The sequence below is a fragment of the Mustela putorius genome, unplaced genomic scaffold (assembly GCF_011764305.1).
Source record: "Mustela putorius furo isolate JIRA1106 unplaced genomic scaffold, ASM1176430v1.1 tig00003854_pilon_pilon_pilon, whole genome shotgun sequence".
Taxonomy (NCBI): Eukaryota; Metazoa; Chordata; class Mammalia; order Carnivora; family Mustelidae; genus Mustela; species Mustela putorius.
The window spans coordinates 2,850,096-2,994,274 of NW_025422006.1; the positions used below are offsets into that span (position 1 = coordinate 2,850,096).

The window sequence follows — 144,179 nt, forward strand, 5'->3', positions numbered from 1 at the left end:
GCTTACGAGCCAAGCACAGTTTTCCCCGGCTCTCCCAAGAATGAGGTGTGTTTTTAACAAAGAGCCTTGTACCCAGGGGGCTCACAAAGATCTGTTGAGACCCAGCCCCTTGGGAGAGCGGCTAACACTGTTTCTCAGTACGTGAGTGTCCTCTGGGCAAGATCCAAGTCCTGGGGCGCCTGCTCGGGTGGATTAACTCTTGCAAACAAGTCTGAGTAGTTCGGGAGCTGGTGTTGCATCCCACGTCGCCTGAAGACGTACCTGTCCTCAGTTAGTCTGTCCAGATGGTGGTAAGCACTTCTGGAAGACACTGCCTTCTCTCAGGGTAGGGACCTGTCCTTGTGGTTGGTCCTAGACGAGTGAGTCCACCAGGAGAGCCCTGTCATGACCCATTTGTTGTTTGTAGGCACATCTCAGAGGGCAGGACTGGTCCCTCCGTGAAACCAGGGCACCAAGACCTGGAGATAAACCTCCCTCCCAGTACAGGAATCTCTAGCCAGATTACACCTTCCCTTTCATCTCAGTGGTAAAATACGGACAAACTCGCCACCGTTTAGGGCCCCGTATTTCAGCCTGGCCATCCCCACGGATTCGCACGAAGCATCCCCTTACTTTTCGTCAAGCCCGGCTTTCCCATCCTTGGGTGTAAACAGTTTTGAAAGCACTAATCCGTTTCCGCTCGGAATCCACGGACCACGTCCGTCCTCACCTTCCCTCGCCCCTTCTGAGTACGTGCGATTGGAGGATAAAGAAGACGCAGGCCGGCCAGGAGAGAGGGCGGAAGTGTTTATTGAGACGGGCGTGGAACACTGTTCTCTTACGGGTTAACAGCACAGTGTGTTACAGACTCACTCCAAGGAAGGGTGACCTGAGGTCACCAGCAGCTCTGCCACCTCCCGCGCCCGAGACCCAGGCCACCTGCCGAGGCGGTCAGACCTGTCAGCCCACGACAAAGGAGGGATTCGGCGGCATCCGTCTTTAGACAGACTTCCCGTGCGCACCAGCCGTGTCTGCCTCTTAAATCTCCTGTTGAATCACTGGTCCGTATTGATGGTGTGTGCGGGACAGTCCAGGCTCGCTCTCCGCTCGATCCCACGGACGGGTGGTCAGTACGGAGCTCGGACTTAACTCTTCCACGACCTTTGGCACAGCGTCTGGTGTCTTAAATACCGGAGCACAGGCCTCCGTTGGCTGCTCGGTACTGCAGAAGCGGGACTCTTGCGGTCTCGGTGTAAATACAAGTTTTTATGTGGAGCGTTATTTACAAGGTGAGAGCCGGAGCACAGACTTTTTAATCAACTATCTTCACAAATTAGCAGAAGAATGACAGGAAAGGGATGATCAGGCGCAGGGCCAAGGTGGCTAGACTAGCAGTTGGAACGAACCTCCCTGAGGAGGAGACGAGATTCATACCATGGGAGAATTTCCCTGAACCACTGATAACCACGTCTCATTTCGTGGGACCGAACTCTGCAAGAATCCATCCAGGGCAGGGACAGTGCTTCTTCTGGCCAATGGGACTTGTTCAGTCCATCAAACCCATATTAAAATATAACTTAGCTGGGAGCTTGCCACCCCACGAGGTACCAAAGGGCGAAGTCCTGTCATTTTTAAGTGGGTATAGCTGACCTCGGAAGAATGGAGACTTGAGCTGGATAACAGCACATCCAGCCTTACGCAACGGACAGCTCTGAGTGCGATCTTCTGCAGCGCGGAGGGGGATTCCCTCCCAGTATAGTCGAGTCCGGGAGTTGTAGATGAACGGCATTGCCACTTTGGAGTATCACCATAAGACATGTCTGCTTTGAGGCTGACACGCAGACGTGGAACAGTCAGACAACATGATTTTTCATTCTCGTGCTCCTGAGACAGGAGTTTGGAGAAGCCCTAAAGCAGGTGTGGACTGAAATCGTAGTTATCGTTCAAGTGCGAGGGGAGCTCTTTGTTTCACATTGACGGTTCAATTCTGATCTCTGTCTGGCCACTTATATGAAAATAATAAATATGTACACATATATCTATCTATCTAGCTCTATACCGAACACTGGCTTACTAGTTACCAGTGTCCCAATACAGTACATTGAAAAAAGAACCCTTCCCACAAAACCCCACACCTGTCTTAAAACTCTGATTGCAGAACTGTGCTGGTCTATTTTCTTTCAAAGCGGTTACTTTGAAATTGGCTGGAGATGAGTCAAAAATGGACAATTTGGCACATTAACGGGGGAGGGGTGTTTATATGCACTGTAATCTATAAAAATGTGAGAAGTCAAAGGAAATCCATGCCAATAGAAAGCTTGAGTAAAAATTTGTAATCAATGAGAGTATTTTTTTTTTAAAAAACCCAAAACACTGGGCTGCGTATGAGAAAGCAATTTTCCTTCCATGTCCGTGTCCTAATCCAACAGTTTCTACTCTATCTACTTCCAAACTTTGTCTCTTGCAGAATTTTTACATTGCAGACAATCCAGCTTTCCTTTTCATCTGTTTTCTTTCATGTTACCCCACCCCCAAATCCCAGAACCCAGAGAGCGAAAGCTGTGAATTCAAATATAGAAAATAATCTGGAAGTCTGTGTATCAAATCAAATGTACAGTTGGCCATTCATGTTTTTCTCTTATTTAATGTTTGGATTTGCTAAGAGATGACTGTCATGGAGCTGTCCTTCATCATTCTTGGTCCTGTGAAGCCAGGGATTCTAGAACTGTGAGGTCTGGGTGAACGAGATGGTGTCAGTCTTGTCCACCGCGAAGCCTCCGTTGACGTAGGACTTCTTGGTGTCGGAATCTTCGTTATCCAGGACTGTGGATTCCAAGGCAAAGGGGTTCACGATGTTGACTTCAGATGAAACATCCATCTGCTCCAGCTCCTTCTTAGACAGCTTCTCCACGATGCCTGTCCCGAACGCGTCCCCGAGGACGTTCACCATGGTCCTGAACCGGTCCCTGGGGAAGAGACAGACAGGAGGCCCGCAGTTCATTTCCAGTTGCCACTGGGCAGAGACAAGGATCTGAAGCATTCAGTGACAAATTAAGCAAATGGAGAAAGTTGTCATCCTGGTGACCGGCTCAGAGGCTCCGCTCCTCTGAGGCCTGGGGCAGAAGGTGGCTTGCAGAAGTGCAGAATGAGCAAATGGGCTCCCCGGGTGTGTGCTCCCGCTAAGGCACCATGACCCTCCTAAATCCAGCACCAGTCTCCCCACATTCCATCCTCTCCCCCCAAAGAAATGGGAGGAAGGGTCAGAACTGCTCAAGCTGCGCCATCCCCCGACTCCCAATCTTGGGACTTTTCTAGGCTCTCTCTTGACTAAGGGGAGGGGGATTTCCATGAGAGGTGTCTGGTGGGGAGTGTGTGTCTGTGAGTGCAGCTGAGGGTTCCTGTGTGTTTGTGTGACCCGAGAGTAGTCGTTTCTCTGCCCCATTGAGCCACTCTATGAGCAAGTCAGCAGGGACACTACAGAGCACAGAGCCAGAAAGCTGGACCAGCCAAGGAGTGGCTTCCTCCTTGTGGCACCCCGAGTCAGCCTTAACTGTGCGAAGCTTGGAGGAGATGCTGTGGGAAGAAGACATGCAGCCGAGAAGGCGTCCTGGTGAGAGGACAGGGGGCCCTGCTGGGAGGCGGTGTGCACGTGAACACTTTCTCGTGAGAACCACCTCTGCAGGACAGGAAAGGCCACCAGTGTTTGCCCAGCTCCATTCTGGATGCCCTTCTGTGATCTAGAACAAGGCCATGGACTGAACTAGTCCCGAGTAGGAACCAACCCATGTCTTTTCATCCCACGGACTAGACGGGACCTTAGACTACTTTCGGTATCTTGGAAGTGAAGGTCATGGGTTCCGGGAAGAATCAGGGAAAGGAGTCAAGTGCGAAGCCACCCTCATCGCTAGAAAGGACACTGGAAGCACTTGCCTCAGTGAAAGGATATCTCGGCAAGAGAGGTGTCACCTCAGCTGGGCGTCTTGTGGGACCAGCCAGCCGCTGAGGGGGCCCCACCTGGCCTGCCTTCCCAGAGCGGGAGCTTTTCCTTCGGGTGTGACTGTATCTTCACCGCTTCAGCTGCTGCTCGACAACCAGCGGCACCGTTCTCCCCTGTAAACCCCGGCTGGTGCTGAGTAAAGGCTCAAGTCAGAGTCCCCCGTGTGCCCCCAAGGGCCAGGGGACCAATGCACAGAGTGGGTATTAAGGATAAAGCCTGGGACTGCAAGTTCATTCTAACTTGAACCTGGGGATCACACAGGGCCCATTCTTGCCCAAGTGTTCTGCTGTGTTCCTCAGCCCTGTGTGTGTGTGTGTGTGTGTGTGTGTACGCACCCGTGCGTGTGTGTGGATGTGAGAGAGTTGTCGAGTGAGACATGAACTGTCCAAACTGTTCTAATGGTGATAATAAAACCGGCCATGATTGAGCAATCATGTCCCCAGTTTTTTTAAAACTTCAGGTAGAGTCTGTTTTGAGAAGAGAGAAACCCACCAAATCTTTACTGTAACAGTTATCTTTGATTCATTTGTCAAACTGCCCTTAACTGGTTTGATTAGGTCAAATGTTCATAGCTTTTATGGATCTCTTTCCCTAATTGATCTCTGAAACTTGTCTTTGTAAAAATGAGTATCTCCTGAGGAGGACTCAGGGTAGATCCAGAATCCAGGAGAGCCTTTTTGCTGCTGTTACATGCCCATGAGTTATTCTGCTCAGGTTTTTGGTCTGACCTTTGATAGTATATTAAAGTTGGGAGTTAATCTTTTCTTTTTTCAGTGTTGCCTCCTCTTTAGAAATTGCTATGGAAGAAAAGATTAATTTAGATTTCATGATACGTTACTAAAAATACAGATGTTCAATTGTTACTGTCTTAGGATAAAAAAAAAAAAAACTGCCTGTTGAACCCTGTTCTAGACTCCCAGCCCACGTTAGCTTGCTCAGACCATGCCCCCATCAGATGAGATACACAGAATAGTTCCCACTTCAGAGCCTGTGCAGCTGGGCCCCCGAGAAGCTAAGGAACTTGCTCGAGGCCAAAGAGCCACTGAGATGCGGAACAGGGATTTAAACTCAGGCCGGTCTTCTCCCAGAGTCTTTGCTTGGGCCACCGCCCCGACGATGCTGAAGGTCTCAGAGGGTGGGCTGCCCTTGACCAGGCTGTTCTGAGCCCGTGGGGCTGGCCCAGGGCCCCGAGAGGCGAGGGGAGCCCCTAGGGTCTGGACTGTCTGGGACCTTGTCCTGCTTCCTTCCCTTATTATCATCCACTCCCGCACCCAACTCCGGTCCAGGAGCGTTATCAGGTCTGAATGAGCTAATGGAGATCACTGGCCTTTCAGAATCCCGGCTCAGAGTTAGGAGTTAATGTTTAAGCACATTATCAGATGGCCTGGCCAGAGGGAACTGAAAGCCACAACAGGTGGCTCCTTGGGCAATCTGAGGACAGATGCTGACAGCCTGCAGACGCCCCGCGGCTGGGGCACCCGCCTCCCCACCCGGCCAAGGCAGTGCCTTTAGTTCAACTCACAGGAGCCAGTCGACGGCGATGATGAGGGTGACGTCCTCCGCGGGCAGCCCCACGGCGCTCAGCACGATCACCATGGTCACCAGGCCGGCCTGGGGCACGCCGGCAGCTCCGATGCTGGCCGCGGTGGCCGTGATGCTGCGGCCGAAACAGGATGCAGGGGTTAGACGCCCGTCTCTCCCCTTGGGGCCCCTGGCCTGAAACTTAGTCCCGATGGCTGTTTGCGCTGTGTCCCCAGATGGGCCGGTCAGAACCTGTTCTCTCCTGAGCATCAGCTCTGCCTCATTAGAGGGCTGCGGGGGGGGATGGGCGGGGAGTGGTGGTCTTTTGGGGGGGGGGCGGGGAGATAAAGTCAATCTCTCTAATGCAAGGAAGGGAAGAACTGCCCAAGTGGCAAGAGGGTTATTCAAGAGGAAGACAGAGTTCTCTGGCGGGGGCAGCCGGGGAAGGCTCAGCTACCTCTCTAGGCATCCATTGTCCTCGACAGGTGCCAATGATCTCTGCCTTTCTTGCTCCCTGTGCCCATCTATGCACCCAGCCGGGCATTCCCGGGCATCTGATACCTGCCAGGAGTTGCCGTTGCCGTGAAGGCCGGGCGGAAGGTTTTATGCACTTTCCTGACATCACAAGACTCTTGACCTCTGGGATCTGTCCTCCACGGCACTGAACTGAGAGACCGCCATGCCCCCTGGCGGAGGTAAAGTCGTTTATTCCCGACTGCTCTGGCCAGTGGATGCGCTTTCTGCCACAGGACGAGAGAGGTCGTGCCCCGCAGAGACAGTCGGATGCACTTCATTACTGTGTGTTTAAAAAGACCCGTCTCAGGCAGAGGAAGTGGGGCGCTAGCGATTCTTCCCTTTGGAATACGCAGGTTTTCATAAAAAATATCATTCTTATTTAAATCTGGTCATTTTGCACATGTTGGCGAGGACGTGGAGAAAGGGGAACCCTCCTGTACTGCTGGTGGGGATGCGAGCTGGTGCAGCCACTCTGGAAAACAGCACGGAGGTTCCTCGAAAAGTTGAAAACAGAGCTACCCTAGGACCCAGCAATTGCAGTACTGGGTATTGACCCCAAAGACAACAACGTAGTGATCCAAAGGGGCAAGGGCACCCAAATGTTTATAGCAGCAATGTGCACAATAGCCAAATTATGGAAAGAGCCCAGATGTCCACTGACAGATGAATGGATAAAGAAGATGTGGTATGTATGTACACACACACACACACACACAGACAGACACACACAGGAATACTATGCAGCCATCAAAAGGAATGAAATCTTGACATATGCAATGACACGGCTGGAACTAGAGGGTATAATGCTAAGCTAAATAAGTCAATCAGAGAAAGAATTATATGATCTCACTTACATGTGGAATTTAAGAAACAAAATGGCTCATAGGGGAAGGGAGGGAAAAATAAGACAAAATCAGGGAGACCAACCATAAGAGACTCTTAATGACAGGGAAACAGGGGCACCTGGGTGGCTCAGTCAGTTAAGTGTCTGCCTTTTGGCTCAGGTCGTGATCCTGGAGTCCTGGGACTGAGCAGGGAGCCGCTTCTTTCCCTCCCTCAGCCTCTGTCCCGGCTTGCATTCTCTCGCTCACACTTTCTTTCTCAAATAAATAAAATCTTAAAAAAAAACCCAAAAATGAGGGTTGGTGGAGGGGAGGTGGGTGGGAAGAGGGCACAGGAGGACACTTGGAATGAGCACGGGGTGTTACAGGCAACTGACAAATCATGAACCTCCACCTCTGAAAGGAATAATGCATTATATGCTTATTAACTGAATTTAAATTAAAAAAGGAAAAAAAATCAATCTGGTCCTTTTGGAGGAAACAAGGGCCCCCCATTCCCTGAGAAGCAGCTGAATTTTGGATGACCTGGGAAGGACGCCCGCTGCTTGTTCTGGACGCCTGTTCTCATCCTCCGTCCAAGGATGCCACCGGGTCGAAAAGTGAAGACACAGAAACTGTCCATTTAAGCTGGAAGAATCCCTGATTCTGTCCACAAATCTACATTCTGGTGGGCTCAAAAAGGCCTCAGAATTCTTACGAAGCAGATTCCACAGCTCCTTCTCTTGCCTCGCCATGTGCTGAAGATGGCCTTTGAGGGTCTGGTCAAACACAGGCCAACTTGCTTTGACAACCGTCTCTTCCTTCAGCGGCCGCGGGCCGCCAGTTTACAGTAAATTAAAGATTTCTGGGCTGTCCCAATTCCTCGAAGTGTTTCAGACCTACATAATCCTTTAGATCTGTTCTGCCTTAAGTACTCTTTGGAAAACCCAAGTTTATTTTAATGCGGGTTGAAAAAAAATTTTAACTGAAGGCAGCAGCAGGTTTTCTTTACCAGAAGTGATTTGCGCCCGTGACCACGGATCTCTTTTTGGAAGTCCCAGCCCATCACGGTTAACCGTGTGCCTATAGCCTATGGCTGGGTTCAAAATCCAAAACCCACTGTGTCCAAGAAAATTTTGCCTTAGAGCCTTGACCTTGGTTCCTACACTTCAGCCATTTGACTGACTTTGGTCTGAGACTGGGAACTATTGGGGAAACAACATAAAAACCCAGTCCTTTTGACTATATTTGACTTTGTCTTTAAAGGGTTTACACAGTCAAACACACAGTAGTCACTGGTAGAAAGTTCCTTCCTGGTGCTGAGATCTGGCTTGCAGACGGGATATTAGCTCAGGTCCCATCCAGGCTGGGCCTGGGGTCTGAGCTGAAGCCCGCAGAGGCCTGAGCGTCAGACCTGTTTTCAGCAGCAGCACGTCCTTAAGCAAGTTCCCCCTGGCTCTCAGTTCTTGCCTGTGGGAAGGGGAGACCATGTCGCAGGGCACCTGGATGCCCAAGATCCTTACACACTGAGGCCACTTCTGCTGCGTCAGCAGCTGCTGGCCCCACCCGCGCTGCCCCCAGGATCACCCCTCACAGCTACAGAACAATCAGTACGAAGGCCACTGCTGCTCCTTTCCTCCTCCAGGCTCCTCCTGGGCCCCAAATCCAGTCATCACCTTTCATTATAAGACACATTTATCCTATTTTCCGTCAGTCGTAACCTTTGATTAGTGAATGTTGCAATAAAACCACAAAAGGGTTTGTCTGGGGTGGATGGCGCCTACGTTGCTTTGATGTCGAGCCAAGCGGGCCACGGAAGGCGATGAGCCATGGGTCTCTCTAACCATCGGCCACAGGAGCCGCAACCATAAGTTGTGAAGGGAAAAACCATGTTTGTTATTTCATTCTGTTCCGAGCAGAGCCAGCAAGGATTTTAAATTTTAGGTCAGTGATGACTGGGCCTCACAGTTGCGGTGGTTGTCTCTGGGCCGGTGGTTATTTATCAGCAAGTCTGATTTAAGGGTACAGGGGCACCTGGCGGGCTCAGTCAGGAGAGCGTGTGATTCTTGATCTTCGGGGTTGTGAGTTTGAGTCCTACTGCTGGGTGTCGAGATGATTTGAAAAAAAAAAAATACACCAGAGCGGGGAGAAGCGGAGGCGGACAGGTTTTGATGTGAAATACTTAGCTTCTCCACCCAAAGTTTATTTGTCTAGCAGTCAGGTTAACAAAAAAACAACGTTATTAAGATCTAGGGAACTTATGACTTAGGGAGAGAGGGAGTTCACCACAAAATGGCAAATACCCAAACCAGCAGCTACCTCGTACAGCTACTCCTGGGAAATCAGTCCAATACAGACTGGGTCCGCAGGCCAGGGTGAGGGGGATGCCCAAGGGCCCTGAGAAGGACCAAGGTCAAGTGGTGGAGCTTTCTCAGGCCTGATGCAAGGTTTCAAATTTAACACACTCACTACTGCTCAAACTGTAGGACTTTACTCAAGCTCTTTCGGCTGGGGCTTTTTAAGCCATGGACACTGTAGACCACAGAGCCCAGAGACAGTGTCCCAGCTGATGTGACAGTGGTCCAGTTGGCACTTGTCTTTGGTTAGCGTCAAGCCAACAGCAATAAGTACTTGATGACTTAGGGTTGGGGAGGAGTTAAATATACACCGTATTAGAACACCGTTAGAACTGCCTTCACACCTACAGTGAAAGCCTGTGCCAAGCACGGGGGCTACAAGACTGAGTTCACCCAGAAAGGCCAGATTCAGCCTTGTGCAGGCCCAGGGACCCAGCTGAGTTGTAAGCTTGCACTTCAAACTGAACACAAGTGGCCAGATTAGCTGTAAACCCAATCCATCTCTTCAAAGCAGTGCTGTCCAGTAGAATTTTCCATGACAGAACTGAACTCTACAATGATGGAAGCTCCTACACTGGCTGTGTCCAATCTGTGTTTATGGCTTGCGGCTACCATCTTGAACAGGCTTGTTTCAGAGCAACACTGATTAATGATGTTTTCAGCATCGACTTGAGCAGACAATTTCAGTCTTCCTTTGAGTAGAATTCTTTGCGGTATCAGGCTCTTTGGGGATTCCATCCTTGGAAATCTCTCTTCGCTGGGTTTCTGTGATGTGATGGTCTCATGGCTCTCCTCCTACCTTTCTGTTCCTTCTTGGTCTCCCTCTTGGTTCTCCCCTCCTTTGCCTGCCTTTAATATTAGGATTTTCTAGAGCTCGGTTCTTAGTCCTCTTCTAGAGCTTGGTTCTTAGTCCTTTTCTATTTGGCACAAACCCGCTCTATGTAACATCTTGAGGCCTCACTCTGTACACACCGTTTGAAGCATTTTATGTGCACTGACTTAATTATCTCTACTTGCGTAAAATGTAGGTACTATTATCCATATTTTACAGGCGAGAAAACAGGAGGTTATCGAAGTCAAGTACCTTGGCCAAGGTCACAGTTAATCATGGTGAGGTTAAGCCTCAAACACAGATGACTGACTTGTAACCACATGCTTGATGACCGCCCTCCCGCTGATGCCTCTGACACTGTATCTGCACATTTCTCACTGCAGAGTTCCAACCGGGACATCTTGAAGGCATTTCAAATTCAATGTGACAAAAAACACAAGCTCTTTATTTTCCTACCTATGCTTGCTTCTCTTCCACTAGTCTCTGTTCTGGCAGGTACCATGCGCCAGTCCAGAACCATCCGCCTATCCTGGAGTCATCCTAACTGCCCCCCACTTCCCATCCCTCCCTGTGAATCCAACTGATGCCTCTCGAATTCATTAGTTCTTCTCCATCCTCAGTGACAGTGCCTTGATGTAGGCTTTTTTTTTTTTTTTTAAAGATTTTATTTATTTGAGTGAGAGCGCACCAGCAGGGTGGTGGTGGGAGGGCAGAGGGAGAGAGCAAAGCAGACTCCTTACGGAGCAAGGAGCCCAAAGTGGGGCTTGGTCCTAGAACCCTGGGCATGACTTGAGCCAAAGGCAGATGTTTAACTGACTGAGCTACCCAAGAGCCCGTGATGTAGGCCTTTTAATTCCTTACTTGGACTTCTGCAGTAGTCTCCTAACTAGTCTTCTAGTTTATGTTCCTGTTTCCATCTAGTCCATCCACCTTATTGCCAAGTTGCCCTTTAAAAATGCAAATCTGTCCATATTATGAAAGACTGCTCACATGAAGCCTTTCCGGAGATGAACCCTGCCCTCTTGTTTCTCTACGTTCTTCACGTTGTAATCTATGCCGGCAACATCCAATAACCTGTCCTCTGTAACTAGGCTGTGGTTAGATCACGAGCCCCCGGACGTGCTAGTCCTTTTTATCCCAGATGCTCTTAGTTCCTTCTTCTCTAGCTAAATTCTTTGCTCTTCTGAGACTAAACCTTCTGCTTCCCTGGGAAGCCTCTCCTCACCTTCCCTTCCTTCTTTGGTGCCCTCTATGCCCTCTGAAACCTCCACGATAGCTCTTAGTACATCCCCGCATTGACTTAGATATCTGTATCCCCCTACGTACTGGGGACCCCCTGAAAGCAGGGACTGGCCCTTATTCCGCCTTGAATCCTTGGCATCTGCTGTGTGCCTAGCACCCAGTGGGGACGCTGAACCAAGAACAGGGATGCTTTTGGCCCTCCAGATTTTTATTTTCTTTCCCCCCCACTGGCAATTTTTCCTTGATACAGTTCCAATGACAGAAATGAACACGAGCATGACCTTGTACCTTACCTGATTGTGATGATCTGCCCGATGCCCAAGTCCAGGCCGTTCAACTGTGCGATGAACACGGCTGCCACTGCCTCATAGAGAGCAGTCCCATCCATGTTGATCGTAGCTCCCACAGGCAGCACGAACCTGGTGATCCTCTTGTCCACCTGGTTCTTTTCCTCAGCACAGCGGAAAGTGACTGGCAGTGTGGCTGAACTGTGTGATAGAAAGAGAAAGGAACTTATGGTCCGGGAATGCCAGGGCTCAGTCCCCACCCTGGAGAGAGACACTTTTTTTTTTTTTTTTTTTTAAGATTTTATTTATTTATTTGACAGAGACCACGAGTAAGCAGAGAGGCAGGCAGAGAGAGGAGGAAGCAGGCTCCTGGCTGAGCAGAGAGCCCGATGCGGGGCTCAATCCCAGGACCCTGGGATCATGACCTGAGCCGAAGGCAGAGGCATCAACCCACTGAGCCACCCAGGCGCCCCTGGAGAGACACTTCTATGCCAAAAACCAATCCCAGAGCCCAAAGCACGCTGGCACTTCCGGCAGGTCCAGGAAGGAGAATGTGCTGGGTCCGGGGCTGCTCCAAGTGACAGTGTAACCCATTCTGGGGCTGCAGGCCATTTCGCAAGGATGAGAGATACCCAGTAGGGGGCAGAAATGTTCAAGGACACAGGCAGAGAATCTAGAGGTCATTCCCTGAGTTAAAGGCAGCCAGAAAAGCACAAGCCAGGGAGGGGTCAGTTTCATCTGTGGTGGGGACAGCTCTCATCTGCAGCGGATGCGGATGAGAGCTGACAAGGCATGGCCCAGAGACTTCTCCCGGACACCCCTCCTCTGTTCACCTGGAAGAGATCATGAGAGCTGTCAGGAGAGCCTGAGCCATTCCCATGGCGAATCGGAAGGGGTTCTTCCGCACGACTATGAAGTAGATGAGTGGGAGAATGACAATGGAGTGGATCGCGAGCCTGTAAACAAGAAAGAGAAGCAGGGTTGTAGAGCGCACCACCTCCTCACAGTAATCCCTTTTTCCAAACAGCTTTTTTAAAATTCATGATGGATCACTGGATTTTCATAATGACCCAAGAGAAAATGAGAAGTAGGGCAAGGGCATAGGTCTCCATATATCCACCAATGAGTATGAGGAGACTCACTTAGCAAATGAAGTATCTTTTCAAAGTGGTGAAGCCAGTAGCTGAATCCACATTTTGGAGCTCACAGAACACGTATGCACCGCCAAGCCGTGTGTGTGCTATTCCTGCAATAGGTGCTAACGAGCTTTCACTTCCTTCTGCTGCTGAATTCTTCCCACTCTTCTAAGACTCAGCAAAAGGTCCCTCTCCTCCAGGAAGCCTTCCCTCACCTTCACAGGTGGATCGGACCCCTGTTTCCTTGGTAGCTCTGTGGCTCCACACTCATTGCTACCAAAACTCCTCATCCTACACCCAGCCCCCTGTTCCCTGCACCACACTGCTGTCCTGCTGGATGGTGCCCAGCCTCCCAAAGGGCCAGGAAGGAGCGAGTTCCTGCTTTCCTACAGGCATACCTCAGGACTGACCCCCTTTTCTTTGTTATTCCTGCCTTCCAAAACAACTCCTTGTTTCATGTAGGACTATACAGGTTATGTAAAACAGGGGGCTTAAAAAATGAGACCAATCCAGCCGGTGCCATGTAAGAGTTTACAGATCAGTTAGTCAAAGCTAAAATAAGAAGAAATGAGGCCACTGAAAATACAGATCCTGAAGGTCCGTCATGAGGGTCTTCTAGATAGCAGGCATGGCTAAGAACTATGAGAAATTTAGTTTTCTGTTAGAAACCCAGGTCGGACAAACAGAAACCAGCAGAAATGTGTCATAAAATGGCTCAGCATAATAAACATCAGCCAAATCACTGCCTGGACACAGGCTCTGGCCTCTAGAAGGGTGCAAAGCCCTGCTCCCGTATCACTATGGCCCTGGGATTGGATGCTGTAGACACCCAGGCTGCTGCTTGTTGGCTGGAAGGGCTGTGTTTTTGGTAAACACAGATGGATTCCCCAGGGCACTTGCACTCCCAACAGGTGAGCTCACTGCCCAAGGTGGGTGTTTGGGAGCACTGACCTGCGGAAGTGTGGGTGATGTTTATTCATCCCCTTCGTTCATATTTCGTAGCATGTGTGACGTATCCTGTCCCTGCCAGATATCTGGGGGCACCATTCCTAAATTATCTCACCCTATCTCCCCTCAGGTGACCAATAATGGGCTGCAATGAATATGCAGACAACCTGCTGCCTCCCTGCTTTACCCACTTCTTCCCAGCCTGAAGACTTTCCCGGAATCCTCTCTGATACTCGGGTGGTGCAGGGAGCAGTAGCGGTGCCCAGCCCCACCAATGGGGTTGGAACCAACCAGCCACACACTCCCATGTGCTCAAGTATCATTGCATTCAGGCCCTGCCTGATTTCTTTCTTGGGACTGGGGTCCTTGTGAGCTATTCTTACGAGTTTGGTGAGTTTCCATCCTTGAAGAAGTGAATGCCAAGAGAGGATTCTAGTGGGTTTTGCTTGTTCCAATGAAGGGTTTTAACAACGAATAAAGGCAGCAATAAACCATGGTCCAGGCTGTTCTGCCAAGATCTGGCAATTAGCACAGTGTGATCCTCCCCCAGTACAGCTGCTAAAGGCCAGCCCCCCCACACCCCGCTCTCTTATCTCTGAACCCCATCTTCCTCGGCACATGGGAGAAGCCAATTATAACTGGAACACTGCTTCTCAGTAGTGATCCAGTGGCTCAAACACAGTTCCTGCTTCCTCTCCCGAGTCCGACATACCCACTCAGGACGGTGGCCATGTAAAGGCCCAGCTTGCGAAATATTTCCCAGTCTTCGACTTCTATGATCTTCCCAGCAATCAGGAACAAGATGCCAAGTGGCATGTAGCTAGAACATAAGCACAGCAAAGACACTTCCGTCATCAGGTGTCTTCTCGAGGGGGGACTGCTGGGGAGGAAACAAGCCAGGGCGTGCACCTCGGCTTGGTGCCTGCGCTCAGCTGGGAGGAGCACCGGGTCCACAGGGAGGCTAAGGTTTCAGCCTCCGGTCCTGGTGGACCACACTGGTGCCAGGATTTAGCGCCTGTGCATGCACTTTAAATTCTACTCACCCAAGCTACCTTAGATGAGTGAAGTTGGCAAGCATGTGTGGTTAAACAGCTGCCTATCCTGCACTGTGCTCCCGGGGCACGTACGTCCTGCCAATGGTCCCATCTGCAGATCTCATTTTTGCCTGACCCTCCCTAGATGGCACCACGGTCTCTCTAGCCTCAGTCATCTGGTCTCCCAGGCAGTCATATCAGCAACAGAGCGATGCCATTAGTCGTGGAAGTGCTCAGAACGACTCTGTTTGTGCAGCTCTCTTTGCGTGCCTTGTATTGGGTTAAGTGTTTGACATGCCTCATTTCCCCTAATGTACTTCTCCCCACCCGAGGGGCAGACTTTTATTATCCTTTTTTTACATAGGAAGAAGCTGAGGTTCAGTGGGAGTAAGTGGTTGAAATCGCTAGAGCCTTTGCGTCACTGTCGGTGTCTACACTTGAGAGTAAATAATGTCGGGTCAACTCAATAGGACATAAATGGGGGCAGAGATCACCTCGCAAAGGTGGACTTGTTGGCACTTCCAGGGACAGGGCAGGGACTCGGGTGGTGCCGCTGGTGTGTTCTCATCCAAATGGCAGTTTCTTTTGGATGGAAACAAAATACAATTGCAAGTATTTTGAATATCACGTCTGGGCCCAACGAGGAGAGCACTTTGGGTTTCGGTGTGCCAGGAACCCCTTCAAGTCACTCTTTTAAGAGTTATTTCTTAGACAAAGGCCGGTTGGGAGCTGACCAGGGGCTTTGGGAGAACAGCAATGGCTGACACTCAGATTCTTATTGGTGAACTCATGCCTAAGTGATATGTCGAATTCCTGAACATTCCAGTGTCTCGGCATTCCACGTTCCTCCTTCCTAGGGGGAGGCCAGTGGAGAAGCGCAGGCCCCTCTATTCTAATTTTGAGGGGACAGCTTTAATAAGAAGCAAGATGGCATTCACCAGCATCTGCTCACCACATGATGATCTGAACGATTTTCATGGTTGCGTCACTCAGAGCGTTGAAGAAATCCACCAGAATCTGTCCTTTTTCTCCCATCTTTCCAATGACAAGTCCAAAGACAAGGCAGAAGACAATCAAGCCCAGGACATTTATGCCGTCCGAATACATGCCTATGACTTTGTATTCCTTTGTTTTGTTCTGTGGATCAAAACCAAGAGAATATACTGATGCGTGATTCTAATTTTGTTGGAAGGCAGAGGCCGCGGAATGAGAAGATATGATAGCCAGACATAACAAACTAGTAATCTACCAGTCAGAGTCAACAATACTTGGGGAGAAAACAAACAACAACAAACCACCTACACGTGTATCGAGTTCATATTGCTCCCATCTTCTGCCACAGAAATATAGTGATTTTTTTTTTCACTTTCTCAAAAAACCCAAACTTGAAGATTTCTTTTGAAGTATTCTTATTCTGGGATGTCTTACATTTTTAATAAGAACTTTAGAATCAAGGCACTTTTCAGGGGTTATTTTAACTACTAGCAACTTTGGAGTCTGCATGAAAAATATAGGACTTAAGAATGCAGGAAGCTCAAATTATTTGCCACGGTGAACATTTTTAGGATATCTCTCTGATAGTGACACGCAGAAACCTTATTTATTGCCTCTAACTGGGTGGCCAACAGGACTTTAGAGATGTGAGTATTACCCAAACGGCTGCTACTGTGAACCGTTTCTTCCCCTTATCCTGGGTAAGAACAGCGAGAGAGATGCTGGGAAAAAACTTAACTCCGAGTGGGGCAGCATGAGATCTTCTGAGAGATTTCACAGGGAGATTACATAATCGGAGCAGCACAAGTCAGCCTTATAAAGTATTATAAAGGGTTGATAAGCTCCTGGCGTGCCTGTCATTTTTTACTTATAACCTGATATGCTCAAACACGGATTTATTGAGCCATGAGAGTGTGCTAACTGCACCGGCTACAGGATAAGTCAGAAATACAGCTCGACAGATAAGATAACCGTAGGGAAAGCAGACCCGTGAGAGCAATACGGTGCGTCACGAACTGCATGCCAAGCCACAGCTGCAGGCATCAGGCAGAGATGGAATGGGGGGCCGTGGGGTCAGGGAGAGCGCAGCCTCGCCGGCAGATGGGCAGGAGATGGAAGCATTTTCCAGAAAAATGACGTAAGGAGAAGCAAAAGTCATCTTGCCCTGGGCCTGCCCTACCGTGCCTAGCCCCCAAACTAATTTAAGCCTCTGTGTTGAATGCCCCCGAGTAGCCTGCTCTTCCCGGTTGCAATGCTCATTGCGTAAGGGCAGAGGCCACACCTGTCTGCACCACTGGCCTCCCAGCGCCCAGGGGGTCTAGCTCGTGGGGGCTGTTCACAAAACTCTCGGTGGAATCACGTGCAAAGGTGGAAAGAAGGAGAAACCAAGGAGGTGGGTCTGGATGGGACAGAGGGCATCCAGGAGGGGAGCTGGGGAGCCGGGGAGGCGCCCGGACGTGGAGGGCCACTGGGCCAGGCGGACGAGTGAAGGGTTCCGAAGGACGAAGCAGGAGCCCACCTCGCTCTATCTGATTTGCATTTCTAAGTCTCCCAAACACTTGTTCCTTAAATCTTCTCTTCCTGTGTGGAGGAGGCCGAGACCTGTGTGGCAGAATCTACCACAGGACTAGGGAGGAACTACTTCATGCCCGTACGGTCCCTTCTCTACTGCTGAAACCCCAGCAGCTCTCAACACCCCAACCCTGACACTGTCAGGCCGGAGTGAGGCCGACCGAAGGCACAGGTGTCTTCTGTCTGGCCCGTCATAGCCTTCTCGCCCTGAGAATCACACACGGCGCTGCAGCCGATGCATGGGGGTGTGTCTCAAACAGTGAAATCATCATGAAAAAGCACAAAAATGTGAAAAAAAAACATGGCATAAACACACCCCAAAAGGACACTGGTTTGCAATAAGAGAGCTGAAACAAGAAGCCAGCACCTGGGGTGCCCGCTGGCTCAGTCGGTAGAGCAGGTGACTCTTGAGCTCAGGGTCATGAGTTCAAGCCCCACGCTGGGCATGGAGCCTACTTAGAGAAAAAAAGAAGGTGGCAGACCTTGGCCTTGCTCGCCCTCAGCTGGGAGTGCGTGTGTTGGGTGACTGGAACTTCTCACCACTCCCTGTGTTTCTGCAAACAACGTGAGAGCTTCGTGTTGATTTTGGGGGTTACAGATACATTTTAGCGGGTAGAAGAATTCACAAGTAGTGACGACTGACTGTATTTCCATCTCCTGCCTGTTCGCAGCTCTCCCTGCCTGCTGGGGAAGGGGTGCGGGCGACGAGGTACCTTGGAAGTGGCAGTTGTCATGATGGCTGTGACAGGTGCGTCTGTCACATTCGTCCCTGGCTCCCTGGGAGCATTCACTTCTTCACGCTTGGTTTTATACTGCAGGGTGGAGGGGGAGGAGAGAGACCAGAGAAACAAACAAAATAAGCCTTTTTCAAGCATCTGAGCCTAAACCACAGGAATAGGTCACTTGGGCTAAACAAGTGCCATGGGAGCGTTCTGCCCCTGTCGCCTCTCCGGGCTCCCGCAAGGCTCTGGAAGCGAAGGCGAGACCACGAGATCCAAACCCCGATTCCCAGAGCCACCATTCAACGATGTCAGAACGTTCTCTTTTATAATAAGGGGCAAATTAACAGAGCGATAATGGGGAAGAAAGTATAGGTTTCATTTGCTTTAAGAGACATTACGGGGATCCTGCTACTCATTTTGTTTCTCTGTTTGCTCATTCATTATTCTTAATCTGGGAGAAACGCCTCATTACTTTGATGAGTGCAGTCACCGTGGCTTTAATACATGTCAAGAACTAGATGGTTGTTCCCAAATCAAAAACCCCTTGAGGGCCAGGCCACGAGGGACATTTCTGTTGAATTCCCTTCCTTCAGCTCTGGGGCGCTCTGCCGAGCTTCTGCACGGAGGCTGAAGAAAGAGCTCATACACCCTCACGCCGGGCATCCGTGTCAGTCCTGCCAGGCTCCGCCAACCTTAAGAACCTTACAAATGACCACCTGAGGCTGAACCTTGAAATGGAGGTGGTTCTGTGCCTCATGGACGTTGGCAGGGAGCAAGCTCATGGCCACTTTTGTTGGTGTACACAGAGGGCTCTGTTGGTATAATTTATGTAAATGAATTAGCATTTTGGGACAGACTCCGCTGTCTTCAAGTGCACAGATAAACCAGAGGGAAGGGCAGCCAGGAGACGGAGTGAGGAGACCGCGAAGCTTTCCTAGAGACAAAAATCAGGGCTTTGTTGCACGGCCACGGGGCGTGCCGGCAACGGGCGCGCGACGAGTAAGGAAAAGACGGGACAGCAGGCACCGAAGGCCCGTGCGTGTTAGATACTGCTCTCCTTCATGCGGGAGGAAGGAGAGGCGCCGGGGCCGTTTCTGCAGGGTGTTTAACCGGCAGACGATCCAAGCTTCCTTGCAAATACCACGGGGTTCTCCCAAAACAGGGAAAGGGAGCCCGGGTCCGTTGCAAGAGGGACTTCCCTGGGGCCTGGAAGACCAGAGGCACAGAGCAGAGAAGCCACCTGCGATGGCCCCGCCTGCATATTTCCAGGTTCGGTTCCTGCCATTTGGGGTGGGCGCATTCCAGCTCCTGGGTCACAGCAGGACATAAAAATCTCGAATGGGTCAAGTGAAGAGGGGAGCCGTCTGGAGGCAAAAGCCATTAGGATTACCTGCTGAAAACAGGCTTGGACAAGATTCTCAGGGAACATATTCCTGTTGGAGACATGAAAAGCAGTGTCACATTAAGGCACAAGTGTTTTGTTTTCTGTTATTTGTTTCTGTCACACTCAATACATTGGTGAACACGAGGAGAAGACAGCATCAGTACCCTGGTATCTTTTCTGGCCTCTCCTTTGCAAATACTTCCTCTGATAAAGAATCTGTCCCTCCCGCCGAGCTTCAACCCAGTCCAGAAAGCTCTCCCGAGCCACCGTCACTCTCCGGCCACCATCACCTCGCTGATGAGAGTACGTCTACGCGTGCTGTGCTCCGTGCCACACAGCACTGGCAGGCGGACGCTCACCGCCCAGGGACGTCTTTCATGTCCCGTACCCTCCGCGCTCGCCGACGGGAGCGCAGGCCTCCCGAGTCCACTGCTTTTGCTCCCAACGTCTTTACGCCAACTGCGGACATCAGCGCAGTCAGTCACTGAATTACGGATGATGTGGATGGATGCAACAGGACTAGGAAACAGAAGGTGTGGTTTTTATCAACTCTAAACTCCACGCCTGGAAACTCGGCCAAAGCACGGGATTAAGCTTTCTGTGGTTAAATTAGGTTTGGGAGGGCCACTGAAATGGAAAGAAAAACCGGCACGCAGCTTTGTTAGCCGTTTCTAAGGGCTTTGTTGCTCTCCTTCACGGAAACTGAGCTTGGAAACTGTACATGATGCCTTTGTAAGGACAGCAGGTGCGAGAGAAATGATACCAAATGATAATCACCCAACACACTCGAAGGAAAGACCTTGGCCTCATGTCAGAGGTCGGCAAATAAATGCCATTTAAATTATAGGTGTCAACAAAGTATCTCAGGCATAGCTGTGTCTTTTTTTTTTTTTTTTTTGCTTTAACTGGTATCTTAAAATTAACTAACCAATTTCCAGCCCTGATTGCTTCTGATAAAAGGGTTTCTCCTGTATAATTAAAAAGTGTATTTCTTCACGTGTCCTTTAGAACGGATCACATCCCCCGCTCAGCCCAGCATCTTAATGCAACAAGTATATACTTTCTGCAGCTCTGTCCATCCTGAATCCAGACAGAGGGGCCTGTTCCTCTCAACTGCTCTTGGACCCGCAGTCTGGCAAGCGGGCCCAGATATGTAATTTTGGGGCACAGGGCTCACTGAACAAACACAATGATTCAAGAAATATCAGAAATTTCAAACCAGCGGGAACAGAGCCTCAGAGCACGCGTGGGTCCCAGTGACGGCAGCATCAGAGGCGGCAGGGGCACGGGGCGGCCCGGCTGGAAGGACACGCACCTGATCAGATCCAACATGGCGTCCACCGTGCTGACTTCGGGGCTGCTGCCTGTCCTGTCAATCTCGTCTACTTTCTGGGACACACCAGGCTTGATGCTCACCACCAGCACGATGCCTGTGGCCAAGGAGAGTATCACCGAGCATTTAGAACCTTCCAGAACACCTGCCCCTGACCCCCAACAGTGCCTCCTTCTTAGAACCAGGGGGCATGGTGGAAGCAGGCAACACTGGAAGGAGACTCTGAGGTCCAGCCAAGATGCTGAACCCCATCCGGGGCCTCAGCAGCGGCCTTAATTACTCTTCCATTTAAATGAAGCAGAAGAAATTCCACCTCTGCCCCCTCACTTTTTAAATGAAGAGATGCATTCCAGAATTGCTTCTGGAAACACCTGAGAATTTTCTATTTTCTTTAGCTTAGGAGGTCAGCCTAGGCAGGGGTTGGGTGAGGGTGATGTCCAGCTCAGGGCACCCCTTCAATATTTTTATGTAATTTTTGCCCACACATGCTAGTTATTTTCCTGAGGTGCCTACAGAACATGCCTTATCTTCCTTCTATATCCCAAGCCTCTCAAAATCTGGAAAGCTGCTGTCTACTCCAATAAATGTTCAGGGTTAGGGAAAGTCGCATTTCCTGTGACTCTGGGGGGGATGGAGTGAGGGCAAATACAGGGAGAGAGAGGGTTCTTGCCGTAAGGAACTGTCTAAACAGGGAGTATCTGAGAGCGCCATTTTGGCCCCTGGAGGTAATGGGTTCCTGTCCTTTGAGGTGTCCAAAGGTGGGAGACTGGAGAGCAGATCACGGCATGGGAAACTGCTTGACTGGAGGGGGATGCCAGTCCATGGAGCAGGACGTCAGGATGCCGAGCAGGTCAGTTTTGCCAGGGAGGGGAGTCCGTGGGCGAGTCCAAGGACCATGGTGCATGTGGTTCCTTCTTCCCTCTCAGGGTTGCTGGAGAGACATGCACCGGCTTTCCCCCTCATGTCTCCCTGCCTCAGGAACCTCATGAGGAGAGGTGGCTTTGGTTTAAGGCAAGGTTCGGGCCCTCCCAGATGCCCTGCCTCACACGACTCCAACCTCACCATGTCCTAACAGTCCATTAAAGCAGAGCACCGGGGTTACGCCGGCCATAGCATCTGTGTACGCTCCAGCCTCTCTTCCCACTCGGGTGGCCTTAAAAACGTTAGGTCACGAAGGACGGCCCGCACTTTCTTCACAAAGGAATGCCAAAGGTACAAGAGCAGCGATATTCCCTTACTAGAACTTTCTCCCTTTTTGAAGTGGAATTTCTACTCTGAGTACCACGTGAAATCCGAAATGCCCTGCAATGGCATTGTTTTGGAAATATTTCACAATTACCCTCAACTCCACTACTGCGGGATGAATCACTCCATTTACAGATTATATAAGCTCTTGGCTTCTCCTCCTTCTACCCAGTGAACCTGGTAAGGCACAGGACTGTCACCCAGGAACGTGTCAGTCCTGTATTTTCTTTATAGAAAAGGTGCTGGGTAGACTTGAAGCCCAAAGGCTTCATGGTGGTTTGACAAAACTACTTTTTGAATTTAAAAAAAGCATTAAAAAAAGCCCAGATACTTTTCAAGGACGAGTCACCATTAGACAGAGGAGGAAGGAATCCGAAATAGATTTTACCTAGAATTACAGCGATGATGGTGGTACAGAAGTAATAGACGACGGCGCGCAGACCGATTTTCCCGGACACGCTGGAATCCAGTGCAGCTACACCTGCGGGAGTGGGCGGGGGGAGGGGAGAAGTCAAGTTACATTAGTTTTTTAAAAATGCCATTTCCAGCACTGGAGGTCATTCAACCCGCAGGCTGTGAGACAAAGCGCGAGAGCTGTCCTCTGCTCCCGCCAGGCCTATCTCACATGCCGGCTGGATAAGACGCAACGGGCAAAGGAAACCTTCAAAAGGCCCATGGGGAACGGAGACGGAGGGCAGGAGGGAGGCTCCCCTGCCCCGCTCGGCCCGCTGCCTGGTCAGAGACAGGGGCCCTCCCCTCCCGCACCTGCTCGAAGAACTTCATCAAACTTTGTATGTCCCATCACCCCACAGCCGTCAGGATAAACCCCTTCTGGAATTCAGGGTCCAGAAAATTTGATCTTGGAGCGCGGAGACTGTTCTGTCCTCACATAATGAATTTCATAAAACTCGTGACTGTTTGCCCTTCTGCCTTTCTCTGTCAGGAAGCTCAGAATCAACCAAAAAGATAACTTTTGTGTGTGATTATGAAGGCAATAGATGTTCATGATAATACTCTGAAAGAAGGAAAATGAAAACCAATCTGTCTCATCACCCATAGTTGACATGCTGGGGAACTTCCTGCCGGTATTTTTTTCTTGATTTTTTTTGTTTTTTGTTTTTGTTGTTGTTTTTGGTAAACATAGCTAATTCTATAGTTTTTTTTTTTTTTTAAGATTTTATTTATTTATTTGACAGGGAGATCACAAGTAGGCAGAGAGGCAGGCAGAGAGAGAGAGGAGGAAGCAGGCTCCCTGCTGAGCAGAGAGCCCGATGCGGGACTCGATCCCAGGACCCCGAGATCATGACCCGAGCCGAACGCAGAGGCTCAACCACTGAGCCACCAAGGAGTCCAGTTCTATCGTTTTAAATTATCTCTTATTCATATGGTATTCCAAGAATTTTCTTGTTGTAAATTGCCTCTGAGGGTAAGTTTAGTAGCTACATAATCTTGTCATGTGACCGAACCATAATGTAGTTAATAATCCACTTACTGCCGGAGCTTTGGAGAGTCTCAGAGCCAACCTCCATAATCAATCCCCGCAATTTCATTATTTATCCTGGCTAGCACATTTTCTTCTTTGTGTGATTTTCAAATTGCTTCTGCGTTAACAACCTTATCATGTATGGCTCTGTGAGACAACTTAAAATATCCATTTTCCAGAGGTAGGATATAAACAGAGATTTCCAATTTATAAATTTCCAATTTAAGAGACTTCTGGCCACAGGGTTAGCTGCAGGCTCAAATGGCCTTTGGTGGCCTATCAAATGACCGACGTCGCCTGGGACCGGAAGGGTTGTCCAGAGTGCCGAGAAGACTTGTAGAGGTGGAAGGGAACATCCCTTCTTGCTAGAAACCCTTGACCTCCAGGAAAGATGCTTCTCTAAAGTGAGCCAAAGGATGTCGCTCCTCGGACAAGACGGGGAAGTGAAGAAGCAGCCAAACACCTTTCAGCAAGCTGTCATTTGAAGGTTTCAGGCAAGGTAGGGACCTTGCCCGATTTCCAAAATGAGAACCAACTGAGTCAACTGATCATCACAGAAAGTCACTGCATCTTCGGCCCGCGTGAGAGGTTCCATAGCCGTGAGCAAAGCCTGATGTGCAGGGCACCCCAAGGAAAGGCCATAAACCAGTCGGCTACCAGCACGCAAGGAATATACAAGGTAGCTTGTATGTTCTCTCCTGACACTATAAAAAGTCCCTTTTTAAAAGCAACTGGGGGGTTATGCTTCTCACATATATTTGTACATATTCTGTAAGGAAGCTATCGTTGTCATCACGATGACAGGAGAAATCATCTCTCCCTGTAAACGTGCAGTTCCTCCCAGCTGGGGACTGTGCCTCCGGAGGCTACTATTTTGAGAGAAGGGACTCTGGCCTCCTTGGTGAGCACCTCAGGATGTTGTAAGGGCCCGTTTGCCAAGCCGGGGACAAGAGTGTGCCATCGCCATCTGATGGGCCTATTGTCCCAGGCACAGCCTAGAGGAACTCCGATGATGATTCCATTGTCTCTCTCTGGGGAAAATGCACCTGGGTGTGGTGAGAAGGCTGTCTTCTCCTCATGGCGGGACAATTAAAAATCATGACTTGGGCAAGAAACAACAATGATAACAACAAAAAACCAAGAGACATTGAAGGCCCCAACTCAGAAATGAAGGAACTATCTCATATTCCACTTCCGTCTCTCAAAAAAAGAGCAGACGGGTTCCTGGGTGGCTCAATCGGTTGAGCGTCTGCTCAGGTCATGCTCTCAGGTCTGAGCCCCGAGGCGGGCTCCTGGCTCGGTGGGAGTCTGCTTCTCCCTTTCCCTCTGCGGCCCCCTCTGCTTGCACTGTCTCGTTCGCTCTCTCTCCCTCTCAGATAAATAAATAAAATCTAAAAAGAAAAAAAAAAAAAGAGCAAACAATAATACAAATATGTAAATTTGCTAACTTTAAATGTGAATGGAAAATGTGCTCTAATATCCTATTTTAGAGCTCTGGGCATTATCTTCATAAACAGTCAAAATAACTATTTATATCAATAAGGTGATTTAAAAAAAAAGGAAAATCACCAATTTAACAAAACTCCAGGACACCTGTATCAGCCGGTTCACGTAATCCTGGACGTAATCCTGGTCCAAGAGAGGATTTGTTTTCAGATGGACCATCCTTGGGCAGAGGGCTCATTTCAGCGGCTCTCAACCCCTAGGGGGCTGACGAGTGCCAGGTTCGCAGGGGAGCTGCAGAGCTGTTCTTGGGTACATGTTTTGCACCCTCTAGGGGGTTTCCTCCAGCAGGGAAACAAATTAAATCTATGTAGGTAATTGTTTTGTATCCAGCATATATTAATATGTCTTAATTTGTCTTAATGATCTGGCCATGGGCTGGTGCCCCTACTTCTATTCCAGGACCCAGCTGGTAACGAAAGGTTTTGTAATAATGAGATTCTGGGTAGAAAAACTGGAAGCAAATTCATCCCCCAAAGCAGCCAGCCAGCTCCTCTCTGCTGGAGTACAGCACCTGTTTTGTATGACTTTCGAGAGGGCTTTCTCATTCCTCAAATCTACTTCCGTCCTCCACTTCTGGGTAGATCAGAAATGTGTTCAAACCAACCACCGTCCTCTACATTCGACCTCTAGAGTTTCCCTTCTACCCCTCCAGTCATCCCCGATCGGGGGCAGAGCTCGCCCCCACGTCCGGGTCCTTGGATTCATAACATGGTGTTGAGGAGAGAGGTGGTGACCACCGGCGCAGAGGCTGGGAACAGAAGCAAGAAAACAGCCTCATCTTTGAAAACCTCCGTAAGTAACAGGAACATGACTGAATTTCATGTGAAGATAAAATGTCCGTCCGGAAGCCCTACACCCCCTACCTGCCAATCACAGCAAACATGCTGACGATAATTATAATAAAAATGATGATGAACTACACACCGTGTAGCGGGCGATGATGGCCGGTGAAGGGGGTCGCCTTCTTTCACGCTCCATACCAGGCGGAGGCTGGGATCCCAACCCAGATTCGACCCCAAAGGCCAAATACTTAACCACTGTGTCCAGCTGGCTCTAGTCATGTGCTACGAAATTCCAGACCATCACTGCCTCATGCAACTTCTGGGATGATGGAAATGCTATTCCTGCGGTCTGATGTCGTAGCCAGAAGGTACGTGCAGCCAACGAGCGCTTGAAATGTGGCTGGTGTGACTGGGAGTTTTCACTTGCCTAACCTCATGAATGTCACACGTGGGTAACGGTGGCCATGCTGGACAGCGCCACCTCTAGATGCACAGCTGCTCAGGAGATTAGAAACAGTACCTACAACACACCTAGTACAGGGCCTAGACCTTAATTGTACCGGCAAGTAGCCCCCATTCTTCCTGCACAAAATAGTCACCGGAAGGCACTAGCAAGTATTAGTTCATTCATTCCCTCTCTTTTTTATTTTTTCCAGAATCCTTCTGTATTCCTTCATCACACCGGCACTAAAGAGATGCTTTAAGAGCATCCATCAGCCCATTTCACATTCTGGTATGACCTCCAACGGCACGGGTGACAAACTAGCGAATCCTCATCCTGGCTGAAGAGACCTGCAACCGCCCCCCCAACCCCCAGCCTGTGACAGCTTCCAGCTTGGTTGTCCCCCAGCCCTCGGCCCGGAGCAGACCCAGCTCCCTCCCACTTTTCAGGGACTCCTTTCTCTGCCAACTGCCTTCCCTCTGCTCTTGGCTTGTCTACGTTCAAGTCTCTTCCTGGGGCTCCTTCTCTGAGTCACCAGGCTGAACCAGGCTCCTCTGTTTTCCTCACCTGGCACCCTGCTCATACCACATTTCACAAGTTGCATCAATGGGCTCATCATTTACCAGCTGTCTTTCACACTAGACTGTAGTGAGCAGCACGGAGGCCAGGAGGCCCAGAAGTCTGCATGGTCACCCATGCACACCTAGTGTCAGCATGGAGGAGGAGGCTGACTTACGTGTGGCGGTAGAATGAGTCACCTAGTTAGAGTTCCCTGCCGCAGGCCCCTCCCTCAGTCTTTGCTCCCTGGATGGCAGAATGTTCCAGAGCAGAACTGGAGACTCTGCACCAGTCCCAGGTGCTGCTCTTATGATCTGCGTGATCTTGAACAGTCCTTGGAACTGGCCTCATCTCTGAGGATGGAGATAAGGTTTCCCCTACCTTACGACTTCCTTGGGTTGCTAAGAGGGTTAAATGAACAAGTTCATTCCGCAGAGAAAACAAGGCTGGATACCTCACCTCGCAATTCCAGAGCACAGGCACGTCTCTGCTGCCTGATTAATATCCCTGGGATGTAACAGGGAGAGAGAGGAGGCAGACAGGAGCATGCAAAAGATATTCCTGGGCACGGCTTGCCCATCACATCTACTTTTCTTAGAGGCATCAATACAAAGAACTCCCTAAAAATAGGTATGTCACCACCTTAGACTATTCTGTGAAGTTAACAAAATAAACCGGTCCTTGCGCAGAACCCACTAAAGGTCACTTTGCAGACTCTTCATTTGATGTTCAAAGTGTGTCAAGAATGAAGCTGGCTGGTCTCCTGGTCTTCAGCCATTCAGGGAGCGGTTTGCAATATTTTTATTATCTTTTTTCAATACCACAGGTCTTGGTGCTATTTATAGTTGGGCCTCACTTTTCAGAAGACCCCAGAGCTTTTATGGGAGGCTTATGATTTAGTAGGAGCATGAAACACACTTTAGAGGATGTGAGGAACTCAGCCATTCTTTTCAAAGTCCATAGGAATTCTTTGACATCAGGACAGCAAACAGTTCAGTGAAGCTTCTCTCTCTTTTTATTAACCACAACCTAAGTATTTTTGAGCTCTCTTTTTGCTTGTCCTTATCCTGTAAAATCGGTAGCTCAGGATTCTGGGTAGAAGCCACTTATATGCTTATCACTTCTATGGTGAACTTTACAATCTAGTATCTTACGAAGAGTAAGACTTTTTTATAACGTTTTCCTTTCCAGAATGAATGCATTGTGTGTACTTGCATCTGTATGGCTCCATTCTGATACTGGCTCTGTAGCTTCTGATGCCAACACAGGGACTTTCTAGAAACTTCTGACGATATCAGGAATATCACGACAGAGTATTACTATTTTTCCTATTTCACAGTTGAGGACAAGTTAAGTAACTTGTCAGGGTTTCCCAGCTAGCAAGCGGCAGAGCTGGGATTCAAACCTGGGCAGTCTGGTTCCTTGGTCTGCTCGCTTCACCCCTAGACTCTCCTGCCCCTGTGATTGATACCGACAAACGTTTTTGTTTGACCACATCTTGTCAGGCTTCTGGACCTTCTCCTAAATCCATCTGTGTATTTCCCTGCAAAATCATGTAGTTTTCGTAAAAAACTTTCCTAAGTCGGTTGAACCAAACCCAGAAATTGATCACTCTGCATCCCTAATCAGGCCCCCTGTTTTCCACCATCCCCCTGGCCTGCCTTCAGCAAGAATCCTACTAGGCTGGTTTAGCCAGAATCCCCCTTTCCTCTGATGGTTTCTCTCAGTGATTTTCCACCCACAGATCCCCCCTCTCCTGCTCCTTGAGGATCCATTCTCGCTTGCTGATGCTGTATTCAGAGTTGAGCCCCATCTCTCCCCCCTTCCCCACTGCAGAATCCCATCACAGTCGTCCTCACGCCGGTCGCGAGGGTCCGGGATGACGTCTACCTTACCACCTTTAACAAGTGTCACTGAATTTCTTTTTTCTTTTTTTCCCTACCTGTGGTCTCACTGACATGTGGAATTTAAGAAAACAAACAAACAAACAAACAAACAACAACAGAGGATCATAGGGGAAGAGAGGAAAAAAATAAAAGAAGATGAAACCACAGAGGGAGACAAAACATAAGAGACTCTTAATCATAGGAAACAAACTGAGGGTTGCTGGGGGGGAGGGGTAACTGGGTGCTGGGCATTAAGGAGGGCAGGTGATGGAATGAGCTCTGGGAATTGTGTAAGACTGATGAGTCACAGATCTGCACCTCTGAAACCAATACTACATTATATGTTAATTAATTGAATTAAAATTTAAATATGAATAAAACAAAACAAAACAAAACAATACTTCCTATTCAGGGTGTTGCTTTGCAGAGCACAGCCCGGGTGGCGGTCACCCGCTGTCACTTGCTTCCCCATGCCTAGACAGACACCTGATGAGGGCGCACGTGTACCCTCCCAACCCCACTCCTCTTCCCCGCGTCTCCAGAGTGCCACTCGAAGTCTCCCTGTCCTCCTCGAGGGATGCTGTGCCGTCTGTTGTTTTCTCCTGCCTGGAGTCCCTGCTCCCTTCATCGGCTGGAGTCTGATCTTTTCTTGAAAACTCCATCCCAGCGTCCCCGCCACCATCCTCATTCGCACAAGGCACTTATCACACAGCATCTTTCTTGCTAGAACAAGACTCATATCTTTGTCATGTGTGCCTAGCACAGAGCCTGGGATGTTGAAGATGGAATGAATGAGTGAATGAATGAATGAGTGAATGAGTAAGTGAATGAATGAATGAGTGAACGAATGAGTGAATGAATAAGTGAATGAATGAATGAGTGAATGAACGAATGAGTGAATGAGTAAGTTAATGAATGAATGAGTGAATGAACGAATGAGTGAATGAATGAATGAGTAAATGAATGAGTGGCATCCCAGGTCCATGCATTCAACACAGAGAAGGTTTTGCATGGTTTTTCACTCGTTTTTAAAAAAGAAACAAAATCAGGCTAATTTACAGTCGAACGGAGCTGGGGGCCCGTGGAGTCACGGCATTGGCAGAAACTAAAGCTTGTTCCTGGCTGATTCTCGGGGCTTCACTGTCTCAGAATGAGGCTGAAGCAGGGCCCGTTTCTCTCTTGCCACTTTTCATTTGCTCGCTGTGGTAAGTGGCACGTTCATCGTGGGAGCTCCAGTCTTTATCCACTAGGTGCCCCTTTCCACTTTGCAGAAAAGGCATCCTAGACATCAAATTAATATAATAAGTCCTCTGGCTTCAGGAGCTGTGTCCTAGCTCAACGCGAATTTCCCGATGATCTTAGGGAAATGTTTAATTCATGAGTGCAAAGCGGCTTAGTTCATCTTATTTTCTCGGTTCTCCATGGAGGCTGGGGAAAGTTAAAAAAAGCCCTTCGATTCAGGCAGAGCCCAGTGGTTACAGATGTTGCCTATGAGGCAAGAGTTTCCTTCTTGGTCTGCACAGTTTCAAGCTGCCACACTGCCTTCCTCAGCATGGAGTTTTAAGTTTACAGGCCACCTGGGAATGACAGTTTTTATAGAGATAAAACTACAAAAAACCTACCAATGTTTCCAGAAAAGCACGCATACTCCCCCACCCCACCCGTGCCGCCACCAGCTGAAGTTGACCTCAAATGCTCTTAGCTCCCTCGGGCGAGAGGTACGTGTGATACGTGTGTCTCCTACCTTTCTACCTTCTTGCCCACGAGGGGACTCGTGGACTCCTGGGCTCTGCGAACAGGTGGGTGGCAGGCACCTCACCAGGAGGCTTTCTCTTTGTCTGTTTTCACACAGTTGGGGTTAAGAAATGTTCAATTCAACTGAACCCTGGTTCAAGGGGCACACGGCACTATTCTTTCCACTGGAGGACACAGGGTAGTACCCAGGTACCCAGTGGCTGATGAGTAAATGGATACATAGCTTAAAAAAAAAAATGCCTTCCCTAGCCCACACGACCCAAATGCGTCATCGCTTCCTGAGAAAACAGGCACCTCCAACAACCTTGACTGACTTCTCCCTTTCTCAGTATCTCTTTGAGGCATTTATACTCATTGCCTGATACGAGTAGTAGCTGTTTGCTCTGTTGGTTTATTTTTGCCACATAATTCCACCTCAACTAACCTGTATCTTGAGAGTTCAAACTAGTCTTGTCTGTCATTTTTTTTTTAAGATTTTATTTCTTTATTTGACAGAGAGAGATCACAAGTAGGCAGAGAGGCAGGTGGGGGGTGGGGGCCGGAAGCAGGCTCCTGCTGAGCAGAGAGCCCGATGTGGGGCTTGACCCCAGCACCCCAAGATCATGACCTTAACCCACTGAGCCACCCAGGTGCCCCTCTTGTCTGCCATCTTGACCGGCTGCTGGCTGGCTTCCTGTCATCGCAAACACAAACTTTACTGGCAAACAGCTCTGCCCATCACTTACATGTTGCTTACGACTGCTTTCCGGTGACAGCCAGTGGGCAAGCTGGACAGAGACCGTCTGGCTTGAAAAACTTAAAACACTCACTATCTGTTCCTTTACAAAGAACGTTTGCAAACCCCTGCTTGCTAAAAGACCAACTGACTAAGCCTCTGTAAGACTTAACTTATTTTCTTGGTTAAAAAGCAGTGGAAAACCCCTGTCCTTAGAGTTGAGATCAAGCCCCCTAAATTTGGAAATCCTGATGTCGATGTTGAAGTGACAATAATTTAAAATTTGAAGCAATTTTTTTTTTTTTTAAATCTTTGAAGGGTAGAGTCTTACATTTATCCTTGAAGAAGCTCCCCACAAATGTCAATCCAGTACCCAGCCAGTGCTCTTGCCCAAATAGGAAGGTCCTCGGTAAGCAGAATGCAAGTGTTTCCTACCAAAGTCTTATGTTTGTTATGTGATTTGTTCAGGAGGTTAAAGCAGTACTAGCACCCCGGGACTCAAGGGGGGAGCTTCCCTGGCTTGGTCTGGACTTAGAGTGGACGGCTGCATACTGCTGCGGTTTCTTGAAGGTCAGCGAGTGTAAAAATCCAGCGTGAAGCGACATAGGAGCGGGCAGGAATAAGCATCTTGTTCCCAGGAGGAACCGCACCCAAGAGCTGGCACAGACTCGGCATAGCCCAGCCTGGACAGACCCCCAAGTCTTGCGAGTTGGGCGGCTGAGCCCCCACCCGGCGGGCACTCACGGCACCCATTCCAGTGTGAGTCTCCTGATGGGGTCCCCAAGGCAGACCATCCCTCTGCAGCCAGGAGGAGGGTTTCCTCCAAAGTGGATATTGCTTGATGGTGGTCCTCCCAGGGAGAGGTTGCTCCTGGACCAGGACATGCACTATCACTGCATGATGGTGAAATCTGTCCTTTTCAAAGCCTAGTGTCAGGGGATGGGGCTGGGGGCGTGGCAATGTCCATCCTCATATGCAGGAAGGACTAGGCTGGCAGTTAAAAAGGGGCAGCCCTCTTAAAACCCTGGGCCTCTCAGAAGACCTTCACTGGGGAGCACCTGGTGTAACTACTGGTGTTTCCCCTACTTTCACTCCCCAACCTTTCATAAGCTTTGTTCCAAAGGACAGCCTGGGCTCAGCTCTGCTATGAAGAATTATGTTCTCATTCCTGTTTTAGGCTAGAGGGGCACAGGGGGGAGGTCCTCAGGGTCAGAGGGGCAGGTACAGGAGCCACCGGGGCAGGGGTGCAGCTGTGCCTGGCAGAGCACTTCTGGCCCAGGTGGTGGGGGCAGAGAGGCTGGAGTGGAAGAGATGGGGCCCTCTGCCTGAGCACAGCCGGGGCGCCACCTTGGAAAGATGCTCAAGGAAGCTCTGGAAGCGACCGTGGAGGGGCCGTTGCCTTTCCCACGCTGGTCCTAGGAGGCTCAAGTCATCATCATTTGTGTATCAAGGAAAGCCTTTCCTGAATTTACACTCAGTGGATGGTGAGGCCTGGACCAAGGTTTTCCAGAGCCACAGTCCTCGGGCATCGGCATTCGCCACTTCCCTTGCTACTCCCCTGGTGGTCTGCTACAAATACAGCTTAGCAACCTAGATGTTAACAGTCTGATCATCACACGTGTGTCCCTCAGGATGTTAAATTACGGGAAGGATTCTGTTCGTGCCGACACTGCCTGCCTCTGAAAAGGTCTTGAGATTTTGTCTACTCTGCCTTCTCTTTTTCTACCCTAACTAAATTCTAGACTCTGTCATCTTATCCCTACATAATTCCATACGCATCATAAAGGACATTTTCTCATGTAAGTAACTGCCATCATCCCCACTAAGAAAATTTATCAACCATTTCTTGATGCCATCTAACACCCAGCCTATATTCAAATTTCCCCGATTAATGCGACATCTTACCCTCTTTGTCACATGAAGAAGCCTCCTTCTGTTTAAAAAAAAAAATAGCTATAAAGTACATTTTTATGTCAGCTGAGGCTGTGATGACAGAGGGTTTTTTTTCCCTCTTTGTTAACTCGTCAAGAGAGTTTCCTTTATGCAGAACCACAGTTTACTAGTCGCAGGTCTCAATTTTTATTTCTATTTCTAATTTGTGTATGCTAAGGGCATTCGTTTCACTCTCCTCATCTTCCAACATCCATCTTCCTTTGTCCTAGTAGGTGCATAAAATAAGTTACTGATCTGCTGGGTTTATGAAGGCATTTGGATGTGAAAAGGGCTCTTCTTGTGTATTTCCATAGGAGTCCTGTGCTCTCCCCTGGTGTCTCCCTCCTGGGCTGGGGAGGGGGGGCTGAGGGCCCCTGCAGGGTCTGGGGGTGGATGGGGCACCAGGGAAAAGGTGTTGAGGAGCTGCAGGAGCCTGGGAGCACAGCCGGGAGGAGGGGAGGGGGACCCTGCCCGAGGCTCAGTGGGAGGAGCACAGAGCAGAACCCAGCCCACTCTCTAGAGCAGAACCCAGCCCACTCCCTTTTTTTCTTTCTTTCTTTCTCTCTTTTTTATTTGAAAGGAAGAGGGAGCATGTGAGAGAGAGAGAGACAGAGAGCGAGCGAGAGCATGAGCATGGGGAGAGACAGAGGGAGAAAAAGACTCCCCACTGAGCAGGGAGCCCAATGTGGGGACTCGATCCCAGGACCCCAAGATCATGACCTGAGCCAAAGGCAGATGCTTAACCCACTGAGCCACCCAGGCGCCACCCCCCCTTTTTTTTTTCTTAAAAAAGAAAGAAAGGGGGAGAGGGGGAGAAAGAGAGAAAGAAAATACGAAACCAAACAAACAAAAATAACACACACGTGTTTGCCTTGAAAATGTAAAGAAAGCACAATGAGTCATGTTTCCTTACTACCCTGATCTAACCATCATTAACTGTTTGGGGTGTGTCCCGACGTTTAAAAATGCACATAAATTATAATAAATTTTGGATTGTACACAGCATCCTGTTGTATAATTTGTTTTTATCTTCCTTAATTATACCATGTGAGGACATAACCACATGTCATTAAATGTTTCCAAAACAAGGTTTCTAATGGTTGCAGAGAATCCTAACTTGGGGGTAAAACGGACATTTAGACTGCTTATAATTCACGACCATTATAAAAAATATGCTACCATGAACATTCTTGTACCCAAATCTTTGAACAGATCTCTGACTATTTTCAAAAAATTCTGAGAGGTACAATTACCAAGGGGGGAGAGGTCAGGATATGTTCCAAGCTGCACCCCCCAAAAGTTTGTTCCAGTTAATAATCAACAAGGTATGAATGAGCCTGCTTTCCCACACCCTTGCCAACACTAGTAATATTATGTTTCCCCTTTAAACTGACAATTTAAATCAGGAACATGGCATCACTGTTCCCAGACTGTTTTATTCACGTCCCTTTGGGCAGCCGTTTCGGTCTCTCTCTTACTCCTATTTCCCTGCTGGGGGTTTTGCTAAAGAAAAAAATGTAGAAATGTCCAGACCCGTGCTACCGCTCTAGAAGGCAGCTGGGCTATGTGAGCAAAGTGCTGATGGTTGCAAATTATTCTCCTAGATTATCTGCAAGGCTGAGCTAGCACACAAAACACCCAGACTTCAAAAATACCACCAGTTACTGACTGCCAAGAGTGGTACATATTTCAACATCTGATATTATATGAGCATATTCGTAATGCATTTTTACCTTTTCTTCTAAAACCTGGTTAAATGCACAAGTTTTGAATTTGCTGCCTAATTTGGATCAAGTTTCCATACATTCTTCCATAGGCCTAAATTTTATTTATTTGTTTATTTTATCTATCTTTTTATCTTTATAAGGGAGAAAGTGTGAGCGAGCAGGGGAGGGGCGGAGAGAGACTCCCAAGCAGGCTTCATTCTCAGAGGCTTGGAGTCTGCTGTGGGGCTCAATCCCACGACCCTGAGATCATAACCTGAGCCAAAAGCAAGAACTGGATGCTCAGCCAACTGAGACACCCAGGTGCCCCCCGGCCTAGGCCCCAGTTTTAAATGGTATTGGTGAAGTGATTTATGTACCTGTACAACTGCATGTAAAATATGGTATTGTACGTACAACCGTGAACATTTTTCTTGGGAGAGAGTCCAAAGCTTTCATCATGTTCTCAAAGGAGCCTAAGAAAAGATTTAGAATCTTGATGTGGAGAAAATGCTCTGGGATTATAAAGCCAACAGCTACGGGGCCAGGAGAAAATGTAAACGAATGCAGCAGACGGGGTATCAGAGGCTAGGGAGAGGCAGGGGCCATGGGATCCTCCAGTGTATTTGCTTCAACTAAACAGAATAGCCATCTTGGTTGGTCCGCGGAGGGACACGGGTCCAGTGTTTCCTGATCTTAATTCTTTTCAGAGGAACCTGGGAATCTGGGTGCTTACATGAAATCTTTTGAATTTTAAATGCTTCTGCTAATTTAAAGTTGAACAGATAAATCATACATGGTCTAAACCACTGGCCTACTGATTTGGCCCCCAGGTTGCAGGGTCTAACAGAGACCAGGTATTTCAAAGCATATTAAATATATACATAAAAATAATGAAATGTTCTTTTCAGGCTTTTAATAAGCCAAGAAGACCAAGACCATTTAAAGACAAAGCTCTCAGGAGATTCTAGTCTGAGTGGAGTTTGGCACTTGGGAAGTTCAATAGCCAAATCTATAGCTTTTCAAGCAACTCGGCTGCTGAGTACAGCAGATCCTGATACCCACACTCCTTTTCCTGAGCCAACGTCCAGAACTCTGCATATATCAGCCCCAGGTCTTTCTAGTGGTAGCAGGGTTTTGGGGGGGCGGTGTGGATTCTAGAAGAGGACATGCCAAGAATCCTAATTGCATGATTATGGAAAACCTTGGTTTTTCAACCTGACCACACTAGCGACCATCAGGCCACATTTTACTTAGTGGCAGAATTACGATAAGCACAAGAAACTACAGAATGCACTGCGAAGCTTACCACATCCAGACCGATGACATTTTTGTAAGCCAAATTACTTTCTACCTCCAGAGGGAAGCTTGCTCTTTAAAGGGACCCTGCAACAGAGTGACCAAGAAGGGAAGAAGCATTTCCAAACCCAACTGGGTCACAAGTTCGGATTTTAAAATACTAGGCTTTCAAAATATGGTGCAAAGCCATCCTTAAATGTTTCCCACAGCGTGTGGCTGTGAGTTTTGAGGGCAGGCATATGGAGCCGTGGAAGAGGGGTGAGGGAGCGGAGAAACTCAAGAGCGCAGGCTCACAGAGGATGGGGCGGGACATGGCGGCAGTTGGGAAACATGAGTGAACTACTCAAAACAACATCAAAACTGACACCCACATTTCGCCTGGGGACACTGGCTGACATTTCAGTGACCAAACATGTGGGCGTTTTTTTTTTTTTTTTTAAATGTCCTGTGCCCTGGGTAGAATTTTATTTATAATATGTTTGAAAATGGCATCTCCCCCCCCCAAGACACCACACTGATGGCCAAAGGAAGATTCGAGTAGTCGTGGACAGGGCCCTAGGCAGAGCCATGCCACCCTGTGAGTGATGAAATATTTCCACTCAAGCAAATATACACTTTCCAAGTAAGGAGTATATATGTGTGCGTGTGATGCTCAAATGCATTTCAATATTTCCCATAATTAGAAAAGAACAACTTAACAGACAGCTCCTTAAATAATCACAGAGAACCATCAGTTTTCTTAAGGTACCTGTAATCATGCTGGATATAATTAATGGCAAAATGATGAGTTTCAGCATCCTCATTAGGATTTCCCCAGGAAAAGCGAAGTAGAATTTCTCCAGACTAGAGAGCTTGCCATATTCTCGAACCAAGACTCCTATGGTGATCCCTAAGAAAGACAAAGGTTGGAAAGGAGAAAAGAAAACCAGCATTGAGTTCTTCTGTAAACATCTCTATGGAAAAATATCCCCTCAACCCCCAACCACATTTTATTGGCAAGAGAAACAGTTTAGGCACTCTTCCACAATTCTGTAAATGTTAGATTTAAAAAACAAATCACATTTTAATGAACACAAAGTACACATTATTCAGTGAGTTTGTAAAAATATTCTTCACATGAAAGTTTTGGTTTTTATTTCTTTTCTCCTCCAATTATATTACTTATAATAACAAAACATCAAAAAAAAAACCACTATGAGAAGGAAAAGAAATACATCATCTTTGTCAACCCAATATAACTATTTTGTTTTTACACACTCCCCTTAGTCTTTGTCTACCTTAGGCATCTTACATTTTATTTTTATTTATTTATTTATTTATAAAGTAATTTCTAGCCCCAGCTTGGGGCTCGAACTTACCACCCTGAGATCAAGACTCATCCATTCTTTCAACTCACCAGCCAGCCAGTGCCCCAGGTGTTTCACATTCTATAGTTTACATATCAGTGTTTAATTTTCTCATTTTCTCATAAATACTCTTTCCTTGGTGCTCTCTTTTTATGCACCTTTTGTGATTTTAATAGCAACATAAGGTTCCTTTGGTTTGATATATTTACATGTTGTTGAACGACAGTGTGGTCTAATGCTATCCATTCCATGTTGGCTATTTCTAGACGATGACGTGTCCAAATTGGCCTGAAGTTACTGAACCTGAGTGCCTTGGAGACTGGGGCTATAGGGAAGTGTTCGAAATCAAGAAATGTTACACAGTGGACCCCTCAACAATGCTGGGGCTCGGGGCACCAATCCTCACACAGTCAAAATCCGCGTATAACTTCTGTCTCCACAAAAACAAAACTACTAATAGCCTGCTGTTCGCTGAGAAGCTTACCCAGAACATAAACAGTCAATTAACGTGCATTTTGTATGTTATACGTACTGTGAGCTGGAATCTTACAATAAACTAAGCCAGAGAAAAGAAAATGTTATTAAGAAAGTCGTAAGGAAAAGACATTACAGTGCCTGACCGCGTTTATTGAAAAAAATATCTTTGTGTGCATGGATTCACACAGGTTTAAACCCATGTTGTTCAAGTTTTGAAAGCTTGCTTGCACAAGAAATCCACAGGAATTCTTTCTGGGGCTGGTTTTGATAACGACAAATCAAAAACTTTTCTTACTTATCCTCTTCCAAATGGTCCCAACATCTAACTGCCTTACTCCTTCTGAGCCCCACACTGATCCTTTGCAACACTGCCCTTTTATATTTTTAAAGATTTTATTTATTTATTAGAGAGAGAGAGAGAGAGAGAGCATGAGCAGGGAGAGGGGGAGAGAGAGCATCTCAAGCAGACTGTGCGCTAAGCATGGAGCCCTGTGTGGGGCTCAACCTCACGACCCTGAGATCACTACCCGAGCTGAAACCAAGAGTCAGATGCTTAATCGACTGGACCACCCAGGCACCCTCCCCCTTTTATATTTCTTACGTCTATTTTTAAAAAATTATTTATTATTTTAACCAATCTCTCCACCCTACCTGGGGCTCAAACTCACAACCCCGAGATCAAGTCATGTACTCTTCAAATGAGCAGCCAGACGCCCCACTACCCCCCATGTTTTTTAAACCAAGACAGAAGATGGGCTGGGATGACTGGCACATCTTTTATCCTTCATCAGCCTCCAAGGAGGACAGGCTAGTGAGAGATAAAACAGTGACAGCAGAAGGACTCAAGAAGGACCTCCCTGGGTCTGCTCCCTTACAGACTCAGTCTGTGAAAACTTACAGTGGCTCGGTCACAGTTACAAATTCTAGGGCAACAGAGAGATGTGTGAATTATAAGCAATACTAGAGTTTTCATTTAAATTCAGGTGCACTTCCAATGTCTCTTAATAGGGCCAAATAAAGGAATCTCGTGCATCTGCATAGTGACCTTATATCCTTGGTTTAATTTTATTTTCCTACCTGTTCCATTGTTGTCTTGATCTCTTTATTTTAGGCATGCATTTTAAATGTATGTCTGATCAGCCATTTTTAATTATTGGAACAAACATTTCTCAAATTGTAGCTAAACCAAAAAAAAAAAAAAAAAAAAAAAAAAACACCTCAATATCAATCCTGCCTGGTTCATATTTCAAAACCTAAGGTTAGAGATTCTAGAGTGGTTCAGAACGCCAAGGATTCAAAATATTTTAAGTGAATTTAAAAAGCACGTTGTGCTCACTTCCTACTTAACAAATGCCTGTGTTCAGCTGTCCTATATGGAACATACCTACTTTATGCTGTAAGGATACTCGGTAGTGTTCAGTGTTTTGAAAAACCAAACAAACAGACACTCTCTCTCATACTCCTTAGGTTGCCTCAAGTAAATTTTTGGCTTGTATGTCAAAGAAAGCTCTGTGTGCAGAAAGAAAGAAGATGTGTCTGTGCTCAAAAACCCACCACAAAAGCACTCTGTTGAGTAGCAAAAAAACCCCCGAGGGGCTCCAATTTTAGGGTTTATATTACTGGCAATTAGCTGTGCCTCTAATCATCTCCACCCCAAATACATGCAGGGAAATTACAAAGAAGCGTACTTGCTGTTTTTCAACCCTGATCCAGATAATGGGTTTTTACGGGAGAGATAAAAGAGTCAGCACAAGGAGCATTTTCAAAGCTTTCAGAAGTGACAGCGCCATGAACAGGTTACTCTATTTGGTAATGAAAACCTTCTATCAGCGTGTTCCTGAGGTTGAGCATCACAAATTGTAATTTCTTCTTTTCCCCGTTCCTTTTTCCTTTTCATCCCTCTCTCTCTCCTTTCCTTCCTTCCTTTTTACTCCTGAAAAGGAGAAAAATATAAATACCAACCAAGAGCCGGAAAGGCAGTTGAAAGGCTTACCCTGGGCCAGAGATGTCATCCTGGAACCCTCAAGGGTTAAGAAGTGGCTGGCGAAGAACTTCGGCCAGGAGTTACACATTGTAAATATGTGTTTTATCCTGCTCTCAAAGCAGTTTGGAAAAATTGGATGCCTGCTAAGAAAAGTCAATGGAAGATTCTCCGAGTCCCATGATGAAGTTGGGATTTCCCTGAGCATACAATCCTTCTCTACCCTTTTCCAGGGCCAGATCTTGGACTGAGTTTAAGAGCATGGAGCGGTGTTCAAAGTCAAAGGCTGCTGGGAACACAAGTCAGGCTGGAGGTACACAGGTCAGACCCCCCTGGCAGGATCACTCCCAGAACTAGAACCTTTCTGAATGGCGTAGCTCTCCAGGGCCAACGAGGAAGCCCAAAGGCAGAGTTGCTATGTAGACCTCTGTGGCCCCATCAGTTACCAGCAATTCACTCTTGGGCGGCTTTCTCTCATGCAAGCAGGAAGAGCCCAAGCCGGTACAAAGGCAGCTTGGGAAGAGCTCAGTGTTAGAACCAACAGCTTGAGTTCTGGCTCTGCCATTTACAAGGTTTGTCAACTTGGGCTGTAATTTTAACCTCTCCCATCATCGAGGGGTGGGACTGACGGTATGGGGCAAAAGGCTTGGATGAAATGCCCTCAAGGTCCATTCTAACGCCCAAGGTGATATCTCTGAGCCTTGGTGTCCCCAGCTTTAAAATGGGCTCCTGTAGGGGGCGCCTGCGTGGCTCAGTCGGTTAAGTGTCTGCCTTCGGCTCAGGTCATTATCAGGGTCCTGGGATTGAGTCCTGTATTGGACTCCCTGCTCGGTGGGGAGCCTGCTCCCCCCTCTGCCATTGCCCCTGCGTGTGCTCTCTCTCTCTCAAATAAATAAATAAAATCTTGGAAAAACAAAATAAAATGGGCTCATAGGATCAGTTCATTGGCTCCTAGAGAGCTGGCTGGGCCTCTCCCACTCTTCATGGTTAAGTGTATCAGTGAAACAGGGAAGGAAGACGCTAGGGAGGAAAACAATTAAGACCTGGGCTGGAGATTTCTTCAAGTTCATGTTGTCTCAAACAACTGCTGGTCCAGTAGCCCTATCATGGAAGAAATGGGTGATTTTTTTCTTTTTTAACTCTAAGCTCATAAAAAATTATTGTTCAAGAAATAATTCTAGAGTGGCACCTGGCTTGCTCAGCCAGGGGTGTGTGTGATTCTTGATCTTGCGGTTGTGAGTTCAAGACCCACAACAGGTGTAGAGATTACTTAAACATAAAAATCTTAAAAAGAGAGAGAGAGAGAGAGAGGGAGAGAGAATTCTAGAAATCCAGATGAAAGAAAAAGTCATGTAAAGTAATTTATACCGACCTCTCCTTCCCTCCCCTCCATTTTTCGGGTTCTAGTCAGCCTTTGTTCTTATGTACATGTTTTTTTATAGCTATAAAAACTAATCTGGGGATGGTAGCTGAATTGCATTTGAGAAAGCAGATTTATAAAAACAGCACTGTTCCTGTTTTAGGGTATTTTCAGGAAAGAGATTAAAATCTGTGGGTTTTTTTTTTTTTTTTAATCAAAACCCCCGAATGGTTCTCTGATACACAGACTGATTTTGGCTTGATTGAATAAGAACTATTGGCAAGGGAAAAAATATTTTTAATTACCCCAGAACTAGTGATCTAATCATGCCATCTTGCTGGGTACTATATTAGGAGAATTAGCAATATGCCTCCTTGCCCTTTGGGAGCTCAACTAAGATGAACATTGATAAGCAGAAAATAAAAAGCGTAGAATGAATAGTTATTAACAAATGACCATGTGTGTACACTGCATAGATTCTAGCGTGTCCTTCCTCTGAAACAGATCTGTTCCCATCTCTCGTGTTCTCCCACCAGTGAGAGCTCTTTACGTGCACTTTGGCTCCAAACAGATGCCTCTGTAAAGCTTTATTTTTAAACCCTTAAAAAATGTACTTACGGCACAGGCAGTATTATCACAGTTCTACCGGAAATAACAAGCTCAAAAATTCACTCCCAACTTCACCAACTCAAATACATATGAAGAGAAATTGTTTTCCCTTTTTTCATACACTATTGCGACTAATCATGATTTAAATAAAAAATTGAAAAAAATAATATAATGGTTAACAATTATCGAGTACCGACTTTATGTCAGAGTCTGTGCTAAGCATTTCAAAAGAATTATCTCTTGTATATTATCTCTTGTATTTTTAGTTCAATCATCCAACATACAGTGCATTGTTAGTTTTTGATATAACGTTCAGTGACTCATTAGTTGTGCGTAACACCCAGGGCTCATCACATCACGGGTCCCTCCTTAATGCTCATCCCCCATCTCCGCACTCACCTCCCTTTCTGGAACCCTCAGTGTGTTTCCCGGGGTCCAGAGTTATCTCTTGTAATTTTTTTCTTAAGATTTTATTTATTTATTTGACAGAGAGACAGAGAGAGAGGGAACACATGCAGGGGGAGTGGGAGAGGGAGAAGCAGGCTTCCCGCTGAGCAGGGAGCCTGATGCAGGGCTTGATCCCAGGATCCTGGGATCACGACCTGAGCTGAAGGCAGACACTTAACCGCTGAGCCACCCAGTCACCCCCTCTTGTAATTTTTTAATGGCTGTATAATTATAGGGCTTGGGGCAGTTTTTCATGGAGATAAAATTCACATAAAATTTATCATTTTTAAAATGCACAACTCAGGGGTTTTTAGGACCTACCTAATGTTATGCAACCATCACCACTATCTAATTCCAGAGTATTTCCATCACCAATGAAGAAACCCATATTCATTAGCAGCCACTCCCCAATCCTCCCTTGGCCCAGGCCCTGGCAACCACGAATTTGCTTTCTTTTGATCTGTCGATTCTGGACATTTCATATAAACGGAGTCTTATAACATGAGGCTGTGATGATCAGTTAATCTTCTGTGTCAACCTGGCTAGGCTACAGTACCAGTTAGTCAATAACGCACGGATCCAGCTGCGGGAGGGTATTCTGTAGATGTGACTAACGTCTCCCATTAGTTCACTTTAACTAAAGGAGACGACCCTTGAGCATCTCAGTGGTCTCATCCCATCAGCTGAAGGCCGAGGAGCAAAAACCAAGGTTTCATGCAGAAGAAGGAATTCTGCCTCAAGACGCCAGCTCCAATGCTCTACCCAAGTTGCCTGCATTTCCTCATGCTAAGCATCTTCATCTTTTTTAAGACACTAATAACACTACTTTGGATGGACATGTTTCTTGACCACCACCCTGCTGTTAAACATTTTTTTTGGTCAAAAAATTGTCAAAAAATGACAATTTTTTGAATGTTACACACTTCCTCACAACCAAACAGGGCAAACATAAAATCTGATACAAAGGCTTGAGTTTATTGTGCATTTTCAGGTTCAAGGGAAGAAAGTAACTTAAATGCAAAAAACAAGTGCATGTTCATGAAAATCCAACTATATGCCAAGTCCTGTATTGAATGTTAGAGGATCTTAGGGGGAGGAGTTGAAAAAAGAAAACAATTCTGTTATTACTGCAATAATAAATATTCTTCTTCATGGATGGATCTGTCCCCTGGTTGTCCACACTGTTTTGTCTATATTGATGACTGCTGACACTGAAATCACTCCCTCTTTGTCTGCTACCTACAATTAAGAATTCAGTCTGGCTCGGGAAAGAAGTTGTTTTGATGATCATCTAACAGGTTTCTGTATATGTCCCTAGCCATTAAAATGTATCAAGTCACCTAAAGCAATCTATACATTTAATGCAATCCCTATCAAAATACCATCAATTGTTTTTCAAAGAAATGGACAAATAATCCTAAAATTTATATGGAACCAGAAAAGACCCCAAATAGCCAGAGGAATGTTGAAAAAGAAAACTAAAGTTGGCAGCATCACAATTCCAGACTTCAAGCTCTATTTCAAAGCTGTCGTCATCAAGACAGTATGGTACTGGTACAAAAACAGACACGTAGATCAAGGGAACAGAATAGACAGCCCAGAAATGGACCCTCAACTCTATGGTCAACTAATCTTTCACAAAGCAGGAAAGAATGTCCAATGGAAAAAAGACAGCCTCTTCAACAAATGGTGCTGGGAAAATTGAACAGCTGCATGCAGGAAAATGAAACTGGACCATTTCCTTACACCACACACAAAAACAGACTCAAAATGGATGAAAGATCTAAATATAAGACAGGAATCCATTAAAATCCTTGAGGAGAACACAGGCAGCAATCTCTTTTGACCTCAGCCACAGCAACTTCTTCCTAGAAACATTGCCAAAGGCAAGGGAAGCAAGGGCAAAACTGAACTATTGGGACTTCATTAAGACCAAAACCTTTTGCACAGCAAAGGAAACAGTCAACAAAACCAAAAGACAAGTCACAGAATGGGAGAAGATATTCACAAACAACATATCAGATAAAGAGCTAGTATCCAAAATCTATAAAGAATTCATCAACTCAACACCCAAAGAACAAATAATCTAATCAAGAAATGGGCAGAGGACATGAACAGACATTTCTACAAAAAAGACAACCAGATGGCCAACAGACACATGAAAAAGTGCTCCATGTCACTCGACATCAGGGAAATACAAATCAAAACCACAGTGAGATATCACCTCACACCAGTCAGAATGGCTAAAATTAACAAGTCAGGAAATGACAGATGCTGGCGAGGATGCAGAGAAAGGGGAACCCTCCTACACTGTTGGTGGGAATGCAAGCTGGTGCAGCCACTCTGGAAAACAGTACAGAGGTTCCTCAAAAAGTTGAAAATAGAGCTATCCTACTGGGTATTTACCCTAAAGATACAAATGTAGTGGTCCAAAGGGGCACATGCACCCAAATGTTTATAGCAGCAATGTCCACAATAGTCAAACTATGGAAAGAACCTAGATGTCCATCAACAGATGAGTGGATAAAGAAATGTGGTATATATACACAATGAAATACCATGCAGCCATCAAAAGAAATGGAATCTTGCCATTTGCAACAACGTGGATGGAACTAGAGGGTATTATGCTGAGCGAAATAAGTCAGTCAGAAAAAGACAATTATCATATGATCTCCATGATATGAGAAACTTGAGAGGCAGAGTGGCGGGTTGTGGTGGGTAGGGAGGGAAAAACGAAACAAGGTGGGACAAAGGAGGGAGACAAACCATCAGAGACTCTTCATCTCAGGAAACAAACTGAGGGTTGCTGGGGGTAACAGGGAGAGAGAAGGTGGTGGGGTTACGGACACTGGGGAGGGCATGTGCTGTGGTGAGTGCTGTGAAGTGTGTAAACCTGATGATTCACAGACCTGTACACCTGAAGTAAATATCATATTCTACGTTAATATGTAAAAACAAGGGAAAAAAGCCTCATGTGATTTGCATGTGCCTGAAAACCTGACTTGTACAATACCAGTCTGGATACAGTCTTTTGTAACTTGCTTTTTCCTTCTGATATTTTTTCACGATGTGTTATTCATGTTACAAATGTCACGAGGCTTATTCATGTTAATATGGGTAGATCCAGTCTAAGTGCTGTTCAGTTTTCCATTCCACACTCCCTGCTTTGTTTTTGCTTTCTGTATCATTCAGTTCTGCTCTGACTGAATGATCAATTGTTCCCTCTATTTTTTTCTAGGTTTGCCCTTCTCTTACTCTAACTTTGGGAGCTGACTGCTTAGTGCACCAGTCTGTTTCCACGTAGGCATGTAAGGGTATACACTTCCTTCCAAATTCAGTGTTTGTGTTCCCCAGGTTATTACATAGTATTTTTACTGTTGTTTAGTTCTAACTACAATTTCCAATTGCTATGGTGATTTCTTCTTCGAACTATAAATTCGCTAAACCTATGCTTGTAAGTATCCAGATACATGAGGACTTGGAAGCTTATAATATTCCTTCCTCTTATCTCTGTGATGCATCCTCACTGATTTTCTCGAACCTGCATCGGGTGACCCATCGTTCCTTCAGTTGCTCTTACTGGGTGTTTCATCCATTCCCTGAGTTTAAAAAGTTCCATCGTCTTTAAGTGTCATCTCTGGAAGTTACTGTCTACTTTCCAGAGGATCCTTCGATTTCCTAGTTTCTATTCATCGGTCTCTCTATAATCACTTTTCTAAAAGATTTATTTATTTATTTTAGAGACAGAGAGTGCCCACGTGTGGGGGCGGGCAGAGGGAGAGAGGATCTCAAGCCCACCCCACACCGAGCACAGACACGGGGCTCGATTGAACGACCCTGAGATCATAACCCGAGCTGAAACCAAAAGTCCGATGCTTAATCAACTGCACTACCCAGGCGACCCACTCTTTACTAATTTTAAACACCCTTCATGTTCTTATGGGTTGTGGTATCATTTCCAATTTTTGGAATATGCATTCTTTTGCTTGTAGTGTATATGTTAACTTTTGTCATTTCCTTGTGTGGTTTGTAATTTGTGACTGTAGATTTCTCTTTTGGTTTCCTACTCTGAGAGAGTAGGAAACCCGTTTCTCTTCAGGATTTAGGAATTTCGAGGTTACCAGGACTGTCTTCCTATTAGTTTTTCAGTGGAAAAACGAATGTGGTTACAGTCGCATGTGTAACCAAATGAGCCAGCCAGGTTCTTCCCCTCACCGAGACAAGTTTTTATTTAAATTCAAGTTAGTTAATATAGAGTGTAGTAAGTTTCAGGAGTAGAGTTTAGTGATCCATCATACATATAACACCCTACGGTCATCACAACAAGTGTCCTCCTTAAAACGCTATCCCCATCCAGCCCACCCCCACCGACCTCCCCTCCAGCAACCCTCAGCTTGTTCTACATAGTGGGAGTCAGCATTCTGTGGTGGTGTAAATTTAGATCACATACCCACAGTTAAGTCCCCATTTTAATTTTTCATAGGTGCCCCTTTAACCTGTTACTTGCAGCCATGGGCAGATGGCATGCTTTCTTGACGTTTTCCTGAGTCACTGGGTAGAATTCTTCTGGTATTCTTTTCAAGGATAAGGCCAAATTTTGAGAGTCCACGCTTTATACAGAGGTCTGATTCTAGCTTCTTCACTCACACAGTCCAAACTCACGTTTCTTCCCCGTATGGGCAGTAAAACCTCTGTCTCCTATCATGAAAGCCTATATAATTGGGTTTAGACCTTAGCGTCACAGTTTTTTTCTTTTTACACTTCTGATTTTTTAAAAAAACATTTATTTATTTATTTGACAGAGATCACAAGTAGGCAGAGAGGCAGGCGAGGGAGAGGGGGCAGTGGAAAGTAGGCTCCCCGCTGAGCAGAGAGCCCGATACGGGGTGATCCCAGGACCCTAGGATCATGACCTGAGCCGAAGGCAGAGGCCCTAACCCACTGAGCCACCCAGGCGCCCCTATACTTCTGATTTTGAGTTCCCTTTTTATTTCTGGCACATGAGGACCTACATTCCTTCCTCCCTCCCTTCCTTTTTAGACTTTATTTGTAAGTACTCTCTACACCCAATATGGGGCTTGATCTCAAAACCCCAAGATCAAGAGTCACATGTGTGGGGCACCTGGGTGGCTCCGTCGGCTTAGCATCTGCCTTCAGCTCAGGTAATAATCCTAGGGTCTTGGGATCGAGTCCTGCATTGGGCTCCTTGCTCAGTGGGGAGTCTGCTCCTCCTTTTGCCTGTGCTCTCTTTCTCTCTTTCAAATAAAATTAGAAAAAAAAAAAAAAAAGAGTCATATGTGTAACCAAATGAGCCAGCCAGGTGCCCCAGGATTTTCCTTTATTTTGGCCTGGGCTTTATTTTGGGTCTGGGTTTGGCTATTTGGAGAGGGGTGCTATCTTTCCGTGTCTGAGATGGAAGGGGCCAGTCCACACAAACCCAACCTTCATACTACCAAATGTTACAACATCTCCAACTGCTTACTTCCTTTCTTTCCAAGATGTCCTCTTTAAGATGGATAAGGGAGACTGCGAAGATTAAAGTTGGGACTTCCACATATACAGGAAAGATCTTGCTATAGTAAAACGTCCATTGCTGTTCCAAGGACTCCCATGAAACCTCGTGGGATCAATTAAGCCAACAATCATTCACAGGCCACCTAATTCCCGCAGTCCATTGCCCAGTAGGGAAATAGAGATGAGAGTAATGCATACTCAAGGGGCCTTTCATCTAGGTGATGAAATGTGGCCTATTAAATCATGTGGGACATCTTGAGGGAAGAAACTAATCCATCAGGCCTTTGGGAGGTAAGCTCTAGAGTCTGATGATCGGTGTTCAAACACTGGCCTCACCATTTCATTAGCTGTGTACTCTTGGGCAAAACATTTATCTTGCTGCCTAGGCCTCCATTTTCTCATGGGTAACAACAGGCATAATCAAATATCAATCTCAGAGACCACTCGTAGACTTAAAAATGAAATTAGATAGGAAACGCTCAGAATAAACAGTAGCTGCCTCTCATAGTAAGTACTCAAGCAATGTGGGTTATTACTATAGGCTCTATTCTCTTCACAGGTTTTCTTGTGAGATCCTTGACATAATTAGGCTCTCACAGGTAAGTCATGGTCACTGAGCTCAAAAGCAGTGTAGTCAGAGAGATTGGGGGAAGAAATTCATGTAAAATATTTGCATTGTGATAAATCTACAAACTGATTCCCTTGGTTTACTTTATTTATTTTGGTAGAAAAATATTTCGTTTTACCCTATAAGTGAAAAAGATTTCAGGGTTAAAGCAACGAGACCCAAATGGACACCCATAAGACCCTCCAGCTGTAAATAATGATTGTTCATCTTCACACCACTTGATATCCCTGAAACGAAACTCTCAGGATCTTGGCACCAGGGGAAAAAAAAAAAGCATTTTTTAAAAAAAGATTTTATTTATTTATTTGACAGGCAGAAATCACAAGTAGGCAGACAGGCAGGCAGAGGGAGAAGCAGGCTCCCTGCTGAGTAGAGAGCTTGACTCGGGACTTGATCCCAGGACCCTGAGATCATGACCAGAGCCAAAGGCAGAGGCTTACCCTACTGGGCCACCCAGGTGCCCAAGAAAAAATTCTTTTTTAATTCTTTTTTGATGTCTTCAGAAATAATTTTCATTCATAATTAAATTCTGCAGATATTTATTTGCCCAAGAGATATTAGGTGCCGTGGGGAGAAATAAAGATATAAAAATGGACGGTCTAAGACCCCTTCCTTCAAGGGGCTCCCCATCTAATGAGGGCCCGTCAGGGAGGCAGCCTTCCCTCCCTGGGAAGACAGGGAGGTGGAGAAGGCTGAGAAGACCCAAGACTGAATACAAATAGATATTACTTCTGCATTTCTATGGAATTATTTCTAAGCCCGAGAGCACCTCTGGGAAATGCCAGTTGGTTTCACCCTCCAGTGACAAAGAGAGCCTGTAACCAGCACTGGGACAGCACCAACATCACATCAGGCTAAGCCCGTGGAAGCTACGAGAAGAAAGAAGAGAAACTGTGCTAGGTGTGCAGTGAGAGGGAGACCGACACGAACACAGGCTTCCCAAATTTGATGCAAATATCATTCACCTGGGGATTTGGGGTTATTTGGTTGTTGTTTTGGTTGTTGCTATGGTTATTTATTTATTTATTTTTTAAGTAGGCTCCTCACTCAGCATGGAGCCCAACGTGGGGTTTGAACTCACGGCCCTGAGATCAAGACCTGAGTTGAGATCGAGAGCTGGACTCCTTAACCGACAGAGCCACCCAGCCACCCCACCTGGGGGTTTTGTTAAAAGGCAGATTCAGGGGGCGCCTGGGTGGCTCAGTGGGTTAAGCCTCTACCTTCGGCTCAGGTCATGATCCCAGGGGCCTGGGATCGAGTCCCGCATGGGGCTCTCTGCTCAGCAGGGAGCCTGCTTCTCCTCATCTCTCTCTCTGTCTGTCTCTCTGCCTATTTGTGATCTCTCTCTCTGTCAAATAAATAAAAAATCTTAAAAAAAAAAAAAAGGCAGATTCAGTCAGTGAGATCATGTTTTGAGTTAGCAAAGAGATAAATGAGCCTGGAAGGGGCACCCCAAGACCTTGCCCGTCATGGTGAACCCACCTCGTGACAGCAGAAAGGCTGCGGCCAGCCCCAAGCCCCAACACAGCCAGGAATGGGCACAGTCAGTGTGCGAGCAAGTGGAGCTGCTCCCTTCACAGACACCCCACAGACACAGCCGTCCTCGCTCACTCGTAGTCTGTCACTCAGAGCCACCTGCTTCACCTGCCCGCCCCCCACCATTCTGCCTCAGTTCTGGGGTGATAACGGCTTCTATAAGGTGTGCAGTGATCAAGTCCCAGTGGAGCCTGGATGAGAAAGAACAGGTCCTCCCCCAGCCATCATGAAGCTTCCAACCGAGCTGCCTCGAACGGACAAACTCATTTTGACCAGAAGAAATGCGCTGGAATGCTGGGTGACTGAGGGGCAGGGGCAGCTCACTTGCCCCCAGAACTTCTTTCTAAGAGCAAAAGACAAAAACCTAACTTTGAAGCAAAAACACAGTTTCCATCTCACCATGGATAAAAATGCCATAAACGCTCAAGCTTCTGCCACCACACGTACGTTAGCCCTCACGGCTTCTACCACGGAAGGAGATGGGGACCATGGCTTTCTCCAAGACTCACGCACGACCTCACTATCAAAACCCTGGGCCCACAGAATGCTTCATTTTCACCCTAAATCACACTTTTGAATATAAGTTCTGGAGATCTTCCAGACACGAGTAATTAAATATGAGGTAGGGTCTGGTAAAAACCACAATGGCAGAAAAATACAAATCTCTAAAAGTTTTGCTTTGCAACCGACTCAGGAAAGGTAGATATATAAATCATATATCTGAAAAGGATCTAGTACCCAGAATATATACACAAACTCTTACAACTCAACCATTAAAAACTGGGCAAAGGAACTGAAGAGATGTTTCTCCAAACAAGATACACAGACGAGTGATAATCACACAGAAGGATGTTCAGTATCATTTGTCATCATGCAAACATGAAGCAGAAATCACCATGAGGCATCACTCACACTCCTCAGGGTGGTTCTTCAAAGAGCAAACAAATAAAACTGAAAATGATGGGCTGGTGAAGATGTGGAGAAACTGGAGTGCTCCTGCGTTGCTGGTGGGCCTGTTCAAACAGTGTGACCCCCTGGAAAACTCTAGCTCCTCAAGCAGTCAGACGCAGTTACCCCGTGACCAAATAATTCTGTTCTGAAGCATATACTCAAGTAAATTATAAACATGCCTTCATAGGAAAGCTTGTACCCACATGTTCATAGCATTTATAATAGCCAAAAAGTGAAAATAATACATTTCTATCCACTTGTTACTGGGTAGAGAAACTGTGGTATATCCATATAACGGATTCAATTCAGCCATGGAAAGGAACAAGGCACAGACATGCAGCAGAGCGCGGATACGCCTTGAAAACTTTTCTCTCGGTGGAGGAAGGCAGACACGAAGGCTACATACTATAGTTATAGGATTCCATTTATAAGAAATGTCCAGAACAGGCAAATCCATAGAGCAGGCCAGATTAGTGGTGGCCCCAGGATGGGGGTGAGGGATGAGCCCGATGCGGGGCTTGATCCCAGGACCCTGAGACCATGACCTGAGCCGAAGGCAGAAGCTTTAACCCACTGAGCCACCCAGGCACCCCAGGTGTGGGGTTTCTTTTGGGAAGTGTGACTGGAAATGCCCTGAAACTGGGGCACCTGGGTGGCTCAGTCGGTTAAGCAGCTGCCTTCAGCTCAGATCATGATGCCACGGTCCTGCTCAGTGGGGAATCTGCTTCTTCTTCTCCCTCCGCCCCTAATCTTGTGCTCTCTCTCTCAAATACATAAATAAAATCTTTAAAAAAAAGAAAATTAAAAAAAAAAAAGGAAATGCTCTGAAATTAGTTTGTGGTGATGGTTGCACAGCACAGTGAATATATGAAAGGCCATGGAATTGTTTTTTAAATTTTAGGTTATGGGGATTACACCTCAATTTAAAAAATATATACACACATTCAGAAAGCTAAAGTGATTAAAAAAAAAAAAGAAAGAAAGGAAAAGAGAAAGGGCAGATAATTATATTAAATGGGATTCATTTTCATTTTGACCTGGTTAACAAGTCAATGGCTTTTTCATGGGGTGGGACAGAAGACAAAAATATAGGGAAGCTTCTTTTTTCCTTTTAATTACCATGCTAATAGCACAAAGACTGCCAAATATGTGGCATTTTGTTCAAGCTCCCATTTAGTGGGGAATGCATGAGCTTATCAAATCCGAAGGCTTCACCATCTGGAAATAACAATTTGAAAACTCCAATGAAGCCAGACATGTTTATTAACAGCTCAAAAGAAGATGATCAATTTAAAGAAAAGTTGTGATTATAGATTGCCGTTCATAGCCCACAAAGGAGATGTTTGGGAGCTTAATTTTCAATTACAGGGTAGAAAAACCAATCAAAACAACCAACAGAAAACCAGGATTATTCTGAGAACACGATGACCCGAAAATCCCTGGGCGAAAAGAAAAATCAAACTAATGGCCTAAAAAAAAAAAAAAATCAGCTGTCATTATTTAATGATGGCAACCTGGCTGCGTCCAACCACTTTGCTAAGCTCTGTGGACCATACACTCAGGGTCCTGATCCTTATGTGGTTTCGAGTCTAGGTACATTGTGATACAGGTCACATCAGAAACGCGGGTACGTCACCCAGATCTGGAGTTGAGTCTGCTCTAAGAAGTTACTGGCGTGGGACCCGAGGAAGGTACCAATGCAGACCCCTTAGGACAATGTAGTATCCTTATCAGTCAAAGAGGGAGAAGCACTGTAGGATTCCCCAGCACAGTGGTTAGGGTGGGGAGGGCTAAGGAATGCGGAGAATGTAGCCCCGCCCTTGGCAGAAGGCTCTGGAAGCGTGAGCCACGATGAACAACATGGGTGACAACAGCAACGGCAAAAGTAGAAAGAAAAGGGCTTTCCGAACTAACCTCTCCCCTGTCGAAATAAAGAAAAAACCAAGCAGGAGCACGTAAGGGAATGAAGAGTCAGGAATCTGGAATCTACTGTCATGTCTACCACATACGTAGCTGTCAAGCCTTCGTGTGTGTGTGTGTGGGGGGGGAGGGTTGCTTCACCTAAATCCGTCAACGAAGGTACCTCAGAAATGTTGTGAGAACCACGTGAGGAAATGTATGCGGGAAGCCTGTTGATCTAAAACCAAGGACGTGTATTCTTACTTCAGCACGCATTTCTCTTCTCTGAGCTGGTCCTATTTCCTCGAAGACCATCCAGGGACAGAGACAATGAGTGGGGAGGCCTGGCGACCCGACCCCAGGGCAGGGCTCAACAGAAGAGTCTATTCAGAGCCGGCAGACGCTCACGTTTTGTGGATTTCAGCTCCCCTCTTAACTGTCTTCCAACCAGCAAATACTTCCACAAACACCAGTCTCAGAAACCTGGTGGGACCGGGTCCAAGACCCTAAGGCAGACAGATGAGGGGGACGTGCCCTAAGTTAGATATGAAGTCGCCCAAGCTCTGCTCACTGTTTTTGTCCCCGCGGCGGGACAGAAGGTCAACAATAGTCTCTCGGTGCCTTAGTTCTGTCACCAGTCTACAAGGAATGACAGCTGACCCAGAGTCTTGGGGACGAGATTCAACATGATGAAGTGCAAAATGAAGAAAATTCTCTTTGTCTTCCTCCTTCTCCCTCCCTGTCATGCTGACCTTGCCCTTGGGGGAGGGGAGAAGTGACTAGAAAGGTGACTGTGGAAGCAATGATCTGACCTGTGTCCCTCTTCCCTGATGGACTGAGGGGACTGATGGCTCTTCCACGTCAAAAGAAACCACCGCTGCCGCAGTGACAAGCGGGGGGCGCTGGCCCGGGGCTGGGGGCCCTAGCTTCCAAGCAACCGAAAGACGTCTGCAGATGGAGAGCACAGACATTGGAAAAAACATGGAATAGAAGAAGAACCTTCCTACCACTCGGGGAAGTAACAGCAACTTGGTCTCCCATCCTAAACTGAAAATGAGGAACCATTCTTAAATAGAGCATTTAAATAGATGTTAGTGATTTTTTTAGTTTACACCGAAGATTGCAACCGTCCATGGCCAGGGGGTCAGAGTGCTGGTGAGCAGCACGTCCCGGGGCCTGGGGTCGCCTCCACAACCCCAGCCGAGTGTTGTCGTGTGGAAATGGGGGCCTACGGCAGCCTCATCTCCTCCATCTCTAAAAAGGAAATGAAAAAACCCGAGTCTTGGTGTGAAACCACTCCATTCTTAAACGTGAAGTTCAAAAACAATTGTTAAACTCCTTGAGGTCACACGAGGTACCTCCCACAAGCCAATTTCTCCTTGAGCTGTCATCTCTCATTCCAGCGCTCCCACAGAAGATGGCAGGACGACAGACCCGAGGAAGGACACCCCATGCTCATGCGACAGCGAACACCATGGCGACTGGGCAATGATCCCTGGGACCTTGTGAAGCCTCCTGCGGCCCCGAGTGAGTCCTACGAGTGCTCTCTGCGGCGTCTTCACGCAACACCGTGGGCAGTGCGGTGGGGTGAAGCCAACGAGGGGGCCCTTCCTGTCCCTGAGAACGCACCTCCCCGCAGGCAGGGGGGACGTGCACGGGCATCACAGACAAGAGACCTTGCGACTCTGCAGGAGAGCCACCCCAGAGTTGTTGGAGTTCAAGGCTACCCTGAGATAACCTTGAAACTGGATTAAGAAAGGCAGAAGTTCAGATGCATCTTTGAATGCATCTGGAGAACAGGAGTTCCACAGGCAGCGACTGCTGAGAAGGACCGTGGGGGGAACATGCCGAAACCAAGGGGTCAGGGGAAAAGAAACAAACATTTATAATCCATTGTTTTATTTAATCTCTGAATCTAAGAAGCTTTTAATTGAGTGACAAAGTAAGACATGTTAGGTCAGGAACCTTGGTCAAGGTCACATGACTAGCCTAAACACCCAGGTGTGTCTGACCCCACAGCGGTGCCCCTTCACAGAGTTCAGCCCCCAGCCTGGCTGGTGCTCGGGCAGCGGTTTTGAGAACTACAGACACGAAATCTGGGACATACCCCGGGATGCCCAGATTGCTCAGGAGGACAGTGTGTACAGCCCTGAAGTCTCTTCCCTACCAACAAGTTCCATGAGCTGAGCCGTCTTCGACTAGAAAGTAAACACGAAGATTAGCTATTAGGAGAGATCATAAGCAGCACTGAGCACGTGTGCATACAGGCGGGTCCAGACTGGAGATAAAACCGAGGTGTGCAGGGGGATTAGAACCTGGAGACAGAGCCGTCAGGAGGCTGTTCCTGGGCAGGGAGATCCTCGGGACAAGAGGCCGGAAAAGGAGCGCCATCAAGGGGAGGGAGACTTTCAAGGCATGGGGAGAGTGAGATCCCCACATCCACGGTCCGGGCAGGGGGACATTTGGCAAGATGGGAAGGGGGGTTCATCTCAGAGCTGGGGTTGAGGGGAGAGTGTGAATTGCGCCGTTAATTCATGTTTCCCACGGAGAAGAGGTCGAGCCTCCTGACTCTGCCGTGTCCCCCCTGGCGAGCCTCCTCTTCCTTTAACCTGCTCGCTCAACGTCCACCCACCAGACTGGAGCTCGGGCTGGGGGAATCAGCTGGTGTGGACCGTGGGCAACCGTCTCGATGTTCAGGCCGCCGAGGGCGGATTCACGCCGGTGTCTTCTGAAGGCGTGTCGGGGGTGAAGCACTCGGCTCTGATGTCACACAGACCTGACGGGGAGCCCGGCCCTTCCACAGGACTGCAGGTGACTTCCCGTTTCCTTGTGGCAACTCACGAGAGAGGAGCCGGGCTGGCCCTGGGGCCCTGCGGTTCTCTAAAAGGTCGGGAACTGAAGGCCCATTAGAGGGACATGGCTTGAGTTCAGAAGGAGACGCTGGGGTGGTTAGAGGAAGGACCTTCCCTAATGACTTGCCGGCCAAGTACTGATTTACTGGAGGGAAGCCACGGGAGAGGGCGGAGTGTGGAGGCTCTAATTCCTTGTGCCACGCTGGGAACACACAGGACAGAAGCCATCAGAACCCCACACTCCCTGCATGACTGCCTGTCCTCGTGGGGAGGATGGGGACGGTGGCAATCAGCAGTCTACCTGGAGGGATGCCTGATGTGGCCAAGCGAGGTCCAGTCCGGCTGGAAAGGAAACTCATTCCCAAGAGGACCCTGGGTGCAGAGAGAGAATTCTCAGATGACACCGTCCTAGGGTAAAATCAGGTGGGCGTGTGGAGGCCTCCAGTCAGGATGAGCGGGCTTCCCTCTCCCCACATCTGGACACCCCCCTTCACACCGCTGTGGTGTTTCCTGAGGGGGGGTTTGCCTTCCACCCTCTTCCTGATGAAGAGGTCACTTTCCCAGCGTGATCTCTTTAGTCTTAGAGCTTCCGTCTCCCCCTCTGCTCTGTCTCCCAAGTAGCAGACTCCGTGTACAATTGTCTTTACGGAGTAATCCCTCCCAGATGCATACTCCGATGTGGGAAAGATGAACTTATCCTTTCTTGTCCCAGAAGACCTCGGACTCTTCCTCCTGGGTTACCCTGGTGCTTTTAAAACAGGTCCACAGATTATCTGCCACTCTTAGCAGGAGATGGTGTCTCTGTCCCCTCCCCTTGACACTGGGCAGGCCTTGATAAGGAGAAATCAGTAGAAGAGAGGCCGTGTGGTCTGTCTTTGTGGGATACTCCCTTTGAAGCCGTGAGGTTCCAGGTTAGGAGTCCACCAGCCCTGAAGCTGCCGTGCTGGAGAGACCACGTGGGGGAGAGGGAGAGAGAGAGAGAGAGAGAAGGACCTGAGCCCCAGGCCGCAGACAAGTGAGTGATGGGCCTCACACAATCCTAGCTCCAGCCACCATCTCTGCTGTCACAAAAGAGACCCCAAGAGAAAATTGCTTAGCTAAGCCTAGCCAACTCTCAACCATAAGGGACAATGATAGATTTTTGTTTTTGTTTTAGATTTTACTGATTTACCGATTTATTTAGAGTACACGTGGAAGGAAGGGCAGAGGGAGAGGAAGAGAGAATCTCTAGCGGAATCCCTGCTCAGCTCAGAGCCCGACATGGGGCTCGATCTCACAATCCTGAGATCACCACCTGAGCCCAAACCCAGAGTGGAATGTTTAACCAACTAAGCCACCCGGGCTCCCCAATATGATTGTTTTTTTAAGCCACTAAAGTTTAGGAGTGATCAGGATCAGTTACACAGACTTCCTTCCTTACCTCCCAACTTCGTGTTGTCCCTGCAAACATTCACTGATGGCTGGGTAGACTCTGATAAGGTTCTGCTCTAACCATAACCAGCTCTGACTGATCTTCACAACAACCGCCTGAGCTAGCTTCATTTTCAGATGAGAAACTGAGGCACAGGAAGCGAGGTACCAGGCCCAAGGCCCCACAGGACACAGAGACACCGCTGAGATCCCAAAGCCGTCTGGGTCCGAACTGGTGTACTTTGGGGACATTCTAGCTGACCTGGTGTCCATTCCAGGTCCAGAGCACTGAGGCGCTGCCAGGTTCTGCTGACTCGACTGGTTGAACAGTCGATCCCAAGATCTGTCTCCCACTTCCTTACCCCCTCCTGCTTTTGGTCTTCTGGCGTCCAGTTCACGCTCAGAACCAAAGCCAGGGGGATCTTTCCAAGAGTCAAATCTGGCTGAGTCACTCTCCTGCTCTGTAAAGCCCTTTCAATGCTTTCCCATCACAAAGGCCCCCAAGCTCCTTGGCCCAACCCTAAGCCCCAGTCCTGGCCTGTCCCAACCCCAGCATTTCACGTTCCATCCTGTGCCCCAGTGTCCGAGATTTGCCTCTTTGGTGCCTCTGCTTTCCCACTTTACCTATTTGCCATTTTAGAAATTTCATTCATTCATTCATTCATTTATTCATCCATAGAGAGTATGAGCTGGGGAAGGGGTGGAAGGAGAGGGAGAAGATGACTCCCCACAGAGCAGGAGCCCGATGTGGGACTCAATCCTAGGGCCTGACCCGAAGGCAGACGCTTACGGACTGAGCCATCCAGGGGCCCCTACTTTGGAAATTTCAAAACATAGCTCAAGGGTGTTTGCCAAGCCTTCCCAAGCTCCTCCACAATCCATGTGACATGTGTGTCCTCGGGCCAGATGAGCAGCAGGCCCTGGCTTGCCCTGAAGATACAGAGTTAAGAAGTTCCCTTTCTGTCCGTGCCCGATAGCGCTCAGAACGGTGAGATCAGATATCCGTAACCAGGGCAGCATCAGGCCCCGGGAGGCGTCGTTCTTCCTAGAAATCACACACCAGGAAGCAGAAATTCCTCACCACTAAACACAGACCTCCTTTTGCAAACACTGGCCTCGATGCAGCAGCCTGACTCCGGAGGTTGGTGTGTGTACCTAAGTGTACTTATCGTATGGTAACCCTGACACTTTCAGCGTCTAGTCCTATGATTTTGAACATGGGTTAAAATTCTGACCACCGTCATCAAGGTTAGGCTGTGGATTACAAAGAATATTCTGTTGTGCCAAGAAACCCCCAACATGATACCTTCATAGACACACACGTACCTCTCATGTCTGGCTGTCACAAATTTGTTCTACACACCATGGTTCTGTCTTTTTGAGAGTGTCACGTAACTCAATCGTACTAGAGGTAGCCTCCTGGGGCTGGCTTCTTTCACCGAGCCCAAGGCTTTTGAGATTCCTCCCAGTTCTGTACGTTCCTTTTTCTTGCCCAGTAGATCACACCAGTGCGCGTCTCCATTCACTGCTTGGAGGGTGTGGGAGTTGTGTCCTGTTTGGGGTGACTATGATTAGAGCCGCTATAAACATTTATACATCAGTCTTTGCGTGAATATAAGTTTTTCTTTTAGGTTTCTACCCAGAAGAGGGACTGCTGGGTCATATGGTAAAGGTACGTTTCATGTCTATTAAGAGACCGCCGGGTGGTTTTTCTGAGCGGCGGTAGCATTTCACATCCCCTCGGCAGTGCAGGAGCACCAGCGGCTTCATACCCTCAGCGGCACCGGCTGTTGTGTTTCTCATTTCAGCCATTCTAGTATGTATGGGGTGGCATCTCATCCTGGGTTTACGCCTGTAAGAAAACCTTTTATCTCTTGGAGTTCCTGTTAGCACCAACTTGTGCCTCTTCCCCTCTGGGCCTCAGTGTGGGGACAGGGACAGCCTATCAGGTGGGATATGACCCACACCTGATCTCTCCTTCCCATTCTGAGTGCGCCAGCTCTCAGAATGCGCCTGGGGAGGGGGGTGACGCACCACAGCCTCTCCCTTACCCGGACAGATCCTGCTCATCCTGGTTTTAATTTGCATTTCCCTAATGGCTAATGGTGCGGAATAGCTTTGGGTGTGTTCTTTGCCATCTGTGTACGCTCTCTGTGAAGTTCTGTTAAATCTTTGGCGCCCATTTTTTAAAAAAAGATTTTATTTATTTGAGAGACAGAGAGAGAGAGAACACAAGCAGGGGGAACGGGAGAGGGGGAAGCAGGCTCCCTGCTGAGTAGGGGAGCCTGATGCGGGACTTGATCCCAGGACCCCGGGATCATGACCTGAGCCGAAGACAGATGCTTAACTGCCTGAGCCACCCAGGCGCCCCTCTTTTGCCCATTACCAAAGTTGAGTTGTTTTCTTACTATTTTGAGCTTTGAAAATTCTTTCTATGTCCTGGACACGAGTTCAGCTCTGGTGGACAGGTGATGTGTGGTCATCTCCTCCCTCTTTGCGCACTGTTCATCATCTTACTCTCCAGCTTCGTCGAGGTATAACTGACAATTAAAAATTGCATACAACTTCAGATGGACGACTTGATGATCTGATACGCGTACATTTTCTTAAGCGTATCTTCCATGAAACAAAAGTTCTTATTTTTTAATAATGCCCAACTTATCAATTCTTTTTCCTTTTATAACCTGTGCTTTGGATATATGAGAATTCTTATCTAACTCTAGGTCATCACGGTTTTACCTCTTTAGATCTATGATCTAAAGATCTATGATCCACAGAGTTAATCTTTGTATATAACGTGAGGTTTAGGGATGCCTGAGTGGCTCAGTCAGTGAAGCATCTGCCTTGGGCTCAGGTCATGATCTCGGCGTGCGGGGATCGAGCCCTGCACGGGGCTCCCTGCTCACCAGGGAGTCTGCTTTTCCTTCTCCCTCTGACCCTTCTACCCTTGCCCTCGCACCACCCCCCTGCCCCCCACTCCCCACTGCTCATGTGCTCTCTAATAAGTAAATAAAACCTTTAAAAAATGTGATATTTAGACAGAGGTTCATTTTAAGTTTTGTCATATGGGTGTCCAGTTTCTCCAATACCACTTGCTGAAAAGACTATCGTTTCTTCTTCAAATACATATTGTACTTCTGTCAAAAATCCATCGGGCTTCTCTGCAGGGGTCTGTTTCCGGGCTCTCTGTTCTGTTTCATTGATCTGTGTCTGTCCCTTCACCAATACTACAGTGTCTTGATCACTGTCTTAAAATAGGATAGTGTGATTCTTCCAACTTCCTTCTTTTTAAAACTGTTTTAGTGTTCCTAGTTCTTTTGCTTTTCCTCATAAAGGTTAGAATTATCTTGTCTGATGTATCTACAAATAATCCTGCTGGGATTTTCATCGGAATTACATTAAATCTGGGATGACTGAGTGGCTCAGTCAGTTAAGCATCTGCCTTCAACTCAGATCATGATCCTGGGGTCCTGGGATTGAGGCCAGAGCTGGGCTCCCTGCTCACAAGGGGGTCTGCTTCTCCTTCTCCCTCTGCCTCTCCCCTTGCTCATGCTCAGTCTCTCTCTCTCTCTCTCTCAATAAATAAATAAAATCTTTAAAAAATTACATTAAATCTATAAATCAACTTGGGGGAAATGAATATGATTATTGTGATGAATCTTCGAATCCATGAACAGGTATGTCTCTTTACGTACTTAGGTCTATAATTTCTTTTGTCAGTATTTTATAATTTTCAGCCTACAGAGTCTACATATATTTTGTCAGATTGCACTTAATCTCAGATTTTTTGGAGTGCTGATAAATAATGGTTTCAAAATTTCTATTTCCAGCTATACATTGTTAGTACCTAGAAAAAAATGATTTTTGTGGGTTAACTTTGTATCTTGCAAATGTGCTAAATCACCTAGGAGTTATTTTGTAGATTCCTTAGAATTTCATAGGTAAAAAATCATGTCATCTGTCACTAGGGGCAGTTTCCTTTCTTTCTTTTCAATCTGTGCCTTTTACATCTTTTTCTTGCTCCATGGGACTAGTTCAGGGCCCAGTGAGATATTGAATACAAGTGGTAAGAATAAACTTCCTTGCCTTCTTCCTGATATTAGGGGCCAAGCACCCAGATTTTCATCATTAAATATGGTATGAGCTGTAGGCTCTTCAAAAATTGAATTCTTTAGAGTTTAAAACAAAAATTCAATTGCCATCCTTGCTTAACTGTTCTTCCTCTCTCTCAGATTTTGAAGTGGTTTCTGTCTAAAATTAATCAATTTCAAGGCTGATAGTGAATAGCTACACAACTTCAAACGTTTCTGTAACACTATGAATTCAATAGAACGTGGTCTATAATTATGTACTAATTGCATTCAGGAACTAGCATAGGGACACAAAAGGTCAAAGGCAGGGCATTTGTTGTAACTGCCACCTGATAGAGACCCATTGTCCCTGCTGTTGCCAGCACACCGCCCAGCTCTCCATCTGTGTCAGGTGCAGGGACACCTTAACCAGCTCAGAGCTGGGGGAACTGTGTGAGCAGAGGGACAGACTCTGGCCCTGCCAACCAGAAAACCACACTCCCTCTGTCCCAGGACTGACTGAGGAAGGGGGACATATAACCCAGTCAGGGTTGCCCAAGGCTCAGGCCAAGGCACGAGAGTCTTGTTGGAACTCTAGGATGAGAAACTTTCTCTCTTGTGCTGGGTGTGGAACAGGGACATGGAAACCCCCAGCTCTGCTGACAACAATGTCCCCCCCAATGGGAGTCTTGTCCGAGGGTGAAAATGACACAGGCATGCAGAATCTGTTCGTGCCCATAGAACAGACTGGGATGGTATTGTTTGAACCCCTGCATCCAGCCAGACCTGAAGCCAATATTATTTTTGAGCTTTTAAATTATGTGAGCCATAAATTCTACACGTCACTGCACCCCCTTCCACCCTTTTGGCTTATGCCTGTGTGACCTAGATTTTCCGTCACTTCTAAACAGAAGACTCCTAAAATATAGGTGGGGAGAGAAGCTGTCCCTGGTATTCTGGGTGCTTCCACCATCAACAGCATTTGCCCTCTTTGCATAGAAGAAAGGCTGGTGGATGTAGGCGCACTGCTCTCTGGATGTGGAGGCCAAGGGGCTGGGTCAGTGGGACAGGGCACCGTGGGAGAATGGTCGTGCTGGGATAGTCACGGAGCCTCACAAGCAGCTGCGACCAGTATCGCTACACACCATCAAGTTTACTTCTCTGCCATCATTTATAGACCTTGCATCTTTTCAACACTTTTTTTTTGGTCTCATAGTGTCTTGGGGCATCTGGGTGGCTCAGGCGGTTAAGCGGCTGCTTTCGGCTCAGGTCATGATCCCAGGGTCCTGGGATCAGAGTCCCACATTGGGGCCCCCTGCTGGGCAGAGAGCCTGCTTTTCCCTCTCCTTCCCAGTCTGCCTACTTGTGCTCTCTCTCTGCCAAATAAATAAATGAAATCTTAAAAAAAAAAAAGTAGTGTCCTGAGAAAACCTCTTAGCACTCAGTGCCATATGGCTCTGTGCCGGCTCTTCTCTATTCGCCTTTCGGACTTAACTTGTCCTTTCTTGCCCTGCTTTGGGTCCCAGGAGGTCGAGCTCTTCAAAGTGTGTAACCAAAGGTTCCATGTCCTCTGGCTTTGGCTGAGTTTAGCCAAGGAGAGGCACGAGCTGTGATCTCAAAGATAGAGACAGAGGCTGGGGTACTCATCACCCGCACTCCCTCCCTGCCTGGCCATGCTTGTAGGAGGAGCTGTGATCCTGGGGCCACACAGGCCCCGACATGGGGCCCCTCTACCACAGCCCCACTCCTCACTGGACTGCGGTAATACTGCCCTCTCCCCTCGTCTGTTCAGGTATAGGAGAGCTAACAGCTTTCCACAGTTATTAGAACTGGGTGTGTCTCTCTTTTTTTTTTTAAGATAAAAAAAAAAAAAAAGATTGTATTTATTTGCCAGAGAGAGAGAGAGAGAGAGAGAGAGAGAGAGAAAGAGCCTGTGCATGCACAAGCAGGGGGAGCAGCAGGCTCCCTGCTGAGCAAGGAGCCTGATGCGGGGTGTGATCCCATGACCTGAGCCGAAGGCAGATGCTTCACCAACTGAGGAACCCAGGCGCCCCAGTGAAACACTTTTCAGCGAGTGGGTCCTGTGTTTCTGAAGGTCCCTGACCGATCTGGGCCTGCACGTCCTCACCACGCTGTCTCGTCAATACAGTCTCAGCAAACGCCCTGCTATTTCTCAAAGATGCTCCTTGCTTTTGTGCTTTTTTTGTTATAGATCCCCCTCTAAAAACAGAACAAAACAAAACAAAAAGAACTCTTTTGTCACTCTCTGCCTAGTGAACTCCTACTCGCCCCTCAAAACTTAGCTACAACGTCACCTCCTCTAGAAAGCACTTCCTGGGCTCTCTTCTCAGGTGGAATTAACCCGTTCTTTGGGCCTGCAGAGCTTCATCTGCATCGGTTACCTCCTTGAACAGACCTCTGTCCCGGCCCATCCCCCCATCTCGAGCTCCTGTCTGCTCACCTCCGCACACCCCCTGCCCCAGGCACAGAGCCTGACCCTCCACAGCTACTTTGCTAAGTACTGCTCTGAAATGAACCCAGGATGCATTAACTGCCATGCATTCCGTGGGCCCAGGAGGCCACCACTTTTCTACTCTTTACTCAACACACCGAATTACAAAAGGCAGGAGGAAACCTCAGAGAGAGGATGCCACTGGCTAGGCGTGAAAACTGGGCCACAGGAATGTGGGCGTGAATTCTGCCACATTGTTCCAGGACCATCCCTCATAAATGCGGCCTCTCCAGTATTTCCTGACTGGTGGGATTGTCTCCCTTTGACAATGGCTATCATAAAGCACCCATGAGAAGTTGGGAGCCGGTTCTTATGCCTCTGGACTTCTCCCAGGCTTCTGGGGCCCCTGGAGTCCAAAGAGCCTGCTGGGTTCAAGCTTGGCTGCAGGACCACCCCACAGGACTCTGGTCCCTACAGGAAGCATCAGCTGGCTTAGAGGCCAGTTGTGAGGGAAACTTTCAATCCAGGAACATACAGACTCTCTCCCGCAAAGCTGTGTCAGTCCCGCACTTGTGTGGTTGGGCTATTTCTAAGATGTGTATCTATGACTTGACTAGTGGATTCTAAAATCACCTTTTTTTTTTTTTTAACCATGTTTGATAATTTTATGGATGGCACCACGTCTCAGCTTGTTTTATGCATGTCTCTGAAAGACCTTCATCTACCTTGTGGTTCCACTCTATTCTCTCCCATCCTTGGTACCTGGGCAAATATTTGGCCTCCAAGTCCCTGGAGGAACTTAAGTCCCCTCACCCACACTCACACGGTTTGGAGAGGCCCTGGGACCTCTGGTCAGAGGACACACATTTTCCTCAGGTTTAACACTATATATCTGGAACATGACCTATTGTAACCAGTCTTATGGCTCCCACAAACACCTGCTGGGTTCACTACACCATCTCAGGAAGACTTTTTCCTAGGAGTAAACAAAATCCGACCATCTTCCCCACAGCTGGTTTTTGGTCAGGAACAGTTTGAGAGCCGAGAAAGAGATAGACCTCTGGCAGAAAGAAGGCAGCCAGCCACCTGTCCCAAGCCTGGAATTCCCAGTCTGAGGAACCTTGCACCCAGAAGGCTAAGTAAGTGAACTCCCCTATTTTGCTTGGCTGTTTCTCACCTTTGCTTGGAAAATTTTTGTCACCTTGATCTTTGTTCTCTCATGATTCCCAGCTGCGCCATCTGCCTGCTGACTGTTTACCTACCTGCCCTCGCTTCTAGGGAGCTGTAAATCTGAACTATCCTTCCCCATCTCCCCGCAAGGACCACAGAAATATTTAAATTTATCTTCAAGTGAGTTAAGACTTCTTGAAGAATTTTATGGTATTTTAAAAATGAAAATGAAAATGAAAGTGGTCTCCAGTGTTGAGAGGTTGAGTCAGGAATCGGTCTGTGAATACCTTGGATACTTCTCTTAATCCTCACCGGGAGAAAAAAAAGGCAAAGATGGCCAACTTGTTTAATTATTATTTGTGAAAGAACAGTCCTGTTTAGAATGTTAACATGCCAGACAGCCACTCAAAGAAGCCCAGATGCCTTTTCATACAGGATGAGCGGAGGGCCCCAGAAAACCCCACAAAGACGGCATTGTACCCTAGTGTCTTCAAGGAACGACAACGTACCAAGGATCCCTATTTCCCCATTTGCACCCCCCCAACAATAAGAAACGATGAGAAACACTTATAAGTGTTTATAAAATATCTGCAGGTTTATAAAATATCTGCCCATGGATAAGCTTGTTTGAGAACAATGAATTAAACAGAAGGTCTAGCAATAACCATAAACGCATTTTAGATGACCACCAGAGATCCCTCCCCCCAATTCAAACATGGTGAGTGTGATCTTTTCACAGTAACACTGAAGAGTTTTGTTTACTTTTGGAATCTTGGAATGTTTAATGGTTGTGAGGCCCTTCAGCTCCCTTTCTCTGCATTGCCCAGTGGACAACAGATGTTGCCTGGGGTGGGGGGAAGGCTGTAGAGGGGGAGAAAGAGAAAAATCTAAAAGCCACAGCTGCAAACCCACCTGCTCTGATCCAGGAACCCTTTTCCCTAGAGCCCAGAGCAATGAGCAGGATTCCCAAAGACTATGGAAGTTCTGGGATGAGCCCTAAAGCCCAGGGAACTTAAAGGTTCCAGATCTTAGATTCCTTAAGTCCTGTCTTCTATGATTACCTAGTTGAGGTTAAAAAAAGCGAGCAGTGGGGCGCCTGGGCAGCTCAGTGGGTTAAACCGCTGCCTTCGGCTCAGGTCATGATCTCAGGGTCCTGGGATCGAGTCCCACATCGGGCTCTCTGCTCGGCGGGGAGCCTGCTTCCCTCTCTCTCTCTGCCTGCCTCTCCATCTGCTTGTGATTTCTCTCTGTCAAATAAATACATAAAATCTTAAAAAAAAAAAATTAAAAAAAAAAAAAGCAAGCAGTTTATTCAGTCCTTCCCACTTAAACAACAGTAGGTGTAAACTTTGTTTCTCAGGGTCTGTGCCTTCTGAACGGCAATATTTCCACCTCCATTCCTCCTCCACACATGAAACCTGAGGAAATTCTCCAGGTATAAGAAAGGAATCGATGAAGAGGAAGCAGAAATGGAGCCGACCCGCTACTCTCCTGGTTGACAATTAACTTTTGCCAATAAAAAAGTAAAAACCCATCTTCAGACTTTTTAATGACCAAATCTAGTGTTTATCCAAGCAGTTCAAGTTCAAGGTCTCCTGGCACAGACAGCACAGATGGGCTAATTAATTCCTTATCAGAGAAATAATCTCCAAACAGGGAGAAAAATGGGCAGAATTTGGACAAGGATCTAAAAAGATGTGTGGGGTGGGGGGCAGGGGGAGAGAAACCTAGAAATAAATTCCCTGACAGACATAGGAATCGCTAACTACCATATTCAAAAAAGCTCTATCATTTAAGGCTGACTCAGCTTTATGCCATGAACCAAATCTGGGAGGCCAAATGGATCTCTCCAATCAGTCCAAAGAATTTCCTGGAGATCAGGCTGGTTCTGGTGCTGGTGTCCCAAGAAGGTTACACCTTCCTCAGGGTAGGGAGAAGCCCTTCAGTCTGGGAGCTTCAAGGCCATGTGGAGCTCACACTAAAATGGCTTCAGAACCAGGCTTCCTCTTCTGGGATTCCCAAAATAGAAGTAAGGTGTATTTGGGATAACTCCAGCTTGACAAAAGTTCCCCAGAGTCTTCACTCAAAAACCCATACAACCAGAGAACCTGGGTGGCTCAGTTGGTTAGGCATCTGCCTTTGGCTCAGGTCATGATCTCAGGGTCCTGGGACCGAGTCCTGCAACAGGCTTTCTGCTCAGTGGGGTGTCTGCTTCTCCCTCTTTCTCTGTGCTTTCTCTCTCATATAAATCCATAAAATCTTAAAAACAAACAAACAAACAAACAAATACCCATACAACTAAGTGGTTAGCCTGGGGACCAATGGGAGAGACTCACCAAGGATTTACCTTTCCTTCAACAAAAAAGGTTTTATAACCAGTGAAAAAAGATTTGGGGGCATCTATTACAAAACCAGTGCAGTACTAGATGCCATGAGTATGACAGACCCAAAAAAGGTAGCATTTTTTCTATCCTCAGGAAACTGAGGTGAGACAGAGAAGTTGTGAAAACATAGCAACACACTGATAACACAGTAGTTGCACATGGTACCAAAACTGGATAAAGGGCAGGATATGGGTCTTTGTCCTCTTATCGGTATCTCGGTATCTCGACCTGGGCTCTTGTAATGCTTCCAGTCGTCCAGCCCGGGAATCCTGCCACACCTGCTCAAGGCCATCCCTGGCCCTTCCCAGGAATCCGTTCTCAATTCTGCCTCTCTTCTTTGAAGGCCCAAGGCAAGATGGGGCTTTCTTGCAGCATTTACCACACCTGGGCTACTGTTAGTGGCTGTTATCTGCACACACAATGCCTCTGACACACTGGGACGAAAACACAGATTTCACCTTGTATCTTTTGCCAGTAACATTAATATTTGCTTCTTTTGAACTGAGCTCTTAATCGATTGCCAAGTGAACAGGCCTTCCCAATCACAGACAACACCTTTCCTCTTAACACACTAATTCCCTTTGATTGACAGTGGTTGCCCAGAGGACAGTTTTGGGGATTTTGAGGCCATAACTGAGCTCCGTGGTTAAGACTGCAGTAGTCAATTTGTGATGTCTGCCACAGGGCAGGGTTTGGGGAGGTGGTGCAAATGCAGTGTGACATGTGGATTTAAATGAAAGGTGACAAGAGCACAGAGAAGGCAGATCATCTCTGACGGTCTATACAGTAAAAGTGGGAATTGGGAGATTCATCTGCAAGGATGAGTAGGATAACAGTTGGTGGAACAATGAGCAGAAGCATTAGAGCCGCAAAATACAACACACCCTGGGAAAGCAAGCACTAGACAAGCTCGGCCAGAATACCTGTTCAAATAGAGGGCTTATGAGGGCGGAAAAGGGGAAGGCTAACCACTGGGGACCCCAAGTCAAGGACAGGATAAAGGGTCCAAGGGACAGGCAAGGGATGGAGGGAGAAGGTGGAGCACAGGCTTTGTTTAGTTACCGTACAAGACCAAAGTCTGCAAGAGTCATGTGAACTATGTGCTGGTGTAGCAAGGTCTGCTAGAAAGGAAGGAACCTTGCTTAATGGTTATGAACCTCAGTTTTGGAGTCAGACAGTCCTGGGTACAAATCCCAGCTTTGCCTGGGACCAGCCATGGACTTCAGCCGTTTATGTCCCTTTCTCCTCATCTGCGGAAGGGCAAACTTCCCACCTCATTGTGCTCAGGCTCAAACAGGAAATAAATGTGCATAAAACCACAGAAAGCTCTCAACATATTTTAGCAAATCATGGGCTTAGTGAACTGCAAGAGAAATAACTTTTCAAAGAAGAAAACGTGTCTCCTTTGTTGTCTCATAATTTGGGGAATCTGGCATGAAACCTGTAAGCGATTAATGGAATTGGAAGACAATGAAGTATCTGAAATGCCCAGAAGAACTGAGCAAAATCAGTTTATCCTTCAGAAGTGGGAAGAGGCTTGGAGATTAGGCTTTCAGTGGTTAGGTATTCCTGGTGATGATGCATTTATTGTTGTTGTTGACTTAATTCTTTACGAATTATAAGTAACCAGATAACTCTTGAGCAACAGAACAGTGGTAAAATATCATTTGATTATATAAACTCACTTAAGCTCTCTTCGCAAAGGGTTTCCTTCTTAGTTGAGTAAGTAAATGGAGCTTTCAAAGCCCGAGGGCACTGAACTCGAGTAACTGTCTCAGGGCAGTTGTAAGAATAAACACACAGCATGGACCCTCTCTGGTCATTTCTGAATGGAAAGTTCCAGTCCCAAAGGCCACCTCTTTGCAATCAACATGCAGACCTCACAGAGACATGTGACGCTCATGTCAGGAGACTTCCTGACACATGAAGATGTGCTGTGACAGCTGTCCCATCTGTGGACGCAGTTAGGGTCCCTGAGACCAGGAGGCCTGGGCGAACAGAGACCTCGGGCCGCACGTGCAGAACTGGTGGGAGGGGCTCATCTCCTTAGTGCCGCCTCTGGGTCTTGTGCTGGAGAAGAGGCACAGCGTCTTCCTCGTCCTGGCTGAGGGGGGACCGTTGCCCAGAACTCATACAACTGGAGCCGGGGCCCAGAGAGGAACAGCCCAGAACACGCAGCCTGGATCATCTGGGGCCTGGGACAAGGTCCACCTGCCCCGGAAAGTGCAGGAGTGTTTGCTGGAAAGGAAGTGTTCTACCTCTGGTCATGGAACAGGCAGTTGGCACATACTTCTCCAACGTGGGGTAGTAACATTTCTGGCAACCAGTGAGTCACTGAAACACTTTCTTCCCATCAACAGAGGTGTTACTGTGGAGTGCGCTAATTACAACAGAGCACTCTTTGTTGCAGTCGGGGCTGTTTCCTCAGCAAGTGTAATGAATTAGCTCCTTCTCCATCTAGCCACTGAGTCGAACGGCGGCTCCGAAGTGAATTATTGACTTAACAGTCATTGTCTCTGATATTCTCTGCTACTAGATGTATGTTTAACATTCTAAATAGGAAAGGCCCCGAAAACACCTGCTACATTAATGCACTGCTGCAGGGGGGTTTAAATGGACCCCTTGGTGTCACTGAAAATGAGTTCGTTTGCTTCGAGAGTGCTGGTCCTCACAGCATACATGACTCTGGATCTCCAGCACGAGGACTGGGAGTGGGGGGTGAGGGGGTGGTGTAGGGGGAGCGGGGGTGGGGGGGAGTGCGGCGGTGGGGGTGGATCTGCTGCTCCTCAGGCAAACCACACTTCCCTGGCACCCAGCCAGCGTGTCGCTGAGTCCCCACAGGACAGTTACTGGGAGGCTCAGCTCTGTTACAGGTAATCACAATTTCTCACAAGTAATTAATGTGGAAAGCTTTCTCTCTTCACAAGCAATCACTCGCACGAGCACGCATATGCTCTCTCTTCAATTCCCCATCCTAGGTAAGCACACCCTGTCTGACCTAGCGGGGGGTTTCGCGGTCTGAGCTACTACGGGAGCTCTAGCAGAGCCTCATCTGGCTCATGGTAGTTTTTCTACAGCATGTGTCTTCATTTGAAGTTTCCTTTATTGCTTGCTGCTCAAATTTTTGACAGGTAGATAACTTTGATTCTACAGGGTTTGTTTTTTTTTTCCTTTTTGTATATTGTAAAGAAAAAAAATCCAATGTCTCCCATTAAGCAACATCTAACAAGATATTGAATAGCTATGAACAATCTTTTTCTTTTTTTTAAGATTGATTGATTGATTTTAGACAGAGACAGAGAGAGAGAAAGAGAGAGTGCACCAACAGGAGGGAGGGGCATAGGGAGAGGGAGAGGAACAGAATCCCAAGCAGACTCCCTGTTGAGGGCAGAGCCCCATGTGGGGCTCGATCCCAGGACCCTGCGATCATGACCTGAGCTGAAATCAAGAGTCAGATGCTTAACTGTCTGCACCACCTGGGTGTCGCTAATGTTCTCTTTTCTGACTATTCACCAAACTGAATAGACAGACAGACAGGTACATACACACATACACACCCCCCTCCACACACACACCTTCTCTGGCCCTTCTCTGTTCTTCATCAATTTACCTTCAAATTCCTCCCAATAGATGGCGTTAAGAACATGTATACAACATAAGGTGCAGGGCAGAGTCTAACATCTGTGATAATTTTCAAAAGATTTATTTTATCATTTTGGGTTCATATAGCTTTATGTGGGGTTTTGGTTTGATAGGCTCGAGGTGTATATACCATGCAGAGAACAACTCAAACTCAGAATCTCTTTAGTGAGTCCCCACATCTGCTTCGATCTGATTTGGTTTAAAAAAATGAAAGGATCAGGGAGGGACATTCAAAGCCCCAAATTCTTTTTCTAATTCTTTAATATGTGGAACTTGGGCCACGCCAGTTAAAGGACCTAGTCTCTAAAGTACTTATCAGACACATGCAAGATATTTATACATATAGAGGAACAACATACGTTTATTAGACCTCATATTCCTGAATAATCTAAAGCTGACATGGAACACTGCCCCGGTAATAGTCCCATAGACAAATCACGTTATTTATTTTTTATAGTTTACATTATTAAACTCAAGTCATGGGGGTTTACAGCGGACTCAACATCAAGATCGTGTCATCCTCCTGTAATTCCTTTATCACTTGCTTAGTGTCCCATGGAAGAGTTCCTAGCTATAAACTGAGGAATGATGATGACATCATCCCTGAGCAAAAGGACGAAAGGTAGAAGGAACCGCAGAGATTTTCTAACTTGAGGTCAACTGGGTATACAGCACACATGCCCCTACTCTCTGTTCCCAAGCCCTGGGCAGACATCAGTAATCAATTCCAGAACTTCTGTTTCCAATTCCTTCTCAGCAAACATATCCCGCCAGACAGTCCACTCTCTATAATGGGGAGCTGGCACGTGAAGGAAATCCTGGTTCTTCCAGCTCATCCAAATCCCTCTCCTTTCTGATAAGAAAACAAAGGCCCAGAAAGTTTAAGTATCAGATACCCTTTCTTAAAGAGCTCTGAAGAGTCAGTCCCATTACTTTAAGGTCTCGTTTCGTTTTCCAGCATTGGCTAGGAGTAGTGGGGTGCTTTGGGCCTCAAGGGATCTATGATCTAGTTTTGAGAAGGAAAAGGTGATCATGCTTGAAATATGTGTAGACTAAGTGTTAATCTGGGGTCCTGATGTCAAGATTAGAGAATGCTGAAGTAGATAGTAGAAAATTTATGGAGGAAATGGAGCTCAGGCTAAGCTTAGGGCTCATTTATTCACTCAATAAACCAGGACAATGTCTTACTCTCTCCGGGTCATAAATGTCTCATCAACAAATCAACAAACGTATTGAGTCCACCATGCACTGTGACAGATGCTACAGGTTCAGGGAGGCTCATGGCTTAGTGGGGAAAAAAAAAAAGAATATATTCTAACTGCACAGTACTGCATACAAGTAGATGTTCCTTCTGCACAGTGGGGGTGCACAATAGTTCTTTTCCAAGTCTGTGCCACTTCTAGGATTCCACCTCCTGCTAGAGATGGCCACTTTCTTCCCCTGGAGGACCAAATCTGGCCATACCCCATCAGCTTAACCCGCTGAGCACCTCGAGTTAACTGTCATTTCTTTTTCCATTCCCACTGCAGCTGAGCAGCCAAGGGCCCTAGCTCTCCCTGTCTGGACACGGACACGCCCCTCGGTCGTGTGCCCACCTGCAAGACGGCCCTCCCAGGATCCATTCGCCACACGCACCTGTCAGTGATCTTTCCCCAGCACAGCTCTGACCATGTCCTTGCCAACCTAACCCTCAGACCACGTCCAAACTCATCAGCATGGCATTCTAGGCGCCCCCCAGGAGCTGCCTCTGCCTCCTTGGCAGCCTTGTTCCTTTTATTTTCCCATGTCCCTCCATCACACCCTCCGCTGCAGTCTGGCCCCGCGCCTCTGTTAGAAGGCAGGAAAAGGAGGCTTTGAAGGCGGAAGGAAGAGTCCCACAGCCTCAGGACCAGAGGCACAAGGGTGGGTCTGAACCCACTGTGGAGGCCAGTCACCCACCGTGGAGGCCAGTCTGGCGGATGAGCCTGCCAAGTCCCACCAGAGCAGCATCCCTCCAAGCGCAGCCATGGGGATTCGCAGAGCCCTGGAGGCATGTTTCTGCCCCTGCCCAGTCTCAGGGCAGAAAAGGACAACACAGACCCAAGTACGGCACCCCAGTATGGCGCTCGGCCCACACTACTGTGATTCCCAGGAGGGTCGGCAAGCACTGGCTACGACAGGGAGCTGGGGAGCAAGTCAGAGAGAAGCAGCCCAAGGAGGGGAAGGGAAGGAACGGGAGGACCAGTCTTCATCTGAGGGCCCATGACTGTTGAGTCTCCGTTCACTCACCCCTACGTGGGCAAGGGTACAGTTTCCTCATAGACAGATATGGAGGCAACACCTACTTTGTCGCCGCAAAACATTTCCCCTGCCTTTTTTCCATGAGCATTTCCTAATATTTCACCAGGCATGATGGAAATGAGGTTGGAGAAGTATAAGAAGTCAAATGCGTAGCAGGTGAAGTGCCCTCTAGCCTCCTCAGCCTGCCTCTGCTTCCAGCCCCTGCCCCCTCCCCCAGTCTGTACTCAAAACGGCGCCAGGGGGAGCCCAGGGGGAGCAGATTAAAATACAACCAGACCACCTGCTCTGCTCAGAACCCTTCAAAGGTTTCCCACCTCCCAGGAAAAGTCAAAGTCCTTAGAGGAGCCCACACTCCCCCACTGCTCTGTCCCTCCACGCCCTGTTCCTTCTCAAACAAGCCAGGAAGCTCCCCAGATACCTGTGCACGTGTCGCCGCATGTCCTTCTAGTCTTGGCTCAGTGGTCTCCTTCTCAGTGGGGCCCTCGCTGCGGCTCTGATATAAAAGTGCAAGCCTCTCCCAGCCCCCTCCATGTTCTCAGAATCTGACACATTCCGTGTGGTACTCTACCTCTTTGTTCTGTTGATGGTTTACTCTCTGCACTGGAGCAGAAGTTCCATGAGGAAAGGGGTTTTGACGGTTTTGTTTGCTGCTTTGTGCTCTGGGGCAGTCTCTACCGAATGGACAATCTAAGTGTTGGCTGCTACAGGTATATCCCAAGACTGGGCTGATTAGAGGCCCAGCAGTACCAGGCATGGGAGTCGCGAGACCAAACGAACTTTATCAGTAATGATGCACATTCCGGAATGCTACCACGCACAAGGCTCTGTGCAGGTGAGCGCAGCCGGCCCCCTCATCAGAGGCCTCAGAGACACCCAGAAACATCTATCACGACTCAAACAAGCACTGCGGAATGCATGTTGCTGGGGCGCAGGGTAGGGGACGGGAAGCCGGGGCAAGGGTATTCCTAATAAGCTGGAAGAACGTTCTCCACGTCAAGCAGCAGCATCTGAATCTATAAAGGACGGCTTCCTGAGCGCATGGAAGTAAAGGATTCAGAATGAGTAAGCTTGCCGGCTCGTGTAAATAACATCTACTTCCATTCCTGAAGACCCGTAAGGTGGAAATCAGGTTTTCCAGGTGGCTGGAATAAGGCACATCCTGGATAGAAAGCGCCTGCTCTGGGCTGTGACAGGGGTGAGGCTTCCCCGAACGCTTTACCAACACGACACACACCGTCCCTGGCATGATTTTTCAGCCTCACAGCCGTATGAACGCGACACTGGTGCAGTAGAAACCAGACTTCAAATTTTTGAATTTTGATCTCTTCCTGGGTGAGCGAGATGTGGTGCCGTCCTCTCTCGTGACACGACTCTGCCCAACCGTATGCTAATGGAAATGTTTAAGGCAGACCAGGCTAAGCCATGCTGTTCAGCAGGTCAGATGCATCAAATGCATTTTTTGTATTATGATATTTGATATTTCCAACTTCCCATGGGCTTATGGGGACCTAACGCCACCCCAAGTTGAGGAAGATTTGTACACGAAATGACCGTCACTGGGTCACTTGAATCAGAATGCTGAAACACAGAATTTTTACACACAGTGATTCTGTTTGGACAGAATTCCCAGCTGGAGCACAAAAAAATCTACTCTTAGAATTTCTGCCTGTTCAATGAATTGAGATCCAGGCTAGGGGGCATAAAACAAAATGGTTAATCCTTCCCATATCTTTGTAAAAAAAAAATATATATATATATCTTTAACTGCATTTCCTCTCATATCCTAGGTCTTGAAAAACAGAAGCTTTAAGTGGGCTCATAAAAACCTTTGTCCCTCATTTCAATAATCAGAATATTTTAAAGTGTCAAGACCACTGAATTATAGCAGGGATCAAACATTTTGATGGTAGACCAAACATTTTAATGGCTATAATCAGAAGACGACATTCTGTCAGGGGGAGATAATAAAGTTAACAGTTTCTTCTTTAAAAAGGTCTAGAACGGAGGCTGCCGGAGAGAGCTGGTGACTTTCTGTATCAATTAAGACTTCTAAAATAAACTTACTATCAGTTTATAAATGGACTCAACCTCACTGTTGTAAGTCAGCTGGAATTTCATTCTGGTTAAATAACTGAGCTCGTGTACTCCACAGAGAGGTATGATTTCCACTCAGACCCAGCGCTCTAGAGAAAGAAAAAAGGAAGACCCTAGGAGGTGCCTGTGATGGAATGGGATGGCTCAGGCCAGGAGCGGAAACCCTCAGGCTAGCCCTGTGCTGTTCCTGGAGGAGCAAATGTCCAGAAAGACCTCAGTGGGGGCATTTGACATTTTTATATGGTGGTTTCTCTTTCTTGAGAAAAGTGTCTGAATCGAGCTTCGCCCAGGTTAAAAACTGTTGGAAAGTGCCCTGATGCCACAGGCCAGATCTGCAAAATGGGCATGCAATCTCTCTTGACCCTGAAGCTGTATTTTTGCAACAGGTTCCAAAGGCCAGGGAACAACTGCTCAAAATCCTCTCCAAACCAGCCTCCAGTGAATGGGTACACTGAACAGTGGTATGCTACACTTGGTTAACGGGTGAGTATTCTTGGAGAACTCTGAGGCTAAAAAGGCAGCATTGTTCCACTTTTACCAAGAATTAGGAGGAAATGCTGACCTAAGTTACCCAGTAACTATCCTTAAAAAGGGCTTAACAATTAATTGTGGACGCTTATCACGAGGGAAAACAAACAAGGCCATTTCATCTGTTTGGATACAGGGAAATCAAATCACTCTCTCTGTGTGATACATTGCTTAAATGTAGTGGGGGCAGGATAAACCTTCCCTAAAACCCCCTAAACCCACTTAGCCCTTGGGGGAAATAGTTAAACAGATAAGAAAGACTTTCTTCTCTACTTCTCTCCTTTCCTCCCACAAATGGCCTCTGCTAAAGCAATTCCAAGATGTTATTTCTTTACTCGAAAACTGACTTTATTTTGCACAAGGTTCTGGAGGAGCAAATCTGATTCTGAGGATTCCGTTAACTTCCACAGGTTTTTTTTTGGGGGGGGGGTGCGGGTAGGGCATCAAGAGTAGGGATAGGCAATGCCCAATATTCTGAGATTCAGAAATCCCTGGAGAAGGTGCAGGAGGTCCGGAGGCTGGCACCCCATCCCTTTTTCCGCAAACCCAGCTGCTGTTTCCAGAGGGAAGATGGGGACTTCAAAGGGATCTCACCTGCTGGGTGTCCCCACCTGTGTGAGCTCAAAGAGAAAAGGAGACAGACTCCAGCCCCAAAGGAGCGCATTCCAGAGCCCCAGTGCTGAGAGAGGCAAACTGAATCGAAATCCGAACAACTCATACCTCTGAGCAATGGCTCAGACATCCGCTTAGTCCAGTAATCTGTCAGGAGTGAATCATTTAAATACACCCTTGTTTAAAAACACGCAAATAGGACTCAAAATTATTTTCAATAGAGCAACAATGTGGAGAGCGAGGTGGCTCAAGGAGGCTATTCTGGCAGGTTACCAGGGTGGGAAAGGAAGAAACTGAGTTCTCTGAGCTCTCTTTCCCCAGTGACCTCCTGCGGGCCCTAACTGCACACACCTGAGTTTGGGCAAGAATTTGGCCCCGGGCGAGCGGTAACACCCTCTACCTCCCTCCCCTCGGGGGCCCGGCCACCCCTGAGGCTAAGGTGCCTCTGCCAGTCCAACCTAGGACCGAAGACCCTCTCTGCACTCGATCCCTGTCCAGGCAGCACGGGGCCCGGGGCGGGGGGGGGGCGCGGAGAGCACACAGGACTGAAAACCTAATAATAAACCGTGTCTGCTTCCCAACGGGAAGGACCAGGAGCTTCGCCTCCCCCTTCCAAGCCCCTCTGATCGTTTCGGGTAAAGCGGGAGCCCGCAGCTCGTGGAGCACCGAAATCCGAGTCCCCGCGGAGCTTTGTTCGCACGCAGACAGGGGCGCCCCGGCGGGGAAGCCCCCGCGTGGCTCCGAGGCCGACCAAGCGCACCCGCGGCGCCTCGCCCACCCTCGCCCCCGCCGGCCCCGCACGCGGCCTGGGCGCTGGGAGCGCGTGAGGGCGCGCGCCTCGCCCACCCGCCCGCCGAGCCGCTCACCGAGCACCACCGCGGCCACGGTGGACAGCAGCAGCCAGTTGCTCCTCAGGAAGCGCTTGCTGTCGCATCCCTTCCTCGCCGGCTTCCCCATGGCGGGCGCCGGGGCCGGGAGCCGCCGCCGCGGCCGCCGCTATTGTGCGCGGAGCTCGGCCGCGAGCGCGGGGGACCGGCGGAGGCTCCGCGGCGCGGCGGGGGCGGGAGGCGGGGGCGCGCGGGCCGCCGCTGTCGCTGTCACCGCCGCTGTCCCCTGAGACCGCGCGCCGCGCCTGTCGCCCGGGCCACCTCGCCGGCAGTGCGCGTTGGGCGCGCCCGGCTCCTCCTGCCGCCGCCGCGCTCTGCAGCGCCGGGGCCGACCCGCGAGGAAGGGGGGAGGAGCGGCGGGCGGCGGGCGCGTGGGGGCGTGGGGGCGTGCGCCGTGCGCGCCGGAGCCTGGAGCCCGCAGCCCGCAGCCCGCGCCCGCCAGCCGGCACCTGGAGTCGCTTTTTTTTTTTTTCCTTCTGTCCTGCCAGACCAGCTTTTCGGATTTGGGGTTTCCTCCTCGCGGAGCCCAAATGGGCGGAGCCGCCGTGGTTTGGCCGGGCGCCCGCCCACCCGCTCCCCGCCGCGGCGCACACGCCTGCCCCCGGCGCCGCGGCGCCCTCGCGGGTGGGGAGAGGTGAGGGAACAGCGCTGTCGCGGGTGCCCTCGGCTCCCCGCCGCAGCGTCCGGAACGCCTGAAGCCCCCAGCGGGGCAAGAGGGACGGCTGGGGGTGGGGGGAGGCAGAGCAGGACTTGGTGAGCTCAAACCCCTAATCCCCGCTCCCGCCCCCCACTATTAATTCTTTCTCGGGGTAGTGGGAGGGGAGGCACCCGTAGGACGGCGGGTGGACGAGGCTTGCAATGGGCCCGCGTAGAAACTTGAGTGGCTCCGTGGCCGCTGAAGGCCCCCGAACTGTGAGCCTTGGCAGAGGGACTAGGTGTGCGCGCCGGGCGGAGCGGCGCTGGGTGAAGGTGGGAGGGCCCAGTCCTAAGGCCAAGTGCGCTGGGAAGGCAAACGGGGGAGTTGGAGGAACGAGGTAAGTGGTGCCAAATAGACTACGCGAGCCTAAGTGAATTTTCTAGTTCTCTTCAATTCTACCCCATTATTTCACCGTCACTTACACACACTCTTTCCTTCCCTTTCCCACACCACCACCTCCTCAGCTCTAGGCTGCCTTCCTGTCAGCTTTCCTAACATTAAGTAAGATCTGCACCTTTTTTTTTTTTTTGCTATTGCGGAGGCTACGCTCTGAATGGGGAGGGTGGGGGAGCTCCCCAACGGGATTATCTGATGACTAAAACCCCACAATTAGAGCTTCATTCCTTTGGCTGAAATTGATGCAAGCCTACTTGAAGAGATTATAATTCAGCTTTAAGAACCAGGTACACTTTAGCATGAACGACTTTATCAGATCTTCTCCAGAAACTAAATTTTGAGAGCAGGAAGGATAGAGCGGTGTCAAGGTCACTGTGTGCCTGAGCAGGATCTGAGGAAATGTCAGAAGGAGGGAAACTATCAAGAAAGAGGGGACAGAGATAGCCATCCCCCCACCCACACACAAAAAGCTGGGAAGTACTCAGGTATCCAACAGGAAAGGAATGGCAAATATATTATGAAGTTGTCGTGCAGTAGTACATTATGCAGCCTATAGAAAGAAAGTTTATGAAATTTTTAATTGCATGAGATAGCATATGTTATGATATTAGGGGAAAAAAAGGGAAAGGGGAAAAAAAGATTACATTGTGCATACAGTTTGGTCACAACTATGTAAAGCAAACATAGAAAACAAAACCTTATACTTAGGGAAAAAAAGTCCATAAGGAAATATGCCGAATTTTTAACAGTGGTTGTCTTTGGGTGATATAATAACGTGTTTGAATCTTTCTGCTTTCTATCTTCGTGTATTTTCCCAAGTGTTTCCCATGAGCTTCCTCATGCCTATTACAGTTGTGGGTAGGGTTGTATTGAAGAGAGAAATGGGCCCTAAAGAGAGAAAAAAGTGGAAAAACCAAGATGAACTTTGTACATCACAACTTTTTGACATCTAATAGAACAATCACACCTGGGTTTTATGCGTAGGATGTTTAGGTTAAAATCCCAGGACCACCACTTACCATCTGGGTAACTTTGGGCAAATTGCTTAAATTTCTTTGTCTGTCTTAGTTTCTACATCTGTAAAATGGAGGCATGAATATTATTTCTCTCACGGGGATATGGTAAGAGTTGAATACAATGTTTTTAAAAGACTTAGTGCCTGGCATACAGCGAGTGCCATCCCCAGTTGTACTTGGAGATAATGGGAGCAGGTGCATTTTTCTCCCTCTCACCTGTGGCCTGCCTGTCGGGAACGCCTCCTGACGTCAGACCCACAAGAACCCTGGCATATTTATTAAGAGTAATTACTATGGACTCTGAAAAACAATCTGAGGGGTTTGAAGTGGTGGGGGTGTGGGAGGTTGGGGTACCAGGTGGTGGGTATTATAGAGGGCACGGATTGCATGGAGCACTGGGTGTGGTGAAAAAATAATGAATACTGTTTTTCTGAAAATAAATAAATTGAAAAAATTTAAAAAAAAAAGAGTAACTGCTGTTTAAAGTTGCCATGGACCCTAAATCTACTGCATTTTCATACCTAAGACTCCATAGAGTATGTAAGTGGCTTTATGCTAATTTAAATTATGCAATTTTAAAATAGTGCAATATAAAAAGATGAATAAAGCCAACATGTATACACTCATTTTGAAGTAATACAAATCTCCTAAATTAAACGTAAGAGTCAAGAATCTCCAAAGTTCAAAGCAGGTGGGCCAAGGGAATTATAAACCGCACTCATGCCATTGCTCCTTGGCGGTTCCACTTTAGGTGGTAATAAAAAATAATTAATAAGCAGATATAATGCACTTGCCTTGTGCCAGGCACCTTTCTAACCACTTTGCACAAATTATCTCCCTTGATCCTCCCAACAGCTGAATGCCATAGGGACTGGTGTTCTACCTCGTGGAACTGCTGGAAGAATCAGATGAGATACTGTGTGTCATTAGCGTCTTCGTCTTACAGCTGAGGAATCTGGGGCACATAGAAGGTAAGAAAATTCCTTCAGTTCCCTTGGTTGGTAAGAGGAAAATCAAGGTGAACTAGGTGGTCTGGCTCAAGGTGAATGGACCGCCTTTTATATGAGGAACAAATACAGAATTGTTAGGGGAAATTACTGGAGTTACTTTATGCAAGATCTTCAGGATTCCATCCTTCCAAATCCAGGGGACATTAGGGTGTCTTGAAGTGCTTTTCTCAGGTGGAACTTGCTTGCATTTTGGTGGCTGAACTCCTGAATTCACTTTCTGTGGCTACTACTGACCCCTGGTTCTATGATATATTTGCCTGAGATAAGCACTACTTACAGGTAGTAAGCATCACTTTGGGGGGAGATAGGAGACTTAGGGTTTTAGATTTATTTTTTAAATTTTCATTGTCTATGATAGTCATGAAAGCACATAATCTCAAGTTGGACAAAAGTTAAGAGACGTTTCTCTTGTAAGTTCTCTCTGAGGGGAACTTGACCACTCAGGTCTTGGAACAGGAACTTTACTCTCCTGGGGTAAGACCTTAAAGCCAAGTAGAAGAAATCTGTAGGGTTTTTTCCCCCCTTCCAATAGGTGTTAACATCTCCTTTTCCCCAGACCCCTCAGATGCCTTCAACCCTGCTGATACAAATCTTTGGCCATGTCTTAATACATTACATTTTGCCAGTGTGCTTCCCCCCCTCCCCAAACATTTAAGCAATTCTGCCATTTCTTTTACTGCTATTGTTTCTTTCTATTTTTCATCCTCAGTTGTTGAGTCATGGACTCTCTTGTTATGAAAGGAAAGAGACTTTGACTTTGCCATACAAGGTTATATCATCAGGTGACAGCATTGGCTTATATATTACTGGTTCAGGGACAAAAAGTAAGGCATCAGCTTCTGATCACCTCCAGAAATAGTAGGCTGGTTTTGGTCTACCATCATAAAACATATGCAGTTGGTTGCTTTGTCCTCATGCTGTGGTAATGGGACGAAGGAGGTCATGGGGTACCAGAGTCTCCTTCAGCATCTACCGCTGCGTAGCCATTCATGACTGATGGGTGATAAGAAGGATGCTGTCAGCACATTCAGTCTTTTTAGCAATCTCTTCCTTATTTACTTCATCTTGAAATTATAAATTAAAAGGAGAAAGAACTATAATTCATTAAATCTTCACAATAATTCTCCAAGTAATATTTTATAAAGAAGATTTGGCCTGAAGAGATTTATTTATTATTTAGATGTCCTTGCAGGCTGAATTGAACAGAGCTTTCCCCACAGGCTTTATTGCTTGCTTTGACAAACTGAAGAACAATTCTGTTTCATTTCAGAATATATTATATATATATATATATATATATATATATATATATATATTTATCTGCTTCGTAAAAACTGTGTGTCCTTGAGCAGGTTGTTTAACCTCTCTGAAGAGTTTAAACAACCTCATTTGAAGATACCATTTGAAGTAATAAATACAAATGGCTGATTCATATTTGATACATATTTGAAACATGAACATATTTGATACATATCTGAAACATGAACAAGTTTTCAGTCTCACAAGAACTCAAGGAAATGAAAACTTAAACCAGTATTTGTTTACCAGTTAAAGATGTTTTAAGATAAAATATTTAAAAATGTATAATTTTAAGATTATAAATTGTAAACTTAGAGAAGCTATGTAGAAATGGGCAGCGTTGCAGACTTCCGGTAGACCTAAAAAATGCTATGACTTTTCTGAGGCTTGTTAGGTAGTTTGTAACATATTTCATTAAAAGCATTTGTATTCTTAAACTAAATCATTCTACCTCTTCAACTTTATTCCCCCCAAAAAATGATGGTTGGGGGGTGGGCTGTCCATTCCAGTTCAGTTGGAAACAATTTCACTACCTAATAAAGTGGACGGGGTAAAGATTGGTTAAGTGTGTTAAGGTATACTGGGCAATGGAACACCATTCAGGTATTGAAAAGCATATTTAAGCATGTAATTAAAAAATTACATGGGAAAATGGTAAGGACACATAGCTATGTTTTGAAATGGCAAAAGTAAGTTATAAAACAGTGGGAGAATTTTTTTTTTATAATGAGACTATAGTTATTATTTGTGTACCTGTAAATATAAAACTTAAAATATGCATATTATAATTCCAGTTACGTCTGTGCGTGTGTGTATATGTGTGTAAGGGTAGTAATCTGAGTGCTGCTTTTTTTTTTAATTTTAAGACTTTATTTATGTATTTGACAGAGAGAACACAAGCAGGGAGAGCAGCAGTCAGGGGGAGAAGCAGGCTCCCCGCTGAGCAGGGAGCCTAATGCAGGGCTCGATCCCAGAACCTTGGGATCATGACCTGAACTGAAAACAGATGCTTAACTGACTGAGCCGCTCAGGCACCCAGTAATCTGAATATTATTAATTTGTGAGCACGTGTTCTTTGCTCTGCTAGGCCAAGCTGTTCATACACTTGGGAGATTAGGATTTTCTACAGAAGGAATTTAAAGAACAAAATATACTAACATTCCACTTCTACATGAAGTTTAGGATTATGTAGCAGGAAAGACTATCATCATGAGAAAGAATGTTTCGTAGTCCTTCACTCCTCATTAGAGTATCAGAATCCCAGCATGAAAGACCCATCTCAGAGAATTCTCTGGAGTGGAGGAAGGTCACCCCATTACCTATAAGTAGCTGCCCCTCCGCTGAAGCAGGAGGAGAAGACCCAGGGGGATTAGATGAGCGACTCACCACTTTCTGGTCAAGGAAATGGTGGGAAGACCAAAGGGAGGGTAAAAGAGATGCTGGTCCGGTTTTCTCTCTCCAGGCTTTGCCGAGGAAGGAGGTGTGTGTTAGAGACAGCTCTGTTTCTGACCACCCATTAAGGGGCTGCCTCCCAGACTGTTTCTTACCAACCCGGGTGCAGCCACATCAACACAAGTGTGGCAGGAAGTGTATGTAGTCAGGCAGGGAGAGGACCTGAGATTTCACGTCCCAGGCACCCTCGGCTCCTGGGGGCAGGGATGCTGAACCGAGAGCCTCGGGATGGTCAGTGCCAGATGAGGCGACTCTCAAGAGTCTTGGGCTGGGGGAGTCCCGTGTGAACCGGCCCGATACAGAGGCTCACTTATTTATTATTGTCGGTAGCTGAGGTCGGGCTGAGGCTGTACTAGATGTCTTCAGCTCTAATGAAGCCAAGAGAAAAAGCAGAATATATCTTCCCAACTGTACATTTTAACCCGGAAGACCTGCAGGGCAAGTTGCAAGTAGGGAACATGTTCTGGACGCCAGGATCCAGACGGGTCCACACATCACGTTGGGCTGTTCATGTTTTAAAGTCTCTTTCATTTTGCAACAGATTCCCCCCCCCCCCCCCCATCTCATTTGTTTGTTAAAGGGACGGGCTCATTTGTCCTATAAGATTCCCTCAGACTAGATTTGGCTGATTGCTTTTTCATGGTGGCAATTGATTTGTTTTCCTCCCGCACTGTGTCCTCTGAGCTGGAGGTTGGATCTAGGGGTCTGATAGCTAGCAGGGCCAAGATCCAACCAACGGTGGATTCTGATGTCAGCCTGATTCATCTGGGATAAATTCGCCGTCAACATTTTGAATATGGTTTGGCATCTGTTAGTGATGGTTGCTTAAGATCGCTTTATTTAATTTGTTCTCATTCTATCGTTCCTCTGAATATATTTGCCAGAATTCTTCTATAAAAAGAATTTTTACCTCATCAGCTATTTGGTTACCCTGAAATAGAGTTTGTACAGAAAAAGCAGGATCCGTGATTAACTTTTTCCCCTTACTGCTTTTCTCAGTCATGAATTGGGGCCCTAGCATCCTGCAGTGGGGACTGACATTGTTTTGTTCCCTTGTTTTTTATGCGTGTGATGATGGACACTGTATTAGGGTAATTATGCTCACTGGTGTTATTATGAATAGGACACTGTATTAGTGTTATTATGTCTACTAGAGTTCTTGTGAATACTTTTATTAGTGTTATTATGAAATGAAATTTATTATGTTAATATGAAACACGTAAATCCATCCAAAATATATAAATCTGTGTGCGCATATACAACTGATTGAAACACATAAATCCACATATTTCAATCAGTTATATATGCGCACATAGATTTTATATGTTTTGGATGGATTTATGTGTTTCAATCAGTTACGATCGTTATTATTTTCCTTGCTCAAATTGCTGAATCTTTAGCTAACGGGAGTCCATTCATTTTGGCTCCCATGTCCTTTGGCCAAACCATTTGTCTTCAAATAGTGTTCTTATTTTCTGGCTCAACAAGATGTCCCAGGACCCTCTTGTACATTTCTTGCCCTGGAAGCAGCCATTTCCCCAGTCTCTGGGTTCCTTTTTGTGGAGAATAGTGTTTAGAAACTGTAGTCTTGGTGATGGGGGTACTCATCTCTACCAGGTCCTGTCCTGGTTTGTTTCACTTAGCTTAAGGTCCTCACGGCTCATCTGTGTTGACATGAGTCAGAATTCCCTCCTTGTCACAGCTGAATAATTTCTATTTGTTTATCCGTTCATCCACTGATGAACACCTGGGCTGTGAATAATGCAGCTGTGAAAATGGGTGTATCAGTATCTGTTCAAGTCCCTGCTTTCAGTTCTTTCGTGTATATACCAAAGTGGAATTCTTCGGGGTAATTCTCTGGGTTATATATATTTTAAAAGATTTTATTTATTTATTTGTCAGAGAGACAGAGAGACCCATTTACAAGCAGGGGAAGTGTCAGACAGAAGGAGAAGCAGACTCCCTGCCGAGCAAGGAGCCTGATGAGGGTCTCAATTCCAGGATCCTGGGATTGTCACGTGAGCCAAAGGCAGATGCTTAACTGACTGAGCCACCCAGGCATCCTCTATGTATAATATTTCGAGGAACTGCCATGCTGTTTTCCCCAGTGGCTGCACCAGTTTGCATTCCCACCAGCAGTGCATGAGGGTTCCAGTCTGTGCACATCCTTACCAACACTCATTCTTTTCTCTTTGTTCATCTTAATTGTAGCCATTCCCAATGTGTGTGAGTCAATTCAAATTTAACACTGCAGAATTTTGATTAAATTTCTTTGATTTTACTCATGTCACTTTTTCTTTACTTTGAAAATCTTGGCTCTTAACGGCCTTAAGTATTTATTTCCTAATTCTATAATGTACGTGTAATAGTAAAAAACAAAACAAAAACAAAAAACCATATATATATGGCTCAGTTGGCTAAACATCCGACTCTTGATTTCAACTCAAGTCATGATCTCAGGGTTGTGAGATCGAGCCCCACATCAGGCTCTGCGCTGGGCATGGGGCCTGCTTGAGATTCTCTCTCTCTCTGTCACTCCTCTCTCTCTTTCTTAAAAAAGAAAAAAAAAAACCTGTGTGTGTGTGGGTGTGTGTGTGTATGTGTGTGTATCAACATTACTTCTAATAGTAAGACCACTGAAAGCAGCTTAAGATTTCTTTGTGGTACTTTTTTTTTTTTTTAAGATTTTATTTATTTATTTGCCAGAGAGAGAGAGAGAGAGCGAGCAAGCGAGCACAGGCAAACAGAGTGGCAGCAGAAGCAGAGGGAGAAGCAGCCTCCCTGCCGAGCAAGGAGCCCATGTGGGACTTGATCCCAGGACGCTGGGATCATGACCTGAGCCGAAGGCAGCTGCTTAACCAACTGAGCCACCCAGGCTTCCCTCTTTGTGGTACTTTTAACCCCAGAATGTATCCCTCAAGGCATATATAGTCAAATTCCTGTGTTCAGTGGTCCCTTGAGCTAATTATTTTCCCTTGTGTGGTTATGCCATCAGTTTGAATGAAAGCATGTGAAACATTTACATAGTTCAGTCGAAACTAAAAGAGCACAGAGCATTCTCCTTTTGGTCTTCCTCTCCACTCCCTCCCCCCCTAGGTAATACTTCGTAGCTATCTATTGTGCTAGTTGTCCTTCAGTTGGTTCTTTTTAGAAAACATAAACAAAATATATTTTTATTCTCCCACCCTTTATTACAGGAAGGTAACATTATCTAAGCCCTGTTCTTTGCCTCACTTGGTTTCATTTATCCTGGTGGTCGCTCAATATTCTGATACGGAGATTTTGCTCATTCCTTTTTCTGTTCAATATTCCTTTGTGTAGCTATTGGTATGAAGAAGTCTTCCTCATTCTTTTGAAATGCTACAGGATACTTTATTGTGTGGATAGACCCATAGTTTTTTGTTTTTTTTTTTTTAAACAAACTTCCTAGTGATAGACATTTGGTTCTTTTCCAGTATTTTGCTATTACAATTAATATCACAAGGGATAGCATTTACCTCACTCAGAAGTGTGCTGGCAAGTGTTTACCAGCAAGCTCTCCAAGGGGGGAGAAAGAAAGAAAAGCTTAAGAAAAAAAGAAAAAAGAAGCCTTGATTTTCTGGTTTTTGATATAATTTATTTCTTTGCTTTTGATCTAATTTATTTAGCTTTACATCTGTATAATTTCATTTTATTTTGTTTTGAGAGAGAGAGAGACCGTGAGTGTTGGGGAGAGGCAAAAGAAGGGGGTAAGAGAGAATCTTAAGCAGACTCCACACTGAGTGCAGAGCCCCGCATGGAACTAGATCTCACGACCCTGACATTATGACCAGAGCCAAAACCAAGAGTTGGACATTCTAATTGAGCCACTCAGTTGCCCCTAATTTTATTTTTAAAAATGGAAGTGCTGGGGCACGTGGGTGGCTCAGTGGATTAAAGCCTCTGTCTTCGGCTCAGGTCATGATCCCCGGGCCCTGGGATCGAACCCCACATCGGGCTCTCTGCTCAGCAGGGAGCCTGCTTCCTCCTCTCTCTCTCTCTCTCTCTGCCCGCCTCTCTGCCTACTTGTGATCTCTATCTGTCAAATAAATAAATAAAATATTTTTTTAAAAATGGAAGTGCTTAGGGGCAACTGGGTGGCTCAGTTGGTTAAACATCTGCCTTCAGCTCAGGTTATGGTTTCAGGGTCCTGGGATCAAGCACAGCGTTGGGCTCTCGACTTAGCGGGGAGTCTGTTGCTCCTTCTCCCTCTCCCTCTGTAGCCTCACCTCATGATCTCTCTGTCTCTCAAACAAACGTATAAATCTTTAAAATAAACAGAGATGTTTAACAGCCAGCTCACAGATATTCCTGAAAGTTAAATGGTCAGCTCTTGTGAGCCAGTACTAGCCATCACACCATTAAGTCCACACCTCATTTTAGTACCTGAGTAGAAACTTTTATATGCCTAAGCTAGAGATCCATCAGTTTTTTTCTCAAGAAGAGAAGTTCAAAGGTAGACAACTTAGTGCTTATGTTGGAGCTCCATGGTGGGGTATCCCATGGTACTTTCTCTCTGCTCTGCTCTCTTAGCCTCATGGTCCAAAGTGGCTGATGGAGCGCCGGATATCATGTCCATATGCCAGACACCAGGAGGAAGGAAGTGAAGAAAGGCTCTGTGGACTCAGTTACTTTTTAGGATATTCCCAGAGACCCCATCTAGCCCTCTGCTTACAATTTGCCGTACAGCACTTGGCTACCTGGTCATATGGAGCTGTAAGAAAAGCTGGAAAATGGGGACAATTGTGCAGGTTGCTGCCTCAAATAAAATAGGTTTTTTCTTTTCTAATTTACTAGGTAAGAAATGAAAAATGAATGTTGGCTAGGCAACTAGCAACCTGCACCCCTTCTCACGAAATCTTTTAAGCTCAGCTGCTCCAAAAAGCCACCTTCGATGATGACTTTTCTCCATCTCTTCTCTGAGCTTCAGTGCTGATGCTCCAGGGATCATTGTAGAAACGACACACATTTTTTCTGAATCATTGTTTTGGTGTTTTATGTGTATGCCTGCCTCCCAGTTCCTAATCCACTGGTGATTATATGCAATTATAAATTCATATGGGAAAAATCTGCATTTTACATTTCTTTTTTGTTTCTCTTACAACTTAAAAAAAGATTTTTAAGGTGTAAAATGAAGTTAGTGATATCTATACTGTTACTGGAAGAAACAGAGAAACAGTACACGTGAACGACTAAAATGTACAGTGTTACATACATGCCCCTCTCTCTTTCTCTTCCCCCCTCTTTTCTATTATTCATTCTTTCTTCTGGTTAAATATAAAGGGAAGCCGAGGGAAGATGGAATGCAAATATTTTATCTCGGCTGGGGGAACACCGTGTACAAATTACTGGTGGTTTTCGGGACCTGGAACTAGAGACATCCGCTTACGTTGTTGTCTAGCTCCTCTGTTCTGGGCGCATCACGAGAGTGACTCTTTAAGTACACACCTAGTATCCTACCTGCTATTAACATATATTCATTTTCCCTGTCTTTGAACTTTGTAATTGTAAAATCACACCTCAGGCTTTATTGAGTCTGGTTTCTTTCAATGCACATGACATTTGTGAAATTCACCCAGGCTGTTTTGTTATAGCAATAGTTTTCTTGTATGACTGTGTCACAATTATTAACCCATTGTGTTGTTGACAGACATTGGGTTATATCCGTCTTTTGACAATTATAAATAATCCTGCTGTGAACATTTTTGGGCCTGTCTTTTGGTACGGGGTGTATGTGTTGGGCATATAGCTCGTTATGGGAGTGCTGGTCGTAGTGTATGCTTATGTTCAGGTTTATGAGATGTTTCCAGATTGTTTCCAAAGTGGCTGTACCAAATGATATTCCCATCAGCACTGTGTGAGAGTTCGGTTTTTCCCCATCTTGACCAAGTATTGACCAATCATCTTGACCAATCCCTAGTATTATACTAGGGAATAGTCTATCTAGATTCTTGTTTGGGACCAGAGTGCTCATTGACTTGGCTGCTGGTCATGTTGGTGGCAACAGCTCTCTCTGAATTTCCCTCAGGCAAAGAGTGATTCCACATCCAAAGTCAAGTGCCTTCTTCTGGGAGTAGATCTGTGGGATGGTGATAGTGCTGGTGGTGGAGGAGGTGGTCATGGTGGTGACCGTGGGGTGGAGACAATTTTCAAGGGCCATCCCAACTCTGAAGTTTCTTGCAAGACTAACTGAGGCCTGAATTGCAGAATTTTCCCCTCTGTCCAGTCCTATGTCCCTCACACTTTGAAGATGTTTTATTGCCCAGCAAACCTCTTAGTACATAAGATTGGAAGTGCCAGATGATGTTTCCCTGGGACAGTGATTAGGACAGTATTGTTAGATTTTACAATTGTTAGATTTTGGCCCTTCTGGTGGGCATGTGATTGTGGTTTTATTGTCCATTTCTACAATGGCTAATGAGAAGGAGCACCTGTTCATATATTTAATGGGAATCTCTTTCCTCTTTTGTGAAATGGCTGTTCAAGTCTTATTCCCTCTATTATCAGGTTATGTATCATATTCTTTGCTTCATATAGCCCTTTGCTGGATAGATGTATTTCAAGGATCTTTTCTCACCATGGCTTGCCTTGTTTACTCCCTAAATGATTTTCTTCTAATTTCCTGAATTTTAAAATTTTAATGTGATACTGTTTAACAAAATTTTCTGTTAAGTTTGGTGAGTACTGATTTTGTTGAGGAAATACTTGTGCACCCCAAGAGCACAAAGATATAATGTGTTCTATTCTTAAAAGCTTTATTGTTTTACTTCTCTCCTTTGATCTAAAATCATCCTGGAACCCCTACTCTGAATGGTGTGAGGTAGGGGTCAAGATCTATTTTTCTCTATATGGCTATCCAGGCAATCCAGCAACACTGATAGAAGACATCATCCTTTCTCCAGTGCACAGCAGTGTCCCTTTTGTATATGTGTGTACGTGTGGCTCTGATTCTGGATTCTCTGTTTTGTTCCATCTGTCTATTTGTCTGTCTTTCCACCAATCCCCACTTTGTTTAAATTACTGTAGCTTTATAATTAGCTTGGATACTTGATATACATCCTCTTTTTCTCTTTAAGAAAAACAAAGAAAATGATCTTGCCTATTCATGATCCTTTGGATTTTCAATTTTAGATTGTTTGTGAATGCACACAAAAAAATTTTCTGGGGTCTTTTTTGTAGATCAGTTCTGGGGAGAGCTGGCTTCTTTATGATATATCAGTTTTATGGATTTTGAGTCTTTTAATACATGAACCTTGTATATTCCTATTTAGGTCTTCCTTAGTTTTTTTTTTTAATTTTATTTTTTAAAGTTGTTATTTTCTTTGTAGCTATCTTGTGCATCTTTCACAAGATGTCTCACAAAAATACCTAGGTTTTTATGATTGTAAATGATATCTTTAAAATTATATTCTTGGTGGCTTAGTGGGTTAAAACCTCTGCCTTTGGCTCAGGTCATGATCCCAGAGTCCTGGGATCGAGCCCTTCATCGGACTCTCTGCTCAGTGGGGAGCCTGCCTCCCCCCTCTCTCTCCCTGCATCTCTGCTTGCTTGTGATCTCTGTCTGTCAAATAAATTAAAAAAAGAAATTATTTATATTCTAATTGTTTATTAATGATATCTAGAAAACAATAGATTTTTAAAAGGTTTTTAAATTTATTTATTTGAGAGGGGGAGTGAGAGAGAGAGGGCTCAAGCAGGGGGAGATGGGCAGAGGGAGAGGGAGAAGTAGACTCCCCCACTGAGCAGGGAGCCTGATGTGGGGCTCGATCCTAGGACCCTGAGATCATGACTTGAACCGAAGGCAGATGCTTAACAAACTGAGCCACTCAGGAGCCCCCACAATTGTTTTTTGTTGTATTAATTTTCTTTCCAGCAATCTTGCTAAATTCATTTATTTCAATTTTAGTAAGCGTCTATATATTATTTCTGATTTTTTTAGATGTGTAAATATGTTATTTGTAAACAATGACAATTTTAGTTCTTTCCTTTTTATCCTTCTGTTTCCTTTTCTTCTCCTGGTTAGTACATTGAATAGATGTGGTGGTAATAGACATCCATGTCTTCTTCCCGGTTTTAGGAGGAAAACTTTCAATATTTTACCTTAAATAAGATATGCCCTGGGGCGCCTCGGTGGCTCAGTGGGTTAAGCCTCTGCCTTCGGCTCAGGTCATGATCCCAGAGTCTTGGGATTGAGCCCCACATTGGGCTCTCTGCTCTGCAGGGCGTTTGCTTCCCCCGCTCTCTCTCTGCCTGCCTTTCTGCCTCCTTGTGATTTCTGTCAAATAAATTAAAAAAAAAAAAGATATGCCCTATTTCTTATCAGATTATGAGAGTCCCTTCTAGTTAGGTAAGTGTTTTCCTAATAAATGGGTGTTGAATTATATCAACTGAGCTTTTTTGCATTTATAGAGATGATTATATGATTTTCCCCTCTTTTTCTGTCAACGTGGTGAATTACGGTAATTATAATTGAATGTTAAACTCTTGCATTCCCAGATTAAGCCCAGCTTGGTCATGATGTACTATCCTTTTTATGTTTTCTTTCCAGATTAAATTTGCTAATTTTATTTTCTATTTTTAAGATTTTATTTATTTTAGAGAGAGCATGAATGGGGTGGGGTTGGGGGTAGAGGGTGGAGAGGAAAGAATCTCAAGCAGTCTATGAGGGGCTCCATTTCCCAACCCTGAGATCATGACCTGAGCTTAAACCAAGAGTCAGTGCTTAATCCACTGACCCACGAAGGCATTCCTACTAATTTTAAAAATAAATTTTGCTTCTAGGTTCATGAGCTGTTTACTAGCATAATACATTACTCTCCTACAAAGCCCTTGTCAGACTAGGGTATAAAGTTTTCATAGGCTTTAGGACTCAGCTAAAAAGTATGCGTAAAAGTATTTCTCTAGAAGAATTTATGTAATATTCCCCCCCTTAAAGGTTTGGAAGAATTCACTGGCTAATCTGTTTCATTATTTTCTAGTTCAATTCTACTGAATTCATAAAACATTCTGAATGATTTTAATATTTGAAATTTCTTGATCCTTACTTTATGGCTTACCATGTAGTCAATTTTTGTAAATGTTCTCTATGCCTTGAAAAAGTATTCTGCCATTGTCTGGTTCTGTGTTTTACCTATATTAATTATATCAAGTTTCTTAACCAGGTTGTCTAGATCTTCCATATATTTGCAGATTTTTTTTCTCTATTCTTTAAGTTACTAAGAGATAAATTAAAATCTGGGGCACCTGGGTGGCTCAGTGGGTTAAAGCCTCTGCCTTCAGCTGGGGTCATGATCCTGGGGTCCTGGAACTGAGCCTTGCATCGGGATCTCTGCTCAGCAGGGAGCCTGCTTCCTCCTCTTTCTCTCTCTCTCTGCCTGCCTCTCTGCCTACTTGTGATTTGTATTTGTCAAATAAATAATTAAAATCTATTGTAACTGTGGATTTGTCTATTTTTTGGTTCTGTCAGTTTTTACTCTCTGTGTATTCAAGTTGTATTATTTGATACACACAGCTTTAGAATAGATGATTTCATGGTGTATTGAGACTTATGAAATATCCCTCTTAATCCTTAGTAGTGCTTACTACCTAAAAGTTATCTTCTTTTCTAATACTAGTTTAGTTATGCGACCTTTATTTTAATTAGTGTTTTCATGATATGTAATTTTCTATACTTTTTTTTTTTTTTTGGAAGGAAGCATACTTTATGTACAGATCCTTTCCACCATAACTGATGTCACAGGCCAATGCAGACTGTCCAGGGATGGTTGGGGTCCATGTGGAATGTTGAGGTATACCAGGGCTTGTGAGAGCTGATAGATCTGTGGTCGCTGGGCAGATCAGTACTGTGGAGGGGCTGCTGTGATCCTTTGTAGAGCTTGGCTTTGGGCTGATCTCCGGGAAGCTGATGAGGGGGTGGTGGAGTTGCTGCTCAGTGACCTGAGTCTACAACTTACTTTCCACAGCCTCCGGCGAGAGACCGTGCTGTGTCCACCTGTCATCTGAGACTGGTGAGTTTCTTATTTAGATTCAGACTTGTTCAATCTGTTAGAAGTCAACTTTATGTAAGGCATGATTTTAAAGAAGCTCACAGAAAAACTGGCTGCACAGATTTAGGAATAATTCTGGATAGTTGACAAGTTTAGCATTGTTAAAAGGAGTATGCAAGGATTGAGAAATTTTTAGATGCCAGGCTAGAACGTCCTTAAATATGCTCAGCCTTACAGACTCTTACAGAAAGGTGAAGAGAACATTTTTCTTTTATAAAATATTGCTCTTAATCTTTAGTAATGGCTTATATTTAAAAGTCTTGCAATACTGGTCTCCTTTTTAATAGCTTTATTTTAATAAGTGTCTTCATGATATATAATTTTCCTAATTTTTAAAACTTCTATGTCCTTATTATTTAAGGCGTGTGTTTTAAAAGTAGGAAACAGTTGGCTTTGATTTTATTTCCAGTCTGAAAATCTTAGCTCTTACATTGAGTATTTATTTGTGCTTAATTCAGTTACTAATATATTTTGAATTCTACCAACTTAATATTTGTATCACCTGTTTTATGCTCCTTTTTTCCTTTCCTTACTTGCTTCTTTTTGGCTTAAATGGTTTTTTTTATCATTCTAATCAACTTGTTGGTTGTACATTCTTTATTTCTGGAGATTATTACTATATTCATTCTCAAATTATTAGTGTCTAATACAAATTGGTACTTCTACATAGTGACAGGGCCTTGGAACGTATGAGCTCTACCTTTGATGTTTATGTTGTCGTGCATTTTAATTTTACACAAATATAAAATTCCACAAGACAGAATTAGTAGTAATATTGGTGTTTTCTTCATGTAGTCCACATTCATTTAGGTTTACTTATATATTTACCTTCTCTGGTGCTCCTAATTCCTTCCTAAATTCTGTGTTTCAGTTTGGGATCATTTTTCTTTCTTTTCTTTTTCTTGAAGATTATTTATTTATTTATTTGACAGACAGAGATCACAAGTAGGAAGAGAGAGAGGGCGAAGCAGGCTCCCTGCTGAGCAGAAGCCTGATACGGGGCTCAATCCCAGGACTCTGGGATCATGACCTGAGCTTAAGGCAGAGGCTTAACCCACTGAACCACCCAGGTGCCCCTCATTTTTCTTTTTCTTGGAGAATTCCCTTTAGTAGTTCTTGTAATGTTGGTTTTATGACAATCAGTTCTCTTTTTCTTTATCTGGAGATATCTTAATCTCACTCACAGTTCTGAAGAATGCATTTGTACTTATCTCATTCCCTCCTCTGGCCCAGTGTGAACACTTCATGCCCCAGACCTTGTGCTACTCTTCTGACTGGGCTCCTGGTGCCTGACTTTTTCTTCATGCCCACACACCAGCTTTAATCCACCGAAACCTGGGAAGGGCATTTCTTTCTTATCTAGTAACTATGGACAAGTGAGTCCTTGGGCAAGCCAGGGAACTTGTTCACCATCCAGTGGACTATAACCACATCTTTTCCAATGAGGTGTGCATCCCAGCTTTGAGATGAGGGCTCTCTTCTACGTTTGTCAATCCTTGGGTACTTTCCTCAGGGCTAGTATATTTATAGTTACTCCTCTGTTAGAGTCAGTAGTTTTTGTTGTTGTTGTTTTGTTTTTAGGTTTTATTTATTTATTTGAGAGAAAGAGAGAATGCATGAGCAGGGTGGGGGTGCAGAGGGAGGGGGGGAGTCAGAAAATCTCGAGCAGACTCCATGCTAAGTGTGATGCAGGGCTCGTTCTCACAACCCTGAGATCCTGACCTGAGTCATAACCAAGAGTTGGTTACTTAACTGACTGAGTCACCCAGGTGCCCCTGGAATCAGTAGTTCTTCATATCGAACTTTCTGTTTTAGTTACAGTATGATTTCTTTCTACTGACTGAGACCTGAATGATATACCAATCTGCATCTCCAGGATAAATCCCATGATCATGATGCATTATGTTTATTGGATATATATTATATATCCTATATATATATATCCCAATATGCTAGATATATATTATTTGATTAAACTTGCTAATATTTTGTTGTTTTACGTCTATGTTATAAGAGATAATGTTCTGTAATTCTGGTTTTTTTTTTAAGATTTTATTTATTTATTTTACAGAGAGAGACATAGCAAGAGAGGGAACACAAGCAGAGGGAGTGGGAGAGGGAGAGGCAGACCCCACACTGAGCAGAGAACCTGATATAGGGCTGGATCCCAGGACCCTGGGATCATGGCCTGAGCTAAAGGCAGATGCTCAATGACTGAGTCAACCATGCAACTAGTTCTGTTTAGTTTTAATGTCTTTATCTGGTTTTGGAATCAGAATAATACTGACTTTATAAAATGATTTAGTGTTTCTCCCTTGACTATTTTCTGGAAAATTGTGTGTAGGTTTAGGTTTGGTACTATTTCTTCCATATATGTCAGATGGAATTCACAAATGAAGTATTCTGGGCCTGGAGTTTCTTTTTGGAAGTAGTTAACTATGAATTAAGTTTCTTTGATTGGTAGTGGGTTGTTCAAGTTTTCTATTTCTTCTTGTGTCAATTTTATAATTTGTGTTTTTCAATGAATGTGCCCATCTCATCTCAGTTGTCAAATTAATTGGTGTAAAGTTGTTCATAATATACCTTTATATCCTTAAAATCTTTGGGGCCTGTGGTGATATCCTCTTTTTCATTCCTGATACTGGTCATTTGTCTTCTCTTCATATTTTTCTGGATCAGTCTGGGTTGGAGCTTGTGAATTTTAACATCTCCCCCCACCTCCCGTCAATCCAACTTTTGGGTTCATTTATTTTCCACATTGTTTTCCTATTGGGTAGGTCTCATTTTTGAGGTTCCCTCACCTCTGTCATCTCGTACTCTTAAAATTGTGCCTGCTAAGGCAATTTTCTAATGATGTCAAATAGACTGAATGCCTTCAAATAGATTTCATTTTTGTATTTTTTCTGGCTTTTTAAGTAGTTCTCTGCAAGAGCACATGTTACTTCATTACAGCCAGAAGCAGAAATCTGAGAGGAATAATTCTGGGTGGCTGGTATTGCAGGAAAAGCACTAATTTGGAGGCAGATTCCTAGGTTGAAGACTTTTCTCTGTTACTAATATTGCTAATAATGACCTTGGGCAAGTTAACTTGAGTAAGTGTAAGTTTTCTTGACTATAAAATGGAGATAGCAATAATATATTACATCAAAATATTTCTGTAAGCATTAAGTAATTCCAAGTAAAGCTGTTTAAATGAACTGTGACAAATGAACTGAGCCCAAATATAGTAGGGCTCATATTTAATTTGTATAATTGTGGATGCCTTGAAGGCGGAGACTGAATCTCTTTTTGATCATGATTCCTCAACACATAGCACAGTTCCTGGAATATATTTTGATGTTCAATAAACATTTGTTGAGCTCAGCCAAAGCTATTTCACATTAATGGTTAAAATTTCACTTACTAACCCAGAGGAAATGCTGAACTGTATACCCATAGTTACTGATGACATCTGAATTAATACAGATCATGCTGAATTATCGTTCATTATCATTATTTAGACTAAAAATGTATACAGTGCTATATGTAAATTTCGTGTGTAATTTTTATAGGATTACCCTCTTTCTGGTCACAAATGAGAATATGTACTGAGAGATCTATAAATGGTGGGAAATTCCCAAGGATTGTCTCATAGGAGGAAGGAGTGGAAAAATGCCCTGATTTTGGTAATGTTGTAGATTGAGTGTACAGATATAAATAGAGATTCCTAAGACATGTGTTACTGAAGCTTGTAAACTCTAACCTTGTTATAAAGGCCACGTTCCTTTATAATTTGTGCAAATTGGTCTGTTCAGAGAATTACCTACCTACACTACCTTCAAGCCTCAGGTTTGTGTGTTATCTTGAAACCATTTCTGGTGGAGTTTTCTCCCCCCACCTGTATGCATATCTCTCTCATCAGTCTTAAATTTAAGTATGAAGTTCATTAGTATGAAGTTTTCCCAGCTTCAGTCTTCTACATACTGCCTTCATAATTCATCTCCACATGTATGTACCACTTAAACTATTTACCTAAGATTTTCTTTGAACTCATTTTCTTTTTCCTAAATGAATGCGTTTTAAAAGAAACTTAATAACATTATTACAAATTGAAAATCAACACTTTTCCAAGATCTTGATAAAAATAAAAAATAATGAAAACAAAACAATTTTAGTGAATGCTACAAAGAGACCATTGTCTATTAAAGACTCTGAGCCCTAGGCCTCCTCTTCTTATTAAAATAAGCAATAGTGAGAAGGCTGTTAAAGCCTATCTCAACTGAGTTGTTATCCTTATAATAATAAAAAACGTGAAAAATAGTTGAAAAATCAGTGATTTATTTACTATGTGATTCCATTTCATTTTAATGATTTGCAAGCCTACCACCTACAGGCATTTCATGTCCCACACCTAGGAATACACTAGGTTAGATCATTGGTAAGGTATCTTTCCACTTTCAATATCTATGGTGTTTCAAATATTTTCTCTTCCAATTATTTGTATATTTCCTCCCTCAGATCTCATTCATGCAAACTGTCCCTGACTTATACCTCATGTACAAATGATTCCATTCTACCAATGACTACCTCTGTTCTTAGTGTTGAGGGTCACTATGAAAAAAAAAAAAACTTGAAAATTTTTATGTAAAATAAGTCGAAAAAGGGGTGAAAATCAGGAAGTTTTTGGGAGGAAGTGACTCAGACAGAAGTCTCTTGCTTCTTGACCAAGTATAATTTTACTTATTTTTCCAAGCATTTCTTTTTCATTTTCTTGTACTTTCCCTCTAAAGTTTGAATTAAAAATAAGGAAAATAAGTATATTTATCTGAGTTAAGATAAGTTAAAAAGACAGATGCCTCCAGAAGGATTAAGAGGTCATTAGTCATCCACACTTGAGTATAAATTAATCCAATCAGTTTATTTCCTAAATACCTGAGGTTACCTATAATGAAGGGGAGGGAATGAAATAGTTTTGATGAGTGGTTTATTTTGGGGGACTGGGGGAGCATAAAAGGAAATAGGGTTGGCTGGGAAGGTGTGCAGAGGGGGAGGGAGGGAAAGGAAGACCAGAGCATCTCAAAGAAAAGTTCAGCATAGTTTAACATTTTTCTCTCATTCTTCTCCTTATTCTGTCACTTTAGTTCTGTTTTAGAAACCGGGTGGTAGGTATTAGAGAGGGCACGGATTGCATGGAGCACTGGGTGTGGTGCAAAAATAATGAATACTGTTATGCTGAAAAAAAAATTAATTAATTAAAAGAAAAAAAAGAAACCCAGAAGTCAGATTAGTTAGATATTGTATGGTTCAGATACTTCTTAGATTAAGTCAACCTTTAAAGGCTAAGTATGATTTCCCCCACCATGAGTAAAATTGCTCTTAAGGGAGGATGTCTTCTGTGTTTGGTGACACATATTTGGTAACCTGAGAACTGTACGTATAGTGCTCCACATGCAATGGGTAATTAAGAAAAGTTATTACTTCCATCTGCCTTTGTAAATCTCCAGTGGGACAGAAAATGTTAGGAAGACTGTTAGTGTGGATGTGGATTTCCCCAAGAGAACAGTTCAATTTTATATATAACATTCCTGTGTTTTTCAGGTCCTTTATTAAGTGTCCTATCACTTGATGTGATGATTTTCAAGTACGTTCTAGGTCAGTGATTTTCAAACAATCTGTGGTGAAAGACCAGGATATAATCAATTACCTATCTATCTATTTATCTCTGATCTCTGGCAGACCAATCCTAGTGTGCAGCTCATGCCACATGTGACTCACCACACTAGTCTGACAACACACACACTGGCCTGTTACCTCGCTCAAAAAGGCAATTTGACCAGCCTTGAGCTTGGATGTTCCGGCAATGTCATGTTCCTCTAAGAACTTCTCAATACTTATTCCTAATACCGGCTTATCACATTGAAGAGTAGTGAGAAGAAGTTCAGAGACTCTGTTTGGGTAGACTGGTCCAATAGGTATTCTCTGAGAGTTCCTTTTGTAAAATGACAAGACCCCTCTAGTCCTGGGAAGTCCTTTTATTGATCTAAAATAAATGATATCTGTTAGTGTGGTTCATAGACAAAAATAATCTGAGAATTATTGGTTTGTAACATGAATTTTCCAACGCTCTTGGAATTGCCTTGTTGCTATTTTCTTTTGAACTCAACCAGAAAATTAGGAGCCCAGAAAATTTTGCGGTCTTCTTATATAATTCTTAAACAATTATTCTATTTATATTATATAAACATAATATATAAAATAGTGTTTAAAGTACTTTCTGTCAGTTTCAGTTATGCTGCAGTAACAAACAATCTCTGGAATCTCAGAACTTTATACCGGTGGACATTTATTTCTTGTTCATGTTGTTTGTCTGTCATGAGTGGGGTCAGCTTGGCTCTAGTTTATTAATTTTAGAACCCATGCTGAGAGAGTAGCCCTAACTGTGACACTGATGGTCTTGACAGGAAAAGAGAAAATGGAGGCCATATGGTGGTTCCGCTGTGCTCAAAGATGGACACATTACTCTCCCTGATATTTCAATGGCTTAATTAAGTTACGTGACCAAACCTGACTTCAATGAGTCAGGGACGGTGAACCTTCCAGAGGGAGGGGACTGGAAGAAGGAGTAGCAGAGAATTCAAACACTAATAATTCCTACCACATTCACCGCTAAGATTTGAGCGAGAGGTGGGGAAAGAGTAGAGAGGTATTTCAAAGAGTAATCTATTCCATAAATCAAAAGGATAAAATTATCTGTACTAATTTCAATACCAATTTGAAATCATTTTACCCTTTTTCCCCCGGCCTTATTTGAGATGTGGTTGACATATCACATTGTTTAAGTTTAAGGTGTATAGCATAATGATTTGGTGTATGTACATATGCCAAATGATTACCATAATAAGAGTAGTTAACGTATCCATTATATTACAGGGTTTCAATTTTTGTATCTGTGGTGAGACCTTTTAGGATCTACTCTCTGAGCAACTTTCAAATATACAGTATCCCATTGTTAACCCCCATCATCTTGCTGTATATTCCATCCCCAGAACTTGTTCACTTAAAACTGGAAGTCTATACCCTTTGGCCATCTTCCCCTACTTCCCTTACCCCGCCACTCCTGGCAACCACCTATCTGCTTCTGTTCTCTCTATTTTTTTCTATTTCTACTTCCTTCCCCAGATGCAGGAAGTTTTCAGCTATTATTTATTCAAATAAATTTTCTGTCCCCTTTCACTCTCTTCTCCTTCCAAGATCTTTATAATATAAATGTTATTATGCTTGATGGTGTCTCTGAGTTCCCTTAATGTTGTTTCCTTTTTTTATTACTCCTTTTCTCTCTCCTGTTCAGCTTGATTGGTTTCCATTCCTCTCTCCTCCATGTTGCTAATCCATTCTTCTGCCTCCTCTCGTCTCCTCTTTCTTTTCTCTGGTGTATTTTTAATTTCAGTTATTGATTTCTTCATCTCTAGTTCTGTTTTATGTTATCTGTCTCTTTGTTGAGGGTCTCACTGAGGTCCTCCACTCTTTTCTCGAGTTCAGTGAGTGTCTTTATGACTAGTTCTTTAAATTCTCTATCAGGCATATTACTTATCTCTGTGTTGTTTAGGTCTCTTGCTGTGATTTGTCCTGCTCTTTCTTTTGTGATGTAGTCCTCTGTCTCCTCATTTTTTGTAACTCTCTGTGTTTATTTCTATTTGTTAGGAAAGTTAGCTCTATCTTCTGCTGTCGGAAGTTGTGCTCACTGGGGAGTGTGGTGGAAAGACATTTTTTTTTTAATTAAAAAAAAAGAAAAGAAAGTTGTGTCCTTAGGCAGAAGAGGTCCTGAAGTGTCCTGCAGAACAGTGTCTCCTGCTCACCAGAACCTGGCCCTTCAGAAATGTTGTGTATGTGTGTTGTGTGTGCCGTACTGTTGTGACTGAGCTGCTTTTTCCTTCAGTCAAGTCATCTGCAATGCCTCTCTTGGCCTGTTGGGGGCAGGGTTTGGTCCCTGTGTCGTTAGTGGTCAAGAGGTAGAACTTGAGTCAGACCAGGTGTTTGCCAGAGCTCTGTAGCACCAAACTTCAGGGTGCTGTCCTCATTTGGTCTCCTAAGAAGCTTTCTTTAGTGGGTGGGACCTGCTGTCAGACCAGATATATGACCCCAGCTTGCTGGTGGAGACACAGTCAAAGTAGTGTATGTTGTTATCTTCCCCTCTCCCTCTGTCTGGAACCACGTCGGCAGGAATCACTGTTGGGGCTGGTTGCACACTGCAAGGCTCATGATACCACTTTGGATGGCCTCTGGCCAAGGGCTGGTTGAACGGTTGGGGTCCACAGGAGGACATGGGGTGGGGCACATAGTGCCCACAAGGTCTGCATAGTCAGTTGTAGGAGGGGACCTACAGCTTCAAGGAAAACTCCTGCCGAGACTGGTTGGGTTGGAGAAGGCCTACTTGTGTGAGTTTCTTACATGTTTTGTATGTTAATCTTATCACATACATGATTTTTATTATTTTCTCCCATTCTGTAGGTTGCTTTTTCATTTTGTTGGTTGTTTCTTTTGGTTTCTTGTGTCCCAATTGCTTATTTTATTTTATTTTTTTAAGATTTTATTTATTGTTTGACAGAGAGGGAACACAAGCAGGGGGAGTGGGAGAGGGAGAAGCAGGCTTCCCATGGAGCAGGGAGCCTGATGTGGGGCTTGAGCCCAGAACCCTGGGATCACGATCTGAGCTGAAGGCAGACGCTTACTGACGGAGTCACCCAGGCACCCCCCACTTGTTTAGTTCTGCTTTTGTAGTTGTGCTTGTCACATCCATAAAATCATTGCCAAGACCAATGTTGGAGTTTCCCCCTATGTTTAAAAATCTTATAGGAGTTCTACAGTTTCAGGTCTTACATTTAAGTCTTCAGTATATTTCAAGTTAATTTCTGTGAGTAGCATAATGTAGGCTCCACTTCCATTTTTTTTTTGCATGTAAATATATAGTCTTCTCAACACCATTTATTGAAGAAACTGTCTTTTCTCTATTCAGTGTTCTTGGCTATTATGTCAAATATTGGATAGTTATATATATGTGGGCTTATTTTTGGGTTCACAGTTCTGCTTCACTGATCTGTGTGTGTGTTTTCTGCCAATGCCATACAGTTTTTATTACTATGGTTTTGTAACATAGTTTGATATCAGGAAGGGTGATACCTCCAGCTTGTTCTTCTCAAGATCATTTTCACTATTCAGAGTCTTGTGGTTTCACATCAACTTTAGGATTTGGGGGGGGGGTTTGTTTGTTTGTTTTAGTTCTGTAAAAAATTTGCCACTGGAATCTGATAGGCATTGCACTGAATCTATAGGTGGCTTTGGGTAGAACAGACATTTTAACAATACTAATTCTTCATTCTCCTTTGTCTTAAAGGTTATGTAAGATTAGTTCTTTAACTGTTACAAGTGGAAAATGCATCCCCTATGTAAGAATTATAGATGTTTTATATTAAAAAGAGAAACATCCAGGGAATTTAATCATCCCTCTGAAGTATATATGGATGACATATATGTAAGCATGATTATAAAGTAAACACAAAAGAAGATGAAATGCAGTAGGAAACTCACTCAACTAATTTCTGAGGTTTCAGAACTTCACTGTCTTTTATCTTGATTTTTGTGGTTCATTTTAGAAGATGTGGATATCACAGAAAAAGAGTCACATATTCATGTACTGAGCCTTGTAAGAAAATTTCTGATTTGATAAAATAAGTTAGGACATCTACAACTCCCAGAGAAGGAGTCTGACAGGTCTTAGCACTTCTTAAAAATTCTTCATTCTCTGAGGATAGGAAAAACAGTCCTCACATCTTTCTTCGAATAGGGTTCATTTCATATCAAAGAATTAACAAGACTCCTTAAGCCCCAAACATACAGCCGTGGAGTAATTAGGCTCATTTGGGGTTAAGGCCTCTTCAAGATCTCTTTTATTTTTAAAACACTTCAGATTTGAAATGTCTTGTCAGAACTAGAAGAAAGAACAAGGATGAATCCGTGCTGTCTGCAGATTAGGAGAGAGAGGGAAGGAGGGGGAGAAAAGAAAATTTATTTGCCTCTTTCCTTCTTGCTAACTATTTTTTATTTTTAAAAGAAGATTTTATTTTATTTTTTTAATTTATTTAAGAGAAAGAGGGAGATTGAGAGCATGTGTGGGAGGAGGGGCAGGAGAAGCAGACTCCCTGCTCTCCTGGGAACATGACCTGTGCCAAACGCAGATGCCCAACAACTGAGCCACCCAGGTGCTCAATTTCTTACTTTTATTATGCTCCTCCTTTGAACTCCTCTTGGGATGGTTTTTTTTTTTCTTTCTGTTTTGTGAGATATTAAGAGTACATTTTCCTAAGAGCTCTCCGTGTTTAAACTTGGGGAAAAGAATTGTGTTTTTATAGCCAGCATATCGGCTTGTTTTAAATATACATGTGCTTGCAGCTTCTTCATGGGGCTGATGTGGCAAGGGAGTGTGGCCTGGAGAAATGCCATGTAGGTGTGTACTTCCACTTTGGCAAAATAATGGTCGCCCATCAAGTTTCCAGTACATGCAGAGTTCTCGGATTTGGTTTTAACACCAGTTCTGTGAAACTGGGACTTCCACTGCTCCTTTATAACTGGATTAAATGGCAGAGGATTCAGTGGCAGACCCTGTGTTTGGGAGATCCGTGGTGATACCCGTGGTGATAGCCGTGGTGATCTTGTCTCCTCCTGCTCCTTCCTGCCCCTTTTCTCCGTGCACCCACACATCTCAGAGCGCCCATGTTCTTACGTAACAGCCTGAGATCCGCCTCTGTTGACTGACCCTCCACTGATCCGTGAAATTCCCTTTTCCCATGGTTGGAGTTTATTTGTCCAAAAACGTGTACTTTACCTGAACACGTTAATCATGGAGTATCTCTAGGACTTCACACACTGGAACTGAGGCTTTAGCACCTTTTCAAGGACACAAGGTTTTAGAACATGTCTCTCTACCATTCCACTAAAAATAGGCCTTGTCAAGGTCACTTGTGGACTTTCTAAGGTCAGATGTCTTTTATTCTCCACTTTGAGCTATCTTGGTTTCTCTCCTTTTTTTTTTTTTTAACCTCCAAATCCAATATCTCAGCATATCATGCTGACTGCCTTCAAAATATATTCGGTATATGACTACTTCTCAACAACTCTACCATATAACTTTTTACCTAACCACTTATTCTCTGACCTAGTTTATTGAAATGTCTCCCCTCCTCTACTTTGCTGTCCTACCCTTTAATCTGCACACAGTAGCCAGAGTGCTTCTACGAAAACATGCATCAAATCCTGTCACTTCTCAGCTCAGTATTTTCCAGTGACTTTCCTTCCCAGAGTAAAAGCCCAAATCCTTACAGTAATCTTGGATCCATGTGGTCTGGCCATTGCTACCTTCCTGATCTTTCATTTCAGTGCTGTTCCTTTCCCCGCATCTGCTCTAGCACACTGGTCCTCTTGTTTATTTTTGAGCATGTCAAGAGCACGTTCTCAGTTCTGAGTCTTTGTGTTTTCTGTTCCACCGAATAGTCTTATTACTTTCTCCCTGACTCCTTTGTTCAAATAATACCAAACATTAGGAGACTTTCCCTGGCCACGTTTACAATATAACAGAGCTGCACCACCGTCACCACCCCTTGACACTCTCTAAGCCCTTGTGCTGGTTATTTTTCTCCACAGCAGTTATGACTACTGGTATATCATTTGTACATTTGTTTAGTGGGCAACTTTTCCCATTCTACTAGAATATAAGATTCCTGAGGGCAGATACTTTCCTTGCTATTACCATGCCCCTAGTGCCAAAATAGGGCCTGTCATGCAATGCAGTCAGACTCTAAAGCAATAGCTGATTGAGTGAATAAATAAGCATACGTCTAGAGCTGTGGGAGACTGTGTTTCCCAGCAAGGAGAGAAAGCGAGCATAAAATAGAGGAGAACAAAGCCAGCATGCTGGGGCAGTGGGCGGCGGGGCGGAGCAGAGACCAGGTGAAGGGTGAGTCCTGGTTGAACTTGATTTCCTGATTGGTCCAGATGCTGAAGTGCATTTCTGATCCCCTGCCGCTTGGTAGTTCAATCTTTCCATGGAGTCCATGGACCTTTGCGTGTAAGTGGCCTTGAGTTGGGTTTCTGCATCTACCAGGGTCCTAATGAATGCACTGAAGTCATATATACAGAAGGAATGATAAGCAGGGCTGGAAATCAGGTCTTGGATTTTCAATATAGCGTCATACCAGGTGTTTCTGCAGTTTAAAGCCCTTATGTAATTACAGGACCCAAAGGTATATATGCCCAAATCCGTTTGAAACAAGGCCCCAGAAGGTGTCAGAGATGATGAGATCCTGCTAAACTTGCTACATACCCGTTTTCCTCCTTCCAGAGGGTGCCATCAATTTATTATATGAACATTTATTTTCAGGATCTGGAAAGAAACAACCCATCATCATTGAATGTCCCATTATTGATCAATTCATGGCGAAATTAAGAACAGAATTATGAACTGCATTAATGACTGGAGAAGTCCTGTGTTGTTACATTGGAGGAATGTTAGAGGTGACTTCATCCATCTAGAGAAATGATATGATTGACTCAAGATAACTTGGTTAGTGACAAAGCTAGATCTAGAACCTCAAAATTACAAAGCTGTTTCACTTTCAACTCAGGCTCTTTTTACTACACAAGATGCATAGCTTTTCCTTTTCCCCTGGTCCTTTCATTCTCACCCTGTTCTCTGAGGTTATATACAGCTGTGTAAACTCTATTAGCAATCTTTCCATCAATAAATTGTGGACCTTGCTATCTAGGTGTCTCCGGAGAGTGTGGTGACACATTTTAAATGAACTCAGGGTCACCGAGGACTATAAGATGGAAGGCAATCTCACGCAAGCTACGAATGAAATATGAATCAATCCAAACTCAGCAATTTATAGACTCATCCATGTGAAAGAATAATAACTTTAGAATATGTCCCAAAAGCAGGTTTAAAGGTCATCATGCATAGACTTTTTTATATTTCTATTTTAGAATGAGAAATTGATTATTATCTCAGAGCTAAATTCCACTTTGTACTGTCTGTCCAGCAGGCTGGAAAAGGTATGAATCACCTGATAAAATGGAAAAATACTACATGCTCCTTAATTCCTGATAGTTTTAGAGAGGTGAATGCTATAAGAATAAGGAAGAGGTAGAACAAATATTTGGGAGAATTAAAAAAAATACATATATATATTTATACATTCATGGTTCTAGGTTATATGAAATCAAGTTTCTTCAAATTTGAAAGATTCACATCAGGATGCCATCAAGGAAGTGCATCACCAACTATATGTCCTTTTTGAAAATAACCCTACTCATATTGAAATCGTGGGAGAGAGACCCTAGATTGGCCCAGTCTGGATCACATCAACCCCACTTACCAGAGGAGAGCGGGATATATTCCCTACAATAGCAGAGTTGTAGTTCCCCCAAACAGAAGCAAGAAGAGATTTATGCTGAAAAATGAGAAATAAGAGGTCTCCCCCCCCCCATAGTTCCCTGGATCTGTCCCTTTGCCATTTCCCACATATTGTCCTAATGTTTTGGGAAACAACAGGGTGTAAGGCAAAGGGACCTGAACTCGGATTCTAAATCTTGACTTTGACCTTCATCTCTGTATAATATTAGACAAGTCATTATATAACCTTTCAGGGCCTTGGTTTTCTCATCTGTAGAATTAAAGAACTTTAATGTGTTGTTGCGAAGATTTCTTCCTGCTTCCTAGGGTAAGAATTTATGGCCTAAACTTGGGCGCTGTCCACGGTTCTGCCAAGTTAAAGTGAAATCTTTATAACTGTATTTCAAGGTTTTATTACAATAGATAACCCCAATTAGAATTTATTCTGGTTAAACATAAAGATTCCAATGGCATGAGCTCTAGTAGCCACCCAGACTGGAGTGGAAGGAAGCTGTGGAAGAAGTCTTGGACTAGCACGTAGAGATGTAGTACAATGCTCATCTGTGCTTTTGTCTCTCGGGCATTCATTTACTCTTCTTCAATTAACAGCACCATGATACTCCGTCGGTCAGTCAGTCTTCTGCCGTCTGTACATACAGTTCAGGTAGAGCCAACTTCACCCTTCACGTCTCCTCTCCATTTAGCCCACAGTGAAGGATTGTTGTTCTGTACAAGATCCCAAGTGGGCTGAATCGGGTAGGAGCTCTAAGGAGATTTAGTAGCTTATTGGCCAGTACCAGTCAGGGAAAGTTTAGCTCCTTTGGTGCACAAATAGGACAGAAACAAACAGTACAAAATAACACAAGAGAGAGACAAATAAAGAAGGACCAAGACATGGGATAGTCTTGTCTCAGGTGCTGAACAGAGGGCTGTGTTCAGGAGGTTGACTGCTTCCCATAACGTCCCATCCAAGGGAGAGGTAGAGTCACTTCAGTTCCTAAGGAGAGTGTCCTCCATGAGGTCACCCATTGTTGAGAAGATTTCCACATCTCTTCCAGTAGATCAGTAGTACTTGGAATCAAAGACCAGGATAGAAGCAGAGTAAGGTTCAGGAAGGCAGATGGATGGTCACATTTGAGTAAGAATGAAGAGTCTAGTTTCAGTTCAACATTTGTTGAGATTCTGGTTGGAATGACAGACTTGAAACAAGTACTGACAGTACTCTGAGGTAAATGCAATCAGATAGTCCCCAATCAGATGTGCAAGATACTGTGAGAGCATAATGGAGGAACATGTTGAGTGGTGGTGGCATTGGGGGGAGACAGCCCAGGGATAATTTTCTGGGGGAAATAAAAGCTGAGCCATCATAAAAGAAATATAGAGTTAGGGGATGGAGGTGCATTACACGCATAAGGCACAAGGGGCAAGGGGCAGGGGAGTTACAGTGACAATCAGTGGGCATGTTTGCAAGAGTCAGGAGGCGTGTTTGTTGCAGTAAATAAGCTGTTTACTGGAGTGGAACCTAAGTGCAAGGCAAGGACATGTAGGAGAGTGATCTGAAGAGGGAAGCAGGGGACAGATCATGCAGGGCCCTTGCTACCATGAGAAAGAACCTGGACATTCCCCTGTAGACCAGAGGTCACACGTAGGTAAACCATAGGCCAATTTTTACCCTCAGATGTGTTGTTTGTCCTGTACAACATCATTTTTATTACTATAAAAAACTTAAAACTTTTAAGATTTTCATGTTGTTGATGGTTTCCTTTGCTGTGCAGAAGCATTTGAGTTTGATGTAGTTCCACTTGTTTATTTTTGATTTTGCTTCTTGTAGATTTAAAAATTGGGAGTCTTTACATCTAAAAAAATCTAGATTTCTGGTCTGTCTAGAAAAAAATGAGATCTGGCAATCCCCGTCTGTCCTCTGATATGGTAAAAATTGCCTGGAAAGAAAGAATAGCTGTCATCCTGGGATGGTCCTGTGCATTTCCTCAGTGCTTTCCACTGATTCCTCACTGGCACCTGGCTCCCCTCTCTCTATTTTTATCTGTGTGGCCCTTGTATTGAAGAGAATATCTGCAAAAGGATTCAGGTACCTGCATCCAGAGTTTAAGTTGCCCCTGGCACGATGTGCACCTATCTGGAAGTTATTTGGTCTTTTTGGTGCTCAGTTTCTTCATTTCTAAAGTCGAGACTAGTTAATTTGCAAGGTCCCTTCTTGATCCATCATGCTATGTTTCTTTTATCATTAACATAATGATAAAAATGCTCTATTACTGTACAGTTTTCAAAGATTTCGTTTTTAAAATGATCCCTATGAGCTAAGTACTGTGTTCTTAAAAAGATGAGTAAACTGAGATCCAGAGAGACCAAGAAACAAATTCTCTTCCCCTTCTCCTTTTTCTATACAGCAGTGCTATGCCTGGATTTCTCTTTTCTGATAGTCCCCAAAGTTGGTGCATCATGAATGGAATAATGAAATGTGACCAACTAGCATGTATGACATAAAATATTTGGGGTGTAATTCCAAGGCAATGGGATGGTTTTCATATGATTAAAAATATACAGTAGCCTTACCTATTTTTTTTTTAACTTCATGTTTCTTATAAGATGTTTTGGCATCCTAAGGAAGAAGGAGCTAAAACTGAGCTTGTGAGAAGATTTTTTTACTCATTTCTCTTCAGACAATTTATTCAAGCATAAAATCTTTGAAGCAATTGTGTAATCAAGTCTAAGAACAGTTTACAATCCGCAGAGGCAGTGAAGCAGGGACTAGTTAGAGTGAAAGGGTATATCTGAAGGGAAAGCAGATGTCACTGGTTCCATATACACCAGGGGTTTTGGCTCTTCTAATGTGGTCCTCTGAAGGGAGAGGAAGCCGGACTGCTAGTGATGCAGTGACTTACTGTCTTCACGATAACCCGCAAGGTAATGGGGATACCACACTTGCAGCAGCCAGATAGTTTGCTTCCTACAGCTGAACGTGAAGTTGCTGGAAATGAAACCACCAAACAGTGGAATTACTAAGAATCCGGCTTAATGATTCACATGTGACAGACCAGAGCCCAGAGCTCATCATTCCTATACATTCAAGAAAAGTGTGTGAACTGGAAGACAAATAAGATCATGATTCTTTTTAAAAAAATATTTCATTTATTTATTAGACACACAGAGAGAGATCACAAGTAGGCAGAGAGGCAGGCAGAGGTGGGGAGAAGTAGGCTCCCTGCTGAGCAGAGACCCCCCCCCCCAAGGTGGGGCTCGATCCCAGGACCCTGAGATCATGACTTGCGCCAAAGGCAGGGGCTTAACCCACTGAACCATCCAGGCACCCCAAGATCACGATTCTAGCCGAAATGGAAAGGCTAGGGGAAAACTTAGCATATGATTCCCTATCGCTTCAGATGAAGGAACATTGCTTAGGTGTCTTTATTATTGTGTGTGTGAAGCATGGTAATTTTAATGCTCTTGTGAATTAAATGGTGTATATTCTTTTGCAGAAAAGCCTTTGTAGGCTTGAGATGCTCAAATGAAATAGCAGCCTGAGCTGAATGAAAAAAAAAAAAAAAAACCTAGATTGCATCTCAAACAATCAGCTTCCATCACTTCTCGGGCTCATTGCTCTAGTGAACAACCACCAGATCAAAGATTTCTCTTCTTTTGGACATAGTCCTTTCCCTTAATCCTTCCCAGGAGTCCTGTCTGGCGAAGCACTAGTGCCTCACTTGGCTGTGGGAAGTCAAGTCTCCTTGATTGTATTTTGGGGAAGCTTTGTACAGAACCACTTTGTAGCTAGACACTAGACAGCGGCAAACACAGTGGAATTGTAACATCTATCTCAAATGGGAGTAACATGATTTCGTCTTCTCTGAGTCTACCTCTTTGACCCCAGCCCCACTAAGCTAGTTCTCTTTCCTTGAGAAAAACAATGACCTTTCTGATGGAGTTCGCAGGACCATCCAGAGTTTAGGTCACATCTACTTTATTTGCAATCACTTGACATATAAGCATACTACTGCTTTTCCTGGACCTCACATTCACTTCCTGAATGGGCCTCCAGACATATGTTTCACAAGTGTTTTCTCTAAGAGTGTCCTCTTGATTCTTCTAATCCCATTTTATCCCCCTTTTCAACCCCAGTTATTTTCTTCTCCAACATTGACTCCCCCAATTTCAGTGTACTTACTGGATGGCACTTTTTTTTTTTTAACATATATATATAGTTTAAAGTAGGCTCCACGCCCAATTTAGGACTTGAACTCATGCCCCTGAGATTAAAAGTCACAGGCTTGGGGCACCAGAGTGGCTCAGTTGGTTAAGCGTCTGCCTTCAGCTCAGGTCATGATCCCAAGGTCCTTGGACTGAGCCCTGCAATGGGCTCCCTGGTTAGTGGAAAGTCTGCTTCTCCCTCTCCTGCATATACTCTTTTTCTCTCTCAAATAAATAAATAAAATCTTAAAAAAAAAAAAAAAGCCACGTGCTCTACTGACTGAACCAGCCAGGTGCCCAGACATTTCCTTTTTTTTTTTTTTTTTTTTTAATTCTTTGCTCTGACCTTGAGTCCTGCACCTTCATTGTTTCTTTTTCTGATAGTTGACTTCTAACTCATGAGTGGGAATTCTGTCTAATGCAGAGAAGAGAATTCTGGTCAAACTGGAGAAATAAATTCATATTTTGACATATCTTTTTTGCTCCAAAATGCTGACACATCCGATAAAACATAAAAAAACAAGAAGTAAAAATAATAAACCAGAACTTCTGTGATTACAGTTCTTATAGAGTAAAATCATCAAATTTTAGAAATTTTATATGGTTCGTCCTAAAATGTAAATGGGCTGAAAACACCAGAGAAATATCCCTGAGTATCAGAAATGGACAAACAAGGTAAGTGGTGAGTAGGACTGGAGTTACAGGTTTGCTGGATCTGGAAGTGGCAGTAGCTGTAGGAGCTTGGCTCTGTTGTGTAACAGGGACTTGAAAATATCTCATGAGAGTTGGAGGATTGGACACAATCCCTGTAACCTGAAGCCAGGTCTTGGAATGGGGCTTGATATCTCATAAAAGAAGGGTGGGGAAAAAACTGCTACTAAGAAATGCTTGGACCCCGTGCATCCTGGCACATGCATGATTTGGGAGGAAGAAGGACATGGGCTCCAAGGTTTGGCCAGCAACCAAACCCAACTTCCTGCTGACTCATTTTAATCGGCAACATCTCAGTTGTCATCCCCATTGCTTCTCGAACTTGTCCTTACGAGGCAGTGCTCTGGATTCAGACACTGGGTGGAGGCAGTTTCGAAACTCCTGGAATGAGGGACAGACAGCAAAGAGGGACAAAAGGAAAATGAAAACACAATCATGGGGTGCCTGGGTGGCTCAGTGGGTTAAGCCTCTTGCCTTCAGCTCAGGTCATGATCTCAGGGTCCTGGGATTGAGCCCCGCATTGGGCTCTCTGCTCAGCTGGGAGCCTACTTCCTCCTCCTCCTCCTCCTCTCTCTCTCTCTCTCTTTGCCTGCCTCTCTGCCTACTTATGATCTCTGTCTAATAAATAAATAAAATCTTAAAAAAAAAAAACGACAATCTTTTCTGTTTAAAACAAACCATCAGGGGCACCTGGCTGGTTCAATTGGTTGAGCATGTGACTCTGGATCTCAGAGTTGTGGTTTCAAGTGCCATATTGGGTGTAGAGATTATTTAAAAATAAGGTCTTAAAACAAACCTGGAAATTAATGACTACTACAAACACATGAAGGAATCTAATAGTAAGAAAGACTTGAATTCATTAGGGATGAAACTGATTTATGAATTTATTTAATGTATTAATTTTCCTGACAGAGACTATGAACTATGCATGTTTAAGATATTTAAGGAGAAAGAGGAAGTAATAAAATTCACTGAAAAAATAAATTACAGAACAAAAGCAACAAAATCTGATATGAAAAAGGATGTGTTAGATAGAAATCCTGGAAAACAGAAACAATGAAAGTCCTTGCAATATAACATTTCATAGTTGTAGAGAGACTTAATGACTTGGAAGGCAGTACTGAATAACTTACTCGGAATGCAACACAGAGAGATGAAAGGACAAAAAAAATCAAAGTGTATGGAAGGGATGATAGATTGAACTTGAAAGGGACTGGCTTTGACCATTGTGTACATTTTGATGATGCATTATGACCCCATGTGTATAATTCTTAAAAGCAGGCCAGACAAGGCTACATATTTAATAAAAATCTATATATACAGTAAGATTACATAAAACTTGAAATGATAAATACCAAATTTCAGATAAGCCGTTGCTTCCGAAATAGGACCAGGGTCAGTGTCAAAAAGACTTTACATGGTCACCATCTCACTGTCTCTTTGGCTCCTTCTCACCCCACCCGCCCCCGCCACCTCCTTAGGAAAATAAGCATCCGTCTTCATATTTTCAGAGCTTCCTCTTACTGATTATGGGGAAGGGGACTCTGGGTCATGGACAAATACAGTCTGTTATCCAGCCTTTTGTTGCTTTTAGTAATACAATCTTCATTATTAAGGAATCATTCGGTGTGTCTGACTCTTGGTTTTGGCTCAGGTCATGATCTCAGGGTGAGATCCAGCCTGGAGTGGGCTTTGTGCTCAGCAGGGAGTCTGCTTGAGATTCTCCCTCTTCCTCTGCCCCTCTCAGTCCCACCCGCCCTGCGCGTGTCCTCTCTCTCTCTCAAATAAAGAAATCCTTAAAATAAAAGAGACATACTTGTACCTATAATTCTTTTCTTTAAACATTATTTAAAGGAAAATATGGCAAAAAGTTAAGATTTATTAAGGTGATGTGCTAGGTCCCTGAGCATTTAGTATTTTAGTTTCATTGTTACAGTAAATTACAGAATGAAAATATTTCATTTGAGGGGCACCTGGGTGGCTCAGTCACCCAGGGTCTTGGGATCGAGCCCTGCATTGGACTCCACGCTCGGCGGCGAGCCTCCTTCTCCCTCTCTCTGTGCCTGCCGCTCTGCCTGCTTGTACTCTCTATCTCTCTGTCAAATAAATGAAATCCTTAAAAAAAAAAAAAAAAAAAGAAAATATTTCATTTGAAACTAAATGTATAAAATAAACAAAAACAAGAAACCATGTAGTTAGTGTCAGTGCTTAGGGCACTGGTTCAGGGGTCAGATTCCTCACGCCTCAGATACTAGCAGCATGACTGTTCCTCTCGCTGTGCCCCAGATTCCTCATCTGTAAACCAGGTGTTGTCAGGGAACTGCTTCATGGAAGTACTTGAGGATTAAATGAAAAAGATGGCACACCCATGCACAGAGCTAGAAGACTCGGGAAATACACATATGTAGGAAGAATAAAACCACCTCATCCAAATCATAGTAATATCTCGGCAGGTATGCCTGCAGTCATTTCCCCTGTGGATGTGCGTATAAATATCATCCTCATAAATTCAAGTCCCCCATGCAGTTTTGGGTCTCTGGCAAGCAGAATCTGTATTCTCAAAACTCAAATTCTTTATTGCTGCTTCTGCAAAACCGTGAAGGGCTTGAAATACATTTCTGTAATAAGTTTTCACAGCTCCGTGTCTTCTGTCCCATTTCCTTAGACCCCACGCTGTCCCACATCCCCTGGAAAACCCTTCCTCTTCCCCAGGTCCAGGCACATTTTTCTGTTTATTGTGGTACATTATGATGTGGATTTGGTTGTCCTTTTAGATGGTCCCCCTTCTCCTTAGTTCATCTCTCTTCATTATTTTCGATTCTATATCACGAAAGTCAAAGAATCTATCTGAGAAAAACAGAACTCTTTGCTTAGGGTAAGATGTCGCTGATGGGGACCCTAAAGGTAGCTTGGGTATCGTGGCAGCAGCGGTGCTGGGAACCCGAGCAGCAAAGACTGAATTTGCCCTAGAGGTGTAGGGAGGAAGAATGTGGATATTATGCTCGTACAATTTTAATCATATTTCCTAGTAACATGACATCATACTGCTTATATGAACTTGAAACCAACTTCTAAACTTAATATATTACAATTAATATTTTTCCATAACATTTTCCTTGCGTAGTTTCCCATAATATAGATTAAACTTTTCTCCATAGTTATTTCCATGCTTTTGTTACTATAAACAAAACTTTGATGAGCCTTCTTATAGCTGTATGTATGTTTATACCTTAATTCCTAGAAGGACCGTTGTTGAGTTCAAGAATATACCAGGAGAGGAGCACCTGGGTGGCTCAGTTGTTAAGCATCTGCCTTAGGCTCAGGTCATGATCCCAGGGTCCTGGGATCGAGCCCCGAATCCAGCCCAGCTGGCATCAGGCTTTCTGCTCAGCAGGAAGCCTGCTTCTGCCTCTACCACTCCCCCCTGCTTGTGTTCCCTCTCTTGCTGTCTCTCTCTGTTGGAAAAAAGAAAAGAAAAGAATATATCAGGATACCTAAGGCTTTTTCTGTAATAAAAACAAAATGAAACAAAATTCAGCATGAGTGTTTTGAGTCTCAAACGGGCTTTTTTTTTTTTTTTTTTTTTTTTTCTGAAGTATTCACATTTACACTGAATATCCTTAAGAGAGTTAGTTACAAACCACAGAAAATCTTGAGGGAGATTTTCATTACAAACTATTGTGTCAGCCTTCTTTGTTGAGACTTAAAAACAAAAGAACCTTTTCAGTAGCATGGCAAATCTGTCTTTAAATTCTAGGTAGATGCAGGATCCTTTAAAACTAATATCAAAGGACTTTTTTAGGGGCGTCTGGGTGGCTCAGTCAGTTAAGCAAGTTGTCTGCCTTTGGCTCAGGTCATGATCCCAGGGTCCTGGGATCCACCCGCATCAGGCTCCCTGCTCAGTGGGGAGTCTGCTTCTCCCTCTCCCTCTGCCCATTCCAACCCCACTTGTGCACGCAATTTCTCTCTCTCAGATACAATCTTGGAAAAAACAAAAAAGGACTTTGAGGGGATGCTTTCTGAGGCTCTTGTGACAAGGGTCAGGAGATCCCGAGAAGGCAAAGGGACATTGCCTTTACTACGTTAGAAAACATAGTGTTTCAAATAACAAATTTACAGACAGAATTTTGGAACACAAGACTTATGTGTGTACTCCCCGACAACTTTCAGTGGTTCCCTATTGCCACGGAATGTTTGATCTTCAATCTGATATTCAAAGCCTACTTATCTCTCCAGACTTAGGTCTTACCATTCCTCCTCATGACCCTGCATTCCAGCTAACTGAGCTGTATGCACTTACGAACCCTCCATTGCTTTCCAACAGTTACACCTTTGCTCATGTTGCTTCCCCACTTCTGTTTGTTAAATTCCTATCCTACCTTTGAGAATCAACTGTAACCTTTCTTGTGTCCCCTCAATTAAATATGGCCACTTACTCCTGTAAATATCAAAGGTACTTTATTCCGGATTTTAAAAATGATGACATTTATCAAACAACTCCTAAATAGTGACCTTTATGCGAAGTATTTTGCAACCACTATGTAATGTAATCCTTATGACAGTTCTGTGGGGATAGACATTAATTTTATATGTGCCTCTTTCCTGGAGTTTTCTCTTTCCCTGTTCACTGTCTGAATGCAGAGTGAGACAGGGACAAAGTCCTAGAGTGACACCAGCAAACGACAACCCGTTGCCTGCTTTGTACATGGAGGTCTACAGCAACATGGCTCGGCCCATTCATTGACGTATTGCCCACCGAGGATCTGGGCTTTACCGTAGAGTTGAATAGTTGAGACAGAGGCCATATGGCCAACCAAGCCTAAAATATTTGCTCTCTGACCCTTTGCAGAAAAGCATTGCCATCCCGTGGGCTAAGAGGATGGTGGGACCACATCACGGAAGGACCTGAGACCCCGATTGACTACGTGGAGTGGAACTGTTCAGCCCTGCATCCCGCCAACCTGAACTGACCTGTCAAGGAAGTCAGAAACAAATTTTCATCCTGTTAATGCATTAAAACTTTGGGTTATTTGTCCCAGTAGTTGGCCTATCCTCATTACTGCAAGAGAGATGTAAACACGCGGACTATCCTGGGCAGCAATGAAGTGGCTCTTCTTGCCCTGACCCGGCAGTGTGGGAAGGTTGTTGCAGAGCTCTCTTACTGGCTTCCGATGCCTTTTAAAAATTACTGGTGAGTGTGAGAGACACTCTAGGATCTCAAGTCAGCAACATGCTCCAGAAAATAACGCTCGTGAAGGCGGCTGAGTTGCTAGTGATTTAACTGAGTAAATAAACAGCATAGGAAAAAAGATCCCAGTGATTGCTGGGGTGTGTACTCAGTTAGGGGTCAGGTGTGGGAGGTCAAACTGGAGCAATCTGGAAAGCTTTTCTATGTGTCCTGCCCCTCCAAAGCTAGAAGAAAGGAAGCTAAAGCAGATACTGATTTGATGGCACCTTCTTTCTTCTAGCAGCAGTGTGTGATGTCCTTCTGTTTCTTCAGTGAAAAACTCTAGGGGAAAGGGAACTCAGAATGAGATCAAGATAAACTTTCCCAGGATGTCTGGGATGCTGAAAGTGACTGCGGTGTCTCCGTGGGAATCTGAATGAAACCGAGGGTCATCCACAGTGTATCTGTATCTTTGGACTGTATTTTGTTTAGACAGGGAACAATCTAGTCAGTGATCTATACATTCACCCCCAGTGGCCATTTGGGTTCCTTGCCCCGCTGCCTTCCTGGGGGAGAAGGAAGATATTTATTCTCCCACAGGGTTTGTTTCTTTGCTTTAATAGAACACACTGATCTCGAAACAATAAAGCCAGTTACAGATTAACTGATCCCTGCGTCTCAGTTTCATGGAACCATCAAAGTCCAAGTTGGATAGCTCTGGCTAAGATTATTTACGAGGTCCTACCCAAATGTATTCCGTGCAAGTTGCAAGCTAAGTCAGCTGACAACACTGCGTCTTTCTTCCTGCTCCCCCACCCAGCTAGACTGAGGACTGCAAACTGGCATCAGCAGCCCACGCTCCACCTACAGCCATGGTCTGTCTGAAAATCAGAGTGATTTCGTACAAACGTCCAGGCTTAAATTTCTCTTAAAAATTAGGGCAGCCTAAAAATACTGGACCCTCATTCCCATCCACCAACAATAGTCAGAGCTGGAGTGAAATGGGCGTGCACTTTCCAGCGGGATGCAGTTCCGAACACTCTCTCAGCTCTGGTGGACGTCTGTCTTGACCTGCCTGACTCCTGTAGGCGTTAGAGTTCCGGGCTCTCAGTCCAGTGCTCCTTGCTGTCTTCTCTGCTTAGCTCATTTTTTTTTTTTTTAAATAAAAAGAAGACTGGATGGGGATAACCTAGATAGGCATCTTAGATCTACTATAATGTGACCTGGGGAAAGTCATTTATTATCTCTATGTTCCTTGTTTATAAAATGCCTAAAGCAAAAGGTGGACTGTTCTGGAGACTAGCCAAAGTAAGGCATGAAGAATAGGCCTCCATATTAGGTCTTCCCTTTCTCCTGAAGGACACTTACATCTGTTTCCACCTTGGTCACCTTGTCTCTAGTCTTCTCACTCCTCCATTCCATAGTTTTAAAATGTTTTATTTACCCACCCTCGCAGCTCTGATGGCCGAAGCAGATCTATGTCAGATAGTCACACAGATAAATATAGAGCTGTCGCTAGGAGAAGTGCTATGAAGGAGATGACCTTCGCATCAAGAGACCTTGTTCTGGGGCCTTCCATAAAGGCAGAAAGGTTAGATAAGGCTCTCAAGACCTGAAGGATAAGGAGTTGTATGATTGAAGAGGGGTTTGAAGAATATTCTAGGTTGTGAAAACAGCATGTGTGAAAGTCCTGTGGGGACAGGAAACATGGAGAAGATGCAGAGCTAGAAGAAATCCAGTGGGTCAGGTCAGAGGGAATAAGGAAGAGTGGGGATATGCGGCTGGAGAGGAAGATAAGATTAAACAGCACTGTAGTCCATGCTTAAGAGCTTTATCTTTATCTTAAAAGCAGTAGTAAAGCCATAGAAGGTTTCCAAAGGGGGCTTTACAGAAAGGTAACTCATTCTGTAGTGTGGAAATCAGGTGGGAAGAAATATCAGATTGAATCCTATGAAAGTGTCAGATCCAGATTCTTTTTGTCCTAGAAGATGACCATTTCCTATGGTTCCACCTAATAGATGGATGCAGGGTAGACCAGTTCGGCGACTGGGGAGAGATGGCGATGGGCTGGACTAGGATGGGGTGTTGGAAATGGAGAGAAGAGCACAGGTCTGATGGATATTTACAAGCTAAAATTGACGAGCCTTAGTGATGGATTGGTGTAGGGTATCAAAGACGATGCTCGGGCTTGTGTGCCTTCTTGAGAAGTGGTGTCATGCTTGAGTAGGGTCGACTGGCACCTGGCCAGGTTTGGTGAGCAGGGATGATTCCACATGGGGTTCAAAGTGCCTTTGCAAGAACCAAGAGGAGATCGCCTTTGAAAGTATCTCTACAGATATATCTTGCCTTGGCTTTAGCTGAATTTCAGGGGGCATCGAGTGACCCTAGATTATGTTAAAGTACCAGCTGAAGGCTCCACATCATGGAAATTTTATAAGTTAAGGCCCTAAACCTATGTGTGGTGTAGACTTAGAGTTTTAATTTTCATAATGACTTTTCATACTCCTTTCAGAACCCCAAGCAGACAGTATGTTTGTGAAGGGCATTCAGTTTCTTTTTCTCCTTTAGGCCTAAACCTAAAGGAGAGGTTTTCTTTTTTAATATTTCCCTTGCTCCTGTGGCCTCCTCCTGGTATCAGCTCATATTTATTCTTTTGACTTAATTTCATAACATTCTTGGCTCCAGAGGATTCATATTTTTCTTATGAAACTTGGCTGTATGGAAAATAAATTTGTTACATTGTGTCTGCTATTTCTACATAGCAAGGGGCCTATTTGGGTCAGCTCAGTGGGCAGGGTGGTCGGAAGTGATGTAGTAAATTTTCTATACATATTATTAGAATAGTTTTTAAGGATGTATGATGTGCTGTTCTGTCATTTGACATAAGAACACATCTCCTGTCACAAGACAGCTAAATCTTGCAGGCCACTTGCCATCTGACCTCGCTATTAGGCTGTGAGCTCGCGGAATATGAAAATGTGTATGTGACGTGGGTCCTGGGCTAGAGTTCCTGTGCTGGAGCAGCTGGTTCTCAGGAACCCAAGAAGGACAGCTTTGATCTCCAGCCCACATGCCAGGGCACCTAATAGTTGCCAAATAAATATCTGTATAATTAAGCAGGAGTTGGAAAAAAGTCATACCTGGAGAAGATGAGAACTGTTGGCATATCCTTCGTGATGGAATAAAAATTCTGGGGTTAGGACCGAGAGTTGCAGTCAGGATGTTTTTTCAAGACCCAGAATGATGTCTCGTCTCGAATTAGCATCCATCTTGCCACGCCCACCTCTCATCTACTCATGAAATAGAGATGACAACAATGCTGTTTGAAGTCCTTAGATAACATCTTTATGGCTGATTCATTTTCATTCAAATATCATCGATCGACTATTTACTATGTCCAAAGATTTTCTTGCTAGGGTTCTCTGAGGTATAAAGTGATGACTAAAATCCAGGCTCTCCCTTCAACTACTTAACAGTTTAATGATAAGGGATGGGGACCAAAGTATACAATCAGCTAAAATAAAAATACTCCTTATCAAACGCTTTCAATGCACCAGACACTGCCCTAAGAATTTTGCTTGGGTTTGTTCATTTAAACCTGTGAAGTGGGAACCACTACGGTGTCCCATTTTGTTAATGAGGGAACAGAAAGGTTGAGAAATGTATCAGGTCACACAGGAAGAAAGAGCCAGAGCCAGAATTGAAACCCAGTTGTTCTGATTCCAGACCTCAAGAATTCAAATATTCTGCTGTACAGAGGCCCAGATAATCCACTGTGGAAACTGATAGGTTCCGTAAGAGATATTCAAGCCCAGGCTGATGGCCCAATGGAAGGGTTCTAGAAAAGCTTTACAGAGAAGTCATGGCGTTCTGACAGATGGTGATGGACAAAGAGGTATCTAGGGGTAGGAAATAGAGAAAAGGCAGAGTTTGGAAGAAGACTCCTCAACACGTTTGGGAAACTACACATAGTCCAATGTGCCTCGGTGTCGGTTATTTGTATAAGTCAGAAGAGGAGAGTTAGTTAGAACTTAAATTTTGGATAAAGGACCTTGGAGCAGGAAGTGGGGAGGGAGTGTGCTGCATTTTTCTCACTGTTGGTCATAAGTAACAGTAAAGCCTTAAGCAAGTAAAGCCTCTAGAATCAATTTAGACGACTCTGATTTGGAGCCGTAGTGAGGACTCTCCCTCAAAGAGGAAACTAGATGACTTCAGAGATTTCTAAATCTGCCCTGGAGTTTGAAGGTAAGACTTTGAGTCAGGGATCCTAGAGCCTTAGGGGATTATGGGCAAAGTTGTATTTGCGTGAATATGTGAGCTCCTCCTCTGGGAGGAGGTGGTTCACAGGATTCATCTCTTGCTCTCAGCATTCATGGTCAAAGAAATATTGCAAACCACAGCTCCACGGAGGAAAAGCCAGCAACAGTCTCAACGGGACCTTCCTTGGAGCCAGGGACTGGAAGCAGTGCCCCACTGTGCACCCTGAAGCTTTGGGATTCACAACTGAGAGTCTGAGTTCCACGCTGAGAAGCAGAGCTTTGCACAGAAATACCACCTCCGGGTGTCAGCAGAGGCCTGCCTCAGTCAGCCTCTGGCCCAGCACGGCAGGCGACCCCGGTTAGCACGCCCAACCAGGGAGGGGTCAGGGAACGCACATCTCACTCTAAACGTGTCAGGAGGAAGTGGATCACTTTTGAGCTCCTGTCCTTAAAGGCTTTCAAGGGGAACAGGAAGCTACAATTTCCAGGAAGATGACAGCTGTTTGGAAGGATTTCTATGACTGCACTTTTAACCCAACCCACCCGAGTCACTCAGCATAAAACAGGCCTGACAGCAAGGCAACCTGCGGGCAAGGCCTGTGAGGAAACCCTTCATTTCCTCCTGTTTTGTCGAGTCTCGCCCAAAAGCGTGGTTTCCAGGCAGATCCTTGGATCCACAGAAATAGCTGTGTTGGAGGCTGGTGAGGTCATTAGTGGTGTGTTTTGCATCATGATGCTCTTCGATAGAGATGGACGGAGTCCTGGGTGCGTTAGTCAGGATTGGGACTGTCTGCATGTGACAGAAAATTGAAGACAACCGCGGCTTCCAGATGATAGAAAATTCTCTCTTCACGCAGAGCCAATCTGGAGGCGACAATTCAGGACCAGTTGGGCAACTCCGTGCTCAGCCGGGACCCAGGCTTGCCTCGCTTGTTCCTCCACCAAACCCGGCCCAGGGGGCTGCTTCGTGATCTAGGATGGCTCCCCAGCCTCCAGCCTGGGGGAAGAGGAGAGGGGACCAAAGGAACCTGCTTCTTTGAAGGACACTTAAAGGTCATAGTTCTGTTTGCTGACCATTGTCCTGAGCACACAGATCGTGACTAGCATTGACATGGTTGCAATCTGGTCTTCCACTTGGGCCTCAAAGTGTCCAGGGAAACACGTCACATCTACATGTGGACGACTAGATGTTTCTCTACACGGTGTCCTCAGAGAAGATGGAATGTTGGGGTGTCGTTTTACTAACTCCAGAGACCTTAGCAAACCTGGATCCGGCTTTATTCATTTAAGTGATTTGGTCATTCCTCCCCTGTCCTGGAGGGCACTTGTATAGAGCTTCCTTAGTCTTGTTAGTGGGAGCGTGAGAAGCCGGCCGTCCTCATGTACTCATACCTGTGTTCGTGCGTCCTCACTCATTCAGGTGTCCGCACTGTCCCGTCGGAGACAGTCAGCTGTGCACCGCTTTCATGCTTCCTATTCGAAGTGCAGAGATATTTCTGGAAAGTGGTTGTCCGGCCAGAGGTGAGGTGTCTCAGCCTCCATCCTCGAGGTGGGCCCATCTGACCGACTTCTCCCAATGGGACAGGAAGAGAGGAGACGTGTCCCTTCTGGGAGGAGGTGCTTGAAAAATAGACATGCTGTCCCCAACCCCTATTTTCCTGTCTGCCTCTGGAGGCCAGAGACCCTGAGGCCTAGTAGACAGCAGAGACCCATGTGGAGGAAGCTCAGGCTCTAGAATCACCCCAGGGAAAGCTGCCCCCCAAATATCCACACTGCCCTGTGACATTAACAAGGAACCACTAGCAGCTTAAGCTTGGTATGGGGTGTGCCTCAGGATGGTTAGCTCAGCTCCCACGTGAGACAGAACTAGATTCAAATGCCACGTGAGATTTCAGGTAATTTCACTTGATCTCTGAATAATAACCTCCCTTTCCTCATTTATAAAATGTGGCTTAATTTATATACTACATATGGGGTGTGTGTGTGTGTGTGTGTGTGTGTGTGTGTGTGATTATGGTACCTAGTAAATGCTTCAAACACGTTAACTCCTATTCTTTTTAAAAGAATTCTTATCTTTTTAAAAAGATTTTATTTATTTATTTGACAGAGAGAGACACAGCAAGAGGGGGAACACAAGCAGAGTGAGCGGGAGAGGGAGAAGCAGGCTTCACACTGAGTGGGGAGCCCAAAGCAGGGCTTGATCCCAGAACCCTGGGATCATGACCTGAGCCGAAGGCAGACGCTTAATGACTGAGCCACCCACGTGACCTTTAAATTCTTATTCTTATCATCACATACTGTTGGGCTCTTCTTTTTCTGTTTAATAAGGTAGTTCTGCTCATTTAGGGAGCAGTTGTCAAGTTTCAGCTTGTTTACTTAGTTCTTCTCTTGTGCCCGTCGGGTTGTGGGGTTCTCTGCTGATGGTTATTGGTGATTCTGTACAGCAGATGTCTCCTTCCCCACCACTCTTTTTTTTTTTTTTAATAAAGATTTTATGTATTTATTTGTCAGAGAGAAAGAGAGAGAGTGTGCACAAGTAGGGGGAGCAGCAGGCAGAGGGAAAGGGAGAAGCAGGCTTCCCACTGAGCAGGGAGCCTAATGCGGGGCTTAATTCCAGGACGCTGGGATCGTGATGTGAGCTGAAGGCAGGCGTTTGACAGACTGAGCCACGCAGGGGTCCCTCCTTGCCAACCAGTTGGTGGTAGGTAGAAAAATGGCCCCTGCAAATGTCCCTGTCCTGGTTCCCAGAAACTGGCAAAATGCTATGTTACATGGCAGAAGGAATTTTGCAGGTGTGATTCAGTTAAGGACCTCTAGATGGGGAGATTACCATGGATTCCCCAAGTGGGCCCAATGGAATCATGAGGGTCTTTCAAGATGGGAGAGGGAGACAGGGAATCAGAGAAGGAGATAGGATGACAGACAGGTGCTGGAGTGGTGTGATTGCTGGCTTGGAAGACAAAGAAGACCATAAACTGAAGGGTGCAAGCCACCTCTAGAGCTGAAGAGGCCAGGAATGGACCCTCCCCTAGAGCCTTCAGGGTGAGCACGGCCCTGCCAAAGCCTTGGTTGCAGCCCAGTGAGACCCACATTAGACTTCTCTCCTACAGAACTGTAAGTAATACATTTACATTGTTTGTCATTAAGTCTGTGGTAATTTGAAGCCAAATCCCACCCTATCCCCGCCATGCTGTGTTGCAATGGGCATGCGAAGCTCTTCACGGACACGGGAGGGAAGATCTCAGAAAGGAGCCGTGGTGCCAGGACAAGAAAGGTGGAGTCACCGTCTCGTGAGCTCTCCCTGCTCCATACAAGGGAAGCTACTTCGAGACCTGGGGCTTCACTGGTGGGGGTGTGTGTGTGTGTGACCCCACCCCCTCCATGATGCGCCTCAACTCCTGGCCAGACTTTCCATCTTTGTTTTGTGTCTGGACGACTTCATGGTCCACCCCTGCCCCGGCCCCAGCACTGCTGGCTATGAGCCTCCCCAACCTACAGTAAGTAACCTTTACAGAAGGGCACATCTCCTATGTCCCTGTTGGTAGGACTCCAGCTTTGAACTTGAGCAACACTGGATTCTACACTTGTGACGTGAGCCCTGGGATATTCTGGCCCCTTCTGCCCCTTGCAGATAGCAACCTAAAAGGGCCACAATGGTTTGTTTGTTTTTTGGTTGAAATTCACATGACATAAAATGAACCATTTTAATGTATATCATTTAATGGGATTTAGTATATTTGTAATGCTGTGCAACCATCACCCTGGACATTTCATATAAATTAATATAATACATGGCCTTTTGTGTTTGGCTTTTTTGATTTAATGTAGTGTTTTCAAAGTTCATCCAAATCATAGCATGTATTAATACTTCCATTCCTTTTTATGGCTGAATAATATTTCACCATATGGCTAGCTACGTTTTTTTATCAGTTCATCTGTCAATGGATGCTTGGCTCTCTTTCCCCTTTTAGCTATCATGAGTAATACTTCTATGAGCATTTGTGTGTGAGATTTTTTTAAAGATTTTATTTTTTTCATTTGACAGAGAGAGAGAGAACACCAGCAAGGGGAAGGCAGGCAGAGGCAGAGGGAGAAGCAGACTTCCCGCTGAGCAAAGAGCCCAATCCAGGATCATGACCTGATCAATCGACTGAGCCACCCAGGTGCCCTGTGTGTGAATTTTGTTTGAAGACCTGTTTTCAGTTCTGCACAAACCCATGTTTTCATATCAATTGGTTTATTCCTAGCAGTAGAGTTACTGGGTCACCCTGTCTTCTGATATCTGATTATTTTGTTATCAAAGACAAATGCCTCCAATGCCATTAACTTATTCATTTTTCGACTGTTCTCCAGGTGGAAAGTGAGTATAGGAGGTGCTAATTCCACCATCACACTGCTACCACCAAGCACATTATCACTTGCTGTCTTTGTGGTAGAAACTCTGAGGTGCATGAAATCAGTGGTGGCCTGGAATTAAGGGCTATATATAGGCTGTATCCAAACCCAAGACACCTCCCATCCCCCTCCGATATAGTAACTGCGGTTAACCTATGCGTTCATTGTCTAACTCCATCAATGACTATGTGAGTTCTACAAGGGAAGAGATTTGCTAAATTTTGTTCCACTTCTGCATCCCTAGTGCCTACAGTAGGGCTGGATCCATATCTAATGAATGAACATTAGAAGGAGCGACCATCAGTGTTCTCTGGTTTCACGTGCTATCTCTCCTTGAGGTCCTAACCCTAGCAGCTGGGTTCGCATCCCTGAACTATTTTGTTAAATGATATCGTTATGTCCATTTCTTCTTCAAGACTCAAGCAGACCCTAGAGTACAGAGTAGGTATTTTTTCCTTACTTAGATAAAGAAAATGAAGATCAGGGACATCAGTTAGGAAGTTGTGACAAAGGAAGGTACGGGCGATATATTATGTTCCTAAGACTGTAACAAATCACCACAAACCAGGTGGGTTAAAACAACAGAAACTTACACTCTTTTTTTTTTTTTAAAGATTTTATTTATTTATTTATTCGAGAAAAAGAGAGAGAGCATGAATGGGGGGAGGAGCAGAGGGAGAGGGAGAAGAGGGAGAAGCAGACTTCCCACTGAGCAGGGAGCCCAGCGCAGGACTCGATCCCAGGACCCTGAGATCATGACCTGAGCCAAAGGAGGACGCCAAACCGATTGAACCACCCAGGTGTCCCAGAAACTTTTATGCATATCATCGCGGAGGCCAGAGGTCTGACTTGATGTGACAACAGAGCCAAGGCTCTAGGGAGCATTCCTGCCTGCCTCTTCCAGCTCCCGGAGGCTCCAGGCTTCCTTGGCTATTACGGCATGGCTTTGCGCTGCCTGTTTTCATATGGCCTTCTCCCCTGTGTCTCTGCATGTCCTTTTCTGTCTCTTATAAGGAATCTTCAGTGGATTTAGAACCCCCATTAATCCAGGATGATTTGATCTCAAGATCCTAAACTTAATTCATCTTCAAAGACCCTTTTTCCAAATAAGGTCACAGTCTGGGGTTTGGGGGGGACACATCCTTTGGAAGCCATCACTCGGCCCACTACACATGGACATCCCGGTGAGAATGCCTCCTGACTGAGCTCTTTCTCCCTGGGTCCCTGATCTGTACTCCAGCCTTGCCGGTGTGCTCACATAACACTGTGAGGTGTTACGGAAAAGAGGGCTGCAGGTAAATGAGTTTGGGAAACTCTGAATCGAACAAAGCTCTACAGGAATTTTCTCCTGCAGGACTTCTCAGACTCTTTAATAGGCTAGTATACATTGTAAATGTTCACAAGAGGAAAAAATCTGGCACACTGCCCCAATTCCTCTGACCTGGAAATCCTTTACAAAAGGATTAGTGAAGAACAGTGGAGCTCTCATAGGATGAGGCTGCCTAGAATATAGGCGGGAAGGGTTGCTCCTCTCTTCTTGTTCTCAGGGTCCGAGGGACTCCATTCTTCAGAGGTGTTCCATCAGAAACAGTACAAATCACCCCAAAGAGGCTAAAGGCAAGTGGCATGGAGAAGATACAAAAATACAATGCCTGACACATTCTTTTCATCAGTAAATCTCTAATTAAAAAAATAAAAATCCGGGCGCCTGAGTGGCTCAGTGGGTTAAGCCGCTGCCTTCAGCTCAGGTCATGATCTCAGGGTCCTGGGATGGAGCCCCACATCGGGCTCTCTGCTCAGCGGGGAGCCTGCTTCCCCTTCTCTCTCTGCCTGCCTCTCTGCCTATTTGTGATCTCTTTCTCTGTGTCAAATAAATAAATTTAAAAAAAAAAGAAAGAAAAATCCACCAACTGCCTACAGATCCTATATGATTGCTGCCATGATGGTGCCTCCCTTTGTAGACCCTGCTGGACCTTTGCAGACATTTGCTAGGATCACGTGCTTCTTAGGAATCGACTGCCAAGTGCATGCAGACCTATTCTAGTTAGAGAGGTAGAGATTCATAGAGTTTTAGAGCTGCAAGAGGTCTTAGAAATATCTTTTCTAACCCAGGAATTTTATAGATAAGGAAACAGAGGCCCAGAGAGATTAAAATGGCACATGATATCACCTGTTCAAGATCACATGGTAAAGTTAGTTCTGGAGCCTTTGTCAATGGATTTCAAATTCAAGGGCTTTGCTACCCCAGGCTTTGTTTTAAATATCATGTTAGAAGGATAAATTTTTCTGTGGATGATTTATGAGAAATCTAAAGATATTGAGGATTTTCTTATTAATGAACATTCTGCCAAAAGCCTTTTCACCTCATCTATTGATTTTGGAAATTATTTCCAACATTTGGTAATCCACTCACCTGTCTTTGCAATAGACAGAATTTCATTTTTCTTTAATTATGCACCATTTTTCAGTGGGTGAGTTCTGCTGCTGACCATTAGCCCCTGTACCACATCTGAGCATGGACTAACTGTAGATAGACACAGACTGAGCAGGAAAGAGATTAGTAATATTTTATAAGAGATGTTAAACCTTCACTGATTTCCTTCTGACATTTTTAGTAGATGTGGTAGGATGCAATGAGCAAGAACGAGGCAACTGAACATTTAGAAGCATCAGCGAAGATAGCATGATGGAAGCAATCGGCCCACTTTTCCATAAAAATGGTTCCATGTGCCCTTTATGGGATTAATGCAATAATTCAGCCAACGTGCATTATAGGGTGTGGTGCGAATGTTCAGTGATTTGTGATAGAAATCACAAATTGCTGTAGAAATGATTGTGTGTGTGTGTGTGTGTGTTTAAGATTTTATTTATTTATTTGTCAGAGAGAGAGCGAGCGAGAGCGAGCACAGGCAGACAGAGTGGAAGGCAGAGTCAGAGGGAGAAGCAGGCTCCCTGCGGAGCAAGGAGCCCGATGTGGGACTCGATCCCAGGACGCTGGGATCATGATCTGAGCCGAAGGCAGCTGCTTAACCAACTGAGCCACCCAGGCGTCCCAGAATCAGTCTTTCTTAAGAATAAATCACTTAGGGGCACCTGGGTGGCTCAGTGGGTTAAAGCCTCTGCCTTCGGCTCGGGTCATGATCCCAGGATCCTAGAATCGAGCCCCGCATTGGGCCCTCTGCTCAGCGGGGAGCCTGCTTCCCTTCCTCTCTCTCTGCCTGCCTCTCTGCCTACTTGTGATCTCTGTCTGTCAAATAAATAAATAAAATCTTTTTTTAAAAAAAAATCACATAAAGCTCTGATCTGACAGCAGCCTCTAAGACATCACTTAATAGCTTCTTCAAAATCTACAAAAATCCTACCCAGTGGCTGTTAAACAAGCTTATATGAAGGATTTACTTAAAAAACACACACACACGGGACGCCTGGGTGGCTCAGTTGGTTAAGCAGCTGCCTTCGGCTCAGGTCATGATCCCAGCGTCCTGGGATCGAGTCCCACATCGGGCTCTCTGCTCCACGGGGAGTCTGCTTCTCCCTCTGACTCTGCCTTCTACTCTGTCTGCCTGTGCTCGCTCTTCCTCTGAAAAATAAATAAATAAAATCTTAAAAAAAAAAAAAAAAAAAAAGAAAGACTGATTCTCCTAAAGGTCAAAGGCATGGGGGCAGATGAGTAGCTTTCTCTGGGTCCAGCTGGGAAAAGGAGGGACGACTAGGACTTGTATGCTCGTGACCGGGCCTTGGAAGGTAAGCATGAGACGCAGCTGCAGGGCCGGTAGCCCCCATTCCGTCATCCCTCTGGCCGAGAGGTCATTTCACTGCTGTCGGCCTCCACAATCAGGGGTCTTTGGTCCGTGTTAGATATTTATGGATCCTCTCCAGGAATGAGGAGGGACCTTTGATAAGAGCAGCTTATTGTCTGAAAGGCAGGTAGGGTTGAGCTGGTGTAGGAAAGGCTCAGTGCTGCCTAGAGGTATTGCCTATTTCAGGAAACAGCCCACATGGAGGGTCTGGCACATACGAGGGTCCCACATCCCCACAGCTGCCTCTGGTCATGTGTGACCATCTGACCCTTAGATGACCTCCAGTTTCCTCTCCTGACTGCTGTGATTTGTTTTACAAAGTCTCAAAAGTAGGGCATGGTGGGGAAAAAATTCTCCTAATTAAGAGGGCTGGGTGGGTCTTTGGACTCAAGGGCACTGAGGTTTTTTCCTGGCTCTCAGGACCTTTGTCCCATCTGTCTGTCAGACGCTTCCTCCAGGTCTCAGCATGAATGTCCACTCCTTAGGGAGAGCCTCCCTGTCCCCCTAGATGTCCCACAGCACCTCCTGGCATTCATCCTTTAGCTCCTTACCCTGGGTTGTTTTCCTCAGGCTCCGATCTCTCACTGAAGTCATTTTGGTTTTGTATTTCCTTGTGGATGGTTGGCCCTGAGTTCTCCCACTGGACTGGCAGGCATAGCCACTGTGTTCCTCAGTGTCTGCCGAGGCCTGGCACAAGAGAGATGGGAGCAGAGGCTCAGAAGACCTCATTAGACTAGATACGGGGGGATCATGTCTTCTTCTTTTGGAATCTCACACATCTGGACTTTTCCTTTAGAGCTCTTAAACCTTTGTGATGACTTATGGGTGGGATTCTTTCCTTCAGGCCTATCTGTCTTGGTAGGTCAAAGATTCGTGACTGTTTTGTTCCTTTGCGCCTAGGTCGGCTTGGGTGTCTGGCGAAGCCTTTGGACCCCTTCTCAGAATAAGGTGTTTGAACGCACAAAGGAAACCACATCGGATTACAGAGGAAATCAACTATATTGAAGTAGAATCATCAAAGTGTTAAAATGTAAATCTGTGATAGTTACATGTACTTCTTCATTAACACATTTAATGACAAAATCTACCATAATTTTCTACGTAGTAACGAGCATAACTGGCTTTTTGAGATGTCTGCAAAAAGTGTAATGTGAGATAACAATGTCTGTCATTCGTGTGGAGGACAGTGGCACGGATGCTCTTAATACTGCTGTGGTTTGTTGCCTGTCTTCGTGATGGCATCAAACACAAATTTCAGTTAGAGATTAGGGAATATCAAGATTTTTTTTTCCCCATGCCAGTTCCCTGACTCCCTAAAATCTATCTACAGATTCTAGGGCAGTCCATGGACTGCAGGTTAAGAATTCCTGAATTAGAATGAATCACTTAAGTTTCGTTCGCCATTTTTAACCTAGCACCTAAGACTTAGTCAGTGCTTCTTACTTGTTTATGGAAGGAGGGAAGGAAGTAAAGAGAGGGAGGAAAGAAGGAAGAAAACATTCCTCTTTGGGTCTAACACTGTTCTTAGAACAGGACTGCTGGATGGTGGAATTAATGAATCCTGCAGGCAAGGCAGGAAGCGAGTCACTAATAACTGAGAGTGCCCTCTTTCTCAACCGGTTCCAGTAATGACTGAATCTTAGGTGAGGGGCTCTGTATACTATTGAAACCCACGGGGTGCTTCACCCATAACTGACAGAAAACATGAACTTGGATGATGAGATGCCTCTTTGGCTGAAAGGCGCAACCCCCACATTGCAATTTGTTGAGTATAATATCGAGACTTCTCTCAGACCAACCAGTTGACTCCTTGGGCTGTCCTGGACTCTCAAGAACACAGTTTCGGTGAGGCCCTGCCTTACACCATGACGGTGCCTCTCAGTTCCCACCAGCCCCATTGTCACACCTACCCTTGGCGAGTTGTTTTAGACGGACCCCATTTCCTGCTCAGAGGGAAGAGAAGGCCCGTGGGACAGCAGGCTCACTAGGAATTTGGCTCCATCATCTCACAGATTATTTCAGTCTCTCATGAATATCAACCAGAAGGATCAGAGCTATGTGAATTTTTTTGCTGTCGTGGTGCCTTACAAGTCAGCAGTTACTGACAGGACTTAACATGAAAACTCAGGGCTTGCAGAGGCAAAATTGAATTCATTATTCAGTGCTTTAGAAAAATTCCTAATATATCAGCAGTACAGATGCCAACATGCATCTCTTGGTAGCAGACACTTCTTCAGGATGTTGGAATGCTTTCTAAGACAGTTAAGGATAAATGAATATTCATGAAAGTGCTGTAAAAATGAAAGATCTATTTCTTAGTAGGCCAAAGACAAATAGCTTGGGGATATAAACAGCAATTTTGTGGCCGTAAAAACTAGATATTCTTCATGGACCTGCATTATTGTAATTGCACGGTAGATGCCATCTTTCTGTGTTATCATTGCACATCACATAGTAAACACGCTCCACTGGTCCCCACCCACATTACCACCCCAAGTTGATTGACTTGTTTCACATGATACTAAGTGGTGGCTAATTACACCTTTCGGATCACAATGCCTCGTAAGCAATCGTCTGGGGCTACAGCTGCTTGTCCAACTATATCACCATCTAATAATCTTTCCTCTCTTGAGGTTTGTGGGGTTTGGGCTTTGTCAGATAAGGTAGTCACGATAATGGAATGCAGATCAATCAGTGGAAGAAAATGATATCCTTCCTCTTGTTGAACTCTGTAACATTCCTGGCCTCTTCTACAGTGGACATGTGGATGCGGGATTCTCACATTGCCTCTTCCCTTCAATGTGGGTTGAGTGGCCTCCTGTTCAATGATTTCCCTAAATCCGTGGTTTTCTATCTTGGTTGCCCAACAGCATCCTTGGAGTGATTTTTATTTATTTTTTGTTAACAACACATGCCTTGGCCTCACTCCAGGAATTTATAAAAAGCTCCCCAGGTGATTAAACTGAGCATCCAGGGTTCAGGACCACTGCTGTAAATTCCCACCAACTACCCTGGATGACCTCTGTTCAGATCCCAGTAGATGGTTCTCAGCCCACTCTCCTTGTTCAAAAGAGATTAGCAGCTGATCAAACCAGATGAGCACCAGGTCTTCCTGATGTAATCAGAAAGATGAAACTTTGCGGGGAGAGAGTGAGCATAAGTCTCCCATATCTGAGGCCAGAAAGCAATACTCATAAAATAATTCTTTCTAAGAAATTTTAAAATCTTACCCTTCAGCAATGGTGAGGATATTTTGCAATTTACTAGATTATAGTTGAATTGCTTAATTACAGATTGTAAGACCTATGTGGTATTCCCCCCAAATTTCAGTTATTTGTTCTCCACCTCCCTCCCTAGCTTTGTCTTTAGTTGACTGTACGCCACACCCTGACTTCCACCACACAGGGCAGCAACCTGTTCCCTGAAGAAGTCTTGAATGTTTCCACTCTTTGTCATGGCTCACATTTCTCCTCCTACATGTAGAGTCTTTCTCCTCTCTACCATTTGAAATCCTACTCATCCTTAAGGATCCAGCTCAAGTAAATCCTACTCATCCTTCAAGGACCAACTCAAGTATTACCCATGAAGTCCTTTCTCCCTCTAATGCCTGAGTCAAGACCTTCTGCTATTTTGTTTTTATAACACTTTGTATTTCCATTTTAGTTTTTTCCAAATTCTTATACAGTCTTTTCCAACAATTAGTTAAGGAGATTTTGCAGACAGAGCAAACCCTGTAGCATTCTCATTTGAACCCTCTCCTTTGGACAGTGTTGTGACTTTCAAAGGTTACAGTCTACATGTCTGTTTCTCCCACCTGAGTAGGATGAACTCAACAGTTAAGGTCCAGTTCCTTTCTTTTAATAACAACTGTGGAATAAAAAAATTGCCCTGGTGTACTCTAACACAGTCTAAGATTCAGGGTGGCTTAGTCAAAGGATGACTGGCTGTATCTAGTCCATTTGTTGGAGATGGCTCATGAGTGACCGTTAAGTCTTGGTGAGAGGTTTGAGATACATAAGCCAGTGGTTTTCAGCTAAGCAGCCCACTCATAAGAGGCCTTTGGAGATATGGGTTATCACAAAGACTAGAGGTGTTACTGACATTTAGTGGACATGGGTTGGGAATGCCAGATGCTTTGCAGTGTGTAGGAAAGCCCCTACAAAAAGAGTTGTGTCTTTCAAAATACCAATTGTTCCCCACCCTCCCCCCATACCCATCCTAGCAAATTCTAACAAATCTACATCATGGAATACTTAAACAGAAAACCAAAAAACAACTTGGTTTGGAGAAAAGAGAGAAGTTCCTAAAACTCACTGTGAGATTGTGGGCAAAATGTCCTGGGCGTGCCAGCAGATAGGCAGAGATGACAAAATTGGATAATTCCTGGCTGGTGAAACCAGAATTCTCACATTATGTCGGTGATAATGTTATATGATGCAACTTTTTTTTTTTTTTAATACTGTGTCCATTTATTTGAGAGAGAGAGTGCATGAGCAGAGGGAGGCACAGAGGGAGAGGGACAATCAGAGTCCATGCTGAGCAAGGAGTCCTATGTCATGACCCTGATATCATGACCTGAACCAAAATCAAGAGTCAGACCCTTAGCTGGCTGAGTCACCCAGCTGTCCCAGACACAACCTTTCTGAGGAGGACAGTGCTTATCAATATTTAAAATGCATATTCCTTTTGACCTAGCAATGTCACTGCCAGAAACTTACCCTGTGATGCAGTTACACAAAGACTCAAAGTCGCATGACTAGGAATGTTTATAACAAGGTTGATTGCCATCACAAAAATAGTGAGAACAATTTATATGGCCATCAGTTGGAGAATGGTTAGATAAATACTGGTATAGCCATATGATGGTATGTGACCAAGGGGATGTGTACCATGATACCTTGAATAGGAAAAAGTGAAGCATGGTATGCATGAAGAGATCTATTTTTCTTTAGATAAAGTGTATAAATGTACATTTATATGCACATAACGTACAGCAACCCTTGTTTTGCATGGTTCAGTTGCCACGAATTGGTTAAATAACATCAGTCGCACAACAACTTGGTTCCAATTTCAGTTACCAGGTATATCACCTGTGAGTCATTGGATGAAGTACAAACTTTGCTGCAACCTCTTCAGACCACAAATCACTATGTAAATAATAGATGCACACCACACACAGTGAATATTCATTAAGACTTCCTTCCATGTCTGTGAATAGGCACTGCATGTGTGTTATTCAGGTCACAAACCCACGGCAAAGCAACTTGTAGACCCACGTGACATTTTACAAACGTGAATGATCAAAAGAGGGAATTGGGTGCACAAGGACTAGTGGTAACATTGGAAGATAAATTCAAATCTCATGAAATGGAAGTGTAGGAGAAGGAGCTGACTATGGGAATGTTGACGCTGCCGCCACTTGAGAGACTCGGGGATTAGCAGCAGGGAAGCTTCCGGAAGGTGACCCATACTCACCAGCGTAAACAACAGAAGACATTGTGGGAAGAAACATGAAGGTGCCTCAGGGGTGGTGATACCAGGGAAACAGTACACATTAAAGAAGTTGTCAGAATTACTTCATGACGTTGAAATTGCAAAGCGTAAATGTTGGAAACTGACCCAAATTTGGAAAGGAGTATGGCAGTTTGACAAGAGAAGACACTCTCTATGCCATCAGGTTATATAACAAAAAGAAGGCAAACCTTCTTGCCGAATATTTTGCAAAGAAGTACAGTACTTTAATTCTCAGTGTTTCCGATATCTCTAAATAAAGAGTAGTTTTTACTACTTTTTGCTTTTCTTCTACGTTTATAATCAACAGAAGATTTTTAGGGTTTTGACAAAAAGCTTCAAGGATAATGAAACAGTTGGAATTTTCCTCATTATTACTAATATCACTTTTCATATTTTCAGTTTGCACAGTTATTATTATGGTCCAAGACTACTGTGCAAAGCAAAGACCACTGTGTGTATGTATTTTTAAATGGAAATATATACACAAAGAATCATTAATGGTTGTTACTTCTGAGGAGTGGAGCTGAGGGAGAGTGGTGGCAAAGAGAAATTTTATTTTCATTTTCTGCCCTTCTGAACTCTTGGGCTGTATTTCCTTTACATGTCTTGCTTTTTGATATAAAACCTAATTAATAAAAATCAATATAAAGACAAAGATAATTTGATAAGACATTAAAATGTTTTATGTATATGATTTGTGCTTTGGTTTTTTTCCCCCTTGCTGGGGAAATAATCTAGAGCTTTCATGTGGAATTTCAAAAGAATTCATGACACCAAAAAGGTTTGAATCCATGGCTATATGTACCCTGGTCCCAAGCAGAAATAATTGCAAAATATGCAGTTTCTTCAAACATGAATATGATGTGAGTTATTGATTTCATTTGTCTGTGGGGAGAATTGGCCTGGAAACAAGTCCAGCTGATGGTGATGTTCAAGTGCAATTTGCAGACAGATGCCCTAAACAAAATGCTTCTGCTGTGTCTGGTGACTGAACATGCATCTGTTTAGAACGCAGCAAAGTGTAACCTTGTGTGCAACTTTGAAAATTTACTGGCTTGCAAACAAAATGCCAAATACATGGCAAGGAGCTCTTGGAGAGATAATGTTGAGGTGATTTAGCCTGCCAGGATGTAGGTACTCAGAGAAGGAAGAGTCCCACCATGATCGGGCTGAGGACTTGACCCCTGATGAAGGATGGGCACCCAGGATTTGGTTTGAGGGAGTCCTTGGGGTGGAAGGATTCTCACAGATTCCCTAAATCCACCTAAACAATAGATTTCCATCTTCTGTTGCATTCTCTGAGGCCTCCTGGATAGATGGGAAAGTCCATTAGAAGACGTAAGCTTATGCTCATCAGAAAAGGCTCTTGGATGAAATCTTGCCATTTGCATGAACATGGATGGAACTAGACAGTATTATGCTAAGCGTAATAAGTCAGTCAGAAAAAGATACCATATGATTTCATTCATATGTGGAATTTAAGAAACAAAAGAGTTGAACATAGGGGAAAGGAAGGAAAAATAAAACAAGAGGAAAACAGAGAGGGAAGGAAAGCGTAATAGACTCTGAACTCTAGGAAACAAACAGGCTTTGGAGGGGAGATGGCAGGAGGGATGGGGGAGCTGGGATGGGCACTGAGGAGGGCACTGACGTCGTGAGCACCGGGTGTTACATGCAGGGATGAATCACTGAATTCTTTCTCTGAAACGAATAGTACAGTATGTATTAATTAAATTGAATTTAAATTTAAAAATTTTGAAAAAGAAGAAAGAAAAGGCTCTTGGAGGTCTAGGGAGTGGGCAAGACTGACCAGACAATCCAGCAGTACACAGGATATAAGCCATCAATTAGCATTTCATATGCTTTATCTCATTTAACCATTAAAACCATCATATAATTGCTTTTACTGCCCCAGTATCCCTCATGAGAACACTGAGGTTCAACTGGGTTTGAGGGGATTAAACCACTTGCCCTTTACCATGTAGGGTTCTGTGATAGGGAATAGAAGTCTAATTCCTGAAGCTGTGTATATACCCACTGAGCTCTGAATTTCGTAGAAACGCCCTTGGGCTGTACCTATTTTGTTGTATCTTCCTTTTACCGGAAATCTTGCTAACCCCAGATTATCTAATCTAAAATCTGCCCAACCCTGTTCTACTGCTTGAATCCTACTTACCTGTTGGCTTGGTACTGTGGGCATCCAAGCCTGTGACCCTGCTTTTTTACCCTGTTGTATTTCTCCCATATGGCCTTGTTGACTGGGGATCATCTTGCTTTTGCCAACTCCGTGTTCCAACCAGCTCAGAGAAAACTACATGAGCATTAGTGTTTCCCCTTAAAGGATGGTATGGTTCTGGCTTTTACTGACTTGGCAAAGGCTTCTGTGTCTATAAATAAGGCGCGACTGACCACAGGTATATAAACTAAAGTGATGGCAAGTCGGGCAGAGTGCAGTTCTATAACCTGGCAACATGGAACCCTGTTTGGAAAGCCCGAACTTCATTTAGCAAAATCCAAGGTTTGAGTTTAAGGTTTAACCCTTCAAGGGTCTCCATTGATCATTGGAAGAGGGAGATTTTATTCTTTTGGGGTATTGAAGTAGTGACTGCAGTGGGCAGTGGAAAGCATTCCCTACCTGTTAGAAGACTCGGGGAACACAGAACCTCCTCCTTCACTTGAGGTCGTGCTAGGTCTGGAGGCAATGCCCAGGAGCTATCGATGTTTCTTCCTAAATGAGAGCATCATTATCTGGCCGCTTTACAGAACTTTGCTTGTCAGGGTATTGAAGAGTCTGACAATCTATCAAGTATTCACAAACAGAACATGTCAAAAGGGTGATTCTTCAGAACATAAAATGGGCAGGCTTAAAAGGCAAGTCCAAAACTTATGGAAATTCTTTTGAATTTCCTGATTAGAAAAGGGATTAAGAATGAGACCATGATATTGGAAGAGATCAAGAAGGGGTCCAACAGATAGGATTGCATTTCCCATAGCTTGGAAGTCACACCAATGGTGTGGTCCAAAGAGCCAGGAGCTATACTTAGGTATAGCCTTGCTAGATCTCATTCAGGCCTCGCAGCAACCCTGATTCAGGATTGGGGTGTTAAATGTGTTCCCAAGGCCTGAGAGTGAGTGGGTATCAAATCTAGAATTTAAGCCCAGATCTGACTCTACATAGCACACTTAACATCATGATACCTTGCCCTTAAAAATGCCAATAAAGTGTGTTCTATACGTGTTCCGTCAGTTAGGATGATGCTAGCTGCTGAAACAGAGAAGCCCTACATCTCAGTGGCTTGCCAAAACAAAATTTTATTTCTTACTCCTGTTAAGTCTGTTTGGCAGCAAGGGACGGCTAAGGAGGCTGCATTCAGAGATCCAAGCTGACATGGGCTCTGTCATCTCTGACCCTGGCTTCCGAGATCACTCTGGCCAACATTCAGAGGCAAATGAAGAGAGAGAGGTAGTGGGAGATCAGATGATGTTTTCAGGGGCCAGGCCTGGAAGCGGCAAATCCATTTTTGTTCATAATTGACTGGTTGAGTTCAGTCGTGTAGCTACCTTTACCTCTGGGGAATCTGCTGGAAATATAGACCAATAGTAGGCATTGGAGGAAAGAAAGAAAGATTTGGCAAGTAGCCAGCCTGGATCTGTTACACTTGTGTTTTTCTGTAGTTACCAGAATTTAAATACAATAAAGAAAGGTTGTCACTTTCTAAGTGCCAAATACTGTGCCAGATTCTGAGGATTTAAAAATGAGTAAGACTGAATCCACATTCCCAAGTGCACACCCAGGGGGATATGGACGGTTCGCTTACGTGGATAACTGTTCTAGACCATTTGGCTCAGGTTGCATTTGTGAATGTGGGAAACACTCAAGTTCAGAATGACCGATTTAGCTCCTTTTGAGTTCCTAACAGTGTCTGCTGCAGGATCTGAATTGAGGTGCCTCTGTAGGGCAGGTTTTCCCCCTCTTAAAAGCCTTCGATTAAAGGAACCCATCTGTAGGCACTCCCAACACAAAAGCCACATTGTTCACGGCCCACAATCCCCACTCACATTATCAAGCTGTCTGCAGGATAGACATTCTACCTCTGCAGGCCTGAAGGTGTATTCTTGGAAGAGAGCACCTAACCCTTAGGCCAGCTACCAGCTGTGGTAGGATGAGCAAGGTCTTCTCCAGAAGGTCACTGAGGACAGGGGTGCTGTTTAGGAGACTGAGGCAAATTTGTTAGAGGATTTGACACCTTCTTTCTTGCTACCCATGTTTAAGATTTTGGGCCACCTCTTAAAATAATTATTTTTTGTGTGTAAAGTTCCTTTCATATTAGGCCCACTTAATTCATCCACACTAGTTAGGACTACAATGAGCCACAATATTAAGTGGCATTTTTTATTAAACAGATAACAATTCTAGAAATTATTTCATTAGCTTTCTATGGTTTTGAAAATACACATCAAAGGCTGATGGGAGAGAAGGATTGCAGATAAAAAAGCAAAAGTTTCAGCTTGAAACTGTGGCTGATGGTGATTTAAACCAATTGGTTACCAATGATTTCTTTGGCAGCATGAGCTGTGGGTTTTTTTATTTTGTTCTGCTTCAGAAAAGTTGAGACAGTTTACAAAAGAGCATACAGCACCATATATCAAAAACATGGATTTTCTAAAAATGAGGCCAAGCAGAAAATAAAAGCAGAACAGAAAGGTGGTCCCGGGGGTTGGGGGGCAAACTGATAGGCCACTAACCCCTAAATCTGGGGTTCTCAGCAGAAATATACCAGATATATTCTCAAGGACTATTAGTTTTCTGGGAGTACTTGATACTTTCACTTTTGGGTTTTTATGGTAGAAAGCAATATAAGAACACTCTAGGACCTCTGTATGATCACTCAGTACCTCGTCTTTGGGACTGAGTTTATGTCTGTTGTTGGATGGTCATGTGGACTGAGGAGAGAAGCACAAAGACAGACCTAACATGGAAATGATCTGTTTGCACCAAAGCCTGAATGTCACAACCACACATCACACAATTGACAGTTTCACAATAATTTCAACAGAGAAATGGAGTGAGAGCATTGGGTTAGCACGCCACACATGGCACTGACAGAGACGGGGTGCTGGAGAACTCGGAGCAGTGATCGGTTTTGACAACATAGCTTCACCTGCCGTGTTTACTAATGCCAGTGAAATTACGGTTTTGTTTGCATTAAATTTTGTATATTTGTTTTGGTTCTTACAAGTGTAGCAGGGCTATAAATATAAGGAATTTAGAACTCTTTTTAGGCTCGTATACCATTTAAGGAAAAAGTCATTGGTTTATGGGGATTATGTCCCCTATGAAGACTAAAGCTGGGCTCCAGATTCTGCATTCTGATCTTCTTCTTCTTTTCTTTTTTTAAGATTTTATTTATTTATTTGACAGACAGAGATCACAAGCAGGCAGAGAGGCAGGCAGAGAGAGAGGAGGAAGCAGGCTCCCTGCTGAGTAGAGAACCCAATGCGGGGCTCGATCCCAGGACCCTGAGATCATGCCCCGAGCCCAAAGCAGAGGCTTTAACCCACTGAGCCACCCAGGTGCCCCTGCATTCTGATCTTCTTGGTGGCTAAAATGAAAAGAAAGAGAAACTTGATCAGCCAAAGATTCATCTTATGATAAGAAATGAATGCATTTGCTCAAGGGACAGAGAAGTTTTGCTGGCAGTTGAACATGAGTAGAATTTCACCGGGGGTACCTATAAAAGTGATAGTTAGCAGTGGAAGGTCAGTATCCTGGACCCCTTTCCTAATCAGTGAAACAGTGTATTTACAGTGGTAAACACTGGATGCTTCCATAGCATCCTTCGATGTGAGACAAGGGAGGACACATACTGATGAAAATGAATCCATAATGGACCAAAACAAGTATACAAATATTATATGTGATTCATGTGCAATCCTTATGAGTGTTTTTCTTTATTTCTTTTTTTTTAAAGGTTTTATTTATTTATTTGATAGAGATCACAAGTAGGCAGAGAGACAGGCAAAGAAAGGAGGAAGCAGGCTCCCTGCTGAGCAGAGCACCTGATGCGGGGCTCGATCATGACCTGAGCTGAAGGCAGAGGCTTTAACTCACTGAGCCATCCAGGCACCTCTTATGAGTGTTTTTCAATCCTAGTTTCAATATATGCATAAATTCCTTATACAAATAGGAAATCCTAATATTATCTTCATCATCCATTTTACCTTTTGGCCTACAAGTATAACTAAAAAATAAGGTTGCCTTTTCTACCTGTCTCTATGCTAAAGAGAAAAAAGCACTTGCTTCTCTGGCATTCTACTTTCCTCTTAATATCTGGGAAAAAAAAAACAACTTACACAGAATCTAGTCCTCAGATTTAATATACATAGGGTTTTCAAGAAATTACTCCTATTTTTAATATGTGTGCTGTCAAAAAATATACTGAAAATCATTTATAGCCATTTGGGGGTGGAGAAAGTTTTAGTAGTCATGTCTGAAATTAGAACTAGTCAGTAATATTTTTCCAAAGAAGACAGCCATATGGCTAAAAGACACATGAAAAGATGCTCAATATCACTCTTCATCAAAAAGTACTATTCAAAACCAAGATGAGATCCCACCTCATACCCGTCAGAATGGCTCAAAGTAACAACATCAGAAGCAACAGGTGTTGGCGAGGATGAGGAGAAAGAGGAACCCTCTTGCATGGTTGGTGAGAATGCAAACTGGTGCAGCCACTCTGGGAAGTACTATGGGGGGGGGGTCCTCAAAAAGTTAAAAATAAAGCTATCCTATGACCCAACAGTGACACTGCTGGGTATTTACCCAAAGGATACAAAAATACTGGCTTGAAGGGGCACACGCACCCCGATGTTTATAGTAGCATTATCCACAATAGCCAAATCATGGAGTCAGCCCAAATGTCCATTGACAGGGGAATGGATATAGAAGATGTGGTATCTCTTTCTCTCTCTCTCAAAGACACACACTCTCAAAGACATACTCTCTCAAAGACAGAAAGACACACACACCCACACACACATGCACACACACACACACACACACACTATGGAATACTACTCAGTCACAAAAAGAATGGAATCTTGCCATTTGCGGTGACATGAATGGAGCTAGAGTGTATTATGCGAAGTGAAATAAGTCAGAGAAAGATACCTGTCATATGATTTCAATCATATGTGGGATTTGAGAGACCCAGAGGAACATAGGGGAAGGAAAGGAAAGAAGGAAAGAAAAGGAAGGAAGGAAAAAGAGGGAGGTGAACCATAAGAGACTCTTAAGTATGGAAAACAAAAGGAGGGTGGGTGGGGGAGGGGCTAGGTGGGTGATGGGCATTGCAGAGGGCACTTGTGCGGAGTGCTGGGTATTGTATGGAAATGCTGAATCTCTAAATTCCCCTCTAGTGACCAAGATTACACTGTATATTAACTAACTAGAATTTAAATAAAACTGAAACAAAAAAACAGAACTAGACAGTAGTAAGCATGTTTCTTATGGAGGCTTCTAGGTTTGTGTTATCTATGGCCAGTATTTTTTTCCTTGAGAATCTTTATGTTTTATGATAAAGATCCCCTTTTTCCTATAGTGTGTGGCTTACTATTTCTTCCTCTTTTGTTTTAACCTATGTTTGATAATCCTCCAACCACATCACTGTTCACGTTGATAGGTATAACTTAGTGGAGGTGAGTAGGATCATCAAATGTTTCCCCTGTCTAATGATCTTTGTTTAGAAAATCATGCTGTGGGGCACCTGGGTGGCTCAGTGGGTTAGGCCTCTGCCTTTGGCTCAGGTCATGATCCCAGGGTTCTGGGATTGAGCCCTGCATCGGGCACTCTGCTCAGCGGGGAGCCTGCTTCCTCTTCTCTCTGCCTGCCTCTCTGCCTACTTGTGATCTCTGTCTGACAAATAAATAAATACAATCTTTAAAAAAAAAAAAAAAGAAAATCATGCTGTGACAATGATCTTCACTGTGTATGTCCCATAATGACCCAGTTATACCAATAAGTGTGTCCATCTGATAATAAAGTATTTAGGGGGTTTCTTGGAACCACAAGGGGATATAGCTTAGGTATATTAATATTAATAGATAAAGTGGTATTCATATCTTAATTTAGAGATGATTTGTAGGGATTTGGTTTTTTTAAGTAGGCTCCACGCTGAGTATGGAGTTCAATGCAGGGCCTGAACCCACAACTCCGAGACCAAGACCTGGGCCTAGATCAAGAGCCAGACTCCCACCTGACTGAGCCACTGAGGCATAGGGGTATTTTAAAAAATTTATTTTTTTTTATAAATATATAATGTATTTTTATCCCCAGGGGTACAGGTCTGTGAATCGCCAGGTTTACACACTTCACAGCACTCATCATAGCACATACCCTCCCCCATGTCCATAACCCCACCACCCTCTCCCAAACCCCTTCCCCCCAGCAACCCTCTTTTGTTTTGTGAGATTGAGAGTCACTTATGGTTTGTCTCCCTCCTGATTGTAGGGGTATTTTTGACAACATGTCTAAGTACATGCTGGTATCCTGCCTAAGCAAAACATGGAGGACATCCTCCCGTCGTCGCTACCCCGTCACATTCATGTTAGATCCATCAGGCCCTACTGGGGTCCAAAGTAGCTCGACCCTTTGCTTCTCTGGCTCTTCCTTCTTTCACCTGAGTTCAGGCCACCATCCTCTGTCATCCGTGTCGTTTCAGCTGCCTTCTCATCTCTTTCTTCATCCTCGTTCTCAGGCTCTGCCTTCCGTCCGGCCTCGCCCGGAGGAACAGTCTTCCTAAAACAAATGTGGTCACATCCCTCCCTCTGCTTAAAAACGTCAGCAACACTTCTTGTCCTTTGGATTTGGAGCAAACTTCTTACGTGGCTCCTGAGCGGGTCCGTGTTAGGATTCCCGCTGGCCTCTGCACCGTTTCTCAGCCCATGACCTGTGCCGGCTCCTCCCTACCCGACTCCAGCCTCCCCCACCCTGCTCGAGCCGAACCGTGTTTCTTTCCGTTCATTTGTTGCACTGGCCACACTGTCTCTTGCTTCTGACCTTGTCTGTTTCCTCTGCCCAAATATTCTTCTTCCTATCTTGTCCTTTAGGTTTTGGCTTGCGTGTCCTGCCTCACAGTAACCTGAACATCATACCCAGGGCTGAGTTAGGCTCCTTTCCTGTGGGGGCTGCAAATACCCTACACTTATCACCACGACAGCGCATATCACACTCTATTGCCAATTCACTCTTCAATTTGCTCTTTATACTTCCAAATATGGGCTGTTTGATGAAAGGGAAGGGGGGGGGCGGGCAGAAATCACTTTGAATTATATGTGTATATATTTATATATTAGACATCTGTATAGATCCTGAGTACCAGGTAACTACACCTAACGTCATGGTACTGGAGAAAGGGCAGACCCCACCTCTGCCTCCTGACCAGCTGTGACAACTTGGATAAGTAATTTGGTCTTCCTGAGCCTTAGTTTCTGTATTTGTAAATGGGGATAAGGTTATGCATTTTCAGGGTGGTTTTAGACGTTCAGTGAAATGATGCATACAAAAGAGCTTAGCACAATGCCTGGTACATGTGAGACTACTTAGAATAAGGGGTTGCTATTGTCAAATGTCCTGATCGTTCTTTTCCTACAAAGCATGTGA

The 144,179-nt window shown here is 45.0% G+C and overlaps 1 protein-coding gene and 1 long non-coding RNA gene across 2 annotated transcripts; one reads left to right on the plus strand and one right to left on the minus strand.

The window, feature by feature from the left end:
- Positions 1–771: 771 nt before the first annotated feature.
- Positions 772–77,214, minus strand: SLC1A1 (solute carrier family 1 member 1). Its single transcript, XM_045065027.1, has 12 exons — positions 77,089–77,214; positions 36,729–36,869; positions 22,308–22,400; positions 20,657–20,771; positions 19,348–19,390; positions 17,949–18,047; positions 15,623–15,807; positions 14,349–14,456; positions 12,386–12,508; positions 11,559–11,753; positions 5,499–5,633; positions 772–2,945 (listed from the first exon to the last, which is right to left on the minus strand). The coding sequence occupies exons 1-12, from the start codon at positions 77,177–77,179 to the stop codon at positions 2,699–2,701; spliced, it is 1,575 nt and encodes a 524-aa protein (XP_044920962.1). The 5' UTR covers positions 77,180–77,214; the 3' UTR covers positions 772–2,698.
- A 15,470-nt stretch (positions 77,215–92,684) lies between these two features.
- Positions 92,685–117,218, plus strand: LOC101675053. The gene is made up of 3 exons (XR_006601954.1): positions 92,685–92,785; positions 92,960–93,004; positions 116,233–117,218. It is a non-coding gene; the product is annotated as an uncharacterized LOC101675053 (long non-coding RNA).
- The last annotated feature ends 26,961 nt before the right edge of the window (positions 117,219–144,179 follow it).

Excerpts from the sequence above, each read along its gene's own strand:
- SLC1A1 (XM_045065027.1), bottom strand. The coding sequence starts at position 77,179 with ATGGGGAAGCCGGCGAGGAAGGGATGCGACAGCAAGCGCTTCCTGAGG. Across the intron at positions 18,048-19,347 it reads TCCAAGCCTGTTTTCAGCAG|TATAAAACCAAGCGTGAAGA; the intron begins GTAATCCTAATG and ends TCCACCCTGCAG. Across the intron at positions 2,946-5,498 it reads ATCGCCGTCGACTGGCTCCT|GGACCGGTTCAGGACCATGG; the intron begins GTGAGTTGAACT and ends TCTCTTCCCCAG.